This window comes from Trachemys scripta, chromosome 12 (genome assembly GCF_013100865.1).
Source record: "Trachemys scripta elegans isolate TJP31775 chromosome 12, CAS_Tse_1.0, whole genome shotgun sequence".
Lineage (NCBI taxonomy): Eukaryota > Metazoa > Chordata > Testudines > Emydidae > Trachemys > Trachemys scripta.
In genome coordinates this window covers 16,380,982-16,523,632 of record NC_048309.1, presented here as the reverse complement: position 1 = coordinate 16,523,632, position 142,651 = coordinate 16,380,982, and the positions used below count along the sequence as shown (strand labels likewise).

At 44.3% G+C, this 142,651-nt stretch overlaps 2 protein-coding genes across 3 annotated transcripts; one reads left to right on the top strand and one right to left on the bottom strand.

Annotated features, from left to right (window-relative positions):
- The first annotated feature begins 27,372 nt into the window (after window positions 1-27,372).
- On the top strand, window positions 27,373-72,339 carry SLC9A8 (solute carrier family 9 member A8). Of its 2 annotated transcripts, XM_034787040.1 has the most exons (16): window positions 27,387-27,699; window positions 29,124-29,302; window positions 33,756-33,836; window positions 46,340-46,398; window positions 51,275-51,358; window positions 52,802-52,903; window positions 53,632-53,666; window positions 55,441-55,584; window positions 57,018-57,156; window positions 59,904-60,009; window positions 62,108-62,224; window positions 63,945-64,027; window positions 65,604-65,715; window positions 66,190-66,410; window positions 68,902-69,048; window positions 70,377-72,339. In XM_034787040.1, exons 1-16 carry the CDS (start codon window positions 27,686-27,688, stop codon window positions 70,482-70,484), a joined length of 1,731 nt encoding a protein of 576 aa, XP_034642931.1. In that variant the 5' UTR covers window positions 27,387-27,685; the 3' UTR covers window positions 70,485-72,339. The 2 variants fall into 2 exon arrangements, with proteins under 2 accessions (XP_034642933.1, XP_034642931.1); XM_034787042.1 differs by lacking the exons at window positions 66,190-66,410; window positions 70,377-72,339 and having other exon boundaries at window positions 27,373-27,699; window positions 68,902-69,031.
- Window positions 72,340-101,770: 29,431 nt separating this feature from the next.
- LOC117886083 (opsin-5-like) lies at window positions 101,771-124,215 on the bottom strand. Its single transcript, XM_034787720.1, has 5 exons — window positions 124,128-124,215; window positions 119,547-119,709; window positions 117,356-117,483; window positions 106,614-106,942; window positions 101,771-103,161 (listed from the first exon to the last, which is right to left on the bottom strand). Exons 1-5 carry the CDS (start codon window positions 124,213-124,215, stop codon window positions 102,583-102,585), a joined length of 1,287 nt encoding a protein of 428 aa, XP_034643611.1. The 3' UTR covers window positions 101,771-102,582.
- Window positions 124,216-142,651: the final 18,436 nt, after the last annotated feature.

Here is a 142,651-nt window from a genome sequence, read left to right as displayed (position 1 = left end):
TTTTGCAAAGGGACACATTTCTGTTTAGCCAAAGTGAGCAGAGAGATGCCTCATACTTGTGTGAACAGTACAGATAACTTCTGCTATGTTTGTGGTGAAGTGACTTTTGCATCACAAAAGCGCAATATAACCACTATGGTTAAGAAAGCCTATCATCTTTATTTTGGTTGCAAAATTGGAGATCAGGACAAGAGGTGGGCCCCACACATATGCTGCAACACTTGTGCAACAAATCTTCGCCAGTGGTTGAACAGGAAAAGGAAATCTATGCCTTTTGCAGTGCCAATGATTTGGAGAGAGCCAACAGATCATACCAGCAATTGTTACTTCTGCATGGTGCCTCCAGTTGGGAAAGGTGTGTCAAAGAAGAAAAAGTGGACTGTGCATTATCCAAACATTCCATCAGCTATATGCCCAGTACCCCACAGAGAAGGACTGCTGGTTCCTGATGCACCAGAATCATTCTCACTTGAGTCAGAAGAGGAAGAGGATGAAACTTCTGGTCCTGAACCATCAATGTCACGGGACCCACAATTTCTCCCATCCTCCTCCTCTGAACCACATCTCATAACACAAGGTGAACTGAATGACCTTGTCAGGGATTTGGAACTATCCAAGAGTAAGGCAGAGCTGTTGGGCTCCAGACTACAGCAGTGGAATCTCCTGGCAGATGATGTTAGGGTTTCCATGTTCCATGACCGTCAAAAGGATCTTGTCCCATTCTTCTTCATGGAAGGTGATCTTGTAGCCTGCAACAACATCGATGGTGTGATGGCAGCCCTCAACATCGTTCATGATCCAGATGAGTGGAGACTGTTCATTGATTCATCGAAGACGAGTCTTAAAGCTGTTTTACTGCATAATGGCAATGTTTTGCCATCAATTCCAGTTGGTCACGCAGTCCATATGAAGGAAACCTATGACAACATGAAACAACTTTTGAGGTGCATAAACTATGACCAACATCAGTGGCAGCTTTGTGGTGATTTGAAGGTTGTTGCTCTCTTGCTTGGTCTGCAGACTGGATACACAAAGTACTGCTGTTTTCTCTGCGAATGGGATAGTCGTGCAAGAGATTCCCACTACCTCAAGAAAGATTGGCCACTCTGACAGTCATTGGAGCCTGGGAGGAAAAGTGTTCAGCATCCACCACTTGTTGAATCAAGGAAGATTTTGTTACCACCCTTCCACATCAAGCTGGGTCTGATGAAGAACTTTGTCAAGGCCATTGACAAAACACAAGCAGCTTTCAAGTACCTCCATGGAAAATTTCCAAGGTTAAGTGAAGCTAAGATAAAGGAAGGTGTCTTTGTTGGTCCTCAGATTCGTGAACTTCTTTGAGATGATGCATTTGACCATGCACTGCGTGGCAAGGAAAAGACGGCATGGAAAGCCTTCCAGTTAGTGGCAATAAATTTTCTCGGAAACAACAAGGCAGACAACTACAGGTTGTTGGTGGAAAACCTCCTCAAGGTATACAAAAGCCTTGGTTGCAACATATCATTAAAGATACCTTTTTTGCACTCTCATCTAGATTTTTTTCCACCGAACTGCAGAGCAGTGAGCGACGAGCACGGCGAGTGATTTCACCAGGACATTGCAACAATGGAGAAACGCTATCAGGGCAAACTCTACTATCTACACAATATACATAGACATAAAATGTAAAAACTTAAATATCTTAGAAACAGTAGCCAATCAGTTGTTTTAATTGTCATATTTGAATTCAGCACATCAAAATACATAATAAATAGCACATTTTATCTCTGAAGCAGACGACTTCTCAAAAATTGTAGACCGGTGTATCCATTGCTATACATAGTGTTATTACATACATTTCACTATTATATTGATCACCAATGTGTCATTACTTTCAGAAAAGACCTCACTCCCTACACCCTTATAATACAGTAACATTGTTTACAGTCAGTTGATTCAGTTGCTTATCACTTGAGATTCAGATCCCCTATCTTTATAGACCAGTGAACCTTTCAAATGGATTCTTCTGAGAGTTACCCCTCAAAGTAAAGCGTATTCAAGCAGTAAGGAAGACAACATGGAGTCTGATGGTAAAGGAAGTTCCAGGCTCTTTTTTCCCCTATTTGTGTTTGCTGAAATGCAAATGTCATCTCCTCCCCCTGCTGTCTTGATGGTCTGTCTACTGCTTATGTGTTAACATGGACCTTCATTGTCTTTGTCTGAATATCGGGCTTGTCAGAAAATCAAATACACATTCCTTTGATAGACCTGTTTAACAACTCTCCTGACATAAACGAGGAGTCCGGTAGCACCTTAAAGACTAACAGATGTATTTGGGCATAAGCTTTCGTGGGTAAAAACCATTTCTTCAGATGCATGAAGTGAAAATTACAGATACGAGCATAAATATACTAGCACATGAAGAGAAGGGAGTTACCTTACAAGTGGAGAACCAGTGATGACAAGGCCAATTCAATCAGGGTGGATGTGGTCCACTCCCAATAATTGATGAGGAGGTGTCATCACTTTCATACCAGGTCCAGAAGAGCCTGGAAAAGGTAAAAAGTGATACACTATTGCCACCAATTTTCTAGCCTGCGTATATGTTTAATTGGGAGAGAAACAGCAGGAGCAGAAACAACAGCTGTAGTAGGGCCAGTCAGACACTGATGTTGTCACCAAAGCCCAGCTGCTTATTACAGATTTCACTCTGGACATTCTTTACTTTCTGCTGATTGGCTATTGGCTTGAGCTCCCTCTTGCCCTAGCCTTCCCAGTCTATTCACTTCCCAGTCTATTCAGTCAACCCTGCCCTCCATGTTCCTCCTCTGCTCCCCTATTTCTTTAGCCCTTCTTCCTGCCCTTTGCCTGTGTGGTTAGCTAATCCCACCTCTCCCCCCAACAAAACTCCATCCAAGTAAGTAGAAAAAGAATGAAGCCAACCAACAAGAGCATGAGGACACAAACCTGATGTTTGCAAACCATCACACTGGCTTGTATGTTACACACTGTCTAGTTCAGGGGCGGGCAAACTTTTTCGCCTGAGGGCTGCATCGGGTTTCGGAAATTGTATGGAGGGCTGGTTAGGGGAGGCTGTGCCTCCCCCAACAGCCAAGCGTGGCCCGACCCCTGCCCCCTATTCCCACCCGCTTCTCGCCCCCTGATGGCCTCCCCCGGGTCTCCTGCCCCATCCAACCCCCCCTGTTTCCTGATGGCCCCCCCAGGACCCCTGCCCCATCCACCCCCCCCACTCCCTGTCCCCTGACCACACCCAGAACACTCACCCCTGACTGCTCCCTGCTGCCCCATCCAACCTCCCTCCTTTCTAACTGCCCCCCAGGACCTCTGCACCCATTCAACCCCCCATTCCCCACCCTCTGACCATCCTGCCCCCATCCACACCCCCGCCCCCTGACCACCATCCCAAACTCCCCTGCCCTCTATCCAACCCCCCCTTGCTCCCTGTCCCCTGACTGCCCCCAGAACCCTTGCCCCGACTTCCCCCTCACCCCATCCAAACCCCCTCCTTCCTGACTGCCCCTCGGGACCTCTGCCCCCATTCAACCCCCCGTTCCCTGCCCTCTGACTGCCCCGACCCCTATCCACACCCCAAACTCCCCTGCCCTCTATCCAACCCCCCCTGCTCCCTGCCCCCTTACCATGCTGCCTGGAGCACCGGTGGCTGGCGGTGCTACAGCCGCACCGCCCAGCTGGAGCCAGCCACGCCACCGCGCAGCTGCAGAGCACTGGGTCAGGCCGGGCTCGGCAGCTGTGCTGCCCAGCCCGGCTGCCCAGAGCATTGTGCCGGCGGTGTGGTGCGCTGAGGTTGCGGGGGAGGGGAAACAGCAGCGGTGGGGCTGGGGGCTAGTCTCCCAGGTCAGGAGCTCAGGGGCCGGGCAGGAGGGTCTCGTGGGCCGGATGTGGCCCGCGGGCTGTAGTTTGCGCACCTCTGGTCTAGTAGCTCTTTGGGGCAATGGCAGTCTCTCAGGGCTTGTCTACACTTAAAAAGTTTTACCAGAACAACTACGTTCGGTGGGGTGAGATTTTTTGCTAGCATAGCTATGCTGGTAAAAGCCCTAGTGCAGATATATTTTTATACCAGTATAAAAGTGCCTTATACTGGTATAGCTTTTCTCATTTAGGCTATGCCTACACTACAGACTTCTGCTGGCATAGCTGTGTTGATCCGGGGTGTGAAGAGGTGTGATCTCTGACTGACATTGCTGTGCTGGCAGAAGCCCCTGATGTAGATGTAGCTACATCAGCAAAGCTGTGCTTTTATGCCTAGTATGGCTTGTTTTGCTTATGAGGGGTAGTTTTACTACATGCAGTTTTGCAGTTTTAGGCAGGAATGCTTTGTCAGTATAGTATCCTGGTATTCCTATACCGGTCATTTGTTTCTAGTGCAGAGATGGCCTTCGTGAACCACAATAAACCATACTAGTATAAGCACTTTTATACCATATAACTGCATCCACACTAGGGGGTGGAATCTGGCACTTTAACTATATCGGTATTGTAGGAATAGCAAAACATTTAAGTGTAGGCAAGCCTTTATTCAGTCTCGATCTAAGGTGGAGTTCCTAGGGGTGACAGGAATACAAATAAGTAATAAATAAATAAAAATAATTATATTTAGTCTGGAGACTTCCACACTAAGAATAACTCCATGAGTCACAAACTAATCGGTAAATTGACAATAATAATCCTTACCTTTCCTTTGAGAAACTTGGTTGGAAAGTATAACATAAATTCAAAGTATTTACTGATTGTAATTATGTCTCTTGCCCCTCTCAATGTTTATGACTCAGTGCTGCTAAGACCCCATCCGTGATATACGCCTACCCTGCAGTGATGCTGTTCCTCCACTTTCCTCTGTCTTTCTCTGCTCTTACACTGCACATAAGAGGAGGAGCAGTGCGGCAAGGCTGTTCAGAGAGTGCCTATGAAGGACAGCCACCAGCAGCACACTCAAAATACTCTAAGGAGAGGGGGCAGCACTCCATGGAGAGGGGGAGAAGCACATTACAAGGTACATAGTGTCCTTAATTTGTTCCTTTGATTTTGTTGTTTGATGGATGGAAAGGGGAAGGCAGAAAGCAGAAGTGTTCTGGTGACACAGAAATGAGAAGGAAATGTGAAGAGCAAGTGCAGGGAGGAAGGACAGAAAAGGGGTAGTGGAGGAAAGGAGAAGGAGGAAGGCAGAGAGATGAGGGAGTTTCACATAGGTGAAGCAGAGAGCATACAAATTTTAATATCCAGTAAGCCAGACATCCTCCCAGCAGCCTAGGGTGACCAGATGTCCCGATTTTATAGGGACAGTCCTGATATTTGGGGCTTTTTCTTATATAGGTGCCTATTACCCCCCACCTCCTGTCCCAATTTTTCACACTTGCTATCTGGTCACTCTACAGCAGCCCTGCCTCCCTCTCCTATGCTCTGCTGCTCCCACTCAATTACTCTTGCACTGTGATTTCCACTTCTTCAGCTCTGCATCATTTGGGGCATCAGTAGGACATTTCCTGCTATCTAGCAGAGCTGGGAGAATTGTCAGCTAGAAAGAGCTGACATCTCAGAGGTGGTGAATACTGGAGGAAATGGGAAAAGGCTAGGACTTCGGGTCCAAGGAGAAGGGCCCTTTGCTTCTTTGCTCTTCCTCAGATACTTTGACAGCAGCGGTTTTCAAACTGTGGGTCAGGACCGCAAAGTGGGTTGTGACCCCATTAAAAGGGGGTCGCCAAGGCTGGCTTAGGGATCCGGACCTGAAGCCCGAACCCCATCACCTGGGACTGAATCTGAAGCATGAGGGCTTCAGCTTTGCCCTCCCCCTTTCCCCCCCCTGCCCAGAGCTGTGGGGTTCAGGTGGGCTCAAGCTTCGGTCCCCCCTTCTGGGGTCATATAGTAATTTTTGTTGTCAGAAGGGGGTCGTGGTGCAATTAAGTTTGAGAAACCCTGCTCTACAGGGAGCTGCTGTGCTTGTCTCTCATATTGCACCTGGGTCTGTTCCAGACCATATTAGCAATCTTATGTCTGCCAGGTAGGTGCAGATTCTGCTGGTAGCCCAGGCTAGCCTCAGCTTCTGCAGGAAGTCCTGATGGCTTTTTTCAACTGGATCACTGCCTGCCAAACCAGACGCTGTAATAGCATCCCTGCTTAATAGCCTTGTTTGATTGTGTGCACCTAGCCCACCGTGGATGGGGTACCAGCTAGTTTGGTGGTAATAGCCCTGAACAAATAGGTAATATATTCTGTTGGGTCAGTAAACACACAGGTTTAATGAAAAGTATAAACTGGTGAAAGCAGAATGCAAATCCAGAACAGATTGACATTTTAGAGCAGGAGGAAGCAGCTAGCAGCCTAGAACTATAAAGAGATGAACTAGGCACAATATTTCTGCATGCTGCCTCCTGTAAATGTGTAAGAAAGTGCAATCATTTATGAATAAAAGACAATGCAATGAAAGGGATAACATATTTGTCTTTTGACTTCGTCAGTCAGTGCCACAAGCTACATACATATATATCGACTTGTTACAGTCCAGATTTGAAGGGTGTATAACCAAGACTGCACGTACAGGGATAGAAAAGATAAGGAAGAACAAAAATAAAGTTTGTAGACAACATAGACAAGAGTTAGGGTCCCCATTTTCAGAACTGCACCTACACAATTGCTCATGCAAAAGTGTGAGCGTAACCAAACATGCAACTTCTGCAGTTGTTTACTCTGTTGTGCTAAATGCAGGCAAATGACAGTTTAGATTTCTCACTGGCTGTTTACCTGCACAGTAACCATCACTATACGCACACAACTGCAACAACTGCCAATGCAGATTAGTCATGCAATTGTGCAAGCATATTTTTTCATGGGTAATTCTTAGAATTTGGGGCTAAAAGTTTGAAAGCCAAATTGTGATACAGTAACTCATCACTTGACCTGCTAACTCATGTGAAAACTACAAACTGCCTTAGCTTCACTAGAATTTGACCTCAAGTAAGTTACCTCAAGTTAGAAACATCAAGTTAAGAACACACCTTTTTTTTCCTAATAAAGACAAGGCCATTGAGAAGAATCTGACCCCATGTGAAGTTCTATAAGAGTCAATTGGGACTACTTGCAAAATAAGGTGCTACCAAACATGAGTAAGGGTAGCATAATGTGGCCATAAAGGAGTAGAAGAAAATAGGTAGAATTCTCAGAGCACTCCTTCACCCCTGTAAAAAAATTAACAGCACTTTTTGGAAGTTCTCATTAAATGACAGTCCAGTCTCTGATCAGCTGGAAATTTATCAAAGTCTGCCTCTGACAGTTTCTACACACCCCTAGCATGGAACTGGTACCCAGTTTAGGGGGATGATATTTGTTCTGCCAGCTTCAACAAATTACAGAATGGTGCCAAGACATTAAAAGTCCAGCTGGCATTTTATGAGTTTTACCAATATCTTTGTAGAGCCTGGCACTTTCAATTCAGGTGTCAAAGAGGAGACTATCTAGTGGTCCAATCCTGTGCGTGTAGAACACTTCCCCTGTAAGGCTGGTGATGGTCAGCATCTCTCAGCATCTGACCCTTTGTTATTCAGTACTAGTTAGTTTGCAATTTCATTTTCCCTGCAGCTCTTCCTATGATCACTATCATATATTTTATTTAAGAGAGATGGTAGGTGATGGTAGCTGTGCCATGCAGGGAGTGACTGGGAGTTACAGTTGATTACTTTATTTTGCAACCCCAGTCAAAAAAATTAATGATTTTTTCCCCCATTTTTCAAATACCCAGTTTTGCAACATTTAGGTCTGATCATGCGCCCTTTAAAGTCAGTGGAAGTATTATATTTGGACCATAAGGATATGTGTGTGGTAGCAATGTAAACATTTTAAACCAACACACCCGCATATACACACAGTGCGCAGCATAAATACATAGCATATGGCTCTTCATGCAGGACCATTGAAAAATAATTATTGATGCAGCCATGAATCTAACTTTACAAGTTTTATAAAAAACACAACAGGGTGTGTGCTTAATTTCACAATAAGATCACACCTAGGTGGCACTGGTAGCATGAGACTAAAGGCTGGGTCTGGACTAGCACTTAGGTGTACTGTCAATTTATTTAATGTTGTGTCTGGAGTAATAGTTAAGAGACTGGAGGCACATAAGTATTTATTAAGATGTTTTAATACTTAACTGCAAGAACATCAGAGTTGAAATATTCTCTTTGCAGGAGGGACTGGTTCAGACCTGTTTTCTGACTGCTCCACCTGCTAAGCTTTCTACCAAGACTATTAAGGCCCTAATCCTGATAGAATTTATGCACGTGCTTAACTTCAAGAATGTGAGTCATCCCACTGAAGTCAATGGGACTAGTCACATGTGTAAAGTTAAGGTGCCTTTGAAAGATCAGGACTGACATCAACAGAAGAGACACAAGGTGGATGAGGTAATATCTTTTACTGGACCAACTTCTGTTGGTGAAAGAGACAAGCTTTCAAGTTACGCAGGACTCTTCTTCAGGTCTGGCAGAAATGGGCATTGGTTTACTGATGACTCTTACACCATGCATTTCCCAAGGTGTGTCTGAGAGCTGGCTTTTTCGGAGTTTCACATCCCCCCCCTTCCCCCCCCCCCCACCCTGCAAGAAGACACTACCAATCAATCAAAATGTTTTGAAAGAGACACGTTTTCACCTTGAAGTTATTAGCTGTGGATTGATAGCTTAAAATATTAAGAGTTTGTCACTGACCTTTTCAAAAGGTTGAGGTGCTTTCTCTGAGTATGTCTACACAGCAAAAAACAAAACAAAAACACAAAAACAAAAAGCCTGTGGCAGTGAGTCTACAGACAGGCTCACACTATGGCACTAAAATAGCTGTGTAGACATTCAGGCTTGGGCTGGAGCTTGGGCTCTGAAATCCACCTACCTCCTCGGGCTTCAGAGCCTGAGCTCAAACGTCTACACATCTATTTTTGGCATCTGCAGACCTAGGCTCTGAGACTCACTGAGGCAGGGTTTTTTTCCCGTGAAGACATATCAATACTGTCTGTCTCTGATGGTGTTAGCCCGTCTCTGGATACTTCTAATTTATCCCTACAAGAGATGACTTACGCTGGGGCACATAAAAATGCCTCAGAGGAGCAAAATCTCTTTTCTGTGGAATGCACCAGATTGCACCAGATGGCAGGTACTTTCAAACATTTTCCAAGGGAAAACATTCCAGGCTCTCCTAGATAGTGAAAAAATGAAATCCAGTGGTTATAGTTTATTTGGATTTTCAAAAAGCATTTGACAAAGTCCCTCACAAGAAGCTATTAAATAACGAATTGGTCATGGCATGAGAAGTAATGTACTGTCAGAGATTTGAAATTGGCTAATAGGGGAAAAAAAGATTAGGAAAAACGGTCAATTTTCAACATGGCAAAAGCTTAACAGTGGAGTGCCAGATGTTCTGTACTAGGAGTAGTGTTGTTTAATATATTTATTAATGATCTCTGAAAGGGGGTGAACAGTAAGGTGGCAAAAACTGCAAGTGACACAAAATTCCCTAGGTTAGTGAAGCCTATGAAAGATTGTGAGGAACTTCAGAGGGAACTCACACAGCTAGGTGAATGGGCAACACAGTGGTAGATGACACTCAGTATTGAATCATGCAAGTCAATGTACACTGGAAGGAAAAAATTTGGATAACTCAGATGCACTGCTGGATTTTAAATTAACAACTTAGAATAAAACCAGAGGTGAAATTCTGGCTCCATTGAACTCAGTGGCAAATCTCCCATTTACTAATAGTTTCAGGATTTCACCAAACACTGCAAGTATGACAAGCTTAATGGAAACCTCTGCTTGGTAAGCAGTGGAAGTCAAAACAAGCGAAGTGTTGGACTGTATAAAAAATGTGATTGAAAATAAATCATATCAATATTAAAATGCCATTATATAAATCAATGATATGTCCTCATTTAGAATGCTCAGTTCCTGTCAACCTAACTAAACATATATGCATATATACAGCAAAAATAGAAATGGTCCAAAGATAGGCAATGAAAACTATTAGAGACGTGGAAAAAGTTCCATATGAAGAGAGATGAAAAGATTGGAACTGTTTAGTTTAAAGAGGAGATGAATACGAGGGGACATGATAGAGGGAAACAATATAATGAATTAAATAGTATAATAAATCAGGTACTCCTATTTACCTTCTCATAATATATGACAAAGAGGCTATTCCAGGGGATACTGCAAACAAAATTTTTTTTTAACAAAATGCATAATTAACCAGTAGAACTCATTGCCACAAGTCATCATTGAGACTCAGAGCTTCGTAGGATTTAAAAAAAAGATTAGACATGTGTATGGATAATGAGAATATTCACTGTTACATTAGATCAGATTTTTTTTAGATATGGGATATAAATCCTTCATAGCACAGATTACACACTAACTTCTATAGCTGTCTATGAAGAGGATCTTAACATCTTCCTCTGAAGTGCCCGGTTTTGGCTAGTGACAGAGAGAGGTTATTAAACTAAATGTACCACTGGTCTGATCTGATACGTTAATTCCTATATTTCAATAAGTCTTTCACTCCTGTCCACGAGTTCCACTGAGCAAGGAGTTAAATACAGGCTAGTGGGGGAAATGTTTGTGGGAGGGAGTCTTCTGTTTAACTATTGGCAGCATATCACTTCCCATATCAGAACAGTCTCAAACTATGTGGGAATTGGAATCCAGTTCTGAATTTCACACCTCAGGCCTGTCTTTAGATGTAACCAAGCTCCTGCACCACTTGCGTTGAAGTGAATTAATTTTCATCTTGTCTCCTTGACTCTGTCCTCATAGTCTTTATTCATGTAACTGAACTCCCCATTTGCCACACAGAAGGTATAGTGTAAAGCTGTGGTTCCCAAACTTGTTCCGCCGCTTGTGCAGGGAAAGCCGCTCGCGGGCCAGGCTAGTTTGTTTACCTGCCGCGTCCGCAGGTTCGGCCGATTGCGGCTCCCAGTGGCCGCGGTTTGCTGATCCAGGCCAATGCGAGCTGCTGGAAGTGGCGGCCAGTATGTCCCTCGGCCCACGCCGCTTCCAGCAGCCCCCATTGGCCTGGAGCGGCGAACCGCAGCCACTGGGAGCCGCGATCGGCCAAATCTGCGGACGTGGCAGGTAAACAAACCAGCCCGGCCCGCCAGGGGCTTTCCTTGCACAAGCGGCGGAACAAGTTTGGGAACCACTGGTGTAAAGAATAGGGGCTGGGAATAAAGATGGTCTGAAACTTAGGAAGTGGCCGACAGCAAAGAAAAGTTTGAGAATCATGTCATTTAGCGTTTCAAATGGAAATAATTATTAAAATGCTATTTCCTCTTATCTTGGCCTGCAGGCTGTTTTCACTGAGCTGGGATGGTTAAATTAGATTCCTTAGTTAGTTTTATTTCTAATCACTTTCACTTTGCGGTTCTCAAGCCCTTAGTGCAACATGACAGAAGCTGGACTGAGAAAACACAGCAGGGAAATGTCTACATTTAAATATTTTTATTTGAATTTAAAAACCAAAACATTTCTGGTAATATAGGTTTGGTTTTTTTAATAACCCTGATCCTGGGCTGAGCTGTGGCCACTTTGCACTGGCACAAAGTGGCTCTAACGCCATTTTAGACAGCCTTAGGGAGATCACTCCAGCACAGATGGATCCTCCACAGGTTTATACAGCAGTTTCTATTATTATTGTTATTTTTATTAGCAGTAGTATTGCATTGATGCCTAAGAGCCCCAGTCACAGACCAGGGCCCTATTGTGGTAGGTGCTGTACAAACTCAGAACACACCACTCTCCCCCTTTACATACAATCTAGAGGATGTGGCCAAGGGCAAAGGTGTATGGCTGGGCCTCCTTTACTCCCACCTGACCACTATCTTTGGTCACCTGGCACAAATTAGAGCAGCCTTTAGGTGCACAACTGACCCAGGACTGGAGGAGTACAAAGATGACATAAAGCCACTATTACACATCTCCTCCTGAGTTGCATTGTATATTCTTTGGGCATAGCCCAAGGTATGGACTCCTGACATTATGATCCAAACTTGCTAGCAATGACCTTCCAAGAATTTCTCCCTGCTATTCATTTCTTTATTTTTACCCTTTCATGATCTATTGACACGATCAAGTTGAGCAAGAAACTATTTTTATGCAACTAAATAGTAACTGATTATAAATGCCCACAGAAAAAGTTCACTCCTGGCTTCCTGATATACAAGGCCAGTAAAGCCTAGTGTTGAACTGTTCTAGGGTCTTCCTTAGCTAAGGAAACTATGGAATGTCATTGGAGAAAATAAATACATTCAGGAAGCCAAGATGCATCCGTGTGTCTCACAGAATAAGCATGATAATGCCAGGATCTGAGTAGTAAAGCTCCTCAGAACTTGAAGTAAGACTCAAAGCAAAAACATCAGACTCAAAAGGAAGTAACATTAACTTGTAACCAAGGAACAAAGTTTGACTGAATAAAGTTCATTCTAAATATAAAATAACCTGTGTTAATTCATGATCTGGAATCAAGTGTAATTATAGCATTGGCTCAGTGTCTGCAGTAGCAAAGGGGAATGGAAGATGTGGGAAGATACATTCACTGCTATGTCATAACCCCACCAAGTGCTTATTAGAATGTCCCTCAAATAATGTACACCTCAAGTGCTAATATAGTTGCTGTGTCACAGGCATTGAGGGCTTGACCTTGTACCCACTGAAGTAAATTGAAGCATTGCCACTCACTTCAATGGGCACAGGATGAGAACTTGAAGGCTAAAATTTCAAAGGGGGCTCAGTTCTGCCTCTTATTGTGCATAAGTTGTGTGCAAATGATAGATTTCAGACCTCAGTGATTCTTAATCAGGGGTACGTGTATTCCTCGGTGTACACAGAGGTCTTCCGGGGGTACACCAACTCATCTAGATATTTGCCTAGTTTTACAACAGGCTACATAAAAAACACTGGCAAAGTCAGTAAAAACTAAAATTTCATACAATGACTTGTTCATACTGTTCTATATACGAGGGGTGGAAAAATGTACTCACTCTCCGAGCTGCATACAATAATCTTCAGAAGTTCAAGAGCTGGGTGAGCCTGCCGGGGCTTGGGACTCCAGCCCCACAAGAGGCGCCAGCCAGGGCTCATGGCTCCAGCCCTGCGGGAAAGGGAGTTTCAGGGCTCGGAGCTCCAGCCCTCTGGGGAGGCACTGGACGGGGCTTCTGCCCCACAGGGAGGGGGGAATCAGGGCTCTAGCACTGCAGGAAGGGGCCTGCCAGGCCTTGGGACAGCCTTAGGGAGATCACTCCAGCATAAATGGATCCTCCACATGTTTACACAGCAGTTTCTATTATTATTGTTATTTTTATTAACACTGCATTGATGCCTAAGAGCCCCAGTCACAGGGCCCTATTGTGCTAGGTGCTGTACAAACTCAGAACATACCACTCTCCCCCTTTACATACAGTATAGAGGATGTGACCAAGGGGTATGGCTGAGCCTCCCTTACACTCACCTGACCACTATCTTTGGTCACCTGGCACAAATTAGAGCAGCCTTCAGGTACACAGCTGGCCCAGGACTGGAGGAGTACAAAGGTGACGTAAAGCCACTATTGCACATCTCCTCCTCAGTTGCATTGTAAATTCTTTGGGCATAGCCCAAGGTTTGGACTCCTAACATTGTGATCCAAACTTGCTAGCAGTGCCCTTCCGAGGATGGGGTTGCTGAATGATCTGGGGTCAGATCCAGGAAGGTCGAAGCTGGGTCAGCTTCTTGCCCTGGTGACAATATGCTCAGAGAGAGGATGCATGCTACACCAGAGTCCTGACTGGCTTCGTATGGAGTAGTTCCAGAGCATCGGCCTGGTGATTCTGTGACACTAGGTAGGTAGGCACTAGGCACTGATTCTGTGACACTAGATAGGCCTTCATGGGACTGGGAGGCCAGTTGCAAGCATTAATTAGGAGGCTATTCCAGGCATACAGGCCTGCATGAAAGAAGGCATGGAGTTGGGTGTGGAAGGAGGGAACAGTCAAGAGAAAACACTGGATGGAGCTAGGCAGTGGAAAGGGGTGTGGGAAGAGATACTTAGCATGTGTGTCGTGCTCCTCACCATCAAAGGGCTTTACAAATATAAACAAATGAATCCTCACTACACCCTGCAATATAGCTATTATTATTATTCCATTATACAGATGAGCAACATGAGGCACAGAGATGTTAAGTGACTTGCCCATAGCCACAGAGGGAGTCACTGTCAGGAGTGGGATTTGAGATCAGGGGTTTCGTGTTCCCAGTGCTGTGCTCATGCCAACAGGCTAGTACTGCATTTGATATGAATTATAGTACACAATCACAGCACAACCCTAGTGGTTTCAAATAGAGCAGGATTAGGCCCAACAGCACACATTTATTTATGCAAATAAGTCAAGCAGGATTTGGGCCAGGTAATGACCCACACTTCTAGATAAAATAAACTTGGTCACTTTCCCCTCCCCCTAAAATAGCCCCAGGTACTCACGTGCATTATAAACGACAGGACTCCGCAACATCAGCTTAAATGACAAAATCATTTTTGAGTATAGTGGCATAAAAGAAACAACTGAACTCAGCAACTCATTGCTTTTGCTCTCCTGTGACTTGAAAACAAAGACATGGATTTTTTTTTTCACGTCAGATTTTAAATCTTGTCTATTTTTTATGGCCTAGCAACAAATGCTGAAATATGAGGTTTCTGTCACAGAAATGGTAACAAACCTTAAAGTACAGCTGTGCTAGTTGGCACTGTTATAATAAAAGAAAGCTCCTGTTTGGATACACATGAAATAGAAAAATCGAGTCCACACACACACCCCCGGCCCCGCCCCAATTCCACCCCTTCCCCAAAGTCCCCACCCCAACTCCGCCCCCTCCCCTGCTTCCCGCGAACATTTGATTCGCGGGAAGCCTGAAGCAGGCAGCAGGTAAGCTGTGGGGGGGGGGGTGAGGGGAGGAGGCGCGGCCCAGTCTGGCCCCCGCAACCAAGCAGCTCCCTCCAGCGACTGGCCCCGACCCCGGCGTCTCCAGCCTGGCTCGGCTCCTGGGGTGCCGGCCCCGGGCCAGCCCCCGGCCGAGCACCCCCGGCCCAGCACCCCCGGCCCTGCACCGCTGGGCCCAGCCCGGCCCCACACCCCGGGCCAGCCCCCGGCCGGGCACCCCCGGCCCCAGCCCAGCACCCCCAGCCCAGCACTGCCGGCCCCCGGCCGGGCACCCCTGGCCCCCGGCCCCGCACCCCCGGGCCAGCACCGCCAGCCCCGGCCCGGCCCCCGGCCCAGCACCCAGTGGTGCCGGCCCCTCCCTATTTTTCCGGACATGTTTGGCTTTTTGGGATTTCCCCCTGGACGGGGATTTGAGGCCCAAAAAGCCGGACATGTCCGGGAAAATCCGGACGTATGGTAACCCTAACAGTTAGCTGTTTATGATCAAGAGTATTCTCTGTTCATCTGAGGTCAGAAGGTAGAAACCATATCCTGTGACTTTGCAGGCCAGTCACACAGCTCGAACAGTAAACTCTGAATACTTAGTATGAATAGTTAGCAAAAATCCAGCAGGCTGAAACATGGTTCCTAAACTCTATTAATCAAATAACAAATAAAACAATTAAAAAGGTCTAAATCTGCCAAATTAATTATTTCTAATGAACAGTTCATGCAGTTTTACTCAGAAGCTCAGAACCAGGATTTTCAGCATGTACAGATATGCACACAAAAGTAGGTATGGATTTACATGTCGAAATTGCAAGTACTAGCAATACTGCTAGTTGGTCATTTGTGTGTACAAGTTAGATATACAAATGAATTTGCATATTTGAGTGTAACACTGTCCTGGGATATTTTCTTAATATGTCTTGTACAAGGAGCACAATATCAGCTCTTAGCACATCACAATTAATTTAAATGTAGTTCAATTAAGTAACTGTAAGACTTTCAAGAGCACATTGGGCAGAGAAGATTTCAAATTATTCAGATGAACTCCCCCTTTTTTACACATAGGGGCTAATAAATATGCATTAGCAGGGCCAGATATTTTCTTTTCCAGGTGTTGTGATGCTGACCTACAGAGATGGATTTAGCTGCAAAACTCTAACCTGGTGGGTTTGGATTCGGGATGTTCAGTTAGCCCTGAAGTCAATGTAGTTACCCCTGTGTAAAACTGGTGTAATGTAGTGCAGGCTTAGGCTCAGGGAACCATTAAGTTTTGGAGTATGATCTGGAGTTTGGTTTGAGCCTGAGCCCACCTCTGCTGGTAAGTCTCCCACATTTGGCAGCTGCCTTTTCCCCACACTGGGTTGTAGGTGAGTTCCTACATCTTTGAGCATGGGGAAGGAGACAGTGCTAACATGCAAAAGAAAGGAAGGATAGTCTATAGCTGATAGGGGCCTGGTCCACACTAACCCCCCACTTCGAACTAAGGTACGCAAATTCAGCTACGTTAATAATGTAGCTGAATTCGAAGTACCTTAGTTCGAACTTACCGCGGGTCCAGATGCGGCAGGCAGGCTCCCCCGTCGATGCTGCGTACTCCTCTCGCCGAACTGGAGTACCGGCGTCAACGGCGAGCACTTCTGGGATCGATCGGGATCGATTTATCGCGTCTAGACAAGACGCAATAAATCGATCCCAGAAGATCGATTGCTTACCGCCAGACCCGGAGGTAAGTGTAGACCTACCCATAAGTGGCCCATTGACTTTAGTGGGATTTAAATGCGTGATTAAATGCTTTGATGAATCAGTGATTAAGAGTGCTGATTATCCCCCATGTGGACTACTGCAAACCTAAAGTCTGGTCTACACTAAAATCTAGGTGAAAAATCCATACCCCGAGTGACATACTTAAGCCAACTTAACTCCTGGTGTAGACAGCCCTAGGTAAATGGAAGAATTCTGTTGACCTAGCTACTGCATCTCAGGAAGGTGTATTACCTATGCTGATGGGAGAACTCCTCCCATCAATGTAGGTAGTATCTACACTGAAGCACCACTGGGGTGTAGCTGCAGTGCTTCAGCTGTGCCTCTACAGCATTTCAAGCGTAGAAAAGCCCTAAGGGTCATTTTTGGTTCTCTCTCGTCTACCTTTAATTCCTATCTATTCCCAGCATTTAGTACCATTTGCATTTTTAATTTTTTTCCCCAAATGGGAGATTTTACCTCCTCTTTCTATATTTAGTTTATTCCAAGTAAATCCTGCTTATTTTCCTCCTTTGCTCAGTATTATTCATATTAGCGGAGTCGGGCGGGGGGGGGGGTTCTTGCTGTTCTATAAATATCCAATTCCAAAGTCTTTGCAAGAGAAAGCATGACAGAGTGGAAAAGGTGATATCAAGCAAGAGAGGCCTTTGCCCTGCTCTGAATACAGCCGCTACAGTGGCTTCTATTCAAAATGATTTTTACCTCATCTGGAGAACAACGGTTCAAAGACCAGAGTTATTGCCACTAATGATTTACTTGGCTGCACTCAGGTTTTGCTGACATACTGTGTAATATTTTTTGCATGGAAGTGTCACTATGAGGGAAGTTAATTGCTTTTAATGTGGATGGTGATGAGAATGTTTTCAAAAAGCTATTTGCATATATTTTCTAGAACATAAAATGTGTAACTCCATCCAAGGCTGCGTGCTCAGGCAGACTAAGAGTGTTCCAATGGATTAGTCAGCTTCACAGTATCCATCAGAAAAATTAACCACCAGAAATTTCCCAGCATCAAACATAACTAAAACCAGACCCACTCAGTTTGGATGTAGGGTTACATGTAACAAATAAAATAATAATACTTACTCAGACTACCAAGCCATAAACAATATATATGACATTGTAACAAACCATTAGCTACTTGGGGCTTCATAACCACCACTATGCTGTTCAGTAAGACCATTCTGAATTTTATAGCAATGGGAATAGAACCCAGGTCCTCTTATTTCAAAAGCATAGGCTTCACCCACTTGAGTCCAAGCAACTTTATTAGTTAGTATATCAATATAGGGCCTGTGACACACAGCTAATCAGTTCTGATTCTTTCCAGCAGACACAGAGAGAGAGAGAAAGAGAGCGAGCGCGCATATACACTCACACACTCCAGTTCATTGCAATACTTTACAAACAAGTTACTATATAGATCCCATCTTTCTTGATGTTCATTGTTGAATATACTCCGCATGTTTATTTGTATGCAGATTTTACTACAAGGAGATTTTAATTCTGTGTTGTGTCTGATCCACGCAAACAGCTCCCTTTTCCTTTAATGGAACTTTTATACGTGGCCCAAGGCCAGTGTATCTCTCCAGGTGTCCTGGATATTTCTATAGCACCAGCCATTGTATTCTGGCCTAATACTTTTTACTGAAACACTAAGACTCTCCCTGCCAAATTGCTATGTTTTACAAAAACAGAAAACCAGGTGCTTAGAAGCACCAGGTATTGACAAAGACAGGAGTCTGGACCATATGAACCTACTGTGTGGTCTAATCTGGTATGATAATGATCTTACATTTATATAACATCTTTCTGTGCAAGGACCTCAAGGCACCTTAAAACTGATTTGTTACTGAAATGCAGTCAGCTCTTCGGGAACTTGCAAGATACAAAGCACTTCCTGTGAGAGGCTAAGTACCCTCAATTCCAAATGAAGTCAATAGGGGTTGTGGATGTTCAGCCTGTCTATCCACCTACCCATCTTATCCATTATGTTGCTCTTGCCACCACTGTATTTGACACCCCGTACTCAGAAGAACACACAGCAATAGTACAAAAGATGGGACAGGATATGTGGAATATCATTTGGCAATAAAAACTCATTGGGAGTTTTAGGGAGGCAGAGTGTAATCATCCATATTGGAATTCAGTCAAGACACCATCGCTAACATTCTGACAGTTATCACAAGTGCCATGTGATCTTGAATTGACACAAGGCATAGCAAGAACCAACACCTGGAAGCTGAAGCCAGACAAATTCAAATTAAATTGATGCACATATTATTAACAGTGACGATGATTAACCATTGGCACAAACTACCATGGGAAGTGGTGGACTCTCCATCTCTTGATATCTTCAGATCAAGACAGGATGCTTTTTGGAAGAGATGCTTTAACCAATCACAAATTATATTTTAGTCAGATCCAAGCAGAGGTGAAAGCAAGCCAGTCCAGTCCAGTCCAGCATACCAGTAAGAGCCGGTACACAGTCGACCGTACCGGCAGGGCCACTGATGAGGGGAGCCAAAAGGGGCAGCTTTCCCGGGGCCCAGCAATTTAAAAGGGCCTGGGGCTCCCGGCAGGGGCCAGAGCTCCAAGGCTCCCAGCTGCCGCTACCGCTACCATGGGGCTCCAGTGGTGATTTAAAGGGCCCGGGGCTCCGGCCCTTTAAATCACTGCTGGAGCCCCAGGGTAGCACTGGCAGCAGCAGCTGGAAGCCCCTGGCCCTTTAAATCTCCACCAGGCCACGCAAATGGCTGGCAGGGAGAGTCTGGCCCCAGCCCTGCTCCTTCTGCCCAACCCCCCCCCCATTCTGATTGAGCCCCCCAACACACACACACATCCTCTCCAACACAGAGCACTGGCACCACAGCTTGCATATCAAGGTGCATGGATTTTTATATTCTTAAGTATCGTTGATTCGTTCTTCACAGCTGCTGAATGTTGCTAAAGGCTATAGTTCAGTGAAGACAGTGCCTTATAACAATGCAAACTAGATTTTGCTTTTCAATGTGCAATTACAGGAATAAACTCTGAATGTTACATAATCTGTGCTTAAACGATCAAGTTTAAAAGGAATGAAACTTCTAACACCAGGCCAAATCTGGAGACTCTGACTCAGATTTTATTCAGTCCTTTCTCTGGCAAACTCCCATTGAAGTCAATGGAAGGCTGCTTCAGTAAAGACCCAGGTTCTGATTCTGCAGTCACTTATACTAGCTTCACATAGGCAGAATTCCATTGACTCCTAGCTAGTTACTTCAGAGATGAGGGGGTGAGATCAGAATCAGGCCCTGAGCAGGGCCGGCTCTGGCTTTTTTGCCGCCCCAGGCAAAAAAGCCTCCCGCCACCCCCCGCCTCCTGGCGGGGAGCGCAGCAGGGGAGGGCGCTGAGCCCGGCCAGGACCCCGTTCTCCCCGACCAGCCAGAGCGCCAGGAGCAGGGCGGCCCGGCCAGGGCCCCGCTCTCCCTGACCGGCCGGAGCGCCGGGAGGAGGTGGCAAGCCCGGCCGGGGCTCCGCTCTCCCCGACCAGCTGGAGCACCAGGAGGAGGGCGGAGAGCCCGGCCGGGGCCCCGCTCTCCCCGACTGGCCGGAGCACCGGAGGGAGGGCGGTGAGCCCAGCCGCGGCCCCGCTCTCCCTGACCGGCCTGAGCGCCGGGGGAGGGTGGTGAGCCCAGCGGCCCCGCTCTCCCTGGGTGAGCGCTGCCCTCCTCCAGGTGCCGCCCCAAGCACATGCTTGGAGGGCTGGTTCCTGGAGCCGGCCCTGGGCCCTGAGGCAGGACCTCAGGTTCTGGCATAGAGAAAAGGAGTGGTTGCTGGAAGATCCCTACCTGAGGGCTCATTTTTTACACTATAGAGGTGAAAACAAATGAGGCTAGCTGACATCACTTCTCCGTCAGAAGAGAGGATTCCAAGGAGAATCCTCTCAGCTGGCCAAGGAAATAGTCCTATTAACTGGATAACGTCAACCCTTCCTCTTTCTTAAAAGTCCCCCATGAATGTCTCACCTCAGCTTTGGAATGCCTAGCTACATAGTTTCTACTCCATGTTAATTCATCATGTTTATTTGTTTCATTAAATCAACTTTGACCTGTGATCAGGGCTGCACTAGCTATAGGCAAACTAGGCAGCTGCCTAAGGTGGCAGATTCTGCATAGGGTGGTTGGGGCAGCTGGGCCAAACCTGAGTGGTGCTGCAACCCCATATGCCAGGTCAGAATGCCCCCCACTCAAATTTTGCCTGGCTGCTCCATCATGACAGAAGGGGAGCTGGGCCAACCCTGAGTAAATGGTGCTACAACCTGCAACTTCACACAAACCCCCGTCACCTCCCTCCCCCTGCACCCCTACCACAAGCACTGAAACATCAGAAGGCTCACTGCATCCCTTCTCCCCTCTCTGTTCTAGAGAGCTGGAGTGGGTAGCATACTGAAGTTATCACAAGTGGCCTGTGCCCATTGCTAGTGCTAAGCCTTTATCACTCTGGATTTCTCTTTGTATGTCTCTTAAATCTGCACGTCTCCCTCTATCTCAGCTCCAGAGACCAAGGACCCTATTCCAGTCCTTTATTTAGGACAAGAAAGGCCATACAGTGTTGGGAACTGATGTCTCTAGATGTAAAATATAGGTCCTGTGTGTAGCATACTAGAAGTGATTTGTATGCTGTGTGTTCATGAGAGCTATGCTTTAAGAAACATAGCCAATGTTATCCTGAGGGGGAATTACAGAGATAGCCTAAGAAGCAGGACATTCTACTGATGAAAGCTTCAGAGATGTGCCCTTGAAAAAAAAATTCCTCTCATAAAAAAGGAACTGTGAGAGAGCGTGTGGTTTGGTAGTTAGAGTAAGAGTTGACACACTGAGTTTCTTATTCCTAGCTCTGCCACTGACTTGCTGTGTCACCTTGGATAAGTGACCTGACCCCATTTTATCCATTAGGAACAATGCTTAAATAGCAGAGGCAGCGTGGTCCAGTGGATGGGGCATTGGCCTGGGAGGCAGAAAACCTGGGTTCTATACATTGGCTGCAGAGTATCTGGCACAATGAAGCTTTCATCATTGAGTGGGGCTCCTAGGTTCTACTGCATTATAAGTAAATACATTACTATTTATTTATTATTGTTAATAGTTAGTATTTACAAAAGAGACAGAGGAATGAGCCTGTGAAATCCCTCAGTGGTCAAGGAGATCTGCACGCCAACTGAAGATGGGAAAAGGCTGGTGAAGACATGGATTATGCAGCATTCCATCAGCCAACCAATAAACTCTTCCCTATACTGTCCCCCTTTTAATTAACGTGCCTCAACCCTGACCATGGTCAGAGAGGAGTTCACGCTCCATGGCCCACTGTCCTTGGCCATTCTGCTGAGCCTGCCAGCAAGGGTGTGATATGACAGTATCCCTGAACAATGTCCCCTCCCTGTGCCCTTTGGATTACTGTTGGGCTGGGTCTGTGTCAGTTTCATTCTTTATTATTTTATGACTGATAACAGTCATAAAGTGTTGACTCTGCTGGTACATCATGCCCAGCACTGCCCACAGCCCATAAGGTGTGATTTATTTACATCTCCAACTGTCCTGAATAAACTCAGGATTTATCACTTTAAAATATAGAAATATTAAATGAAAAGCAAACAAACCATTGGACTCCAAAGTACCTACCGATTTCCAAGTAACTAATACAAAGGGGGCAGGAGAGGTGCTATCTGCTGATGGCTCATGCTCAGATCTTTCCAAATATATTTTACTAAGATTAAGATAAGATAAGAAGATATAAAAACAACTCTGTTATGTGAAGGGTTTGAAACAATTTTCAGTATTTTATCAGTCAGCCTGAGAGAATCCTCCCCATCTGCCCAAAAGCAATAAAGCAAGTACATTACATGGCTGTCTCTTCCTCTCCCTTCTTTCAGTGGCATGCTTAGCCTTCCTCTCGAAAATTAATACATATCCTGAGTTTGATAGCAAAAGTCATTCATCATCAGTCCACTCAGCGTACAATGAGTTCTCTTTCCTCAACCCCATTCTGAAGTGTAGGGGGGGGAAATAAAATAAGGGACTGCAAGCAGATGATCTTCTGACAAATAGGTAATTTCACAACAGTTCATTAGCATCCACTGTGTCTGGCATGGGTCTGACAGCATTTGAGGAGTCGCTGTGAGCCTGATCCTGAGGAATGCTGAACACATCTCGGGGCACTGAGCACCTCTGAGGTGAGGGCGTTCTATCAACAGGATGGATGCTAGAGCACTGCTGGTATAATCCTTCTATAAACTCACAAACATGCAAGCAAGGGACGTGGACCATCTTAGGCCCATTTAGGTTTTGATGTTACATATCATCTTTAGAACACACAACTGATTTTGCCTGCAAAGTGGGCCTGCATCCCATTTTCCACATGCAGCTCCAACAGCCAGCCATTGTCCTGCATGTGCAAAAGTGGGCACCCAAAATCAGAAGCTGACTTGAGGTCAGCTGAAAATTTGATCCCTGTCTTATCTTCACTCAAAGAAAGTAATTCCTTTCACTTATTTTTCCCATTGCAGAGCCAAGATGCCATGATAAAGAACATCTTATAAACATCTTAGATAAAAAGGCCCAACTTCAGCTATTAGTTTCACTGATGTAAGTATATCTCAGGTTCTTCTATAGCTCCCAATTATCACAATCTTTAATGTATTTATCTACATAACACCCTGTGAGGTAGAGAAGTACTATTTTCTCCATTTTACAGATGGAGAATTGAGCCATGGAAAGGCCAAGTGACTTGGCCAAGGTCACATAGGAAGTTTGTGGCACAGCAGGAACTTGACCCCTGGCTTTCTAAGCCCAAGGCTACCACCCTAATCACTGGACCATTCCTTCTTTCTTCAAGAATAAATCTAAAGTAACTCTGCTGACTGCAGCTAGTTACCTACACATTTACACTGGTATAACTGAGAAGAGAATTTGCCCTAGACCTGAAGATTAATTATTTCTCCCAAGCTTCCAGTGCACGGGTTACATATAGTTAGGTGCTCACATGTGTCTGCTCTTAATTATAATCATAATTATTTATTTAGGCTACTCTGTATTATTCAAGAAATAAGATTAAATACAATGATACCTACAGCCACATCATTTTGGATGAATTTTAAACAATTATGAAATTCCTGGGATCTTTTAAAAGAAACATTTCAACACACACATTTGCCAGCAGATGCTCATTAGACACACATCAAAAAACCACAAATGAAAAGTCTGCAGAAAGTCCTCCTGCAAAAAATGATCAGTTTGTGTTGTACTGGTGCTCTCAGAGCATGAAGAGCCCATCTGTGCAATTATGCCACCCTAGTATTTGGTTCAGTTACTATCAGTGTCACTGACAGTTTGTTTTTTGTTTCCTTCAGTGATGTCTCTAGGTCAAAATGTCAAACACTGTGGTAAGTTCCACCTCTGAATCAAGTACAGGAAATTGGGATTGTTCCTGTCATCGTCATGGAGTATTATATAGTTTGTAACCTTATATGGTCTGGGTCCTGGCTGTCTGAGAGATGTACCAATGAGATCGCCTGAGATAACTCTGCTAGCAGTCTATAGATTTGAAGGCTGAGACTGGATTTCAATGGAGCTATAATAATTTACACCCCTCAAGTTCTGCCCTGGAAACTATAAACTCTCTGTATTTCCCAATCTTCATGTATGTCTCCCCAGTTCCCATACACAAACACCTTATATGCCTCCCCTGGTTCTTTGTACCCCCTTCCAGGTCCATCTCCCTTGCCCGCATTCCTTGCCCTCCTTTCCTATGCTCCTGGGGTCCCCTGCCCATATTGCAACCCTCCTTCCATTCCACATCAGCACCCTGCCCTCCTCCAATGCATCGCCTCCTTTGGCTTCCTTCAGAGCCCACCCATACTAAGGTTGGGAGCATGGCTCCGTGCCACCCTTCTATGTCTCTCTGATTCTCTATTCTCAGTCCAGGTCCCCCAAATCCCCTCCCCTTTATTCCCCTTCCCAAATTCTTGTCCCAATACATTTTCTCCGGTCCCCTGCCCCCCAATCCGTTCCCCACTTCTGCCCCAGCTGAGTCAAGCAGCTGGAGTTAAACTGACCTCCTTCTATATTATAAACAGTTCTATTACTGGCCTTGCACTTTAGACACATTACAATCCCTTTATATTAAAGGCTCACCTCTTCAGCAAAGCCAACAAACAAATGTGGAGCTTCTAGATCAGTGGTTCTCAACCAGGGGTACATGTATCTTCTGGGAGTATGCTGAGGTCTTACGAGGGGCGGGGTACATCAACTCATCTAGATACTTGCCTAGTTTTACAACAGGCCACTTAAAAAGCACTAGCGAAGTCAGTACAAACTAATATTTCATACTGACAATGACTTGTTTATATTGCTCTATATACTATAGACTGAAATGTAAGTACAATATTTATAATGATATGGTAAAAATGAGAAAGTAAGCAATTTGTCAGTAATAGTGGCTGTGACACGTTTGCATTTTTATGTCTGATATTGTAAGCAAGTACTTTTTAAGTAAGGTAAAACTTTGGGGTATCAGACTCCTGAAAGGGGTACAGTAGTCTGGGAAGGTTCAGAGCTACTGGACTAGATCACACCAGTCAGGAAATATAATAACCCTAACAAAAGCACAATAAAAAAGTAAACTCCAGCTAAATTTTCAGACTACCATGGCTAGTCCAAGAGTCTGTCCTTTTGTGCCAGGCACAGCTCAGGTGTCAGGGAAGGGGAAGGGGCACAAGTGGCTAGAAAATACCTTTGTTCCACACCAATCCTAGGACCATTGATGACTGAAAGATGCTTGCTGGGCCAGCTGCCCATGGCTCCCAAGGACCATTCCAGCAGCTGAGGCACATCACCAGGGCACACAACAGCCTTAGCCATGTCCCCGTTTCTCTGGGTATGCTTACTGCACAAGGTTCTGGGGTGGGTAGCATATGAACCCTTATGGTGACTCTAACACTTTCACTGATCGTATCCATTAGCTTTAGAGAAGTATGTTACTACATAGCCACCCAAAGTTGATTATACAGGGAGAGTTGTGGGGGTATATCTGTCCAGAAAAAGACAGGAAGCCTGAGTCATAAACCCTTCTATAAATTGCAAGCATGGTCCTAAAATGGGGGAAGGAGGAATAGCACCTCCTCCAGTTTTAACATTTTTTTTAAACACACCTACATTTTATTCCATTTTGATGCATGTTAGAATAACATTCACAAACACATATACAAAGTGAGTATGTAAGTGTCTGCAAAAACCCTAACACATTACTGGATTGTGTATGCATAATGAATAATAATCCCAGTTATTAAACTTGGATTACAACTTCAAAAGGGCCTCCAAAAATGCACCCAAAATGTGCAGGCACATATGCCTGTGTGCACAAACCAGTCATTTTCTTGAGGCACTCTTACTGGAAAGTGAAGTGACAGATCCTTAGATTCCTTGCAGGGGCTGAAAAAGAGCCTTATAAAGGAATAACATGGCACAGATATCAATTTTAGTACTTACACTGTAATATCTCACCTCTTTACCATCTTTAATGTATTTTATCCTCACAACACCAAAGCGCTATCATCTCTATTTTACAGATGTAGAACTGTGGCACAGAGAAGTTAAATGATACAGGCCACACAGGAAGTGCGTGGGAAAACAGAGAATTGAAACTGCATGTCCCTAGTCTCAGGCTTATGCCCTTACCATTCAGTTGTCCTTTCCCTTTCTTGTGGCACAATTTGGTGATATTTTTATCAGTTAGACATTTTCATCCAAGTATGTTTTGACACGGATTTTGAGACACAGTATTCTGATTCAGCTTGAGGGTAGTTTGATACAATGCTATTTAGAGACAATTGCATTTTGGTTTAGCATCAGGATGAAAGAACCATTCTGACACAACATGAAGATATTTTGAAATGATGGATTATCACACTTCAGTGATTGAATCATAGAAGATTAGAGTTGGAAGAGACCTCAGGAGGTCATCTAGTCCAACCCCCTGCTCAAAGCAGGACCAACCCCAACTAAATCATCCCACCCAGGGCCTTGTCAAGCCAGGATAACATCGAGATAATTTCAATGGTGCTTCTGAACCAATCACTACATCAAAACATCACCATGATCAGACAAAAGGCCACGCTTCCAGGCACACAGAGTTTCGGTATCATTGAGTCGGATCACAGCATAAGGCGACCTGCCGGTGCAGAGATGTTTCTTTAGGCAGCACTACACATAGACGCGGTGTGAGGCCCCAGCACGGCTGCACAATCACACCATCAGCTGACGCAGCGTCGCTTGCCAGCACTTGCAAATGTAGGGTGAGGCTGAAGATATTGAGTGTTTTCTTACAGCCCCAGCTCCTGCAGCCATGTGATTACAGCACGAGCTCGACTTCCATGTAGAAGAGTTAAGTCCGTCCCCTTCCCCCCACCGTTGGCGGCTGTGGTCAGCGCCTCGCTTGAAACCGTGGCGTGGCTGTACTAACGCGTCACTCACTGGAACCGCGGGGGCTGTTATGCAAGCTCGGGATTCCCGGGGCTGGGGGCAATTTCAGATTTGGGGGCTGGTGACAGCAGCGACGCGATGACACAGCACGATGCCATGGCAACCGCGTGAGGACACAGCACACTGGCATGACGCGGTGGCTGCTCTCGACAGTCCTCCCCGCGAGGCGCTCCCGGGGGAGGGCGGTGGCTCGCCTCTTGCGGGACCAACAGTTCCCACTCGTCACGTGACACCACCGCCGGGTCACGTGAGCTGTTCCTGTCCCTTTTCCGTCACGGTTAAATCTCACCCTCTTCGTCCCCGCCCCTTCTCTCACCATAGAGTTGCCTAGAGCGCCGCCGCCGGCAGAACCCGGAAGCAGGAGGCGCACTGCGCAGCCGCTCCCGACCCTGAGCGCTGTGGAGGACTCAGGAAGAAGGGGCGGGGCCGGGGCCGGGGCGGAGCGCGCGGCACGATGGCGGAAGTGGAGTGAGTTGATTCTCTGTAGGGCGCTGCGGGACGAGGGGAGAGTTTGCAGGGCGGGGGGACCAGGCCCTCTCCCCAGCGGGGCGGGAATACGGGGGCGGGAGGCCGAGCCTTTCATTTCAGGCCCAGCCCCAGGCCGGGGGCTCTCGCTGTCGGGGAGGGGCAGTGGTAGCCACCCCCTAGCTCCATTGCCTTGGCTTATTCAGTGAGTGTATAGCTGCTGTGTGCCCCCTCCCCCCGCCCAAGGGGCCCTGACATCGCTACTGGGCCCCTTGTGAAACGGGGCCACCGGCCCTGCCACCTGGTGCAGGAATCGCAAGGCCCTCTCCCCCGTGAAATGGGTCTGCCCAGTGCAGCCACTGCGAGCCCCTCTGGGGCGGGGGTGGGGGGGTGGGGGGAAGAAACGATAGTTCAGTGGTTTGAGCATTGGCCTGCTAACCCCAGGCTTGTGAGTTCAATTCTTGAGGAGGCCATTTAAGGTTCTGGGGCAAAAATCAGTCTGGGGATGGGCCCTGCTTTGAGCAGAGGGTGGACTAGATGACCTCCTGAGGTCCCTTCCAACCCTGATATTCTATGAAACAGGGCTGTCTGGTCCTGCTGCCACATTTGTACAGGCAAAACAAGCCCCTCCCCAGCACACATGCACTGATGCACAAATTAACCAAGAGGCAGCTCTGTGAGGCTCATCTGAGTGGGATGGGCCCTGCCCCTTCCCTTGGGTTGTGAGTGAGCCAGCCTGCTCTGGCAGGTATGTTTATCTTACAGTTGGGGTTTGGCATGATGCAAGCCCCGTGGATAGGACATGCACAGTGAAATGATGGCCAGGCAGTACTGGTGCACTGGGGTGTAGCAGAGTGGTTTATCTTTAAAGGTGGGAAGGCTTAAGTACCATTAAGTGAATCATAGGCGCATCTCAGTTTTAACATGGTAACAAGGCAAAGAATGGTCATCAAATGTCCTGATGCAGAATTTAATGTATAGCGGGAGGGACCCTCAAAATATTGCCACTTTGCCTGGTACAGTAGTGTGCAAATGCAATACCGTGGCACCTCCATGGAGATTACAGTAGATTTGTTCCACTGGACAAACTAAGCAAAATAAGTCCTTGTCCACACTGCACACCTTCCATTCATCTGTGTGCTAAATCCCAGCTCCAATACAAAGTATTCTTTGCACACAGTGAGTGAAAGAATTCAGCAATAAATTGTTCCACGAGCCTGAAATCCTAGTACTTGCACATGGGCCCATTATTAGGAACCACTTCTTTAAGGCAGCTGCACATGATTATCATTAATTCTGTTGCCAAGATAACTTGTTGATGAGTTTTGTTTTTAATCTTTCAGTAGTTTTGTGCTTCCCCCTGACCGACCTCCCCCACAATGTCCAGCTTTTGCTAAGTCTAATCATGTTCTGTATTGCCCTGACAGGTTCTCAAATGCTACTCATGAAGTCCTCAATGTCACCCTCCACACCACGCTGTCCGTTACGACTAAACTGGTGGTTCCTACACCTGCCAAACCTATCCTTCCAGTGCAGACTGGAGTCCAAGCTCAGCAAGAGGAGCAATCTAGCGGCATGACTATATTCTTTAGTCTCCTTGTATTAGGTGAATGCTGAACTGAAAAATCTCTTATTGTTCACTGTTGAGTTTGTATTATGTCTGAAACATTTGTAAGATGCATGAGTCCTGGGGATACTTTTTTAGTATGGTGCTGTATTTCTCCTACAAACCCCCAGCCATGAAAGTTTGTCATATAGACCCAGATTTTTAGAAAAGTTGGATATGCAATTACGTGTTCAAAAAGGTGAGCTTGTGGAACTGAGTGACTGTGGAATAAACTCCTAAGGGAACTAAGGACCCTCACAGACCTCACCACCTTCTGCTCCAAGTGCAAGGCATGTTTCTTTGCGCTTGTCTTTACTATAAACACATAGCAATGTGTGTGTCCTACCAAAACAAAATACTGCACTATGCACAGTTTTTCCCTTGAGGAGAGGATGAGCGAACACATGAGAGACATTAGTCACGTCGCTTAAAGCACTGCTGGAAGGCGCTCAGCTATGGTGAAGAGTGCGGTGTAAGAACCTGTATAGAATTTGCATGCACAGTTACCATAATTATACATAAATTAAGTAACTATAGTGAAAATTGCCACAGTTTTTCATAGGCATGTACACTTACCCAGTTTGAACACTAATTTGTGATAATTGCCACAGATATTTTGCACATACAAAAAGAAGAACAGGAGTACTTGTGGCATCTTAGAGACTAACAAATTTATTAGAGCATAAGCTTTCGTGGACTACAGCCCACTTCTTCGGATGCATAATACAGTTTGCACATACAGTTGCACACTCAATTTTTCTGAAAATCTGGGCCATCAGTAAGTCTGTCTGTTTACATTATACAACTTTTTGATAAACAGTGTTAATTGATATCGATCTAGTGCAGGGCTGGGCCACATCCGGCCCGCGGGACAGTCCTGTTCGGCCCCCGAGCACCTGGCCCGGGAGGCTCACCCCGGCCCCTCCCCTGCTGTCCCCACTCTCCCACAGCCTTGGCTCTCTCACTCCGCTGCCAGCACAATGCTCTGGGGGGCGGGGCTGTGAGCTCCTGGGGCAGCGCAGCTGCAGAGCCCGGCCTGACCTGGTGCTCTGTGCGGCGTTGTGGTGGCGGCGGCAGAGTGGCCCGGCTCCAGCCGGGCAGTGCGGCTGTAGCGCTGCCAGCCACTGGTGCTCCAGGCAGTGCGGTAAGGGGGCAGGGGAGTTTGAGGTGGTGGTCAGGGGGTGGGGGTGTGGGTGGTGGTGGGGAAACGGGGTTGAATGGGGGCAGGGGTCCCGGGGGGCAGTCAGGAAGGAGGGGGTTGGATGGGGCAGTGGGGGGCAGTCAGGGGCTGGGGTTCTGGGGAGAGTCGGGACAGGGAGAAGGGGTGGTTGGATGGGGCAGGGGCTCCAGGGGGGCGGGGGGCTGTCAGGAATGAGAGGAGGGATTGGATGAGGCAGCGGGGGTCCGTGGGCAGTCGGGATAGGGAGTGGCGGTGTGTGGATGGGGCAGGGGTTCCAGAGGGGCCGTCAGGGAACAGGGCAGGTTGGATGGGACAGGAGTCGCGGGGGGGATGGCAGATAGGAGGTGAGGGCCGGGCCACGACCCCCTACCCTAACCGGCCCTCCATACAATTTATGAAACCTGATGCGGCCCTCAGGCCAAAAAGTTTGCCCGCCCCGATCTAGTGTAAACTATACGGTAATCAAAACTGTAACAACACAGTTTCAGTAGTGTGTTTAAGGGTTTTTCCTACCTCTTGCTGTATGAAATACAAGCAAAGTGGGGGACCTATAAACAAACCGCAATAAGAGATCCTTTCTGAAGAAGTATGTAATATTACTTGCTTGGTTCTTCAATATCTTCTAGAGCAGGGGTCGGCAACCTCTGGCATGCGGCTCGCTAGGGTAAGCACTGCTGACGTGGCAGGTTCGGCCAATCGCGGCCCCCACTGGCCACGGTTCGCCGTCCCAGGCCAATAGGGGTGGTGGGAAGCTGCGGCCAGCACATCCCTCGCCCGCGCCACTTCTCGCAGCCCCTATTGGCCTGGGATGGCGAACTGCGGCCAGTGGGGGCCGTGATTGGCCAAACCTGCTGCGTCAGCAGGTAAATAAACTGGCCCGGCCCGCCAAGGTGCTTACCCTAGCGAGCCGTGTGCCAGAGGTTGCCGGCCCCTGTTCTAGATGATCACTGTTTGCAGTGTTGATATGTGGCTTGTGTCACAATCTGGCAAACTCAGTAGGAAAACGTGTGTATTTGTCATAACAGCAGATTTTATAAGTCCACTTGGATAAAATCCTACCTGTGTCACCCTCTTTGAAGTATATTTTATTAAATGCAACAAAGAGAAAACCCAGTCCTTTAGATATATGCACATCTCCCTCTGATGTTCTCCCTGTGACCAATACCAAAGTGATATTTGAGTAGGTATTAAAGAAAAATCAAAACAAAATGCAATAGATCAGAAAAAACATGAAGTTTAAAAGAGAAATTCTGAGTGTGTGTGTGTCAATTGGAATTTAAAAGGCTTATTCATGGTAAAGTTTCTGCATTTTTTCCTAGGACTAAAGAGTAGGGTCACAATTCTTGGCTACATTCCAGCCCCGTTACCCCACTCCAGCAGCATAATGGATCTTGGAAGCAGCTGAATTTCCCTTTCCTCCCTCTTTGCCCCCTTCCCCCCAGCAAAGGAGAGTTTCCAGAGCAGTGGATAGCCAGTATAAGAGCTCTGTGCTGCCCCATTCATAGCATCTGATAGAGAATGTGATGGGGATGAAGGAGGGTGTGGCCAGAGTGCTCTGGGGTTTGACTGTTTTGGATAGTAAAGTGGCCCCTAGACAGCTATGGGAAGCTGCCCTAAATTAGAGTAGCCAAAGGAGCTGCTTTACTTTAGGGCTGGATAGGCCCCCCTCTAAGCCCAAAATTCAGCAGGCCAGAAGTGACGCTGCTTAGTCTCTGGCCCCAGGTTTCTGCAGTCTGCTTATCTATTAAGACAAACCCCAGTTTAACTTCAGTACCTTGTTTGGCCAAAAGGGCCTATCTTTGTAACACTTCTTTCCATTTTATACAGCATCCTAGTAGATAAACGTGGCTCACAAGCTCCCCTGACCTGTGTTACGGGCCCTTAATCTTCTTTGCCTTCTTTGTGTGACACTCAAACCCTCCACGAAACCATTTGAAGCATTTTCTTGTCAATCTCTTGACTGCTTCATGTCATGCCCATAGAAGAGGGTGCGGGCAGAGCAGAGTAAATAGTCAATTACCAACTGGACAAACTATTGCCAAGAGAATAGGTATCAAATAGCTATGGGCAACCAACCTGCCACTCATTGTAATATCTGTACTGGTAGGAGTCCATTATCTGAGCCTACAGTTGCACCACAGTATTTCTTTTTTGTTCAAAGAAATAGAAGTAGGAAGGTGCTGGCATTTGGATCTGCTAAACAGAAATTGTATTATTAATAAGGCAGTAGTAAGAGCTTTATATTCACAAAGTGCTATATAAACATTAATTAATTGTCCAGATTCCCTCGGGAGGTAGATATTATCCCCATTTTATAGATATGAAAACCGAGATGCAGAAGGTAAGTGATTTGCCCAGGGCCAACACTTGTCAGCAGTACAGCTAGTATTACTGTATATATCAGGAGTCTCTGCTCAGTTCTCTAGTCTACCGGGCCTGTCACTTGTAAATTTACCAAATGCAAAGCACTCTGTATGAGTATAACAATGTGCAGAATTCTGAACACAGTGGCATGACTTCCATTTCTGAACAGTATAGAGGGAAAGTCCTTTTCCGTGGGACAAAGGACAATAAGTGACAAGTTCACTCATGCTGTAGGTACTTGAAAATCATTATTTTCAGTGAGGCCATATTCCAAAGGAATAGCATATAAAATAAGCGATCTGCTTGAAAGCCACAATCAACTCTAGATCAGAAGCACATCAGATTGCCCCCTTGAACAAAGACAGTTCAGTGGTAGCTAGGGGGAGTTGCTAAAGCTTACCATTAGTCCATTAGTAAGAGCAGTTCAGAGAAGCTTTTTAGTTCTTGAGTCAGAAACAGGTTTTGTTGCAGTCTAGTTGCAGGAGCCTTGTGGAGGCTGGAAACTGAATTAGCAAAAGACCCCCAAATGATTATTTGGCACTGTGAGGTAAGGGAATGAAGATAGCCTTAGTAATTACTTTTCTGCTGTGTCACAATAAGCTTTATCAAATATCAAACAGAGTTTAAAGACACACTCGTGGGATTGACAGGTCCATAATTTGATCCATCCCCTGTTAATTTTTGTGTGCGCGTGTTTGTGTGTGTGTGTGTGTGTGTGTGTGTGTTAATTTAACCCATTTCTAGGAATCATTGAAATATTTGAACAACAGTTTATCATCTGATTACTTTCAGATTTATTTTTTACTAGGAAAGTTTCACAGTTTGTATTCATGGAACATTGTTTAGAAGAATGTCTTTTTCTGTCCTACCAGTTATATATTTTAATACTGTTTTACTTCTTCCCCACAGCTATCTGCATCATATTGGTGCATTTACTGATAAAATACAGACTACATTTCTTGCCAGAGAGTGTGGCTGTTGTTTCTTTAGGTGAGTATTTCTGTGACCACACTTTTAATATTTTTGAAGAAAACTTGATTTATGTTATAATATTTTTGGATAAAAATAGGGTTTACATACTTTGGTGCCCTCTTTAACTGGTGTGACAATGCCTGAACTACTTACTGTGTTCACTTCTGCGCTGACTATTACTAGAAAGATGTAGGCACACTGGACATAGTTCAGAGAAGAGCAACAGGAATTCTAGGGATGGAGGGACTAATTTAGGAAAGAGTTAAAGAGCTAAGCATGTGTTATGACCCTGCAAAGTGATACATGTGAGCAGACCCTTCTGGCTGTGTGGAATCCTATTGAAATCAATTGGACTCCATGAGAGCACATTTCCATGGACCACTTTGCAGGACTGGGGCACTTGCTTGATGTGTTTAGTGGGGAATCATGATAACGCTCTAAATAGCTAAAGGTGCAAGCACTACGTTGGGAGACGAAATATCTCGCATGGTAAAGAGGGTATAATTGGCATTAAATTAATAAAAGGAAACTGGAATGCTAAATATCATGAGAATCTTTCTGATAGTGAGATCCACTTCCGTAGGAGGAAGTGGAAGCCCCATCTTCGAAATCATTTGAAAACTAGACTGGACAAAGCAAAATGTGTTACTGCAGGGAACAATCCTACACCAGTTGGGAAGTGGACAGAATGACCTAACAGTGCTTTGCAGTGTTGTAACTGTGTTGGATCCACCTTGTCATTTGTCATTTTTAACATCTAAGGGCCAGATTTTCAAAAGAACCCTGTTCCTATTTCGGCATCTAAATGAAGTGACTAGATTTTCAAAAGTGCTCGGCACCCAGCAGCTCTCATTGTTCTTCATCAGCTGAGTGTAAGTGATAAATCAGCCAGTAATCAAAAAGAAAAAGGAATCATCCCCCAGTGCTAGTGCTAACATTATAGAATCTTCAGGTCAGATTTTCAAAAGGGCTGAGCACTGCCTTCAGAGCTCAAACGAAATTGCTGGACACTGAGCGCTTCTGAAAATGTGGCCCTGGGATTCTATAATTTTAACACTAGTGCTGGGTGATGGTTCCATTTTCCTTTTTTATTATTCCTACCTGACTTATCACAGTCAGCTGATTGGAAACATGAAGCTTGCTACTCTGCCTTTCAGAAGTTAAAATCAGAAGAGGGCAGGAAATCACAAGGCTCAGTGAACAAGCCAAGATTAAAAAGATAAACTGGCCAGTAAGGTCAAATGGCAGGATGTTGCTAAGTATCAGAGGGGTAGCCGTGTTAGTCTGAATCTGTAAAAAGCAACAGAGGGTCCTGTGGCACCTTTGAGACTAACAGAAGTACTGGGAGCATAAGCTTTCGTGGGTCAGAACCTCACTTCTTCAGATGCAAGTAATGGAAATCTCCAGAGGAGATTATATCTCCAGAGGAGATTTCCATTACTTGCATCTGAAGAAGTGAGGTTCTGACCCACGAAAGCTTATGCTCCCAGTACTTCTGTTAGTCTCAAAGGTGCCACAGGACCCACAGGATGTTGCTAGTATGCCATATTTCCTTACAGAGTGCTTTATCTTGCTGTCTAGATTTTGAGACCCTGATTCAGGAGAGCACTTAAGGATGTGCATAAATCCATCCCTGGACAGGAAAGCACTTCAGTATGTGCTTAAGTCCCATTGACTTCAAAGGTGGACCTGAGTGAGGTGTAATTCTCTGCAAAACTGGGATGCATCTAGGTGGAGGGGAATACTTTACCAACTTCCTCTCGCTCATGCATCCTCATTAACCTGGGGTAAGATACAATGGTGGCACCTGCTACCATGAATCTTATCTCCATTTATGAGGTCAGTTTATTTTAATTGCAGAAGAACTTTGTGTGTGGTACATGTGATTTAACCTACTCTGAGAATATAAATTTCACTAGTAGCCTGAAAACTTGCCTGGATTACTAGATACTGAACTGTCCCTATTGTATACTTGGGCTCTTTCTATGACTTGAGGCAAGAGAATGCCATCCTTAATTCAGATCTAGCTCTTCGCTCCTTCTTAGTAAGTCTGAAAAGTTCACGAACCTGATTCTGCTCTCACAGTGGTTATACATTGGTATAACTACTGATTTCTGTGCAGCTACTCCTGATTTACAAAGCTGTAAATGAGAAGAGAATCAGGGATCTCTAGACAATATAATATCTACTTGAGTCCTATCACTGAAATAGAGTATTTTCCTTCGTAAGTCATCTCAGGCAGCAGCTTTTCAACTGTCTCTGTAACTGCTTACCATAATCTTTGTGCAGTGGTGATATTTTTTACTTCAGTCACTAGTGGCACTCACGCTGTCAGACTAAAAATACACCACAAAGGAAAAGATGCTTAGCTATAATACTAAACTAAGGGTATGTCTTCACTACCAGCCGGATTGGCGGGCAGCAATCGATCCAGCAGGGATCGATTTATCATGTCTAGTGTAGACACGATAAATTGACCCCCGAGCACTCTCCCCTCGACTCCTGTACTCCAGCTCGGCGAGAGGCGCAGGCAGAGTCAACGGGGGAGCAGCAGCAGTCGACTTACCGCGGTGAAGACACCACGGTAAGTCGATCTAAGTATGTCGCCTTCAGCTACGTTAATCATGTGGCTGAAGTTGCGTAACTTAGATCAATCTCCCCCCAGTGTAGACTAGGCCTAGGAGTGTAGTAGTGTCATACCTACTGAGCAAGTAGTTCTCATCTTTCTCCTGGACTTCTGCCTGCTGCATTTTCTGGTAGGTTAATAGTGTTTTCATAAAAATTCTCAGAGTTCTCTCCATCAGATTACTGTGCTGGAGGAAACAAAGCCCTCTGGTGCTTGCAAAACCTTAGGGCTTTCACAGAAATAAGAATGTTGCAACCTTCTGGGTGTTGCGCCAAAAGGATCTGAATTCAAAGTCCTTTCTAAGTAGAAAGGAAATCAGATTCTCTCCTCCCCAAGCATAAGACGTATTGCAGATGCTTTTTAGTTCACAGTACTTGATTCATGGCACGTTACATTGCCCACAGCAAGATCTATATTAGGAAATCCTTTAGCTTAAAGGGACACTCATCTGAAAAAACATATTTGGGCACAGATTAGTCTTAAATTGAGAAGCAAATAGTTCTTAGACTCCAAGGCCAGAAGGGATCACTGTGATCATCAAGTCTGACCTAGATAGATTTCTGGAACAGCGGTTCTCAAAGAGGGATCTGGGGCCCCTTGAGGTTGTGCAAGCAGGTTTCAGGGGGGTCCACCAAAATAAACCCAAGAACAGGGCTGGCATTAGACTCCCTGGGGCCCAGGGCAGAAAGCCAAAGCCCAAATCCTGCCACCCAGGGCTAAAAGCTGAAGCCTGAGCAACTTAGCTTTGCAGGGGCCCCTGTGGTGCTGGACCCTGGGGAATTGCCCTGCTTGCTAACCCTTAATGCTGGCCCTGGCTTTTAATTTACTGGGTATTCAGAAGAACAGTTGTGGCACAGGTGGACCGTGAAATTTTTATATGGGGGGGGGGGGAGGCTCAGAAAGAAAAAGATTGAGAACCTCTGCCCTAGGGCAGGGTTTCTCAATGACTGGTGCCGGTCTCTGAGATCTCCCTGACATAGTTTAGGAAGGCAGCAAGCCAGTCCCTAGTATCAAAATGATTGAAAGACACTGTTCTAGAAGACCAAGCATTTCCTGCTGTATCTAGATTTATTCCAGCAAGAGGTAGATTATCTGTGTTTATCTAATTTAGACTGTAAGATCTTTAGGGTAGGGTAGTATCTTTTCATGTTCTATAAAATACCTTACATATTTCAGAAAATCTGTTTCTTTTTCCATTACTTGGTGAGGTGGTTTAGAGCAATGATGTACACACACTTTAGTGGGATTGTGGTATTTTGCTTCGACTGCAGTAAAACCAAAAGAAAATATGATATATGATGGGGTTAGAAAAGCAGCTGACAGGAAACAGGGATACGTCAAACATTGACTATGACCCCTTAGGGTAATTTTCCTTTTGCATCAAACATCAACATGAGGCTTAATAATGCTTCATTGTGAAATTATGGACGAGATTAAATTGTTGATATTCAGTGCTTGTTAATAAGTAAATTTGCCTAATAACTATTTCCTGAATGTTTTACATCTGTGCTACTTGAAGAGGCACATACATTCTGGGCCAACTTCTGCTTTCAGTTACTTTACTCAAGTCAGTTGGAGTTACAGACAGTAGAATTTGGCCCAGCATGTGCATTGTTCCCTCAGAAACTGAGTGACTTTATCATTAGGGCAAATATATTAATAGAAGTCATTGTTAGAAAGGGAGACTCCCAAAATATCTCCTTTGTGCTTTCCATATCAGGGCTTCAGTGTAGTGTTAGTCTGTTAGAGGGACAGAAGAGGATATCACCATCCCTCTTTCCCGCACCGCACACACAACTTCCAATGAAAGGGTAGGTGTTTCTTTTGGCTCCTAATCCAGTTAGCTATCACTGTGATTTAGGTAAACTCAGATGCAATCTCCATCCTGAAATGTAGCTATTCACTGATGGCTCCTTCCGGTTTGGTTTTGACCTCTGACTCTTGGCTTATTTGAAGATTCCGCCCCAAGGGCTTCACAAACAACAGAGTTTTACTGATACGAGAAACTAAGTCAGTGTTGCTTTACTACTCCTTCTGGGGAACACTGCGCAGGAACAGCAGAGGCTCTCTCTCTCTCCCTTCTGCAGAGCATTCACAGCAGCTGTGGAGGACTGTGGCTAGGCCACTGTGGTCTGTACTCCTGCTCATAGCACAACCCCAATAGAGACTGCAGTGAAACTTTCTAAGATCTCTAACTAAATAAGGCTGCTACTGCAGCTCAGGGTATGTAATAGGTAGTGGTGGTCACAGCAAGGGCATCTAAAGATGTTTCCAAATTGGATGGAGTATAAGATTGTGGGGGAGGGATAGCTCAGTGGCTTGAGCATTGGCCTGCTAAATGCCAGGGTTGTGAGTTCAATCCTTGAGGGGGCCATTTAGGGATCTGGGGCAAAAATCTGTCTGGGGATGGGCCCTGCTTTGAGCAGGGGGTTGGACTAGATGACCTCCTGAGGTCCCTTCCAACCCTGATATTCTATGATTGTCATGGGCTCACAGGCCCCATGCTCTCTTGGCTCCCTATAATCCCTGGGAGGAACCCCCATGAGTGTGACAGCCTTTCTTATGGGTCACACTCACTCTTGTGGTTAAGCTCTGGGCTCCACCACCTTCCAGAACTGCACCTCTCTGAGCCTTCAGCATCCCTGTCTCTCACTGTGGGCCTCCTCAGGAAGTCCACTCACTTTCTGGACCCCTGGGGCCTCCACACCCAGAGGGCACAATGCAACCCCGATCTCTAGACTGCAGTGACTCTCAGCCAGCGTAAAACAGAAGGGTTTATTGAATGTCTGATCCCAGCACAGGAAGTTCTCAGGGCCCTCGAGCCTGGTACATCTCAGCATAGTCCAGCTGGTTCTGTCTCAGTTCCAATGGGCTCAGGCTGCTCTATGTCCCCAGTTCTTCAAGCTGATCATCCTATGTTGCCTTCCCCAACAGCCCCTTCTCCATCCTTTGTCTGTGGTTCCAGGCAAACAGGTTACCTGGGCCTCTTCCTTCCATCCTTTGTTCCCCCACTGAGTGAAATCAGGTCACTGGCGATCACTCTTCTCAGCCCTTTGTCCTCCCATTGACCAGAACTGGCTGACTTCCAAGATGCGGTGGGCCTCTCAATCAGCAGTTGCTAGGGTGCCCAATCTCCAGGCCGTTGTCTGGGGTCCCAACTGCTAGGTGAGGTCACACCTGATCCTCTGCAACAAAAAACACCCCCTCCCCTCACCTCGATAAACATGCAGCACATAGGAGAAACAGAGACACACACAGTATTTATGCAAACCATTAAGAATAGTTCCCACTTTGTCACAAGGATAATACATTCAATGCTGTTTTGAATGTAAACTATTACATAGCTGCTGTCTTTCCAGATCTAGACCTGGTGTAAGCAGGTTCAGTTGCACTGAAGTAAATAGGGGTTGTGGCCACTTACATCAGGGCTGTGTTTGGCCTTGATCTTTTGAGTCTTACCTGTTTAGTTTACCAACAGAATCACATTTTTGCTCTTGTCAGCTCTGTAGAGGAGATACAGCTTCTGCTTCATTAACAAAATTGCCAGCTAATTGCCATAATAAAGAATCCTTATTACTGGTGATGATCTATGCAGCTGAAAGAGCACAACTACATTTTCAAGTACCCAGTTCTGCCGGTGTGCCAGAAGTTAGATATAAGCAAATGTGCTGTGACAGTCACTGAGGGAGAATTAATAGCACAGCAGAACAGTTATTTTTATAATCGCTTTTCTGCCAGTGATCATCTTCTTAATTGTTTGTTCCTTTCGCTTTTAGCAATTTCTAGCTACACTTCTCTTATGAGGGGCAGGAAATGAGTGCATTCACTGGACCAGATTCTGATCTTCCTTACTCAGATGTAAGTCCCAAGTAGCTCCATTGAAGTTAATGGAGTTCCATCGCTGTTGCACCAATGTGAGATCAGAATCAGGCCCTTTGTTTATCATTGAACAGTAACTCATTTCTCGAGCCAAAGATTATTTTCAACAAGGAGCTGGATATAAAGTTATCAAAGGAAGGACTTTTGGCCTTTGAGACTATTAACTTTCCAGCTTGCACTTGACGAAAGCGTTGAGTAATAACATAGTAAGAAATCCGCTCTGATAAAAGTGCAGCCATTAAACTAACCTCTAAGGAAGAGCAGTTTTAGTGTCTGCTACAAAACGAGGTGGGTTTCCTCCATTATCCAAAACCAGCACAGGAGGTGTTTTCATTCTGCATCCCTCCAAACTAAGGGCAGGTCTTCACTACGGGGGGGGGGGGGGTCGATTTAAGATACGCAAATTCAGCTACACGAATAGCATAGCTGAATTCGACCTATCAGAGCCAACTTACCCCGCTGTGAGGACGGCGGCAAAATCGACCTCCGCGGCTCCCCGTCGACTGCGCTTACTCCCACCTCCACCAGTGGAGTAAGAGCGTCGATTTGGGGATCGATTGTTGCGTCCCAACGAGACGCGATAATTCGATCTCCGAGAGATCGATTTCTACCCACCGATTCAGGCGGGTAGTGTAGACCTAGCCTAATATACTGATGAATTCTATGTGGACAGCTGTCCTTCCTTTTTTATGGTAGTCATAGTGGTGTCTTGCATGTTATGTAGCTAGAACTAGCTTGTACCCATTAAAAAGTCATAAGCTTGGTATAGCTTGTGCTTCCTCCCATGGACGGTGTGTGCACCCCCCCTGTTTGGGAAGGCTCCTTCCATTTTCCCCCTCCCCCTTGCTCTCACCGGGTGACCCACCGATGCCGCCCTGTACCCCGGCCAGACTGCCAGTGCCTGGAGCAGTCCAAAGGAGCCCTGAGCCTGGCCACCCAGAGAAGCTCTGAGCCCTGCCATGGCCCAGCCCTAGGTCTGCAGCGGGAAGCATTAGCCAAGATCTGGGGGAGTCAGCCTACCACAGCCTCCATTACCCCCCGCCAATGCTTCTTCCCTTTACTCCTCTTTTCCACTCACACTCTGCTGCTGCCTTATGAACTTCTTATTGTTCAGTAGGCTTATGGTATTAGGGGAAACTCCCATCTACTGCTGGGGGATATTGGGACATTAGAGGTTGTCACTCCTCCTGTTCATCCTTCTTTCCTCATTGCCTTCTATTAATTTTTGTGTATAAACAGGCTGTAAGTGCTGCATAAGTCCTGTGCTGCTTCTCTGCTTGAAGCGAGTTTCACCAAGATACACTGCACATATTTTGGGTATCTCCTGTATTAGCTGAGGCAAACTGCTGGTTCTGTCCTCTCTCACAGTTCAGGGCAATTGCACCCTGTGTCTCCCCCTTTGTGGTCCAGCAAGGGCACCTACTCTAGTCTCCTCAGCCATCCCTTCTCTTTGTCAGAGACGTGCCTCTCTCTCCCTCCTGACTGGGTTTTTCCAGGCTGCACAGGTCCCTGCCTACACTGTGTTATTTGCAGAAAGCCAGATTGCCTAGATAGACCAGCATCTGCAATCTCCTCAGAGGCTATGAATAACTGTAATTGCCCATACTTACAAGTTACCACACAGCTCTTTATAAGCAAGCACATTTATTCTTAAGGTGAAAGCATTACCGAGAAAACATATAAGAACTAATAAAAATTCCTATTCACATGCTAAATGCTTACCGGAGGTCACCCATCAGTCTTATGTGGCCTCAGTAAGCCAAAGTCCTTCCAACCCTTCCTAGAAAGGATTGGATCCCTCCTTGGACAGACCGACCTGTATGTTTGCTTGGTCAGAAAGCAGTCCCTGAGTCAGTTTAAACTCAGGCCATTTATCTAAAAGTCCTTTCTCTGCCTACTGGTCTCTGGAAAACCTAGTTTGAGCTAGTATATGTGAGCCTCTCCAGGTGGCAGTACATCTTTGGAGACTTTACAGCCTGAGTGCACTTGCCTTATCACCCTGCACCGTTCTTAAATCTTGGAGTAGGTGTGGTCATGCTCCCCTATGGAATTATATATAGTGATACATAAACTTAATACCGTAAGATCTTCCAATGATATTGCAGGAAATTGCCATGTTTGTCACAACGTCCCCTCGAAGTATTTACATCTTGAAATCCTGATGTCTGTTGTAATTCAAGTCCATTTAATCATATCTGTTACCTGCAATATCTATTTAAAAATAAAACAAATGCAAATGTCAGTGTTATATTTAGAGCAGAGTTGCAAACTTCTGCTTTCCCAGGGCAAGAGATTACTTTTCCCAGGCCAGGTAAAATATACATACATATATATTTATCATCATGGAAAAGATAAATGGGTGAATTTTGATTTATTTAGATTGTAGTTCTCCAAGTAGGGACTGTCTGTTACTCTAAGTTTGTGCAGTGCATGGCACAATGGGGCCTTAGTATGTTCCTCTTTAGACATTACTATAGTAAACCTGATTAGTAATAAATAATTTGTGCCTAAACTGGTAAATTTTCATGAAGGTTTTGCAAAACTGATTTAGAGGCACGCACTAACTGTTTTTATCACATTGTCTTAACTACTCGATGAATTCCTTTGTAATAAAGTCATGTAATAAATGAACTTTGCAACACTACAGAAGACTAAAGATTATAGTTTTATATTTATTATGTTGATAAAGAATCCACCATTTTAATGCAGTTGCATATAAAACAAATAAAAGGAAGTATTTCTTCACACAACGCACAGTCAACCTGTGGAACTGTTTGCCAGAGGATGTTGTGAAGGCCAAGACTATAACAGGGTTCAAAAAAGAGCTAGATAAATTCATGGAGGATAGATCCATCAATGGCTGTTAGCCAGGATGGGCAGGGATGGTGTCCCTAGCCTCTGTTTGCCAGAAGCTGGGAATGGGCAACGGGGGGTGGATCACTTGATGATTACCTGTTCTGTTCATTCCCTCTGAAGCACCTGGCATTGGCCACTGTCAGAAGACAGGATCCTGAGCTAGATGGACCTTTGGTCTGACTCAGTATGGCCATCCTTGTGTTCTAAAGCTAGAAATGATACATCTATTCTTTGAGAATAAGCCATCAAAGAAATCTACACAAGCATTATAAAAAGGTTATTAGCAAACATACAGATGTTATATCATGACTGCTAGTGTGACTACAGCTTTGAGAGGTAGTTGAAGTGTTAGATTAGAACGTAACAGATTGCATTCTTTGACAAATCGCTACCCAGAGGTGTCAGGAGTAAAAAATAAACAGGGAATGAAGACAGTAATTAAAATAGATGCAGGAGATATGTTGACTGCAGAGGTTTCAAGTAATAAGCTAAATCGCTACCATTTCCCAGACTCAAACAAAGCTAAAGTGGAAAGTTCTCTGAACAAATTTCAGGAACTGGTACAACAGACAGTGGTTTTTCTGGTGCCTTGATCAGAACAGGGAGCATAATATTTTTTTTAAGAGGGAACAAAAGGCGTGGTGAAAGGCCTTCCAATGCCCATGCAACTACTGTGTGGTGCAGCTTGTGATTCAGCTCTTCCATCTTCCCAGAAAAAGAAGTTCTCCCAGAGGGGGCAAATCTATTCATGCATCCTGAACACACAACTAGATACCTGTGGATGTAGAAAGCTAAAATCGATAGAGGGCCTCGATTCCTATGAGGGTCTGAACAACATCTGTTGGCTGCTGAGCATCCTCCACCCCTCTTGACATCAGTAAGAGTAAAGGGTGCCCAGCAAGCACCTTGAAGATTTGGACACAGGCCAGGTTGCCTGTGCCCCTTCTTCAGTGCTCCTTTGCTCCGTTACTCATGTGTACCTAACTGTGTAGTGGTGGTGTGGTGGAGAGCAGATTGAATTGACCTAGACTGTTAGCCACCCCTCAGTCAATGACAGATTAGTGTGTAAACCCAGGCTATAGCTCAACTCTCTTGTCTGGAGCAATTTGAAAGTCGTATATTTACCCTCAGTGTTTGATGATAAATGTTATATAACATCTTTCATATCCACTTCCCGGTATTAATAATGTTACTTTAAAATTATATGTTGCAATATCTAAAGTAATTAGAGAGCAGCAGAGGGAGAAAGAATCCTTCCCTGGGCCATATCTATACAATCATTTCCTCTTCCAGTTTCCACCGCTTCTTCCTCCTGAATGTTCCATTTGTATCCACCTTCCACTCGTCTCTTCATGCCTTTGTGATTGCTTCTGCTCCACACCTGTAATTCCCTCCCAATAATTATTCACTAAGTCACTTCCTGCTTGTCACTGAAGTACCCCCCTTAAAACGCTTATTCCAGCGGGGGGAGCTTCTCAGTGAAAATCTATCAAACATAGAAAGTTTGTTTGAAAAATACACTTCTTGAAGTCTCAGCTGCTGATTTTTGCTTCATATATGTGGGTTATACTGTTTTTCTCATTTGGAATGTATTTTCCCTGGGGTATATTCTGTCATCAGTACTGTTTCTAACACAGTCAAGCCTACTGTTTGTGCTCAGCAAATAATAATCAATTTCCCAGTCATTGGCTTCCAACGTAGCTCCCATCCCAGAGTGGAAGGGCTACAAATTGGTAATGGGACTTATGAATTACCATGGCAGATTCCATCCTGCATCAAAGAACAGCAGATCTTTGGTGTTCCTGTATTAACATTTTGTTTTTGGTCTCCTTTCAAACCATCTCACTGAGGAATTATTTGTATCCGCTTGGACAAGCCCCTTGAAATATTTTTGTATGAAAGAAGGCTTAGTCCTCATGGAACATCATGTGTATGATGCATCCATCAGGAGTGGTCCATGTGATGCTATTGTGAAATTCTTTTGATAACTACAGTGTGACAGAATAAAAATTACATCAGTTTCCTTGAAAACATACTTTAAAACTTCTTAGTTACTTAGTCATCTTGTACTTTTCATGCAGTGTATTTCACCTTTCCCAAGCACTATCATTTGATTATTACACCCACACTCTGTATACAAACAGAGAAACACAAAAACGGAGTCTGAGTAACGAGATGAAGCCTCATCCCTTTCTGTAATCCGTTTGGGGCAGGCTGTGAATTATGCCCCTGACTCACACTAAAAGTTGTCCTCCTAGTTTGAAGTCTTCATTCAGATCTCTCTGGAGATGCATTCGGTGGGAGAGCATCATGAACTTTAGCAATTCAGCCTTTAACATATTTGGTTAGGTTAGTAATTATTCTATAAAATGACCATGTGTGAAATGGGCAATATATTTAATATGCTGGTGACTTTTACAGTATGCCAACCCATTTGACGAGTGGTTCTGTCAGTTTCCCCACTCTGATCAGAAGTGGGTTCCTAGTTTGCTGCTTCTTGCTCACATCCGGGTGAAATCCATCTCTCTGCGGAGGGTCTGTGCACTCTCATTTTCCACTCCTGCCCTATTCTGATGGTTTAAATGGCCTTCAGTGTTGTGCAGATCTAGTGCTGACACAAGGTTGGATTTCACCCATCAGTCCCTATTTGAATAATTGACTCAGTAGGAAGAAAAATAGGGTTTCTCATTTGCTTACAGGTGAAGAACCTTTTTAAGTAAGTAAACCTGCTGTTCACACTTGATGAAAGAAATGAAAAACAAACAAATTGCAAAGTTACAAAAGTGTTCTCCAAAATCTATTTTCCTTATTAGTTGTGAACAAAACCCCCTCAAAACTTGTGTATGGCATTTAAATATCCTATCTGGTAATCTTTGGTGCAGTATGAGCATGTTTTATTTTGAAATGTACTACAGAAACTTTAGTAAGACAGAAACAGTCCTCTAATATGCTGTTCTAGGAATGGGAAAATGTTTTGCTTTATTTATATCTTGCCTTGTCTTTTGCTTTAAATAATGTTGTTTAGTATATGCAGAAAATATGTCTATGGAGTTGCAAATAACAATTTAAGATCCTCTCGACAGAGAGTCAGTGACAGTAGAGTTATGTGTTTCATGATTAGTGAATTAAGAATGTTCTCTCGTTCGCTCTCTCCCTCCAGGTATCCTCATGGGAGCATTTATAAAAATTATAGAGTCTCAAAAACTGGCCAACTGGAAGGTATATTTGAAGCAATTCCTTTTTAATTGTAATCATGTTCTCTGGGATTTTTTAAATGTTGATTATTGTTTGCAATATTAATTATTTTAGGCTTAGTTCCGAAGGGTGGTTTTTTTGGGGTGTTGGCTGTTTTTTTTTTTTTTTTGCTGCATACCATGGTTATTTTCGAATAACCACAACCAGATACTTGTGTTTCCCTGCTAAGGGCCTGATCCTGCTGGATAGTAGGTACCTTCTCCAAGGTGTCTTGCCTCTTCTATTCCCATTGAATTAAATGGCAGTAGAGGGTGCTCAGTATCTTGCAGGATTGGAACAATTTTAGTAAGGAACAAAGTTCAATTATTTTTTCTTAACAACTCCCCTTCTGGTTGAATCAACATACTTGGAACTGTCACTGTAGTCGGTCAGTAGTTTAGAAGCTCTTCTTATAAAATACTGTTCTTATACTCAGACAAATGCAATTTTTTTGCCTGTGACTGTCGAGCCAGCCTTGGCAGAGAAGAGCAGAAACCCTTCATCAAAACTATTTTGCTAAAAATCAAAAGAAGCCGCATTTACTGATTTTTATATTTTTAAAATGGGCTTTATGTTTTGAAAATTTAGCAACTGACTGTGTTTAGCACCAATGAGTAATAAATCAAACCCTTCCTTAAAACACTCGCATTTTGCACTCCATGTTTCTTGGGAACCCCTAGAATTGTTTGCCGATAAATGCTACAGAAGCCAGAGGTGCTTGGAGCAGCAGCATTTTCTATACTCTGGGAGCCATGTTGGAAAAGTCACAGAGCAAAGCAGGGCATGCACATGAGTCCTGTTTCCAATCAAAGCCTACTCAGGAAAATACAACGGAGCATAAACTCTGGGAAGTCAAGTGCAAAAGTATAATTATACAGGCCAAAAAAGTATTGGAAACGCAAAATTAAAAGACACAAAAACAGCAATTTTTTTTTTCAATATATCAGAAGGAGGAAGCCTGCCAAACAATCAATGGGGCCACTGGACAATTGAAGTGCTAAAGGGGCACTCAGGGAAGAGAAGGCCGTTGTGGAGAAGCTAAACAAATTATTTGGATCAGTCTTAACTGCAGAGGATGTGAGGGAAATTCCCACAACTCTGAGCCATTCTTTTAGGTGATAAATCTAAGGAACTGTCCCAGACTGAGGTGTCAGTAGAGGAGGTTTTGGAACAAATTGATAATTAAACAGTAATAAGTCACCAGGACCAGATGGTATTCACCCAAGAGTTCTGAAGGAACTCAAATATGAAATTGCAGAACTACTAACTGTGGTATATAACCTATCACTTAAATCAGCTTCTATACCAAATGACTGGAGGATAGCTAATGTGACTCCAATTTTTCAAAAAGTCTCCAGAGGTGATCGGCAATTACAGGTTGGTAAGCCTTACCTCAGCACTGGGCCAATTGGTTGAAACTGTAGTGAAGAACAGAATTATCAGACACATAGATGAACACAATTTGTTGGGGAAGAGACAAAACTCCTTTTGTAAATGGAAATCATGCCTCACCACTGTATTAGAATTCTTTGAGGGTGTCAACAAACGTGGACAAGGGTGGTCCAGTGGATATAGTGTATGTGGGCTTTCAGAAAGCCTTTGACAGGATGCCTCACCAAAGGCTCTTAAGCAATCATGGGATAAAAAGGAAGGTCCTCTCATGGATCAATAACTGATTAAAAGTCAGGAAACAAAGGATCAGAATAATCGGTCAGTTTTCAGAATGGAGAGAAGTAAATAGTGGTGTCCCCCAGGGATCTGTACTGGGACCTGTGCTGATCCACATATTCATAAATAATCTGGAAAAAAGGGGTAAACTGAGGTGTCAAAGTTTACAGATGATGCAAAATTTCTCAAGATAGTTAAGTCCAAAGCAGACTGCGAAGAGATACAAAGTCTCACAAAACTGGGTTACTGGGCAACAAAATGGTAGATAAATGCAAAGTAATGCACATTTGCAAACATCATCCCAACTATACATACAAAATGATGGAGTCTAAATTAGCTGTTACCACTCAAGAAAGAGATCTTGGAGTCATTGTGGATAGGTCTCTGAAAACATCTGTTCAGTGTGCAGCTACATCAAAAAAGCTAACAGAATATTAGGAAAGGGATAGATAATAAGACAGAAAATATCATAATGTCAGTATATAGATCGATGGTATGCCCACATCTTGAATACCGCATACAGTTCTGGTTGCCCCACCTCAAAAAAGATATATTAGATATAAATGGAAAAAAGTACAGAGGTCAACAAAAATTATTAGGGGTATGGAACAGTTTCCATATGAGGAGAGATTAAAATACAGGGACTATTCAGCTTGCAAAAGAGATGACTAAGGGGAGATACGATAAAGGTCTATAAAATCATGAATGGTGTGGAGAAAAGTGGATAAGGAAATGTTACCACTTCACATAACACAAGAACCAGAGGTCACCCAATGAAATTAATAGGCACCATGTTTAAAACAAAGGGAAGTACTTCTACACACAAAGCAGTCAACTTGTGGAACTTATTGCCAGAGGATGTTGTGAAGGCCAAAAATATAATGGGAATTAGATAAGTTCATGGAGGATAGATCCATTAATGGTTATTAGCCAAGATGGTCAGGTCAAGATGACTCACTCGATGATTGCCCTCTGAAGCATCTAGCATTGGCCACAGTTGGAAGACAGGACACTGCTAGATGGACTTCAGACCCACTAGAGCCATTTTTATGATCTTAATTTGTTTCAAAGGGTGTAACAATCCATTAAAAGTAGTATTTCCGGTGTGGAACAGCAGCATGTTGAGGTGCAGGTCAAGGTGACACTGGCTAGGAAGCAAACAAGGTCTTGGACAGCAGTTTTATTATTTATTGAACTTGCACTGTGTTCAGTACAAACATAAGGAAACCCATCCTTGCCCTAAGAATTTTACAACTTAGATTTCTTGCAGCTAAGTCTGAGTTAGAGATCAACAAAGCTTGTACTTACTTTCATGATTCTTGGTGGCTAAAACAGACACCATAATCACTTGCTTGTCCTGTGCTTAAATTTGTCCTCTTCTTTTCCTATGCTCTCACTTTTACCTAGATTTAAAAAATTGTAATACTAGAGAAAGAATGTGTTTAGTGGGTAGCCTAGCGTACAGTTATTGAATCAGAGTGAAAACCTGGTATTATTAGACATATTACTAAACTGAATTTCATATAAAGGAAAAATCTAATATATTTCCATGAAATAATCTTCAGTGGAAGAGATGAGTTTCGTATGCTGATGAGTCCACATAAATCCTCTGTGTTAAGAAGGTAAATTCATTACATGTGCAAATGTGAATGAGGTTTTAAATAGATAGGTGTTTCTGTTTTGCAGGGTGATACTAGGAACAAAGTTGCAGTTTTTCCTTGCAAGGATACAGCGTAGGAGTTACAGTGTCAGGACTTAATATTGTTCAACCTGGATTTAAAGAATCCTTATTGCTGTTTATAAAGGCAGCAGGCTTCTTAGGCAGTGCCCCTGGAATCTTGAGGGAACCGGGGGATGTAAAGAGAACCACACTGGGCCAAAGATTGTGCACGAGTGATTCAGCTTCTTTGCTCAGAGTGCCAGCAAAAAAAAAAAGCCATTTTTGAGGGTGGCTTTTTGTAAGGCAGTGCAGCCCAAGTGCTTAGAATAGAGGACAAGGAGTCAGGAGACTTAAGAGCCTGATTCTCATTTACATTAAAGCTATGTCAACACAGCAAGCTAGGGATCTGATTGTCTTGCTCGTGTACACATACTCGTGTTAGCTCTCATCAAGCTAGTGTGAGTATAAATAGCTGCGGAGCTGCACTAGCGCTGGTAGCGGCAGTGGAGGCATTGATGAGCTGTGCTGAGTACTTACCTGTGATGAGCATGTACTTGGCATGTCTCAGCCATGCCTGTGCTACTGCTACCAGTGCTACTGTGCATACGTTGCTATTTATAGCCATGCCTAGCGTAATGATAGTATGTGCACATGAGCAGGGGAATCACACCCCTAGCTTGCAGTGTAGAAATAGCCTAAGGCTCATTTACATCACTGTGACAGTGTAAAAGGGCATTAACCTGGACATAAATTACATTTGCAAATGAGACTCAAGCCCTTTAAATTTTTTCATTGGCATCCTGTGAGCCTGATTTAAAGCTCATGGAAATAAATGAGTCTTTTCATTGACTGCAATGGACTTTGGATCAGGCCCTATGTGACCTTGATCTCTTTCTTCATTGTTTTCTCTCTCTCTAAAGAAAGGGATAATAAAGTTTACTCACCTTTTGTAAAGCACTGTGAGATCTTCACTTTAGAAATGCAAAGTATTTAAATGCACATGTGCCCACCAGGAACTGTACTGAGACGATGAACTGATTTCACATGGTCCCCTGATCAGCTATCTAATGGCAACAGTATTTGGCAATTATTGTCCTGGACTAGATTCAGATCAGTGACCTAAAGGTGAAAGGTGTGTCCTTTTAGCATTTTCCACCAATTTCCTTTCAGGCTTTGAAAGCCTGCAATAAAAATGGTAATGCTTCTGTAATATAGAAACATTTTTCTTTTTTGCAAGCAGTCTGTTTTCCATACAGTACATTTGGGAACAGTGGTTCATGATAAATAACATGTCCTGTCTCAAACATCAGGTAAAAAAGTTATTTAAAAGGCAATCCTACGGTTGTTTACCATCCTGTAATCCTCTTTTATTTAGTGGTGGAAAATGAGACAGGTTAAGTATAATTTGTATTTCCAAGTATTTTTGCTTGTTAAAAATGTTTCCATTTAGGTAGAAACTTGAAGGGACTAGATTTGGTATTATTGCAGTTATTGTGCAGTCCTTGAAATCCCTTTGCATTTTTTATTTTGCAGGAGGAAGAAATGTTTCGTCCAAATATGTTTTTTCTTCTCTTGCTTCCACCTATTATATTTGAATCTGGATATTCATTACACAAGGTGAGATACTGCCAGGTAATCATTTTACAACTTGATCTCTCCTTTGGACCAAATTCTGCCTCAGTTACTGTGATGCAACTCTGGAATAATTGCATTGAATTCCACCATACTTACACTCATGGAATTGAGAGTGGAACTTGGCCTCTTGGACCCAGAATGCAGGGCATGTAGTTTCTGCTCCTATTAACTGAGCATTGGCAATGTACTATAAAAACATAAAGAGTCATGTTCCATTCTCCAAGAAGTTTCTAGTCTGATGAAGGCAAATCAAGGAAGAAGGATCTAAGAAGAAATCTAGGCTATGTCTACACTGGCAATTGAATGACAAAACTTTTGTCTTTCAGAAGTTTTAACCCCCCGCACCCTCCAAAAGACAAAAGTTTTCCTGCGACAAGTGCCGGTGTGAACAGCGTATTGTCGGCAGGCGAGCCAACAAACAGTGGCTACGCTGCGCGACTTTTAGCGACACAGCCATGTCGCTAAAAGCTGTGTAGTGTAGACATAGCCCTAGAGAGTTTTCTCTTCCTTTTTAGAACTTGGCTGTAGTGTCCACACTTTAAGCCTTTGCTTTGGGCTTGGCTGAAGTCAAGAAGGCCCTGTTGTATTTTAGTGACAAGCTGGAAGACACATTCCTTGCCCCAAAGAGTTTAAAATCAAAGCTATTGGCCCTAAATAGGAAGTAAATGTATTAAAATATATTCTTCATGTTATTAAAAAAACAGATGGGTTTTCTTGTTACAACATATTGGGAGGTACTTTTAGCTGCTCAGCTCTTTAATAACAGCTTAAATCTGAATGAACTTTTAATTCCATGATTAATATCAGCCAGGGCTTCTAGTATCACTGTGTGGAGAATCTTAATAACCATACTGAGCTAAATGAGAATTAGATCCTGCATAAAGAAGACTAGGAAAGAGATTAGTGTAATCTATTTTAATTATTAGGAGTAAAGTAAGTATTTGCAATGAAATAAAATTTCACTTCAATCATACTTGTAAAGTACAAACATCAAAACGTATTCGTTTTAAAAAAGTATTGCACATAAAGGATTTTCAGATTTATAGAAGGAGAATATGTATTTAATTTGAAGGATGCAGAACAAAATAACAAAACAAGCAAGGAGATTCTGAGTTAAGGGTGAAACTCTGTTTGTAAAGGGTCAAGACTGATAGAAATAAACGAAGGCCTCCCAGCTGTGCTTTGGTACATGTCTATGCACACTATCAAAGCAAGTCTTGTAAATGTCTTTCCCCTGCCTGCTTCATATAGATATGAATATGGGTACATTTGAGCTCAGTCCAACCAAGTGCTAAGCACATATAACCCAGCAATTGGAAGACAAATATATAGGAATCTGCTTTTAACTTCTTAGGTTGTTTTGGGGATTTTTAGTTTTACAGTTCATTTTCACTACCTCACTCTGTCTTGCTTTTGTGTTTTCAGGGTAACTTCTTTCAGAACATAGGTTCCATCACTCTGTTTTCTGTGTTTGGCACAGCAATTTCAGCTTTCATTGTAGGTGGAGGAATTTATTTTTTGGGTCAGGTAAGAAAAATGTCTTTGAAACTCCTGCATGTAATAGGATGGTCTTTCGAAAGCCTATTCTTTTAAAGAAGGGTCAATAGCCAATGGAAAAGATTATATAAAACAAGAACTGATGATAAGCTTTACATTACCATGTATCCCACACATTACGTTACAAAAAGCGGGGGAAGGTCTATCAGTGTATGTAATTTCCTAGTTAGCTCCTGAAGTCAGGCAACTGAGGTGCACAAAAGGTGGATCAAGGTGGAAAAGTGCATTAAACAGGAGAATCAGAATTAATTGCTTTTTCAGAAATGCAGCATGGGCTAAACTAAAGAAGTGATCATAGGACCGGAGTAAGGCACCTCTATGAGTTCTAATCTTAGCTCTGTCACTGACTCACGGAATAGCTTGGGCAACTTCATTTAATCTTTCTCCTATCTCTTATTTCCTCATCTCAACAATGGGGCTAACAATAATTCCCTACCTCACTGATGTCCCGTGAGTTCTAGTTAGAATTTACAGTCTGTAAAGCACTTCTTGGGTATTAATTATTAATTTATGATGACATTTTTATCATTTTGCTGTATGATGCACACGTGTACATCAGGATTAAAGTGAAGTTTGAAACAAAGCTCTTATGAAATTATACTAAATATATACCTAGTAAAAATAATAAAATGAAATCTTTACACAGCTGATTGTAACTTTTTTTTTTTTTTTTTTTTTTTTTGGGCCTGTCCTTTTAGGCTGAGGTAATTTATAAACTGAACATGACAGACAGGTAAGTTCTTGGTAAAATTGCCTAGTATCTTCCAAGAGGCATTCTCCAAAATACTGCAGTAGATGTGATGAACAGTACTCACCCAGGTGTTCTGATTGTGTTCTGGATCGCTTAGATTTAATATCACTTGTAAAATCATTAATCAGAATTAACATTTTTAATTCTTGTAATGCCTTTTTCCTAATGAAGTATATTAAGACTTACTAATCGATAGCATTATCTGATCAAAGTGACTAGAGCAACAGAAACACAATAACGAACAGCTTGGCACAAAAATATTTTTTTCCTTGCAAAATCTTTTTTCCCAGACTTCAAAATTAAAATGTGTAAATTGTGATGTGTGTTTGATAACCTGACATAATTAAAATATATTGTAAAGGGATGGCCTCCTTACCCAGAGCTTCTCCTTAAACAAGGAGTAAACTTGTGAGAATTAATACCATAGACTTTTCAAAGCACTTGGCTGGCAAAGGCTCAACATAGTTTTCTAGAAACTCCCCAAACTGCACAAGAGGTCAGATTTCTGCTCTTGGTTACACTAGTATAAATCCAGTGTAACTGGATGGAGAACTTGCATTTACTTTTTTGGTTTTTTGTTTTGGTTTGTCTTTTATCGTGTACACAAGCACAAAAGATTTGTATTAAAGTCCACAAATCTGTTGGCTTAGTCAGAACCAGGAAACGTGACAAGAAAAAGTATGCATGAACTGCAAATGTCTTCCTTACTGGCTCCAGCATCTGGCTTTGCACAGCTGACAGCTCTTGATTTTGTGGTCTCTACCTTTTGGTGTAAGATCTAAGGAAGCTTTAGCATCTTTTTTTAAATGTTTCCCTTTTGTTCTACATAGGAGGAGTATTGTAAGTAGCAACTGATAGCATGGCTAAACCAGCTCCTTGTTTTGGTCTGACTCAGTCTTTTCTATTAGTCGTCTAGTCTACGAATAAGTATGTAAGAGTCAGTTCCTATGTCAGGGTTTTTTCTGACAAAATAATTAAGTTCCCCACTATGTATGCACAACTAAAACCCAACATAGTGATGTAAGGAAACCTACATTAAAAAAATAAAATAAAAAAGTTTGACAGTCTGACAGTGTATGTGAAATCCGAAATGTAAAATATTCTAACTGTGAAAGAAAACTAGGCATTACCTAGTTGATAAAGCCTCTTTCAATTTCAATAACTTTAATGGCATGACAGTAAATACAAGTGTGACCACAGTCAATTTTTCAAGTAACTGTCTAGGGCAGGTTTTACATTGTTAATGGGATTCTATGCAGTCTGTTCACTCTGTATCATTGTACATGTCTGATTTGGTGGTTTGGATTGTCACATATTGAAAATCTGTTTCCACAGATTTCCCTTTCTTGCTTTTAGTGGGACACTTTTACTTATTTCTGAAAGTCTGGGGAGGCATATTGCTCCTACTTCTTTGCAATTTGGACATCCATAGGTCAGCCTGAGTTATCAGGCTTGGTGGAAAACTCAGAGTACATAAGATCCCCATGAATTCATGGTCTATTAACAAGTTTTGCTGTATTTAACAGATGATCCTTTCTTCCAAAAAGAGAGAAAAAAATTCTCTTACTTTTTGTTTTAAATATTGCTAGTCAAGTGCTCCTTAATGAGAAGATACAACTTTCTGCAAAATATACCTATACTGTTCCCTAGAAAATCCACTGGTATTTTCCATGCTTTTTCATTCGTCAGTATTATCTAATATGCTGTACATTTATATTGGCATGTTTTCTTTTTGGGGTTTTATTTATTCTCGCAGTTTTGCATTTGGCTCCTTAATATCTGCTGTGGACCCGGTGGCTACTATTGCCATCTTCAATGCCCTTAACGTAGATCCTGTGCTTAACATGTTGGTTTTTGGAGAAAGTATTCTCAATGATGCAGTCTCTATTGTCCTGACAAAGTAAGTGCATTTGAATTTGTACTGTACTGTAGCACTCCCTTGTAGATGGCCATAAAGCTTTCGTTAATTTTGTTACAGATCCCTTTTAGACTTACAAAATTCCTGATTCTTAACAAAAACTGTACAGGCAGAAAATACATGTTTTTCATCTCATATCGTTGTGTTGCTTGCCTATGTATCCAAAGTTATAAGAGGGGAACTAAGTATTGTCATTCTGCTTCTATTCTAATATTATAATAGCAATCACATTAGCTTGACTATCTCTTATCCTTAAAGTGCAGTTCTACTCTGAAAAATTACCTTATAAAGCGACTTTGTTGAGCTTTATTTCAGTAGTAGTTCATTGATTCCAGATCAGATTTGCTCAGTTTACATGTTACATTTTTTCCCTCCTCACCCCAGTCCTGGGATCTGAAAAGCAAGCTTTGTTCTTTCTGGCTTATTTAGAAAGATTTTGCTAGCCAAATCCTTCTGTCATTGCTCCTCTTTGACTCCTGGTCATTGGTTTATGGAATCCTGACTGCAAGCCAGTGGGGTTGCACTGGTGGCCCTGCAAAGGGAATTAAGTTAATAATTCTATTGACAGTACATGAGCCAGAAGAGAATCCAGTTCACTCTCTCTTAGCTATGTTGGTTCTGCAGGGCTGACAGGAATAAAATGTTCCCCAATTTTACTGTTTTCATTGAAGTCTGTAGATGTCACTAAGAATACATAGGGACAGCAGATCTCCTGAGTAAAAAGGTGTTATATTTACATAGCCATTTTCAGGGAAGAAATGTACTTTAACCACTATCTATCATAGGTACTTTTCAATAAGGCCATGGGGTCTGCGAGCTCTAACACAATTGGGCTCTTTCTTTCCATATTGTCTCATGCTGTAGCAGTTTCATATTCCATGGGATCCAAAGAGCTCTCCCCTTTCCTCCCAGCCTCTCCCCTAAATCACTTATTTTGCCCTTCTTCAGTGACCCTGCAGCCTCTCTCCTCTACATGGGGATGGGGCTTTCTGTTTGTTTGTTTACTGTCCCACATAAGGATCATGTGATTTGTCTTTTTATTCCTTCTCCAACCTTTAGTTTTTACCATTGAAAAATGCATTTTCTTTTCCCTGCTAAAAGTGTGGAACCTGTGTTGCTGTGCTGGGCATCATTGTAGCCTATTGATCCATTGTGAGACGATTTCACAAGAGCAATGTTAGATTTCCAGATTTTTAATGGAATTAGGTTTCCCTTTAGGGATTATACCAACACTTGATTTAATATCTTCTGACATTGCTCTTGTTATATCACAGTAAAAGCCTTTTAAAAGCAGTAGCAACAGAGAACTGTAGGTTGCTTGAATTTTTTTCTAAAGACATTTGGCTTTTTCAGATCAAGTCTTCATAACTGTTTGTTGCTAATGTTTTTTTTTTCTTTTTTAAAATCATTCCCAGCACAGCAGAAGGTTTGACAAGAGAAAATATGTCAGATGTAAGTGGATGGCAAACCTTTCTCCAGGCACTGGGTTACTTTCTTAAGATGTTCTTTGGCTCTGCAGCACTTGGCACTCTTACCGGCCTTATTTCTGCATTAATATCCTTTTTGGGGGTAATGTGATGCACATGCATAAATTGGTGAAGTCTACCATTCTAACAATGATTTTCATCCAGTCATTCTGTAATGTTCCTTAGAGGGATGATTTTTATATAAGGTCTTTTTATGGGCATGATATTTTCTCTCGCTTATTTTGTTTGTAATATTAGTGCTAATGGGCCTATTTTTAAATCTTACATAAAAGCTTTGTATGCTTAGATGATTGTAATTAAGGTCTAAATTATTGTATACTATTTTAGATTATATGTAGATAGTGTTATAAATTTGCTAGTTGTTTTCTAAATTCACAATATTAATTCTGTTTTCAACATTGATCCGTTTTAATAGCATACGTCCTAGTTTTCACATGTAAAAACGGTAAATTAATTTTTTAAAAATAAGAAAAATATCTTTCCCCAAGAAATTTTAAAGTCAGACCATGAAATCTGCCAGCCTTACATGTCATATTCAGCGACCTGAATATGGATACCGCTCAGTTTGGGTTTATATGCTGAATTATATCTGTGGCTTTCTACACCAGCTTGAATTGGTTGCTAAACAACCCGAGAGCTTCTCCCCTAAGATAAGGAAGGATGTTTGTTTAAACCAGACACCTTTGTTGCTTTTGAAAGCTTGCTTCAATGTTTAAAATAGAAACCTGTTTCATATTTTTTGCGCTAGCCTTATGCTACAGTTATTTGTTTAACCTGTCCATATTGTCAAGTACTTTGTTTTGTAAATGAGAGGACCAGAGTGTTTGTTTAAACATGGGCACATTTGCGATCTTTGTTCATTAGAATTGTTCCATGCACTTTTGATTCATTCAAAACATCTCAGCAAAAGAGAGAGACTGATATTTTCCTGATGCAGCTATTTTTCATTCAGTAATATCTAACTGACGAAAGCCAAACAGAAAAGCAGTTTAACTGCTCTGATATTTTATTGTTGTTTGAGCCTGAAAATATTAGCTAGAGCAAAATATTTCTGTGAAGCAAATAAAATTTATAATAGTTGCCGGCAGATAGATATGATTGAAACTTGCCTGGTCATTAGCCTGGAGGAACCTGAACTTCCATGTCACAGATGTCTTCTGAATTTTAACAAAGATGAATGTGGACTATTTTGAAAGTGAGACAAGAGCATGATTCGTCAAGTACATGAACATGTTGATGTAGATGTTATCGCTGATCAGTCATGTCCATTTGGAACTAACTCAAAATCTAGCTGAATATACAACTGATGACATATAGAGCATGTTTGCCCTACTAAACATATAAGGTGAAATCTTGCTCCCCTCCTCTGCAACCATGTTGTATTTCCACTGCATGATATGGCGAGGGGAAGCTCTCATACAGGTAGTAGAGGTCTGCTACAGTGAATCTGAACTGGTGGATTACACTAATTCACAGGTAGTGTATGCTGAGCCACAGGTTAAATCTCCTCCTGAGTTGGGAATTCACTTGCTTTGGGTGCTGCTGCAGCCCTGAGGCTGTAACACCAGCTATGGAACAGCTCTGATTCTGCTCTGCTTCCTTCTTCCCGAGAGAAGCCCAGCTCGCAGCCTGGCCAGCTAAGAGGCGGGGGTGGGGGTGGGGTCCAGGTTTGGTTCTAACTTAGTTCAACTCTTTGCCCTTTCACAGTAAAGAATCATTTTGCTTTTAATTTTTTCCAATCTTTGATGCTAAGTGGGAAATAACTGTATTACAGCTGCTTCAAAAGCAATCTAGGCCAGGGTGAAATCCTGGCTTCATTGAAGTCAGTCCTCACATCTTCTTGTCAACTGTCTAAAATCTTGATTATCACTCCAAAAGTGTTTTTTTTTTCTCCTGCTAATAATAGCTCATCTTAATTAATTAGCTTCTTACAGTTGGTATGGCTACTTCCACCTTTTCATGTTCTCTGTATGTATATATATCTTCTTACTATATGTTCCATTCTATGCATCCGATGAAGTGGGCTGTAGCCCACGAAAGCTTATGCTCAAATAAATGTGTTAGTCTCTAAGGTGCCACAAGTACTCCTGTTCTTTTTGCGGATACAGACTAACATGGCTGCTACTCTGAAACCAGTGGAAGCTATGCCATTGATTTGAATGGAGCCAGGATTTCACTCCTAGTAAATCTTTCTAGAACGAATACAGATGCAGTCAGAGGTTAGCTCACATTTTCATAAATGTCTAAGCAAGGACAAAAGAGGATTTTATTTCTGTCAAAAGTAGAAATGAGAGAAAACATGTGGGCCATTTCAGTTCTGAGTCCCAGCTTCTAACCCATCCCATATTGATAGAAAGCCATTATTGTTTGAAGACTGTTCTGTGACTTCTCTGCAATAAATTTGGTGGTCTCAGTTCAGTTCTGAAGGAACAGGAATACACATCATGATTGGAAATGTCTGCTAGTCTGAGTGGAGGGGTCAACAAGTGAATGTGCATACAAAAGTGGTGCTTCTAGATCCAGGTTTAAACACGTTGGCATGCTGCTGTCCATATTTTATGTACTCGGTAAAAAAAAACAGTGGCCTTCAGTCTCTAGGGCTGTCTGTCTAACAGCTTTCACCAACTTTAATTTCACTTCAAACCCTCCATCCCAGAAATGATTAATCAATCCACAGGATGTTTTACAGGCTTAATATTAGCTATTCACGAAACAAATATATGAAATGTGGTGAATGGTGAACCTATATGGAATAGATGAGAATTTTTCTGTGGATTTCTTTTCTTACTTTTTCCTTAATGGTTTGATATGTACGTACTAAAGCACATTGATTTAAGGAAAACACCCTCCCTGGAGTTTGGGATGATGATTATCTTTGCTTATCTTCCTTATGGACTTGCAGAAGGAATCTCACTCTCAGGTAGGCAGCAAAATGAATATGTGCAAAATTAGTTATTGAATTGTAAAAAGTTAGCGATCTGGATGTACAGGATTTTCAGTTTCTGGTACTGGGTTCTCTTCCCCCAGTGTTCCAATGTGTGTGAGATACCTATTGACACTAATATTAATACTGTAGTTTCAAATGACTCATTCTGCATATTTGCATGCACAATTACTCTGTGCATACAGTCATGTTACTAAGGCATACAAATGGAAATGTGAACTATTTTGAAACCTGACCTAGTGGTTTAATGTGTTTAAAGTATTTGGTGTTGCTGTGAAAACAGACTTTGCCCTGTAAACAAGCTATGCTAAAATACTGAGCATATTACATAAACATTTCAAAACATGAAACCTTTTTATTCCTGGTACGTATTGCATAGTAATATAAAAATCATTGTAAAATACTGTAAATTAGTCATTAATTATTGTGTATGGCAGAGAATGTTTACAAATATGACTTCTTAATTGCTGACATTAGAAAGTACTTCACTTCTTTTTTAAGTATGTAACACGTTGTAATGACAAAGTCCCTTATTTGTTCAAACTACTTCCAAAAATGATTAATCAGAAGAGTAGAAACTCTGAATAACCTTGGTCATGTTCTGTAACTACAAAGGTCATCTCTGCATTCCAAACAAAGGATTCTTTTGAGTTCACTTCAGATATGTGTTCTTTTCCTTCCATTCCAGTTCATCAGGGCCATCCTGTTTGGGCATGTAGCTGTAGTCAAATACTGTTAGCTTTTCAAACTTTCTTTGTTTTTGACTAAACAGGGCATTGTGTTATAACCCTCAGTTAAGTTTATCATTATTCCCAAATGTCATTTAGTGCTTTCCGTAATCTTCACCGCAGTTGATTTCCTCTTGAGGAACATGTTGTGGCCTTGTGCTTACTTATTCCACAAATTCCTTACAGGTGACAGCATAGTAATTTCACAAGTAAGTAATGTAATGTGTTTCCACAGAACTGCAAAAATCACAGCCACCATCTTGGATTCACTCTTTCACAGGAACAAGACCCTGGGGTTGCTTTTGAAACTTTTAAAACCTTTTTTAAAATGTTCAGCTCTCCATGAACTACTGAACACTGCACATAATGCTTTCTTATTGCTTCTTGAGTGCTCAGAGAAAGTAAAACATATAGCCCAAGAACTGGATGGAAAATTGAGTAAAGTAATCCTCCCCCAACTTAAAGCAAGGGTGCAGGACTGCACCATACTACCTCACTTTCTAAGGCTGCTGCTCCAGCCCATGGGGTGGAATATCAACTGCTGGCTCAACCGGCCACTTGCATACAGTGTTAGGGCCACAGATCTTTATAATTGTAAACCTAATGTCCCCTCCCTTAGCTCTCTCCACTGCTACCTTCCATGCTAACCTAAAATGGCTGGGTTAGAGGCCCCCTCTGCATCATTCTGGGCGTGCATAGGCCCACCTTGCACAGCAGCTTTACCCTGGCTCCATCATGGGCCGTAAGGATTGTGCCATCTCTCCCTACCAATGATAAAATTCCCCCTCCATCTCAGATTGATAGTGAGCAGTGTGTAGAGCGGGGAGACGAACTTTGCTTGGAGAATTAAATGATGCAATTTCCTAGCCCCATAGATTTGAGTTTTTCCCTTTTGATCTTGCCTATCTTGCTGTTTGTCAGGGAAATTAAAAGCAGGAAAACATGGTGTGGTTCAGCGTATTACACACCTCATGGACATCCTGATAGGAAAACCTGAAAGAACAAGGGTTTATTCTTTAAACTAGACATGGAGTTCCAGATCCTGCCCTTGAATACAGCTGTGCAAGCTTGATGAGGTGAATTACATTCCAACAGCAGCCAGCAATCCATCTACACTAGAGCTCCCAATGTTCCTATGACTATGGCACTGAACCAGTGTTAGCAATGATGGGAAACTTTCCCCTACAGTAGACACCCCCTTAACCTCTTCCTCAGCTTTCCCAACTGTAAAATGGGATAATCCTACCTTGTGATGGTGTTGTGAGGATTAAGTAGGCAGTGTTTGTAAAGTTCCATATGAATGTTAAGTATTATTCTGCTGTTTGACAGTTGCACTGTATCCACAGGTATCATGGCAATCCTGTTCTCTGGCATTGTGATGTCTCACTACACACACCATAACCTTTCCCCCGTTACACAGATCCTAATGCAACAGACACTGAGAGCCGTTGCTTTCATGTGTGGTAGGTACTACCTTTAGCTTGAGCCTAATATCCATTAGATTAATATTTGTTTTGTATGAAAGGAAGATTCTGTTAGGGTCAGGAGGGAAGGCTGAGTGATCCTCTAGCCAGTCGTATATCAGTACTACATGTCTCTACCAACACACTTACTACTATGAAGGCTGCCAGGTAGTCTAAAGTCACCTTTACTGACATATTGGGTAAGCTATACAGTAAATCTTCTCCCTCCCACATCCTTCAGTCCAAGCTCTAGCAAAGACTTGACACACAATTGAGAACCAAATAGATCTTCTTGCCTCCTTTTCCCCTCTGGCCTAGTTTCAGTTGAAGGAGACTTGAACATGTCCCTATTTTTAAAATGGTTTTGGATATAAAGAAGCTATTTGAAAAAATAATAGTGTTTCAGACATTGGCAAAGATTAATAGGTATCTCCAGTCAAACCGCCCGGAGCAATGCAATTGGTAGCCTTTCCTTTTTTTCCTGTTGGCCAAACTTGTGAGGAAGAAAGGGAGAAGATTCTGCATCACAATATAAACTTACGTTTAAGGGCACCTGCATGATACCATACCTTTGTGCAAGAGGAATAGCAGAGTATGTCTACACTACCTGCCGGATCGGCGGGTAGCGATCGATCTATCGGGGATCGATTTATCGTGTGTAGTGTAGATGCGATAAATCGATCCCCGATCGCTCTCCCGTCGACTGCTGAACTCCAGCAGTGCGAGAGGCAAAAGCAAAGTTGACTGGGGAGCCACGGCCGTCAATCCCGCGCCGCAAGGCCGCGAAGTAAGTAATTTTAATTCCATCTAAGATACGTCAACTTCAACTACGCTATTCTCGTAGCTGAAGTTGCGTATCTTAGATTGATTTCTCTCCCCCCTTCCCCCCCGCGCCAGTGTAGACCAGGTCTCAGTGTCTCTGTCTCTCTTCCTAACAAAGAGCCCGCTTTGCTAGAACTAGATCAGCTGAAAATGCAGTAATCATATACATGCAAAGTCTAATCATTTTAAAACACATTGAATGTTCTAAATAGCATATTGACTTTGTGCTTCAGAAATAAAGTGACATTATGAAAATGCCTTAGTAATTGTTAATGGCACTATCGGAGACATTTGTAAAAATAACTTCCATGTGTTGTTAGAACAATATATTTGCTTGTATAATGCAGTATTTTAATTTATCATGCAAAGCATTAAGAAGTGCAGTAATTTAGTAAGATTTAAATAATTATGCATGTAACTTTATAATCAAATGTTTGACTCAGAATGTTTGAAAGTTCTGTGAGATATTCATTTTTATATAGGGCCTGATCTAAAAAAATCCACTAGGGTCAATGGGCGTCTTTTCATTAACTTCAATGGGCTTTGAAACAGGCCCAAATTCTTCAAGCAGGCAAGCATACCAGTGAAGACATTTTTCAGTAATTTAGGGTAAAATTCTGCTAGCCTTCTTCACGCTGATTAATATTTACTCCTGAAATCAGACTACTCATGGAGTAAGGTGCTGCTCAGTGAGAATAAGGGTGGCAGAATCTGGCCCCTGCATTATGGTAGATATGTCTATTTTGAATCTGGCCTGAGTCGAAGAAGCAGGGAGTGTGTGTGTGCATATATATAATGTATGTAATAGCCTAGTACAGGAGTAGGAAAGGTTGTAGATACCAGCTTTTATTGACCAGCATAGTTTTATTTGAATAACTAAGTTTGATCTCTTTTTCAGAAACCTGTGTTTTTGCATTTCTTGGTCTGTCCATTTTTAGTTTTCCTCACAAGTTTGAAATGTCCTTTGTCATCTGGTGCATAGTAAGTATTTACTTTCCTCTGAAAGCTTTTAAAACCTTTTACAGTAGTTGTAAAAAAAAAAAAAATTACAGTATTTTTCATGGTCTATAGGGCTCAAGAGTTATGTTTTTACAAAACCTCCTATGTTTATTTTCATAAAATATTCTCAGGCTATTTATATATTGTACATCATGCACCCAGAATCCCCAGCAGTGAAATGAAATTAACTATTTCTTCTGATTGTCCACACGACTTTGGCATGGATTTCTAAGAGCATATTTTAAGGAATTCTAGTGTAGCTAGTGCAGCTTGTGTGTATGAGATTATTTGAAAAGACCTGAGGAATCCCTGCTTGAGTCTGACTTTCAGTCAGATTTATTAAAATAGCACCTTTTCAGAAGTCCCAAAGGGTGGAAAGATTATGAGGGGAGCACTTCTTCTCTACGTAACATTTTAAGTTCCTGAATTTTTTACATATTTTAATTATAAAGTAAAAGAAATAAATGATACTTTAGATTATGCCTCACACGAGGATAACGTGCCTGTTACTATTATCATAATATCAGTTTACAAATGCATAACATGCTCCCCTTTCACAGAGGGAAAAGAACAAAATATTAATCCACAGTGGGGCTGGCCTAGAGGGTAGCACCAGATGCTACCACATTTGCGTGTATACTTCAGAAGCGCCCTTGTTCTGCCATGAGAGACGTTGAGGTGTTGGTCTCATCTGTGGGAGCTGAGAGGCTGCTCTCAATACATTACATTTAACTTCCTCTTCTCACAAGCAGAGTGGCATTTCATTCTCGTTGGAGACTGCCTTCACAGCCCAAAGGCAAAGGCAGTAATTATGGCTGGTTGCCAGCCCTAGGAACTCCCACACGTTCTAGCTCTAGGATATTTATCTTGTCAAGGCATGTTTGTTGCGGTGTTCTTTCATGAGCAGCATTACCGGAACTCCACCTTATTAAGCGGAATTTTCCTTTACATGTGTTGACATTCATTGTGTAGAAGAAAATTATCCTCAGTTCTCATAATTCTATTTGCATATATTGGGTATGTTCTTTTATAATGATTTCTGGGAAGTGCTGAGGGACTGAATTATAACCAGCTGTTTGGCTTTCCGCCCGTTTCTCTGAGGCACTGGCCTATGGGGAGGCAGCAGAAATTTCTGCTTGCCTTTCAGCTGCTCCACAAATGATTAAAGGAGCTGGACTGCTTTTGGGGGGCTATCAGAGGCACTCAACCTGCACTCAAATGAATCCCTGGGTTTTTTGGAATGCCCTCTTGGCTTTCAATTCACTTGTCATTTGTAAAACAGCATCTGGTAACTTTTTCAATTATTTCTATAGTCTCTCTGTAATGAGTTTTAGTTCCAGTGACTCGGTGTTTGAAAATGTAAGCTCCACATTGACCTATGCTGAGCAATTGCTTTAAGTTGGATTACCAGTATAGCTAGTTATGAGGCATGTATGTTGAGAGTAATACATTACCTTAACTATTCACAAACTGGTTACAATTTATACTGCTCTATAGAGAATGGATCTAATGCATTAAATAGCCTTTAACTCGTTATCTAATTTGTTGCTGTTAACAGGTACTTGTCCTGTTTGGCAGAGCAGTGAATATTTTTCCTCTCTCTTACCTGCTCAACTTCTTTCGTGATCATAAAATCACCCCCAAAATGATGTTCATCATGTGGTTTAGTGGTAAGTCTAAGCTTGGAGTTTATAGCATAGTGTATCAATAGTAGGTGCTGCTCTGCATAATATTGTGCCTCTGTCTATGGTGCAAATGCTAAATAGGCATTTGTGTCCTTCTCAAATCTACATGCAGCAGCAATGCTATGTTTTCCCTATGCAGGTGAGCCAGGCAGTAAAGAGCCCAGTCCGGGAAAGTGTACAAAGACTGCCTTTAAAATAGCCTGATTTTAGGGACCTAATAGCTTGACAGATTTGCATTCAAAAGCTGTAGAGATCTGATTTGTTTAGAAATTCAGATAGGCAATCAAATGCTAGGGTGATGGGCACAGCATACGAACCTAGATAGCCTTAAAACATGAAATAGGTTTAGAAGAAGAGACTTCTAATAGGTTGAACATCATGTTCATTTATAAGGATACAGAGGCCAAATCTTGCTGTTGATGTAGTTTTTATTCTTGGTTTATAATCCTCTCTGATCAGGTTTACGTGGGGCAATTCCATATGCCCTGAGCCTCCATTTGGGCTTGGAGCCAATAGAAAAGCGGCAGCTCATTGGGACCACAACTATCATTATTGTGCTATTCACAATTTTATTGTTGGGTGGAGGAACCATGCCCCTTATCAGACTGATTGATATTGAGGATTCTAAAGCGCGAAGAAGGAACAAGAAGGATATTAACCTCAGCAAGACTGAAAAGATGGTTTGTTCCTTTTATTCTTAATTTTTTTAAATGAATGATCATTGATACTTTTCTTTAATTTTCAAAAAAGATCAATGCATAATAAATATAAAGTGGTACTTTCTGTTGGAAAAAGAGATGAAAGCAAAGAAAGGAGTTTTTAAATTAAGGGCTAAGACAGTGTGGAGGGGCACACAGTTCAGACAGAGACATCCTTTAGGGGAGAATTTGTTTAGGGCAGGGGTTCCCAAACTTAGTTTGCGGCTTGTTCAGGGTAAGTCCCTAGCAGGCCACGAGACACTTTGTTTACCTGAGCGTCTGCAGGTACGGCCGCTCGCAGCTCCCAGTGGCCGCGGTTCGCCATTCCCGACCAATGGGAACTGTGGGAAGTGGTGGCCCAGCCCGCGCCGCTTCCTGCAGCTCCCATTGGTTGGGAACGGCGAACCGCAGCCACTGGGAGCTGCGAGCGGCCGTACCTGTGGACGCTCAGGTAAACAAAGCACCTCATTGCCCGCCAGGGGCTTACCCTGAACAAGCTGCGAGCCAAGTTTGGGAACCCCTTGTTTAGGGGATTCTCTTTATTGTTGGTTTTCAACTTGTGGTCAAGATAGTTAAGTCCAAAGCTGACTGTGAAAAGTTACAAAGGGTTCTAGTAATTCTACCCCTGTCAGTCCCAGGATATTAGAGAGACAAAGTGGGTGAGGTAATATCTTTTATTGAACCAACTTCTGTTGGTGAGAGAGACAAGCTTTCGAGCCACAGAGAGCTCTTTAGGTCACTATTATAGTGACCATAATGCCACTATATATATAAAAAAAAAACCTGAGGGAAAGCTTGTCTCTCTCACCAACAGAAGTTGGTCCAGATGAAATTCCATGTTGATAAGTGCAAAACAGTGCACATCGGAAAACATAATCCCAACTGTACACACCAAATGATGATCTCTACATTAGCTGTTACTACTCAAGAAAGAGATCTTGGAGTCATTGTGGATAGGTCTCTGAAAACATCTGCTCAATGTGTAGTGGCAGTCAAAAAAGCTAACAGAACGTTAGGAACCATTAGGAAAGGGATAGATAAGATAGAAAATACCATAATGTCACTATATAAATCCATGGTATGCCCACACCTTGAATACTACATGCAGTTCTGGTCAGCCATCTCAAAAAAGATATATTAGAATTGGAAAAGGTACACAGAGGGGCAGCAAAAATGCTTAGGGATATGAAACTGCTTCTATCTGAGGATAGATTAAAAAGTCTGGGACTGTTTAACTTGGAAAAGAGACGACTAAAGGGAGATACAATAGAGGTCTGTTAGATCATGAGTGGTGTGAAGAAAGTGAATAAGGAAGTGTTATTTACCCCTTCACATAACACGGGAGCCAGGGATCACCCAATTACATTAATAGGCAGCTGGTTTAAAAACAAAAACACTTAAGGATGAACCTCTTCACACAATGCAGAGTCAACCTGTGGAACTTGTTACCAAGTTATGTTGTGAAGGCCAAAATATAATTGGGTTAAAAAAAGAACTAGATAAGTTCATGGAGGATTGGTCCATCAATGGCTATTAGCCAAGATAGCAAGGGATGCAGCCCCATACTCTGTGTCACTAAACCTCTGACTGCCAGAAGCTGGGACTGGACAACAGGGGATGAATCACTCGACAATTGCCCTGTTCTGGCCATTCCCTGTGAAGTATCTAGCATTTGCCACTGTCAGAAGACAGGATATTGAGCTAGATGGACCATTGGTCTGACCCAGTGTGGCTGTTCTTATGAAAATACACTAAGGGATAAAACCTTGTCATCAGGGCCGGCTCTGGCTTTTTGGCCGCCCCAAGCGGTGCGGCCGGAGCACAGGTGCAGGGGGACTGGCTTGGGGGAGGGGAGAGAGAAGGAGCGGGCGGGAGAGAAAGAGAAGGGGGTGGCCAGGGCTACAGCAGGGGCGCTGCCACGCGGCCCCTCCCGATGTGCTTCCGCCTGCCGCGAGGGCTCTGCTCCGGTCGGCGGGGAGGGAAGGAAGAGGACTGCCTCTGGTTCTCGGCGCCGCTGCCCCCTACAGGGCGGCCGGAGCGGAACAAAAAAAAAAAGCGGCCGTGCCGCCCTAGCATTGGGCAGAAGGCCGCCTCGAACAATCTGCCGCCCCAAGCACCAGCTGAGCAAGCCCTGCTTGTCATTTTAAAATATTGTAAAAGCATTACTAAACCAACATTTATGTGAGTAACTCTATTGAAAATGTAGGGATCTAAAGTAATGACTATAACCCAATCTAATTACAAATAGATCAGCACAAAATAAAGTAACCCCCATGGAAACACAGGCAAGATTCAGGATGGACTAAGTCATATACAAATCGATAATAGCTAGTCCCGTGTTGCTGAGGGAGGCCACTGGCACCTCAATCATGAGAGGCAGGTGAAAGTTGTTTAAAGGAACAAGTTCAAAACAAAAGCAAAAGGTGCAGTGGTCAGATTTATAAGGTTATTCCAAAATGTCTGATCTTTTTAGGGTAATACCATTGAATCTGAACATTTATCAGAACTCACAGAGGAAGAGTATGAAGCCCACTACATAAAGCGCCAGGATCTCAAAGGCTTTATGTGGCTTGATGCCAGGTATTTGAATCCGTTCTTCACAAGGCGGCTCACACAGGAGGTGGGTTCTGCTTGTTTTGTTGTTCTGTGGTAAGTGTTGGCATAGTATTTTGTGGAATTCCATTCAAAGGCTTGCAACTTCTGAGTTGGGCATAGTGAGGTGACCAGTCTTACTTGTTTATTGAGAGTTGACTGCCTTGTAAAATGCTAATTTGATTTAAGTTATCACTTTTCATGGCTTCCAAAGTTTGTAATAAATGTACAGAAGTGTGAGCTTTTATTAAACTCTTCTTTAATGTTACAGACTAAGATACCTATATCAACAGTTTGGTTACTAAACTTAGGCTTAGTAGACTTTTGTGCCTAAAAATGGAAGCATCAGACCTGGCAAAGCTAAAATGTTAGTGTAAAATGTTGCCCACACACATGCATGCTTTTTAAAAACCCTATGGCACAAGCAGGTGCAGTACTGGTTATACCCAGGACCCCGTGTATATTGGAGCTGTGGGATTTTGCTGTAGAATTCACCCCTTGTCACAGAGTTGTGCACTGGAATTGCAGCTCTCACTTAAAAAGTTTCTGCTCCTTCTCCTTGTGAAGAGAACTTTGAAACTGTGACTCGAAAGCAACCTGATGCCTCTGCTTCAGGCTCTCTACAAATTATGACAGAGGTGTGAACTGCTCTACTCTTCTCACTCTGAGCCCCGTAGACTCTGGGATTCTGCGGCCACAGATTGGGCATTTTTCCCCACATGCTGTGGAATTCAGCATTTTTTGTTGCAGAATTCACCGTTTTGCTGCACCGGGCATGTTTTATTTTGTCTCTGGGCCCTGGTAAACCTGCTTTCAGGCTACTTCTTGCTCTGCGCCTTTCCCTGCAAGAGAAAATTAATTAGATTCCAGGGCATGCTCCCTGCACTGTTCCATAGAACCAGGCAGTGCGGGGGTTGGGAAACCAGAGCTAGAGTCCACCTTGTGCCAGGGAGCCAGAATATAGGCTGCCGGGAGAACAGAGCAGCATCCAAGGCCTGGGAAGATGGAATGAGCCACTGAAGCTGACTACAAGCTTCCTGCTTCAACCTGACGTACATACAAAGAAAGGCGATTCAGAGCCAGGCCACCCAGAAGACATTACTGCTGACAGCTCAGCTCTGTGGGCCTCTGGAGAACACGGTGGGGAAAAGTCTGCCATCAGAAATAATCGTTGCTGAAAATAAGCACTGACGGATTGTACGTTGATGTTTATTTTCCACTGTGAGCATAACTGTGTCTACGCTTAGGGACAGGAGCGATAGGAATGAAGGGTATTTAATGAAGATATAGTAAATCGTCACTCTCACTCACACAGTGCTGTATCTAAACAGCAATTTTGATTTCCTTTTGCCTTAGGACCTACATCATGGACGCATACAGATGAAAAGTCTCACCAACAAATGGTATGAAGAGGTGCGACAAGGACCCTCAGGGTCTGAAGATGATGAACAGGAGCTGCTATAGCAGGCTAGAGGAGGAGGATTGTAACGAGTTTATCATAGAGCACCAAAAACTAGATTTAAGTAACAAAAGATTCTGACTGTACAAAAGCCCAGGGGTATTAAGAATGAAGACTTCCCACTGCAGGTCCCACCATGTGCTGTTGTACTTAGGTTTCACAGAACCATATACACTGTACTTCATAAGACCGGTCGCTGCAGGACCCCCCCTACAGTAACACAAAAGCAGAATGTGGGCGGAGGATAGAGCTGTACCTTTTAATTCTGAATATCACAGCACTTGTAAGTTTCACTTAGCCCATTCAAAACTGCATTGAAATAACCTTGAAGAAGAGTGTCGTCCATTCTGATGTAAGCTGTAAATGCATGTTACAATACAGGTTCCATAATACGGCTCCACAAAACAGAATGAGTTGCACTTTATTGTATACTTTAATACTCATTCATATCTTGGGGAGTCATGATGGTTTATACTGTGAATTTGTGCCAATCAGAATAATTGAATCTTTGTCTGGACCAAAACTGTAATTTGCATATTATGGATCCAGAATGCATAGTGAGCCCCCAGACAAGAAGCAGATGTTGTGCATGGACAAAAGCACCAGAATCTTTTAAATACTCTGTGTGTCTGCCATTGTTGTTTTTTTAATGTTGAAATGACTTAATCCACAGTACTTGACATTGCCTAAAGTGTGTTTTTAAATGAGAAAGCGTAGAACTGGATTTGAAATCCATAAATTTTTTTACTTATCCCCCCACCACACACACACACACTCCTGTAACTTATAAATAGTTACACTTTTTTAACAAAAATTATAATAAAAAAGGTTGCTTCTAGCTACAGGCTTTGAATCTCAGGAAGCAGCCGTTTTTGCTTTGCCTAAATTCCTAAAATATCCCTAACACGCCTGAGGGTTCATGAGGAATGTAGGGAGGTTTTTAAATTCTAGGGGCATCAGTAGCAGGCTTTTCCATATAGTTTTTTTGGAAACACAGAAAAAGCCCCCAGAAAACCTAACCCAGCGGTGGAAGATTGCTGCAGCATCCTCTGTTGGGAAATGCCAGACATTTAGCAGTCCATTAAGTTGTCCTGCTACTTTAATTTTTTTATGGTCATAGTAGTGTGTAAAAATGATCAGCACTGTTTTGCTTTTCCCACATGCAATGGACCATTTGTTCAGAACTGCACACACACAAGTGTGCACTGTTTCATGGTGCACATTACTGTGTTTCAGCTACAGTAAATACAAATTTTTATTGCCTAGTTGGTCATTTGCACATGCTTTAAAAAAAAAAAAAACTTTACTGAGCATTTTCAATCATGGATCTATTGTATTTTTTCTGGACAAATAAAGGACACTTCAGGAATGTGTTCAAAAAGCATAAATGCTCAAAATCCTAAATATGGATTGACTTACCAGTTTTTCATATGTGTGTGTGTTTGAAAGCTAGTCCTGATGTTTAAGAAAAAAAAGTGCAGCTGTTTCTGGCTAATCTCTCTGGTGAGCATTCTGTACTTTCGAGCCACCATTAGTGGTATCTGCATCCCCTAAATCAATACAGATTAAGGTGAATAGGGAAGTGAATTAAAGTTTTGGTTCCCTTTTCTACATACCCACTTTGAAACAAGTCTAGTGGCCGCACTCGAAGCTGGCAGCTTTCCAACAGCTGTAAATTAGACATGCTAAAGTTCGGCATTGATATCTGATGAATTTAGCTTTGAAGCAGAGCATTACTAAATATGTGGGCCTCCTAAAGCTATGCCCCATGCAGAAGCAGAACTGTTAGAGAATGTGCTCTCACCAATGAGGGAGACAATGTGTGATTTGCATGATGCTGCCATTAAAAGGTTGATTGTATAGTCCAGCCCTCCTCACTTTAATTTCAGACTCAATTCTGCATTTTCACTTGAAAACTAATTAATCTTACTAGGAAAGAACACTTTTTTGGGGGTAACAAATCAAGAAACCTCTCTCTGCTAATCAACCATGACATGCACTTTATTTCCTACCCTTGTACGTGAACAGAATTTGGCTTCATGCTTTATAGAACTGGAACATGCTGCGTAATGTGAGCATGAAGGGGAATGAACTCAGATTATTTCCAGTGTTGAGTACTGAAGAATCACATCTTGCTTGTTGTTTGGGAGGAGAACAGATCTGTAAAGAATCATACTAACCAGGCTGAAGGAAACTCTAATATTAGATCTTTGTTCCTAGTTCAGAGTTAGGGGTATATGCTTGAAAACATTTTTTAGGATGTGCAAATGCTAGCTGCAGTACTATAAGGTAGGGGTGTGTGATAGAGAGCGAGAAAAATGTAAATTCCACTTTATAATACAGCTATTTCCTCAGGTGCCCATCCAGAGTACGCGCCCGTTTGTATGGTTTTTTATGGGATGTCACACTTGCTCACGAAGAATAGTTTAAGCTGTGGGGGCTAGGAACCTTTTGAGGTTGCTGAGTATATGAGGATCGCTTTGCCAGATGCATATGCTCTTGGCTTACAGGAGAATGGTAGAAATTGTGGTGTTGGTTTTTTTTTTAAAGACAGGTGAGACCCAGCTTTCCCCGTTCAAACAATGGGCTGCGTGTTAGACAGCAGTTTCTGTTGTTTTGATGCACTATGGTAACTAAATAATTGAGGTTAATTGTCAGTTCTTGGAGGTATTTTTGCATCCTTGAGATGTCAATCATTTCAGCTTTCTAGTAATAAATAGCAGCTATTGTCCTGATTTACCTGTTCCTAAGAATTGTGTGGTGTAGAACACAATGGTACCAATTCTTGGCTACGCCTGCATAGTGCATTGTGCACCTCCAGATGGAGCAGGAGAGCTGCAAAGACAGTTTTAAGTCACTCTGTGCTCCCTTTGTGCCAGACATAACTTAGGGCACCCTGAAGGCAGCTTTAAGATACGCTGGCTGCCAAGAGCCCCAAGGGACTGTTATGGCACCCAGGGACTGCCAAGGTTTAGGGAAGTCTTGGCCATACCTCTTGTTCTGTAGACATTCCACAGGTTAGCTGTGGAGAGAAGGATTGGCACGTGAGCTGCTATGTTGCCTCTTGCACCACTGAAGTCCCCTGATTGCCCTGTGGCCATTAGGATGGGTTTAGAGCCACTTTGTAATGGTGATGCAACATAAAACAGCCGAAGATTAGAGCCACTGTTCTCAGTTAGCTAGTTATTTCACTGAAAGACAAGGCAATCTATAAAATGAATGAATGTTCTATGCTAATATATTGGACTTTTGTGGAAGTTAGAGATCATGATAAATTGATCATTTCCTGCCCTCTGCTGGTAATTTTTGAAAATACAGTTGGATCTAAATTAGGAAACATTTGCTGCGAATAATTTAATACACATTAAATGGATGCAATGAACTGATATTTTCTGAATTAACGAAAGCAGCCTGAAACTCCTAATTTCAAGGCATATTTACTTTATTTAAATGTAAAAAGCAATGGTGCAAAAGCTTTAACAATGAGATCCTATTTAGTGGATTTATCAAAGACTTGCATCTGAGAGGAAAGGATGGGTTTGTGGTTAAGGCACATCACTGGGGAGTCAGGACTCCTGGGTTCTAGTCTAGCTTTGCTGCAGACTCACTGTGTGACTCTCAGGCAAGCCAGTTAGCCTTTGTGTGCCTCAGTTTCGTTAGCTTATTCTGATTTTTCTTCATTTGTGCTTTAGGATTGTAATCATTTCAGAGATCTGTTTGTCAGCCATGACCCACCACTGCCCAGCTCTTTGTCCATTTGCAGGACTATAGAACTGAGGTGCCACTTCGGGTAATATTTGAGAGCTTCAGAGACACTGAGGCAGGCTTTGTGTGAACCATTCTGAACATCATGTTTTAGTCTTGCTTCTTGCAGTAACTGGGTTTTTCTCTGACCACAAGACAAGACAGGGAAGAACCCAGTTCTGACACTTTATGGTGATGACTGATTTGTAGGTTCATTTATAAATGTGTTGGCTTTTCTGTGGCATTGATCACTCTATTGTGGGCAGCTCAAACATGAACAGATTTATCTTTACAACACTTCTGTGAGGAAGGCCTGTATTATTACTCCCTTTTCACAGAGGGAACCGAATTACAGAGAGATCAGTGGCTTGCACAGGGTGCCACACAATGGCTGTGGCAGAGTAGTGAATTGAATCCAATTCCCAGTCCGATACCACAACTGCAACCCCATCATTCTGCTGGGATCTCAACTTTGAGTAGCTTTCATTTGAAAAGGGAGCAGAAATCATGTTTAAATGGAGACTGTCAAGGTGCAATGATGAAGAGAATGTCCTCTCACCTTTTGAGAGCACTGTTAAGATCTGCCTCAAATCCAGTGTTTGCTCGCTTTCTCCAATCATCCTCGTGTGCGTTTGTCTAGTTAGTTCTTGTGCCACTTGCTGACCTTACTTCTGACTACTTCTATCGCTCAATCCAATTTAGTCTGAGTCCTCCTATCACAAATATGAGCAATAGGTCTTGGAATAAGATCAGGGTTATAAACGTGTTTGCTAAAAGGGTGGTACATGAGGGCAGGTGTCTGAATGTAGGGAGTATCATTCTTGCCAAGTTGACACAAGCAGGCTAACAATTCTCAGCTAACAGCTTTTCTTTACAATTGGGCATGTCTCTCTGAACAGCCTGTTTCATGGTCCATAGATAAAGGATTCTGTAGCATCAACAGAAAAGTTTGAGCCAAAAGCTAGGATTTGCTTCTCCTCCATGTACCACCAGAAATTACATTCTAGCAACATAAAGACATTGAGACTGCCATTGCTGTAAAAAAAAACCCTCTCCACCATACCGAAGACACACAAACGTACAGCTTTTACGAAAAATTCTAAACTGTTGACAGTGATATCCCCTGTCCACCTCCCCCCTGCAACATCCCAAGTCAACCTATGGCCAGATTTCCCTGTCAGTTACACTGGCATAACTCCATTGAATTTGACCACTGTAGAAAGCAGATTCCAGAGCAAAACAGCTGTCCGCTGACAGCACCCTGCCACTGGGCCCTAGACATTCTGATCCAGGTAGCATTAGCAAAAGACCTTTTATACTATCTCTCAGCAATTCTACAGCTCCTGTCATCATAGTAGGTCGGTGTCTGAAGTAGACAGGCCCAATCGGGCTGGGAAGATCAATAGCAAGATCTTGAGTTATAGTTGGAAGGGACTAGGGTGGTTGTGCAATATTGGGAAAATCAATGCAAAAGCCTGTAAATTAATATAACATTTCTGGATAGATTTGGTGTCTCCGTTACCTTGGAGATGAACTGATTGTCACAGTTCCAGCTCGAATGAACAACAATTTACCTTATCACTGCCATGCATTTTATTCAAAGAGGCACGATGAACATTTTGGCTTGGCTGTATTTCAGCGTCAAACATTTCCCATTGCTCAGAGCTTCCACTCGAACTGCTAAAGGAAATGGCTAGCGTGAGTTGCACTATTTTAGCCGTAGAGTTTCTTTGAAGGTGAGCAACGCACATTGCAAGTCAGCTTTCTTGGAGGTGAAGCTGCCCTTGTTGCTTCTATTTAACAGTTTTTAGTAGAAGTTAAGCTCAGTGATCAGTTTTCAAGGGTTAATATTTTTCACAGAGATCACTGATGGACAGGGTGGACAACTGAGAAAACAGTTGGTTAGTCTTGAAAATCAAATGGAGTGGGGAGGGAGCTGGCAAAGGAAGGTTATTTGCACGACTCTGAGATTTCGTAGTCAGAGCTTTGCTGTAAAGCATAAGCACAGAAGGAAACCTGGTCATACAAATACTTTCGCAGCCCCTGCCAACCCTAGCCTCTGTAGTGCTTGGTAAAGCAATATACTAGAGTGAGCTGAATGAAGCCTACAGATAAATAACTTTTTACTGGGTTGGAATCACAGGCTGCCTGTTTTATCTATGCTCAGCAGCTAGTGTATATGAAAAATGTACAGTTATATGCTCACCAAGAGATGCTCAAAACTGAAGCATGATCCTACACTCTCTTCACCCATTTTGTAATGTATCACCAATAAATCCAAAGGGGCATTTGGTTCCTTTCTGTTATGTGTCATTTGAAACTGTTTCTAGAGACGTCCTGTACAAATTCTAGGGGTTCCACTACACCATGTTTCCATGCACTTGTGCACACCTGGGTATTAAATAGCCCACAAACTGTTTTTAAAAAAATGGATCTTGAAAGGCTGCAGTGATTTAAGATAGTCTATGTGAATAGCACTGCTGTATCAGGGTTCATGCTGCAGTGTGTAATCACGTGAATGAGGCTATAACTATATACAACCCCGGCTTTGAAATGAGTAGCTTATCACATTTAAGAATTTACTTTCTAGTTTAATGGAAATTGAGAGAGACATTCTTCTATTGGAGTACACATAGAATCATAGGACTAGAAGGGACCTCAAGAGGTCTTCTAGTCCGGTCCCCTGTACTCAAGGCAGGACCAGTTATTATCTAGACCATCCCTGACAAGTGTTTGTCTAACCTGCTCTTAAAAATCTCGTATGACAGAGATTCCACAACCTCCCGAGGTAATTTATTCCAGTGCTTAACCACCCTGACAGGAAGTTTTGAAGCCCTTTAGAATAAATGGGAACTCATGTCTAAAGCCATGTTCATCTGGTTGAGGATCCACACAAATCTGAATACACAGATTTTAATTATTTGGCTCTGTAACGCTCTGGAGAGATCCAGAGGAGTTGGGATGGGGCAAGGTTCACACCATAATTATTGTATTTAAACTTTGACACTAATGGAACAGGGGAAATAACTACCCCTTCCCCTCATGTCATTTTATTGCATGACCCAGAAGTTCTGCTTTTGATTGTATTTTTGCAACAATAGCCAGTTCTGCTGTGCAACATGTAAAAATTGATCTTTCAGCTGTTGAGCAACACACTATACAATTTTTCGGGTTTTTTTCCCCACTTTCCTTCCCCCCCCCCCCCCCCCGCCCCACTTTGCAGTGAAAAATGAACACCTCCAATGTTGTATATACTTTGAAGGACAAATGGAATCTGGGCTGTGCAAACAAGTTTCTCCAGCACTTTTTAATACAGCTTTAAGTAATTGGTGTTGCATCCAAACAGAAGTTATATTGATGGTCATTTTCTCCAAATCCTGAATTTCAATGAATGTCACAGTAAATACATTCCATATCTAAAACACAGTTTAAAATCCAGCTGTGACAATTGTATTCCCAGCAAATTATTCAGGCCTTTTACTCAAATGACATGTATGAAAACATACATTTCAGTTTCTGCTCAAGTTGATAGTGGAGAAATGCAGGACTGGTGAAGGAAGCTGATAGTCAGGCACTTGTTAACACTGTATAGATGTTTGTACCAAAGTGATTTTAAATTACTTTATTTGCATGCATAATCATGGTCTACTTATGTGCAAATTAAACCCACAATTCTGAGAATCTGGGCAGAGATAGCTTTTGAAAATTGCCTTATGATTGTAACTGGGGTCTCTGTTTCAGTCTTTATCAGATTCCTGCCTTTGAGAAATGGTTCTTATTGCAATGAATTTTTTAGTAAATTTGTGTTATTTATAAGGGGTGTACAGAATCCAAACAGACATATTTGTCTGAGCAATATAAACTTCATGGAGTTGTAAACTGAATAGGACATTTATTTATTTTGAAATAAAAGTTATAACCAGAAAACTGCAGTAATGTGTCTTATTCCAATACTACAGGATGTGTAATGTGATGTAATTCTGCTTCATACTATTCATGATTTATTGCTGTTTCTGTGGGGTTCACTCTTCTAGTGTCCGAGTGCTAAATACAACTGAAGTAGTGTGGCGTAGCTGCAGTTTGTGCCATGCTGGTAGAAATCAGAGATAGAAAAGACCAAATAGTCCACTTCTCTACCAGGCCGGATTGTTCTGTCAATACTTTCCAGATGTGCATGGTGGCCCTCACCCCACATGCTGCCCATTTCCCCCATGCAGACGTGAAATATGTGGTGTATTGGATTGGGGCTGCTATGTTGTATGACCCTGCTAGCTCTGAGCTCAAAAGTTAAATCTAGTTTTACCTGGGGTTGATGGGGGTGGGTGGTCAGTATCATGTATTCTACAGTTCTCCCTTCCTTCCTTGTTTACTTTAAAATATCTTGAAATCCAGTCTTGTTGTATTAGTTAAGTCCTGGAACTGTACATGAAGTTTAAAATAAGTGTTGTTGGGAAAAGCTATAAAAAACTGAGATGGCTCGGGTGAGGGCTTAGTTAGAAATAAAGCCTTTTGTCTTGAAGTCACAGGTTCAAATCCTTTTAGACTCCTCATCTCACAGTGGTTTGATATTGAATGTGACATGAGCTGGTGAGCTCCAGACAATTCTTAGTGGGCTGATACACACCCTTTCCAGCAGTAGACCATGACTGAATTAGCACGTTGCCTACCCTTGCTCTAGAGGGTAGATTATCATTTTTTGTCAGGATCCAAATTTCTTGGTCAAGATAGAGTCAAGGTCCAGACACAGGAGAAAATAATTAAAAATAAATAAAAATAATTCATTTAATAAAATAATAAAAATAAAAAGATTTTGGGGTCCATTCAAAAGCATCTGGCAGTCCAGATTTGGGCCATTGACTACCTATTGCCAGCCCCTGCTCTAGTGCCTAGAGGTCACTGGGTGAGGAAACTTGCATTACTGCTCTCTGTTCCAAAGCTAAATAGAACTTATTGTTCCAGAATTTGCATTTGGCCCTCTTAGAGACCCAGCCACTAAGGCCTATCGACACACAAGTTGCATCCGTCTAACTCAAAATTGGTTTAGTTTAAAACAAAAACCCCACACATAATGCGGCCCCATTGTGTGGACACAAACTGATTTAGTATGCATCCGAAGAGGTGGGCAGTAGCCCACGAAAGCTTATGCTCTAATAAATTTGTTAGTCTCTAAGGTGCCACAAGTGCTCCTGTTCTTTAAACTGATTTAAGAGTACTTTATACTAATTGAACTTAAGTTGGTAAGGAACTGGCTGAAGTCCCATTGATAAAAGGCATGCTGACTGATTTAAACTTCTGACAACAACTTGAGCATCCAGGAGAAGAGTCATCGGCAGCGTTTCCTATAGCAAGGAGGGGGCTCTCCCTATTTTCTGTACTGGTTTGTGGCCATGTTCCTTTTGACCGAGCCCATTCACAGAAGAAGGTAGCTGGTGACGTGGCCTTTTAAGCCAGCCAGGATATAGTGCAATTGTTTGTTTATTCTGCAGTGGCATCTAGGAGCCTCGGGCATGGCGTGGCCCAGGACCCCACTGCACCAGGTGCTGCATAAACAAAAAGACAGTCCCTGCCCAAAGCAACAACACAAATCCGTGTTGCACCTAAACTGAACCATTCGGCTGCTTTGAGGCGATCGCTGGGGCCATAGCACCCGTTGCCAAGCATACTGAATTAGTGAGTGCAGGCAGGGCCTGTTGCCCTGCTGCTACTTCAATAAAACGTTAAGAAAAACACTGGGGAAGGCAGGGGTTTTCCACGGATCAGTTTTGTAACACGTTTAGAAAAAGCCAGCTTTTGAAATGCAATTAGTCTGCCAAGGCGAGATCATAGCCCCATTAACCTTCTTCTGTGTTGGCTTGACCTAAAATTCAGCCATCTAGGTGTTCTGCCTCCCTGTCTACCAAGCCTCTTTCAAAACCAAGGCTGCACCAGTGGCAGTCCTTTGTATAGTTTAAACACGGGTTTAGAAGACAAACCATCACCACTAGAGGACAGCAGTTATTCATATTTACATTCCATTGGTGGCCTATGGAGCTAGGTGCTTGCTAGGAAAGGCATCAGGCAGTAACACAATGAGCCTACAAGCGTCAAGCTAGCAAGGTAATAAGCGTATCTAATCGAGTCATAAAGCCCAAGAAGCCTTAGCATAAGCAGCTAACCAGGAGTAATCATAGAGCACCAGATATACTTGTCAGCAGTTTAGCCAGAATGCTCTAACAAACAAGGACGTGATGCCAGCTTATACCATCTTTAGGTACTTTAAGTTGGGGGGAGAAATCAGCAGACATTCGATGACCAGATGCCAGGGTAACTGATGTATAAGCATGGAGGTAAAAGGCCTCATCACCTACAGGAAAAGGGCACCAACATTATGAGGAGAGGAAATACAAAATATGGGAAAGGGACGGAAGTCCCTACTGAATATGCATTAGGCATAGTGGGAGTCAGCATAACATTACAGAAGCTGTATCCCAGCCTGCATGACTTGGGAGATGCCAGGACAACGACCAGACTGAGGACGATGGTGGTGAGGATGATCAAGATAATAACCAACACTTCAGGTTTTTCTGCAAGGGGTGGGCAAGTATACGGATGCTCAGATGCTGGATATTTTGACTATTTTGTATTATCTCTGTCTACTTTGCTGGATGGGCGTGTTTGTGCTTTTGTTAACGGGGCTCACAAAAATATTACAAGGGCAGAACCCGTTTCCTAAGCAGAATTGCCTCTCTCGTGCCCAGCAGAGCCCGTGTAATAACTAAAACTTCAGGATCTGGTCACAAGGCCGACCCCTGCAAAGCTAGAGTGTAAGTGGTATTTCTAATCAATCAATCCATAAATATAAGTAATCAAATGAAAGACAAGGTGGATGAGATTATCTTATTGGACCAACTTCTGTAAGTGAGAGACAAGCTTTTGAGCTTCCACAGACCTGTTCTTCAGGTGTAGGAAAGGGGCTCAGTGTCACAGCTAAATTCCTTTCCTACACCTGAAGAACAGGTCTGTGGCAGCTTGAAAGCTTGTCTGTCTTACCAATAGAAGTTGGTCCAATAAAAGATATTACCTCACCCACCTTGTCTCACTAATATCCTGGGACCAACAGGGCTACACCACTGCTTACACAATCAATATATCAGGCAACACATTGTTTGTGAACAAAACACTGTTAGCCAAATTTCTAAAGACTCCAGTTCTGCTCCTCCCATCAACAGAATGTAGATGCTTAATGACCTGACTGTTCCTATAGTCAAGTAATATGAGCCACAGTCTAACAATGACAATGTCAAGAAAAGATGCCAAGGGCTAGATCCTCAGCTGCTGCAAGTTGTCCTCAGAGCTCTCTCAATGGATTCCTCTGTCATGATGGTGCTCTAACAAATTGACACCAGCTGAGGCTCTGTTCCCAGGTCTCCGTCCATTTGATCACAGCTGTCTGTAATGGTATCTGAATCTTTTCAAGACAGAAAAAAAAAAAAACCATCAATTGCCTTAGTATCACTAATGAGCTGCTACAGTGGAGATCCTATTACACTTCATTTTAATGTTCTCCTTGACTTGTTTTCAAACTGAAAGCTATTCAAGGTAGATGATGGAACAGTGCCAACCTCTTTCAGATTTCTTCATCCCATACTGTCACAGGGTGACTGGCCCCTTTAAAGGAGAAATGGGGCCAGCTCCACTTGTTCCCATAATTTGCTGCCCCCCAGCCTGAGAGGATGGGATGAATGGGGTCAGACATGGGCCTCATAAAAGGCCAGAGAGAAGTCAGGAAGTGAGAAAATACAGGAAGGAGGGCAGGCTCCTGTGGGAGGTCATGAAGCAGGGTCTGCCAGAAGCTGCTGAGTCCCCTGAGAGGAGAGGCAGTGGGAGTCTGCTAGGAAAGAGATTCAGGGCAGAAAGCTGTGGGAGACAGTGCTCAGTTAAAGGGCAAAGAAAAACGCTGTAGGGCCCAGGAATAGGGGGAAAAAGCAGGGAACTTCAGTGAGAGGTAGATTGCAAGAGGGACTCCAAGGAAGGCAGCCTGGGAGTTAGTATTCTATAATAGCGAGGACTGAGAACTGAGTACCGAAGATGGGGCTTGTCTACACGACAGATGCTAAAGCAGTACAACTATGGCATTGCTGCTCCTGTAGCACTGTAGACACTTGCTACAGCAATGGAAGGGTTTTGTTTTCCCCCCCATTGCTGTAGTTAATCCACCTCTCCAAGCTAGGTCAATGGAAGAATTCTTCACAATTCAATTCCTACCTGTGCCACACACCTAATAAATAATAATTAATGGAGATATCCCATCTCCTAGAACTGGAAGGGACCTTGAAAGGTCATCGAGTCCAGCCCCCTGCCTTCACTAGCAGGACCAAGTACTGATTTTGCCCTAGATTCCCCAAGTGGCCCCCTCAAGGATTGAACTCACAACCCTGGGTTTAGCAGGCTAATGCTCAAACCACTGAGCTATCCCCCCCACTTCAGAATCTCTGTGCCTCTGTCCCCTATCTGATCAGTGGATAGTATACTTCTTTTTGTCAGTTTTGTATATTTAGATTGTCAGCACATTAGGCAGGGCCCATCTCTTACTATTTGTGTTTGTACAGCTGCATTATGTGTACAGTTTGTACACTCCCCAGTCCAGAGGCCACTACCCACTACAGTAATAACGTGGTTGCTGAATACCCAGCTAGAAAATTCAGGATTTATAAAGTGTCTTAGCCATAGCAAAGGTCTGCTGGTTTTCCTGGCAGCTGTGAACTGTGCCACTAAGCATATGCCTCAGGTCAGTGACAACACAGCAAGGGAATCCCACGTGCAAAATTCCCCCAGTGGCAAAGCCCATTTGTAGAAAGTTTTATCTTGGGTTTGCAGCGGGATCTAGCAAAACCGCCCAAGCAAAGGAAGCAAGTGGTTCTTCGGTGGAGATGAGAAAACAACCAGCAACATCTTTACATGCATCCCTGTTCTTGGCCCTCTTTGCCATTGTTTTCCACACTATTACAACAGATGAAAGGACACCTAAATTGAGGCACATTAAGTTGCTGCGTCACCCTTCCATGAATTCTCCTGCAGCTGCACAGTGGTTGTCTTTAGACTTTCTTCATGGTTCCAGTTCTGTCAGGCTGTACTGGTGCATGGAAAGAGAACAGATGTTAGAGCAGGGGAATGACCAAGAACCATGTGCATATCTGTAATAGCTCCACATCTAATCAGCACATTTAGACTCCCAATGTGTGAGGGGCTTTGAGAAAGCAGAGCGGTGCACCAGGAAATGACCATTTCATGGGACGATAGCCAGCTGCTTATTCCCTAAACGCTGATGGGCAATGTTGGAAGCCAGGGGACCTAATGTCATTGAATTAGCAGATCTCCGGCTCTCTGAAAGGCTTGATACCTTTTGGGGTGACTGTTACTTGTCACTAAGAGTGAGCCAGTCTGGCAAGAGCTGGCACACTAAGTTATCAGAAGGCAAGTCTGTGTACCATGGTGATGGGCGCAGCACAAGAACCTGAAATAGCATAGAAATGAGAAGGCAGGTTAATCAATATTTGATGTTCAATCTCAGCATGGATGGAAGTTCTCCAGGCGTACAAAGAAATTAACATTCCAGCAGCTCTGCTGAAGTGGCCTATTTCAAGAGGTGGCTTTTTAAACAATCGTAAACAAATTAAAAGCTATGGATAGCGCTCCATGCAATGCTAAACTTTTAAAGTGGGGTGTTCATTGTGCCAGCTAAAAACAGTGCTTGATGGAAACAGTATTACTGGCTTGTGTACACAGAATTCCTTCCAGCAGCACAGAGCAGTTTTCATGGAATCCAAGAGGAATAAAACTGACATTCAAAGCTGGGACTTTTATTATGAGCCTCTTGGTCCAGGAGTAGCTGGAAAATGGCTTCTAGGACAGGATGTGACCGCCAAGAGAGAACTGTTCCACTGCACGGGAAACAGCTGGGTCTAAATGGGCTTTGCTCAGTGAGTTTCTCCTTTCAGAATGCCCCGGTTCATAGTCTGCACAATCTAATAGACCCAGTCATTGGTACAATAGAGTATCCCACAAGAAGGCAGCCGTTGCCACCTTTCCTCAAGCAGAAGTTGAGCTGAAGCTGTTTTATTCTGAGGAATACAAAGCCCCCATTTCTATTTCCTTAAAAACAAGGCAACCCGCATTGTACAGTAACCCTCTAAAGAGTGAGCAATCTGAGCTTTACATGGTCTCCTACAAGCCTTCAGAGGAAGCATGTGAAGGCTAGAACACGAAAAAAAATCTGTTGACTGTTTATTAGCTAACAGAACCAGGTAACACTGAGCTCATCTAGGCTCTAGCTTGTAAGTGGACTGAGCTAATTAACCTTTGAGCTCTAGGAAGAAGTGTGCAGAACACAATGCTTTGAAGGTGGAAAGCGTAGTGTACATGCTGAGCCCTGAGCTGTCACTGGTACTGCACAGTCAAGAAATGGCATGTAAGCACTGTGCTAATGCAAGCAGGCTAATGGGGTGGGGCCAGATTCCCTCTTCTCTTCTGCCCTGGCCAGCAGAGTGCACCAAGGCTGGGGAGCATGTGCTGCCAACCCTGGGGAATGTTTAAAACCTGCCTTGTTTATTGCAGTAAAATCCAGAAGTGATGCTGCTGGAAACAGCTTTGGGGCCTGAGCAATGCCCACCTCTCAGTTATTGTGCCTGAAGTCCTGGTCAGTGGTTTGGCACAATCAGTGAGCACTTCAGCACAGAGAAGTAAAAATTAATAATCATTTTGCTGCACAACATAAGATTAAGGTTTAAATTAAGATTCAGGGCAGATCAAAGAATTGTGATAAGAAAATAATTAAACTAACTGCAGGGCAGTAACAGGGCCCTAATTGCTTCTGCTGGAAAATCAGAGGAAAGGACTGACGGGGGATTGAAAAGATCCTATAGTTTCTCCTCTTTCAGTCCCTGCAAGGCCTGAGGCTGTTCCAGCCTGACCCTTGCGGGTTGTTGGGTTGGGCTGGGCTGGGCAGGTCACAAGCAAAATGAGGACCTCTCAGATTCAAAGCACCATCCACTGGCTATTACACCTTGGGGAATTCTGCGCCACTGCGCATGCACGGAATTCATGTCCCACACAGATTTCTTTGCTTCCCCACAGAAAAATGACTTTCTGACAGGGAAGCAAAGGGAAGCCACAAGAGCGGTCATGCGACCATCCCCAACAGTATGTTTTGGGTGTCCAGGGCAGCTGGCAGACAGGAAAATCACTGTGGAGAAGAGGGCGGGGCTGGGGACTCCTACCCTGCATCGGGCTCAGCTGCTAGCCCCAGCTGGGCTGAGGAAGACGGGACTTCCTCATCCTATGCATGGCAACTGGGGCTGGATCAGATCCACCCCCAGATTTCTCCCCAGGTTGCAGGAAGCTCTGCAAAGTCTCTTCTCGCCCCTCCCCCCATTTCCTGCGCCCATCACTCCCCAGCTGCAGGGGAAGGGATCACTGTACAGGAAGCTGTTCCCCCATCTGCCCAACCCCCGTGCATCCAGACCCCCTCATACCCAGACCCTCCTGCTAAGCCTCACCCGCCCACACCCAAAAGCCCCCCTGCCAAGCCACACTCCCCCTGCACCTGGACCACCCTGATGAGCCACCCACATCCAGAGTCTCATTACCACTGCACCTGGGCATCCATACCCCTCCCTGCACCCAGATCCCCCACTGAGCCACCTGCTCCCAGATTGCCCCACACAGAACTCTCTCAACCCATACCTGGATTTCCCCCCCCCACACACACACACACACAATAACCCCCTCCATACTTGGATCCTGCCAGGATGAGCCTGCCTGCCCATACCTGGTGCACCTGGCATGGAGGGGCAGGGCCCTGGGCTGTTTCTGGGGCAGGCCCAGTCCTTGCTCTGTGTCAGGGTTGGGTGCAGCCTCACTGCTGAGTCCATGTCCTGCAAGAGAGTTACAGAATGATCTCCCACCTCTGTGCAGCCAGTGGCCTGTGCTCCCCATGCTGGCACCTCCACATTTATTTGACAAATAAAATTTGCAGAATTTTAAAATATTGTGCACAGATGGGTTTTTTTGGCACAGAAATTTTAATTTTTTTGGTGCAGAATGCCCTCAGGAATATGCCTATGTTTAAGAAGTGGGGAGAAGAGGCAGCACCGGGCTAGAGCGGCCTCTGCGGGAGTGAGAGACTCTCCATAGCTCACCCAGAGGAGGAGACTCTCCATAGCTCACTGGAAGAGGCTCTTCTCTGGTACTGCAGCCACCATCACCGTTTCTCCCCAACGGGAAGTACAGCAGCAGCTTGGGAGCAGCATGGCCAAGCAGGATGCTGCCTCCATTGCTCCAGAACTACAAAGCCCATTGTATAGCTGGGTCAGGACAGCAGATCCCCGTTCCTCATTGGTGCTGCTGTCAAGGAGGTGAGGCCAGCTGTTCACTGGCCTTTGGGTAGGGGCTTGCCCCCACTGCTGCTACTTTTCCAGATGCGAGTTTCCAGTGAGAAGTGGAGGACTCACTCCACCCTCCCCCTGCTATCACTGTTTCTGGGTCCCAAGAGACTGGCGCTGTTTCAATATTAGTTATTCTTCCAGAAGGAAGTGCTACTCCTGGGGGGAAGCTGGGCTCAGGTAGGGTGTTGCCTTTCAAAAGGACAAACTGGAGGGAGCTTGGCAGAGAGCAGCCAAAACGATGCATGAGCTGGAAAGTCAGAGCTCTGGGTAAGAGCTAGGTATGGGCACTGTGGGGAAGAGCTAGGGGAGGCCTGACAGCTGTCTACAGCTATGGCAAGGGCCAGTAGAAAGCAGAGAGGGATCAATGATTAGTCATGAATCTATGGGGATAGAACAGCGATGGGCTTCACTGCTCCAGGGCAGCCCACGCAGAGCCTTAGGCATGCGTTCACATTGGGACACGCCGCCAAGGGCACTGGTGGAATCACATGCCCTAGAGAGCCAAGGAGAGACTGGACACCCATCTCTCCCCTGTTCTTCCTCAGGACTTGCAGCAAGGCACCATGGGAAAGGGTGGGGGGATGGTCTCAGAAGAGCTAATACCCAGGCATGTCCATTCCTACTGCCCCAGGAAGTGACATGCAGTAAGTGAGCCAGGCACAGCGAAGATGTTGGCTGTGAAGCCAATGTCAAAGGGAGCCCACTGGGTTGTGATGCTCATCTCTGACAGCCATTTTCCTGTCCCCCTGCTGTTTTGCACATGCAGACAGGCCTTGACATGAAGCTGCAGCGTCTTCTGGTTCGCCAGATTGTCTCACTCTCCCTTATCTGTGCTACAGCGTTAAAAAGTCTCAGGCTTTCACTCCCCCCAGCTCCTTCTGGAAATATCCCCCTTGACCTTCACTGTCATTTATTTAAGGCTACAGTTCTTTAAAAATGTATCAATGTGGTAATCATGGCCCAACGCAAGGGGGAGGGGGGTTGTCAAGTTGCTTCCTGGCACAGTTCCAGTGAAGTAAGTGGGTGAGACTCCATTGCCTGCAGCCCAAGGGCACAGTTTACCTTCCCCTGCCACAGGTCTCGTGCATTAGCACTGTTACTAGAATCCCAGTCAGGAGCTACCACAGTTACTCACAGAGCATGTAATCCACACCCATGCCTGGCAGCAGGAGGCTTTTTCTTTCTCCCTGAAGCATCTCCTGTGGCTGTGTGTCAAGTCTCATCTCCGATCTTTAAGGACACCCTAAACACCTTTCAAGTCAGATCAGGAATCATTAGCTGCAGCGTTCACCCCCCCCCCATCAGAGAGAGGTGTGAGCTGGACCCAGGGTCACAGGCTGCAGGGCAGATCAGAGAACTATTTAAATAGCGACCAAAGCTGGTGGCTGCAGCTTACTTGTAGTGCAGATATGAGGACAGCCGGTCTGTCCACCAAAAGGGATTTCTGTTCTCTGCAGCAGATATTTAATAAGCAGATAGTTCACTTGTTCTTGATTTTACAGCTTATGGGTCTCCATCAGACTTTTCCACCCTGCAGATTTTGGGGCAGATGTGCAGAAGCTGGTATTATGCAGCACCACAGCAGTGCTGAGCACTAGGCAGGCAGCCCATGGGCAGTTGTGTTAGTTTACAGTAGCACTTAGAGGCCCCAGCCAGGATAGAGGCCCCATTGTGCTAGGTGCTGTACAAACACCATGAGACAGTCCCACTCCCAAGTGCCTGCAGTCTAAACAGACAAAGGGCGGGAGAAAGGAAACACGATTTCTTTTATATTGATGGGAACGGAGGCCCAGAACAAATAAGTGACTAGCCCAAGGTCACACAGGTTGTCTGTGACTGAGAGGGGAATTTAGCTCAGATCTCTTAAGTCCCAGTTCAGTACCTTAAGAAAAGCTCTTATCTCTAGAGAGGAAGAAGTTTTCTTATTTAACCCCTTTTGCTAAAAAAATAGGTAAATATTGGACATTAGCATGCTTGTACTTGAAGCCATTTAAGCTGTATTATGCTAGCTCTGTGTAGCTCAAAGGCTTGTCTCTCTCACCAATGAAAGTTGGTCCAATAAAAGATATTACCTCAGCTTTATAATAGGTACTATAGAATTACAGGCTATCACCCCAAAGATTAGTACAACCCAGCCCTTCAGGGGCATGTCACTGTCCTCAGTTTCTGCTCTGGGATGGTGCTCATCTGCCTTTGTCAAGTTCTTGGAGATCCTTGGAGAAGAAGTGCTACCCATGTGCAATGTCAGAGCCCAATCCTGCAAACATATACCCAGATGTGCAATTTTACTCGTGCTAGTGACCCCATTCAATGGGACAACTCATGTGACTAAGGTTACCCATGTGCCCAAATGTTATTACCAAAGACTTTAGAATGGTAAGTGAAATTGACACCATCAGAATTAAAAAAAAAAAAAAAAAACATACACCACCAGGCTAGTAGGACACATAATTAGTTTATAAATATTTGAAGGCTGGAAACAACAAGGAAGAGGAATTACAAGCAGCAGAGGAAGGGGCAATAACTTGGGGATAAGGGGATGAAGATAAGCAAAGGAAAACCTTCCTGACAGCAACATCTGCCAGCTAAATGAATGGTCTCTTCCAGCAGAAGTACCATCACATGGGACTTTTTAAATGAATAGGACAGAACCCTACAAGACATGCTCCAGGGAACAGAGCTAAACTGACAGGTAGAGGGACTAGTCTCCAGTTTCTATGACTCATCCCTGCACATGCACACACGGTACCATGGCTTGATCAGCTGCTGACAGATCTAGCATATGCCAGTAAATGCATCACATTGAGTCTTTTCAACCAGACAAGGGAATGTAAATGTCACATTAGAACTGACTCACTGAATACTGATCCAGAGTCTAATCCCTCACCCAGAGATTTGGATTAGAGAGGGACAGGAATCCCCAAAGCTGAGAATGCTCCAAGGCTGGGTCTGTAGCCTTTCAGGTTACAACACTAATGTAAAATCAGAAACAGCAGTAAAGTCAGTAGATCCCCCTTAACAGGGTCATTCACTGTTGGAGTGTTTCCTTGTGGCTGTACCTGGGGATTAGCACCATTCAGGTCTGATGCCCACCTTCCAATGGCTGCTCATATGGTGTCTCTTCTCACTCTCCAGGACTTGCAATGCTCCCTTTTCGTGACTCAGCCCTCCAAACAAGTCCCTTCTTCTTGGGTATCAGAGTCCCACTGGATCAGCTATCCACATGCCATTCCAAGTCCTGGGCCCCATGCCCAGTAGGGGAACCCAGGCCTACCCCCTACTGTAGATTCCAGACAGGGGCTCTACATCTAACAACTACAGTTTGCTTGCTCCTAGACTCCCTCTTCCTTCCCTTCTGCCCACCCCCTCTCCTTTAGGTTCCCAGCCCAAACTTCCTCCTCCTCCCAGGCAATGACTATAGATTACTTCTCCTCTTTCACACTTCCCTAGGTTCTCAAGCCCTAAACAATCCTCTCTTCTCCTAGGGAATGACAACAGGCTATTTCCCCAGCAGCCCCCTTCTCTTTGCAGCTTCCTCTCTTTATAGAGGCCCAGCCTGCTCCTTCCCAGCTGAACTTCATCTTCCATTAGGCTTTATTGAGTGCTGGCCTCCTCCAGGTGCAGCATATAAAGTTAATTTATCTAAATTAAACTACTCTGCGGGGGGGGGGGGGGACACCCTGTCACCACCCTCAAATGGCCATGTGATACCAGCCCCTCCTCTTCTGGTGCTCTTCAGTAACCGTGTCCGTGTGCTCAATGAATGTTCTTAGGACATAAAGGTCACTCTTATGCCTTTATGTGAATGTTGATATAAGACAGTAAAGATAAACATGGGCCACTGTTGAAGGGATAGTTTTGTTTCAAGATGAGATTTCTCTCCTGCTGCACGCTGGGATTCTAACCTTCTGAAGTCGCAGTCTGTTTTTAGCACTGAGTGGCAGAAGATAAATGACACAAAGTCCCTTGAGACAGCAGCAGATGGATTAAGATTGTCAATATCATTGAGAAGTTGAACATAGCTGCGTGCGCTAAGTGTTGTTCCTACATTGGGCATGAACAGCAGCTGGGTTAAATGCACTGAGCAAATAACCAAGAGAAAATCTCACCTAGAGGAGGAAATGAGGCTCTCGGTGTCTGGCAGATTGGCTTGTCACTGTGTGTGCTTCGGGATCCTTCCGCTAGGGGGCAGGAGTGTTTGTGGAGGGGTGTTGATAGAGGATACAGACCTCCCTCTGCAAAGATACTTTGCCTTGATTTTTGCAACCTTGTCTGGTAGTAGCCATGGCAAGAAAACCTAACAAGCTGCAACGGGCCCCAAGCCCAACGAGCAATGAATGAGTGCAGTTGTAATTCAGAAAGACATGGTGCCTCTAATTCTAGGTTGAGCAGGTTTCATGGGGAGTTTAATAATTTTTATTGAGAAACAACATGTGCTGCTATTCTAAGTCTCCAGGTTTGGGAGGGTTGCAGCCTGCTGGATCTGACAACGAGCAAGTGTCTGTCTTGATCTGTTAGTTCAACAGCCTTATTCTTTGGGGTTATTACAAGCCCCCTGTTGGTCGGTCCTGGACATGCTAAGCTCTGAGAGACATCCCTGCAGGTCAGCGATGGGTAACTAATAGCTATCTGGCGAGACAAAATCCTGTTCACACAACCAGGATTAGCAGTTCTTCAGAAGTAACTCAAGACCACGTCTCTTTTCAAAGGAGAGCTAAACCTAGAACTATAAGCCTGAGATGAGATGAGATGCTAACGGTCCCTCACGTGCTCCTTACCTGAAGGTGCTGCTGCACTGCTTAGGGGTTCTAACTGATTACCTTGTCTGCCACCAAATGAATCTTTTTAGCATTTCAGGTTGTTTATTCCCTTTCTATCCCCAGGCCGGAAAATAGGACTTCCCATCTTCTAGTCTGCATTGGTCCGAGACCGCTGGGATCAATTATTTCCATTGGAGTGCAAAGCTTGCCCTGTAGATGAATGCAATCCAAATGGACAGGGCAGCTGAGGGCCGTCTGGCCAGAGAAGCTTGCACAGGGTGGGAATCAGGCAGCAGGGGGAAAGCATCAGGAGAGAAAACACCCTGGACCTGCGTAGCAATCTTTTAAGGGAATTCCACCACTGTGATGAGCTGGGAGCACACTCTGACCATGCAGACCCCAGCACATGGGGGAACACAGCCCACGTCAGCGCAGACTGTAAACTCCTTGGCCATGTCACAGAGAGAGAAATATTCTTCGTCTTGCCACACACTAATCATGTTAAAGGGGACGACTAAGCAAGTGAACTGATGCTTTGCACCTAGCAAGGGGCAGCAGGCCATGATCGCATACGTGCCCCATTTCAGAGCCTTCTCCGTGAGGGGCTTCATTCAGAGCCTTCTGCAGCCATGAGCCTGTCCCAGGGCCTATGCTGAAGCCAGCTCTCACTCACTGTGCTGGGGGTGCTGCAGAGACCTGTAGTGTCTGAAATAGCATTGCTGAAGGCTGGTGGAATGAGTTAGTGGCCAGTGCTGGGGGATGGAATTCAGAGAGAGGCAGCAAGGTCTGTTCCTCAACGAATAATGTGAAATAAGGAAGCAGAAAGAAACAAAGGAGCTGTCAGGACTGAGATCCCCACTTTGAACTTTAGGGTACAAATGTAGGGGCCTGCGTGNTGTCAGGACTGAGATCCCCACTTTGAACTTTAGGGTACAAATGTAGGGGCCTGCGTGAAAAACTTCTAAGCTTAATTACCAGCTTAGCTCTGGTTCGGCTGCCACCATTTTCAATGGATTCCCTCCCTGGGAAACCTTGAAAAACCTTCACCAAATCCCTGGTGAAAACAAATCCAACCCCTTGGATTTAAAACAAGGGGAAATTAACCATTCCCCTCCTTCCTCCCACCAACTCCTGGTGAATCAGTTCCAACCCCCCTTGGGATCTACAACAGGGAGAAATTAACCATTCCCCCTCCTTCCTCCCACCAACTCCTGGTGAGTCAGGATCCACCCCTTGGATCTTGAACAAGGAAAAATCAATCAGGTTCTTAAAAAGAAGGCTTTTAATTAAAGAAAAAGGTAAAAATCATCTCTGTAAAATCAGTATGGAAATTAACCTTACAGGGTAATCAAACTTAAAGATCTCAGAGGACTCCCCTCTAGTCTCAGGTTCAAAGTACAGCAAACAAAGATAAACACTCTAGTAAAAGGTACATTTACAAGTTGAGAAAACAAAGGAAAACTAACACGCCTTGCCTGGCTATTTACTTACAAGTTTGAAATAGGAGAGACTTGTTTAGAAAGATGTGGAGAACCTGGATTGATGTCTGGTCCCTCTCAGTCCCTGAGAACGAACACCCTCCCAAACAAAGAACACAAACAAAAGCCTCCCCCCCCCCAAGATTTGAAAGTATCTTGTCCCCTTATTGGTCCTTTAGGTCAGATGCCAGCCAGGTTACCTGAGCTTCTTAATCCTTTACAGGGAAAAGGATTTTGGAGTCTCTGGCCAGGAGGGATTTATAGTACTGTACACAGGACAGCTATTACCCTTCCCTTTATAGTTATGACAGGAGCCCAAGAGCAATTTCAGCCCAGTCCTACAACGCTGGACAAAATGCCCACCTCCCTCCAAGGACAGCCTGCCTGGGCAACCATATGGACAATTTTTCTGCACTAAGACAGGGGAAGCTCAGCTGAGGTTAACCCCTCGTTCCCTGGGAACTAGGGCCTATAAAACCTAAGCTCACCAGACCAAAAGGCCCGCCCCCGCAGATGAGGGAGGGACTACAGAGCTCTGGGTTCAACTAGCACTGGGAAGAATGACTGAGAAAATAGGGGCAAGGGCAGTGCTTCATTTGCGCCAGGGCTTGCCCGTTCATAGCCCCGGCACCGCTGGGCTTGCCGCATCAGTTATGAAAGTAAAAACAGTTGCTTGACCCCTAGCACCTAATTGGTTGAGCCCTGGCATCTCTTTCATTACAAATTAAGCACTGGGCAAGGGTGAAGTTCACGGAGAGCTGGGAGGGACACGGAGCAGAGGACCTCACGCCAGGGCCCAGGCTGTGACCTGGTGCTTGGAAGGGAAAGGGAGTGTGTTCAGGACACACAATTCAAGGTCAATTCCCAGAGCTTGGTCTTCGTAGGCAGCTTTAATCCCCATCCCTTGGGGAAAGAGCAGCAAACTGAGGCCAGGTCACAGGCACTCTGCAGCTGCTGCACCTTGAGATCAGATGGAGAGTTTAGTTCATTGTCTGCTCAAAGCAAAGAGGTAACAGTAAATCAGAACCTGCCTGTGGGAACTCAAAGTTGTTAAGGTCCAGGCAGGCTCAGGAATCCAGCTCCCCTCTCTGTCCTCAGTGTGGTTTGCCAGAGCGTTTTCTGAGTGGTACCTGGTGAGATCTTCCCTATGGGGCTTCTTTCAGGAGCCTCTGGTTTTCAGATAACCCTGAGTGACCTTTCTGAGAGAGTAAGATCAGCAGGTGCTTGAGGGGGTATGTGAATGGCATTGCATGACTGGGGCTACTTTTGTGAGTAGGGTTGGCAGGGTTGGGCCCACAGCACAGAGGTGCAGGAGCAGCGGCTGATTCGTGCTCCTCTCTCCCAAAAGTTGGGAACCAGAACGTTCCCTGATTCAGGGCAGCCCATGGGAGTATTCACAAACCACAGCTGAGCAGACACCGCAGCGGTCCTGGGGTTGGCAGGAGCAGCTGATCCCCTATTCTGGTCTGTCAGGCCAGATGGCCTGTTCTGCTCTTTGGTTCTGGAGACAGCAGGAAATGCTTGTGCCTTGCCCAAAAGCAAAAACAAGTTGTCAGCTCAGGAGTTTGTTCCCCTTTCTGAAATCCAAGTGGGTGTTCTCAACTGACCACGCATCACTGATCAAGGGCAATTGCACTGACAGCTGCAGAAGGTCCTGCCGAGCCAGACTTGTGGCTGCTAGGAGAGCTGATTAAAACAGAGAGAGCCTGGAAAAAGGAGCTCTGTACCTGGCAGTAAGATGTAACCATGCTAAAGCACGTTGGCACAGGGCTGGCACATAGGACGCTGGACTAGGAGGGCAGGATTCTGTTCCCAGCTCTGCACTAATTGGCTCTGTAACCCTAGACTTCATCACTTTGTGCCTCTGTTTCCCCTCCTACCTCTTGTGTGTCTTGCCATTTAGACTGCAATCTCTGGGGGGCAGGGACTGCCTCTCGCTATGTGTATGCACAGCACCTAGCACAATGGGGCCCTGAGCTCATAAAAATTATAAACAATAATGTGTGCTGCCCACCTATTGGCTCTTCCCCTCAGATTTTAGAGGCTGCCTCTTGCTGATAGTGCTGCTGCCTAAGTGAGGCCATTTAGCTCAGGCAAGCTAGCCCCTAACATCCAGCCAGAAAGGGGCCCAGACTTGCTCTCCATGTTGCTATTTTAGGCTGAATCGAAGGAAATATTTCCTTATGGGGAGATCAAGTGGACTGTGGAGTGGTCTCCCAAGGGAAGTGTTGGCCTCCCAGCTTGTTTGAGGAGTTATATACACTGCATTAGACAAAGCTCAGAAGAATAAATTGTAAGGAACAATCCTGAACTGATCTGCCCAATGGTTTGGACCTAATTGCTCCAATCCCTTGTTTGGAGTGTATGAGCCTTTGATACTCAATAGTTTGTTAGTTGGCTTGATTCTCTCCTGGTGTCACCCCACTGACTCACTGCAGTTATTCCTCGTTTACACGGATGTGAGTGAGTCAGAATTGGGCTCAGTGTCTATGGGGAGTAGTGTGGGGTGAGTGGCTAAGCAGCTGGCTGAGGAGATGTCCCTTCGAGAAGGGCTGAAATTTTGGAGAAGAATTTCTCTCCCAGCAGTGCTGGTACTACTGACAAATGAGCCATTCCTACCATCTCCTTGATATAGTGCTCTTAATCCATGAGATTTCCGTATTCTCATGCCCAGGGGGACTTGCATTAGCAGTTATATTAGTTCAGCAGAAAGTGGAGAGCTATCTTATGCAGGAGAGTGAATACCGGCCTAACTGAACTGACTTCAATACAAGTTTTGCAGGAGTGAATTTATTTTAAAAACATACAATTTTTGCAAGACAATGAATATTAAACAGAGAAAGAGAGTGTTAGGTATTTCCTCATGGGCAGGGGTGTCACTGTGGTGGGGGCATTCCCAGCAGTAGCCCTACATATTTCTGTAGCAACTCCTGAATGATCTTGGCCTGGCTCAGGTGGGATTTGCTGTCTTGACTGGCCAAGGCGGCTGTGACACACAGATAGTTGCAAACATTTGAAACTTGGTTTTCCTTTGGCTGTTGTCTTCGTTTGCTGCCCTGGGTTTTTTTGTTTGTTTCCCACCCACCCCCCAGATTTTGCAAATATTGTAAGTTTTTTGCAAAGCATGAACAGAAACCAAAGCCCAGATTTTCAGAACTTGACCTGTTCCATTTGTACAAATGGATGTCTAACCGGTCACTTGCACATGTACATGAAATCACAGTACTGGGGAGAGGGGTAAATGTGCACTCAGTTCTGAAAAGCTGAGCCCCATTCTTGTTCACAAACCCACTCACATCATAGGGAATTGTTAGTTAGAAGAGGCTAAGCAGAGACCACTGAAGCACGAAGGCATATGCCACCATTCACATGACTGTCATGCTGTCACATGCTAGTTATAGTTATGCAGCAGAAGCTGATAATGATCATACACGTAGAAAGCACCTTTCATCTAGAAGGTCCCAGAGTACTGTTACAAGCCTTGCTGACTGATTTACTGTCAATGTACAGCAATCACTTTCTCCCCCATTGGGGTGCATCCACTTCTGGGTTAAAGTGCAGCAACCATTCAACGATCCATAGCAACACGACACAATAGTCTAAGGACAGGACATGGAGGATACTACGTGTAATAGAAACTGCTAGAAAAATGTAGGTAGGAAGAATATAATGACCCACCTTGGAATTCGATCAGGACATTGGGGGCTAACACCCTGTTTCTTTTTTTTTTTTAACTGCCTGCATATCTGCCATCCTCTTTAAACCCGAACGAGACAAAGCCCCTAGAAAATACACAGTAGGGAGTGAAGCACTGGAGTGAAATCCAACCCCCACTGAAGTAATGGGAGTTTTGCCATTGGTTTCACTGGGGCCTAGGATTTTGCCCTAGGTGGCCAATGGAAGGTGCCTTCTATCTCTAACCCCTATGATCCTATTTCCCCGCACTTCCTCTGTTTCTGCCTTGCTCCAGCCCTCAGTCCCTTCTGGGAGTCTTTACAATTTCTACAGCACCTGGGTCGCACAAGCGATGGCCCTGGATAACTCTGGATAAGTCACTTGTGCATTTGCACACTGCCTGATTCTATATCAATTGAAAAGTGGGCGGGATGGTGTGTCAGTGCAGCCAGGAACTGAAACGAGTACGGAATACACAGAATTCGGGTTTGGGCCTTGGAGGGCGTCCTTTGACATGTGGAGAATGAAGATTTGCTGGGATGTAATGATGGGCAGCAAACTGCTTTCAGCTCAGTCAGTGGCTGGGTGTAACTGGAACCCTTACTGTCTCCTCGCTGGGCAAGGGGCAGCTGCTCTCACTGCGGTCACTTGGTTTACAGGTGTCTCTTCTGGACACCTGTAAAGCAAAGCTTGTTTCTGATGACATTTTTCATTTCTCTGGACAGTATCGGCCCAGTGGAGAGAGACACTTTCTTGAGGCTTCCTCAGTGAAATGAGACACCCACAAATTTATCTCACATGAAGCCCGAAACCATAGCCAGTATCAAATTACAGGAGAAACTTTTGGACCGTGTGTCATCTTATCAGCTGATGAATGATTTGCCTCCTTCCTGTTTCCTGCATGGAGTGTAACTCCCTCTCCCCAGGAATGTGAGATTTGCTTTCCTCTTCGACCCTGTGGCCATTCTTAGCCCTAGATGTTTTAGGCACTATTGGATAAACTCTGTGAACAGGGGCAGGAGAAGTATGCACAAGAATTATAGTCATGGTGAAGGCACAGTACTTGGAGCACAGGCCTGAATTGTATTCCCTGCTCTGCCACTGATTTATTGGGTGGCCTTGGGCAAGTCTCTTAACCTCCCTATGCCTCAGTTTCCCTATCTGTAAAATGGGGATAACACTTTTCTCTTTTGTAAGATGCTCAAATTAATTAATACTTTGTAAAGTGGTTTGTGCTCTCTAAATAACAGATGCTGCTACATAAGTGTAAAGTATTAGCATTACTGAAAAGTCCACACAGTGCTAAGAAAAGATAGCAATATTCCACTGCTCAGAGAGTGAGTTCTAAGAATAGCAATATCTGTATCTGCAGAGAATAATCCAGGAGAAAGAGATAAGAATCAGATTACAGAATAGAGAAGACAAGTAATTTATTGTGTGCTGTGGAAAGAATACAGAGCAACATGTTATCACAGTGGCACTGTATATGTGAGATGGTATTTGCCAATAGCTCACTAGAGAGAAAATAATTTACCATTCCAGTTAAGTGCCTTAATGGTCTAATGCCACTCCCCTGCAGTGTTCCTGAATGGATTGTGGAGCAGGGTAGTTTTGTTAATTAACTAATGATACTGAAAAATTGATGTAGAAAATCACTGTTAGGAGTAGCTCATTAAATGTGACCAAGAAGGCAGCTTGCTCTAATCACTACACGAGGGAGCTTGGGTTTGTTCCCACCTCTGCTACTGACTCTTTGTGACCTTAACTGTGTCTCTTGACATCTCTGCTTCTTGGTTGACCCTTTTGCAGATAGGTATAACAATTCTTACCTACCTCACAGGACCGTGGGAAGGCTAAATTACTTGCTGACTGCAAAGTAATGTGAACTCCTGTGATGAAAGGAGCTATGTGATAAGCATCATGATTTCAGTGGTAAACAAAATGATGTGAGAGCATAGAGGGCTGGATTCTGATCAGCACAGCTCCATGACCTTGGGCTGGTTCCATGCTGGCCTCAAAGTATTTCAAAGCAGCTCAAAATTATTCTGGGTTCCAGGAGCTGGCTGTATCTGCTAGCTAGAGATTCTCCCAGCAGAGCGGAGTCCCCAGCTAAGGAGACCTGGTTGCTTTCCAGCCCCATTTGCACTACCCAAGACGTGTGAAAAGGCCTTAATGCAGCTTAGACCCAGAGAGATCATACCCTTCACTTGAGGGTTTCAAAGTAGATAGTGAAAACAACCTCTTTCTGTTTTGGCTTCTGCTCTGTCTATGGGCCAATTGTCATGATGTGGTCTAATGGGTGTTCAGGGTTTTCAAAATGTTTTCCTTGTTCTGCCAGGTGACTCTTCACAGTGTTGCCAACAATTTCACAATATTTAGTGTTTTTCTTAAAGCTCCAGCTCCCAGATTCATGTGATTAGGTGAGCATTTCACTTTTTATTTTATTTATTTATTTCATACTTATGGTTACAGAGAAAAGCTTGAAAACCTCATGGAGGCTCAGCAGCCAGAGGGAAGTATAAATTACCCTAAATTTTATTTAAATCTCAGGATGTTTAAGCCAATCTCCCGGGTTTCTGGGACCTGACTCAGGATTTTTGAACAGTTGGCACTGGCAATTCTGCTCCTGTGTTTCTTATTGGTAGTTAGTGTCCCATCTACCTCCAGGTGACACTGATTGGAGCAGCTGTTACCCAGTCACTGGCTCTGAGAGTTACTCTGGTTTATGACAGACCTATATTTCTTAGTATGAAACAGAAGTAAATACTTAGAATTCTTATTTTCCAGGATCTCGATCAACAATCCTTTTGCATTTCAATAGCCCCTTTCATCTCAGGATCTAAAATCACTTTAGAAACCTTAGCCATAATCAGACTTTCACAGAGGCTAAACTATCTTACAAATGAGGAAACTGAGGCACCGAGAGGTGATGTGAGTTACCCAAGGTGATGCAAGAACTGAATGGCAAAGCTGGGAATAGATGTTGTGACAGATGCCTCCCAGCCCTGAGTGCTACATTAAAGTAATAAGAGTCAAACCAGGGGGGAGAATTTTGCAATCTTGTTTTAATTATGTTTGTCGAATTTAGTTAGTCTGGAAGCAGTTTCTGTATTTCAAGCAGTGGCGGGAGTTCTTTAGGCATCTGGCCAGCTGAATATTAGTGCAGATACTGTGAACCATTTAGTGTCTGAGCTGCTCTGTCTTTCCAGAGGATGGGAGCATCTGTTTATTTAGGGCCAAATTTTGCCACCCATACTCACACTCAGTAGATCCTTACTCTGCACGTAGCCCCATTGAAATCAATATAGCCAATTGTGTTAGTACGGTACAATTCAATGTGAGTATGGGTTGTGGGGCATCAAAATCTGGCCCTTCGCTGTTAGGAAATATGTATTATCTTCCCCCTCCCCCACCTTCCCTGGTGATGGAGTGTAAAACTGGTCCTGAGAGGGTTAACAGGAGCCTGTGAACTCAATTAGCCTGCCTGCTGACACCTGTAGGGGTGGTAAGTAGGTCAATTAGCAGATCCACCTGAAGAAGAGTCAGGTGTTCCTTAAAAGGATTTAGAAAGCTCAGTTAGAGAGGATGCTATGAGCTCCTGCTCTCTGAGATTACTGCCCTTAATAAGGGAGTGGGGATAGGAGGGAGTTAGCACCTATGGTGGATTTCAAAAGAGGGATATGACTTCAGGAAGGCAGCCCTGGGGAGCTGGTCTTCAGCTGAAGAGTAGAGTATCAGGGAGGCGTTCTGAAGCCTAAGTCTAGTGAGGGTAGAGGTGGTTTAAGTTTATATGATTGGTTTGGGATCCTTCAGAGAACTCCAAGGGGAATCCTGCAAACTGTAGCCCTGAAGGACAGGTGAAGCCTGAATCCTTCAGGTAGGTGTGAGGAATGTTGCTACAGGGTGAGACCAAGAAGGGGCTGTTAGGGAGGCCTACAGATAGCCGAGGTAGGAAGAAGAGGAGGGCCTGAGTAGACAGACCTTGCCTGCTTGATACAAGGTCCCTGGCTTGGAACCTAGAAGAGAGGGAAAGCCTGGGTTCCCCTACCAACCACTGGCAAAGGTGGTTGAAGAGCCCAGATACAGGGGCGGGGGGTGGTAATACTAACAAGTCCAGACTTGCACCAAAGACTCATCTTGAGGCCATGAGACTATTGTTTGTTGGACTTTAAGGGGTGGGATGAAAAGCAGTCTGGCTGGAGGGCTGAGTCACAAGATGAGCCACATCACTGCAAGGCTGGAGCAGCTGTGGGCAGGGGTTGCCAGACAAGGAGGGCCTGCTAGGCCATCCTCAGTCATGGTGGGGGCTCCAGCGATGAGCTTACTCTTCTACACCTCCATTCTTCTTTTATTATATTTTTGTATTTCCTAGTCTGAGCATATTATCATTCTCCCCACCCCCACTGCTGTATTTTAAGGTGGAAATTTTTCTTAGCCAGTAACTTCTTTCAAAATGCAGAACGTGTATGAGTTACCTGGCTTCTGCTCCATTTCCAGTGTGTATTGTTTTCTCTGACTCCTCATTTGATTAGTGGTCCTGGTAACCGAGAGAGTTTCTACAGGATCTTAGAAATGTTTTGCATATTATACAACATGGTAGCTAGCATTCCATGTGCTGAGGATGTTTTTCCTGAGGGTGTTGTATTCATTTCATTTCCCCAGTTTGTTTTATGGTTCTGGATATGTAATTCCAATAGCCAACTCTATAGTAAAGAGACTGGACATCTCTCTTTGTCTTCCATGTAGCCACTCTTTCTCCAGTCTGGGTCTCTTGGACATGGCATTTCTGGAGTTGGATCCTTTTGTATATATCCAGGACATAGCAGCCTTTTTTCTGTCACAGAAGGATATTCTTGTTTTGGGATTCCCTTATTTACCCAAATGTTCTAGTAAATTGCATTCCTTGCAGTGCTTATGCAGGAAGAGTTGTGCATATATATAGTATTTGTGCCCACTCTGTCAGTTTTGCCATTAGAAGGTGGAGTTCTGAGAACAGGAAGCAATGCGAGCTGACCAGGTTGTGGATTGGTGCCCGGGCTTCTCGCTGCCATCTTTTTCTGCCTCGTAAATTGCCCGGTGACAGGGTTCAGCATGTAATCGGGAATTTATTCATCAACTTCAATGGACTTTGGATCGTGCTATTTGATAAATGCTCTGCTCTGCTCTCCTCTACCCCAGTCCCCTCCCCTAGGAATGTGTTGCCTATGTGTTGTTTAAATTACACCTAAAAGCTAAATGGACAATAAAGCCCAGTCTTGCATCACTGCCAATCTACCTAAACGGATGTCCTGCTGTTTCAGTCTTGCTGTTCACACGGTGGGGAGCAGCACATGGAATCTGTACTAGTTGAACAGGATCATCTTAGACCCAAATCCTTATTTGTAGGACAGGGCTTTATTTTATATTAATGGTGAGGGTTTGGGTAATATGGCATAACACAGAATGATGTCTCTTGAGATTTTATACAATACTGAGTGCTTATATAAGGCTCTTTGGAGTCAAAGCACTTTGCAAACATTAACTACTTAATCTTCACAGTCCTCCTGTGGGGTAGATGAGTGGGAAAACTGACATGATTAAGTGACTTGGTTGCAAAAGGCTACAGGGATCTGGATCAGACCTGGGGTCAGAACTTTCTAGCTCCCAGCTCTGCATGCTAGACAATGCTTCTCAAGAGAATAAAGTTCATGTGTGGCCATCAAAGCACCAGAATATGGAAAAACAAAGATAAAGGGCCCTGAGGAGTGTATTTCAGTGGAAACATCCATAACTGTAATACATAGTCAGATTTTCAGACACCAGTGTCCCTTTTTACAGGGGCAAATTGTAGGTCCAAAATTGCAACAGCAAAAATGGAAGGCTGGTGTACAGTTTTCTGTATCACATAAAGGGCATTTTTGCAGGTTAGGACCCATCAGGCATATAAACAGATTTTTTTTTTTAATATATGAAGCTAAAATATTCCCTGTTGTCTAGGATGGGGAGGCCTAGCCCTGCTCAGGAGCTCCTGGCCTCTCTGGATGCTCAGATAAGATCTTTCACAAGGTCTGAAGGCAGAACGTTTCCTGCCACGCTTGTAGTCCCCATTCCCGACTTCTTCCTGGTAACAAGCACCATGACCTGCACAGTCCTTTTCAGAGCCGGCTGGCAAGCAGGCCTGTCTGCCAGGAGATTGGGCCTGGTTGTAGGGTCGGGTTGCTGGGTGAGCTTATAGCACCTGGGATAGTTACTGAAACATTCAAAAGTGTCGTTGCAGTTCCTGCAAGCCCCAGGGGACTCAGGGAAGGCTGTGGAGAGCCTGGCAGAGGTTCTGCCCTCTCTGGTCTGGAAAGACTGGAGTGTGACGACACTTTGGTGGCTGCAGCAGATGACGGCACAGATGGCCTGCAGCAGGGACAGGTCTTTGGAGAGGAACTTCTGGAAGTTGGGTTTGAAAAGCAGATAGACCAGAGGGTTGTAGGTCGTTGAGGACTTGGCAAAAACGGCAGAGAGTGCAAAGGCCAGAACTGGAACCTGGCTGGCATCTCCAAAGGCTGCCCACATGGCAACAATTGCATATGGGGTCCAAGCAGCCAGAAATCCAATGCACACAGCAACGCTTAGCTGGAAGAGAAAAGGAAATGACTATGGTATGAAGCATAGTGTTCCCCCAACACTCATGAAGTGCACACAGGCCTATGCCATAATCCCAAGGCCAAGCAACCCTAAATTTTGAGAGGATGGGAGGTTACACTTTGAACCTAATCCCAATTCAGCTATGGCCCCTAAGGGCCAGAGCCAGTCCTCTGGCTCAAACGTTCCAGATCAAACTTTTCCTCAGCAGCCCCTCTGTAGCATACACATGTGTACAAAGAATAATAATAAAGACAGCTCCTAGCTTTGCAGTGAGCATTTTGGCTGTCATCCCATCTGCAGCAACGTATCTAAGGGGAGAAATGATGCCACAGACCCCTGGCACAACAGTTAGGTGGGTCTCTGTTTTTCAATATTCCCTCCCAGTCACCAACAGACCATCCACACTAGATATGTTTGTGGGGTCAGAAGGCCTCACTGCAGGAAATAGATAGCTCCTGAGAGACTGTGGTGCTGAAAAGAAACCAGGTGGTGTGTGTGATATCCCCTTTCTACCTTCTCCTGCTGTGAGGTCTTAACCCTATCTGTATGTTGGGATGGATGTCCGTTGGGGTGGTATTTTGAACACAGTTTGAGAGCCCTACTCCTGTTTATTTAAATAGCTATGATCTGAAAAGCTGTGTGATGCTTGGACGTGCAGGAAAGGTTCAGTATGTAAATAGTTAAATTGCCAGCCGGCAATGTAACATAGGCAAAGCAAGTCAGCATGTTACAGCTCAGATACGTTAGTTGCTTCAACCATATCATTCTGTTCTATATCACATAGGACGCTTGTTGGGGAAAGGTTAAGAATTCTGAGGCTTTCCTTATCATGATGAGCTGTGAAGGCAAAAAGCACAAGTAGGCTGAACATAATAAGCTCTTTGGGAGAGAGAAGAATTATTGTATTACAGTCACACCAAAAAGCCCTAACTGGAACAGGGCCCTGTTGTGCACAGTGAGAGACAGTCTCTGTCCCAAAGAATGTATAATCTAGAGAGAGACAGCAAACAAATGGGGAGGGGCATTTTTCCTCCCATTTTACAGATGAGGAACAAAGGCACAAACAAAAGAAGTTAGTGGCAGGGCTGGGAGCTGAGTGCCGGTTCAGTGGTTTCACCACAAGTACATCCTTCCTCCTATACCGCACGCACATTTGAGTCTATGTTAGAAAATCAAATTTTCTTCCTTTAAAAAAGGCATCAATTCTTTTGACAGACTTCTCCCACACCCTCTGGTAAATTATAGTATTAGCGGTAGACTGGGGAACAATGAGTCATGAAGGCAGCATTTTTTTTATTATTTCCAATGTAATTTAATATGAAAACAAATCCATCAGATGGCTTTAAATAAGGAGGAGGAGAAGGGATGTATTACTAGCAGCACAAATATAAACACCTGGAGAATTAATCTGGCTTGGTAAATACTTCTACTTTTCAGAAGCCTTCAAGGAGTCTCATTATTTTAGGTGCAAATAAATATGGATTCGTGTGGACTCATTCAAATGCTTGACTCAGAATTCCAAACAAACCAATGTTTGATTGAGTGAGCAAGACCCTAGCATGTTTGGATATTGCCTCCAGGAAGCTGCCTCCATCTGTCACTGGTGAAGGTGGCTTTGCCACCCTGGCTCCAAACTCCTCCATAATAAAAGGAGAACGTGTTTGCCAACAAATCAATGCAGCTCTGGGAACAGTCAGTTATGCTGCTGTCACTAGATAGTCAGGAAATGCTCAGATTTTGAGATATGGGGGTGGGGGTAGTCATATTTTCAGCCTGCACTTGCCTTTGTTTTAATGTTTTGTGCCTGCGGAATGTGGGGGAGGGATGGAATAGTTGCAGACAAGATTATTTGTTGCTGATCTGATAAGATTTTTTTCTTCTTTCATGATCCTGTGTGTTTCTTTCATGTGTCACTATGCAAGGAAATTGTAACAGCCATCTTTTCCCTTCCTATTTTCATGTTCTCAATTATTTATTGGCCACGCTTTCCCACCCCTCCATTGTGTGTCTTGACTGCCAGAGTGCTTAGGTGGTATTTGGATAGTAGTGTACGTATTTTTCCTTTTGGAGAGGAATAGAAATAGGATAGAGCTTCCAAAATTTGGAGCCAGGGTTCAGATCCAAATTTCACCCAAAATTTGAGGGCCTAGCATCTGGCTTTTGGTTTGGGCCTATTTCTAGGGAGGAGCAAGTGGCTTCAGAATTCTTAGTCTTCTGCTGAGTTTGTCTAGATATACTTGGGCCGATCTTCCAGTGACTCAGCAACTACAAGCCTAAAATGTGTGTGCATTTACTGCAGCTGTGCAATCAAATGGGCTAACTGTGGACCTTATGTAACTAATTAGCCATGTGCATGCATATTAGGCATATATTTGCATGCCTAGCTTGTTTGAGAATCTGGCCCTCAAATCCTGGGCAGTGTTCAGGGTGTCTCAGCCGACAGAGCAATTAATTGCTCAGGAAAGGGTAATGAACCTTCATACTTCTGGCATCAGCTGATCCCTGCTGGTGTTAGGAAGGAAAGGCCCATGCAATCAATTGACCAGCAGCATGGAGAAGAGGAGGGCACTTTGCTCTCAAGCAGTGGTGCTCAACCTATTTACCGTTGTGAGCCGCATACACAGCTCTCTGTGTGTCATGTGGGCCGCATCCACACAATATGTATACTACCTCTTTGGCCCTGAGAATGTCACATGGATTGCAGCTGTGTGCTGAGTGGGCCACAAGCGGGTTGAGAACCACTGCTCTAACGCATGAGGTATTGGCCATTGCCAGAGGCAGAATGCTGGACTTAAAGTACTAGTGACCTGATGCAGTAAAGCAAATCCTGTGTAATGCCATACTGTCCTCTTCAACCTATGAGCTGGGCAGGAGTTCCAGCTGCACTAGAAGACCATAGGAGTGAGAGATCATTGAGTCCATTTCCCTGCAAGATCATCCAGCCCCCACAAGCCATGTATCAGGCCCTACCCTGGTAAGTGATGAACAGAGAATGGAGAAAAGATACAGGCAGTGTCTGATGTTTTACCTTGTCTTAGAAGCTATGCTCAAGCTGCAGAATTCTGCTGCAAACTGGCTCAGAGCTTGAACTTTCCCAATAGTTCAGCAGGCTCAAATCAGATTATTTTTTCCAGTTATTTTTTGTTTTAAATAATTGATAATACTTAGCACTTTGCATGCAAGGATCTCAAGGAGCTCCACAAAGCTGGATGAGTATCATTATCCCCATTTTACAGACAGGTAAACTGAGGCACAGAGAGGGGTGTTGGCCTGCCTGAGGTCACAGAGGAAATCTCTGGCTGAGCTGGGAGCAGAGCCCAGGGGTCCTACATTCCAGTTTATGCTGTATCCCCTTAGTAACACTTTCCCTATGTGTGGTGAGAGATCTCCCAGCAAAGCCCCTTTGCTTTCATTGCTGCACACAAGTCCCATTGCCCTACCTTGACAATCAAGCTGTGCACGCTGTTGGCTTTGCTCTGCAGTGACATGTGCTGCTTCACGGCTCTTCGGGACACTTTCACAGTCCAAAGGATGAGCGAGTAGGAGATGAGGATCAGAAGGCAAGGGAAGAGGTAACAGAAGATGAAGAGGACCACGATATAGATCATTGCCTCCCTGGTTGAAGCTTTCCACTTAAGGCAGCAGGCTGTCCCATAGGGCTCTGGTCCGTAACTGCCCCAGTTGGCTAGAGGAGCTATGGCAAAGACAAGGGCGTATGCCCAGACACACAGTAACAGGACACCAGCGTGTGTGGGAGAGAACTTATTGCCTGCAAAGAGAGAAATGACAGCAGTTGGCAGGTTTCTAAAGAAAAGGGCTGAGGCTCCCTCAGTTCTGAGGGGATGGCGTTCAGAAAAGGGCCATAATCTGGAGCTGTTTATTGGAGCCAATCCCAAATGTAGGGCATTGAGATGAAATAGAACCCACATATGACCCCTACCCCCTAGTTCTGGTTTTGCAGAGCTTAGAAAGGCAGGTTAGCATTATCATCCCCCATTTTAAAGATAGTGAAACTGAGGCACCACAGACAGGCTAAGTGACTTGCCCAAGGTCACAGACAAGAGGCAGAGCTAAGAACAGAACATGTCTCCTGCTCCCCAGCTCTGGGCTTGTCCCCTGATTCATGCTGCTTTTGCTGCAGGTAGCAAATGCTCTTTTGGATTGATGAGGTTTTTTTACAAACCCAACCACCCTTAGCAGAGATCCCTCTTCCCCCCCCCCCCCCCCCCTACTCTTCTCAGGTTCAGTCAGTAGCGTTACTTGAATAACTATTGTTCTCAGTTTTTACTTTCAGAGGAATTGTGTGACAAAGTGTTGGTAGCTCCTCCAAGGTTTTCAACAAAGCTTTACATTTTACATTACATGGGTCAGGACTGCGTTTTCAAAGGGCTTCTGGAATTTGATGCACAGTAAATAGTCTGCACCTCTGCGCATGAAATTTTGCGTATTTACACACATGCACGGCTGCACCTGCAAATACTTTCAGAAGCCATTTGAACATGTGTCCCTTAATGTCAGTGCTGATGGACAGCTCCAGTCCCAAGGGGTATAGCCTCCTCTTGGTATGTGCCAGTCACTGCCATTTGTTTTGATAGTAGTCACTGTATGGATGCATCAGCGGCAGTTTATGGCCCCCACCTTCCCAAGTAATACTCTAGCAATGTTGACTGTAACCCAAAAGACAGCGTTTCCTCATAGCTGCCATGGGCAACGATCAGAATGGGAATCCAATATACATGTGCACTGAAGGCTGATTCTGCGTGTGTGTGTGTGTCTATATACCTGGAACAAGCTGGATTGGGTATTTTCATACATTACCGTATGCAGGACAGTACTTAAATATTTGACCTTAATTTGGGTCTGAGTCTCCGGTGACTGGTGTCCTAGCTATCAGAGTAAGTTGTTATAGACAGACACCAAAAATATGGCGCTTTGGAATTAGTGTTGCTGAGGCCTGCATTTTCAGTAAGATGCATGTGTAATTACACGCCTCAACCGGCACAAAGTTACCATGAACATGTGCACAGTCATGGTCACTGCATGCACAAATGCACCAGTCTGTCTCTCTGGGTTCTGAGTAGAGATCCACGGTCGCTCTGGTCTTCCCCAGGAAGGTGTGCCAGAGCCTTGGCCCTGTTGCTGAGAAAGCCCTGCTCCCACAAGCTCCACTGGAGGTTGGCAGCTTCTTTGTTCCTGAGAAAAGCAGCTGTGAGGGAAGTGTTACTTCAGAGGGCGCCTCTCCCTGTGACATCTCAGGACAATCCCCTGTAAGGCCTTGAAGTTTAGCTCTGAAACCTTGAATTTGATGCAATGTTTCACAGGGACCCTGGGTAGTAAGCAGAGCATCAGGAGTTGGGGAGAATGAAGTGCTCCTGGTGACTGGTGTTGCTGAGGAGAAGACTGCTGTCTTCTGGAGTTACTGAAGCTTTCCTGATGTTGGAGTGTTCATATCTAGATCCAGTGAGCAACAGGAGCCCCGCCTGGAGGGTTGGAGGGCCTTGATCTCTACGGCCAAGCTTCTTGGCTAAGCTGAGGTGCAGTTTTCTGGCTAGTCACAAATAAAAGAGAACAATGTGTGTGGTCACAGTGTGGCACATGTTCATGAGCAGTGAGGAGTCCAGGAAGGCTGATGCCACCATCTTCAGCAGAGACCTTTGATGCAGGGAAAGGTGATAATAATTGGTAGGTCTCCAAAGTGTTTCTGTCTTCTCCCAGCATCACCTGTGTCATGCTTGGTTTCTTCTTCAGCCAGGCAGAGGGAAATGAGGCTATTTGCAATGATATATAGATGACGTCCTCTGTGGTGTTGGCATTTGAGACCATGGTGTTTCATAGTTCCCCATAGGTCTTAAGAGTTGAAGAAGGAGGACTGAGCTTTATGGGACTCCACAGATCTTTGGTCTGAGGGGGGAGGAGGATTTGCCTATCGCCCTTCTCTCTGAACATCCTATAAGGTAGGACAAGAGCTATCCTAGAGCAGTCCTGTCAATTTCTGGTACAAATCAGGTGGCTTTCTGGAAATGTAGTTTGAAGTCCTCACGGTTTGCAGGCACATTGTCCTATATCCAGTGGGTTAAAGTTCCATCCAAGTAGGATAGAACAAAAAGCTGTCAAGCAGTTGGTTGCTGGGAAATGAACCTTTTCCACTTCACTGTAGTTACTTTCAGTGAGATGAGATGCTGATTGTTACAGGGAGCTCTGCCCGTGTAGCGAACTCTGGGCAGGAAGCCTGAGCTGCCTGCCATTCACCACTTTGACCTGTGTCCAACCAGGAGGATGTCTCCGTGAACACTGTGCACAATATGGCACTCCTGAGCTGAAGCAATCAGCCTTGGCTTAGCAGAGAAACACTGGAATGGATAACAACAATCTGCCTGGAGCTGAGGACCTTGGCGAACTTAACAAACACTAACTAATGAAGCCTCACCAAGCCGCTGGGCCGGGCAGTACACCAGGGCTTAATTTGTAATGAAAGAGATGCTGGGGCTCAAGCAATTTTTTTTTACTTTCATAACTGATGCGCCAAGCCCCAGAGGTGCTGGGGCTCTAAACTGCCAAGCCCCAGAGGTGCCGGGGCTCAGCCCTGGCACAAAGGAAGCACTGCAGTGTACACGTACTCTCATCCCCGTCAGACAGCCAGGGAAAACGAAGCCCAGAAGGAGGTTGAATGACTTGCCCCAGTTAGTGGTAAAACCCTGACTGATGGTAATAGCTAGAAATCCTGAACTTCCTCTTTCATGTGGGGGCCCATGGAATTCATGGTGAGATGATTCACATAGCCAGGAGAAGTTGAGGTAAAGCCTGTTTCACCTGAATAACCGGAGAAATACCCAAGAGTGAGATCTACTTCACTGGCAATAGTCTCACATGCAAGATACGGAGAGCATCAGCATTTGGATAGTTAAAACTGGACCAGGCACTTCTACTTCGTAATATTCCCTTTCCCCCACTCCTTGCCTTCTAGGGCTTGTCTACACAGGGGAAGGAGGTGGGGTTTACTATGCACTAATTTGGGGCTGAGTTCATTGAAATGACCTGTGTACACACAACACAAACCCTTCCAGCATAGTAGCTCTGCAGTTAAAGTGTACTCTATACTACACTTTGAAAGTTCACTGCATATTGAGTGTGTACATTCTTTAGAGCAGGAACTGTGATTACTTAATCATGTGTATAGTGCCCATTATATACATTTATGTATGACAAGCAACCTACAGTATAAAGGCTAGTAATCAGGGCCAAAGTGCTGAAGAATATGCTGAGGGGCAGTCCTGCAAGTTCTGTCCTGTACTGGTTCCAGGGAAGATGGCTTTGATGGACCTTTTTCAGCTCCAGTTTCTATGAGTCCCTAAAATTCTGGAGGTGAAATGCTAAGTAAGATGCAGATTTCCTAAACCTTGATGAAAATAAGGGTTTGAGGGAGGCGCCTGGGGGGATTTGCATCTGGAAATGGAGAAAGATCAGAGCTTTTATTTTAAGTTTTAAATCAACAGCGTTATCAGAGTTTCCTTCAGAAAAGCCAGTTGATGAAACATGAGTTGGGTTTTTCTCTGAGTTCCCTCCCCCCTCCCTTAAATCCTAAACTCTCTGATCTTCTAAGGGCTTAATTTAAAGAGCTAAATCTTCAGACATATGTCGGAATAACTTTTCTTTGAAACTAAGCAATTAAAAATATGCTGAGATTAGTCATTTCCTAGTGGAAAATGCACAAGTGCATTACAGGAAGATAAGCTTGAGAAGCCACACAACCAAGTGCAGTAATCATCTAGAGAGCAGAAACAGAAATTGCAGAGGGAAAAGATGCTGGTACCTGGCTGTCTTTTAACGGCCAAATTTAATCTTTCTTTTTTTCCCCTTTTGTGATAATTTCTGCAGTTATACAAAGTGATCCCATAAGCTTTCTGTTGGCTGCTTAACTGAGGTGACTTCCTTCCAATGCTATCTCTATGAATTGGACCGTTAGCCTATAGGGACAATCTGCTTTGTGGCTGCCGGTCATGCATCTGCAAAAGTTTGCAAGCAAATCAATGTGTCCCTGCAGCTTGGCAGTTGAGTTCAGCTGTGGCAAAGCAGGGGTTTGCATTGTGCAGAATGGAGGCACCACAAGTTTGACAGAAGCATTAATGAGAAATCAGCTGAAAGTTTGGCTCTGACTTTCATCTAGTAATATGCTAAGTAACAGTGGCATTTCTCTCGTGTCCTTCATTTCTTTCAAAGTACTTTATATACAAGCAATTAATTATTGCAAATCCCCAAATGGTAGGTCACTATTTATTATCTCCATTATACAGCTGGCAGAAGCACAAACAATCAAATTACTTCTGCTAATGTAACACAGGGAGTCATTGGCAGAAATGGGACTAGAACCCAGGCGTCCCTGCTCTAGCTACTGGGAGTCCCTTTCCTTACCACTAAGGGATAGGTTCTCCAAAGAGATCTCAGACTTCAGAAATGTGAAATGTACCTTCCTGCACATGAATGGGCATTTTGCACATGGAAATGGGGTAACTCCTCCTGTCAGTATTTGTGTATGTGTGATCACACCACTGGGGTATGCAAAAGTGTGAATTTGCAGGTGCCTTGTGCCACTCCAGTCAGAGAATGTGGCCACTAGTGGCATTTGCCAAGCAAAGTTCTATAGGAGGTTTTGTGTTTTGTTTGTTTTCCTGCAGAATTTAAAATTTGCTTCTCTTCTTTTGGTGCTGCTTCCTCCCACTGTGTGGCTGGGCTGGGAGAGTGTAGAAAAGAAAAAGATTGAGAGGGGAAATGCCAGACATGCCTGCTAGAACAGAAGGCACGTTTCCAACCTGGCTGGAGGTATATGCTCCCAAGCGGGGCACAGGCAGCTGCCACTGGTGGTTTAAGGCTCAGGAGCTGCAGAAGCTCATTACCGCAGTCTGTTCTTCGGGTACTTATTCGTTACCAAGAGGGACACCAATTTACTCACTTAGCTGTGTCTGGATTCCTACAAGGTACATGGCATGTTCTGCTAAGCATGACACAGCTCCTCAAAGGGCTCTATTCTGCTTATTGGAGTCAATGGCAGAACTCCCATTGACTTCAATGGTGCAAGATCAGGCCCTAATTACCCAGCCTCATGGCCTCCTCTGAGATGCTGCTTTCAGGGCCGGCTCCAGGCACCAGCCCACCAAGCTTGTGCTTGGGGCGGCACCTGGAGGGGGGCGGTGCGGTGCTCCGGCCGCCGGCGAGAGTGGAGCCCCGGCTGGGCTCTCCGGCCTCCCCCCGGCGCTCTGGCCGCCGGGGAGAGCGGAGCCGCGGCGGGCTCTCCACCCTCCTCCCGGCGCTCTGGCCACGGGGGAGAGCGGAGCCGCGGCGGGCTCTCCGCCCTCCCCTCAGCGCTCTGGCCACGGGGGAGAGCGGAGCTGCGGCGGGCTCTCTGCCCTCCCTCCAGCACTCTGGCCGCCGGGGAAAGCGGAGCCCCGGCCAGCTCGCTGCCCTGCCCCTGGCGCTCTGGCCACCGGGGAGAGCGGAGCCGCAGCAGGCTTGCCGCCCTCTTCCCAGCGCTCTGGCCACCAGGGAGAGCGGAGCCCCAGCCAGGCTCTCCGCCCTCCTCCCGGGGCTCCGGCCGCCAGCGGAGCCGCGGCAGGCTCGCCGCCCTCCCCCCGGCACTCTGGCCGGTTGGGGAGAGCGGCCTGCGACCGGGCTCGGTGCCCTCCCCTGCCGCGCTGCGGGGGGGGAGGGCGGCAGGCAGCTTTTTTGCCTGGGGCGGCAAAAAAGCCAGAGCCGGCCCTGGCTGCTTTGTAGGCTGGCCTGGGCTTCCCTTCCCAGGCACACCATTTCAGAAATACGCTGCTGTGTGTTAGTTAGTGTGTGTATAAATCACCAATCTACCAAGTATCAGAGGGGTAGCCGTGTTAGTCTGGATCTGTAAAAAGCAACAGAGAGTCCTGTGGCACCTTTAAGACTAACAGATGTATTGGAGCATAAGCTTTCGTGGGTGAATGCCCACTTCATCGGATGCATGCATGACAAAGTGGGCATTCACCCACGAAAGTTTATGCTCCAATCCATCTGTTAGTCTTAAAGGTGCCACAGGACTCTCTGTTGCAATCTACCAAATTCAGCCACAAGATGGATGCCAATGCAATGAGTGACTGAAATCCAGCTACTCAGGTCCTTCCCACACAGTATCCATTCTGGGTTGCTACAGAGGGAATTTATTGGAGAATATATCTTGGAGAATTTGTCTGCAAATCAAGTTAATATTGTTGGTTTCTATTATATTTATATTTGTCTGTAATCCAAAATCTGTGAAGATATATTGGTTGGCAGGTTCAGCTGTCTAAATGAGAAAATGCAAGTAATTCCTGCAGGACAATATAAAAACATATAGGGTACATTTACAGATAGGTGTCTGGACCTCAGCTCTTCTTTTGTGGGTGCAATTTGTACCCCAATTTTTGTACCCAGACAATGAACTGCAAGTGCAAATCTAAGTACATATCTCTTTAACTTCCTCATTCATACCCACATTTGGTGTGTTGCAAGCACTCAGATTAGCATCTACAACTAAAGTCCCGGCAACAACAATGCAGGTGAAAATTGTGCTGCAAAAGGGAGTTGCCCCATTGTGAATTTGGCCCCACAATATTAATTATTTCCCAGTGTTATATATGTCTTGCCAATAGTGGATCAAAATAAAAGGTCAGCACTGAACATGTCACAGTCAAGCCTGCCCTCCATGTCTTCCTTACAGCCATAGGGAAATACTGCGTTTTCTTGCAATATCATGGTTAGATAAATAGCAACAGTTTAGAGCCAGATTTTCATGCCACACCTCATTTCTCATGCATGAGTCTGGCATACGCTCACTACTGTGTGCCTATGTATAAAGATCTAGGCTCTAGTTTGCACCACTCAGATTATGCTTCATGATGCAATGTACTTAAAATCACAACCCTCCGGGAGTGATGTTCCCACTGGGATGAAGCCTAGGCAGGTTATTGTCCTACTCACCCTTCCCTTCCCAAAGGCTGAATGGAATTCAGCCCAACCTGCAGCCTCTGTGCAGCCACTAACTCGCCTTGGCTGTTCCAGAGCCCACCTCAGACCCTCCTGTTGGGGGTGGGATGTTCCTGTCCCCTGTGTTTGTGCAGTTGTGGATCCAGTGGCTCATCCTCTAGCCTTCCTCAACTGCCCACTGCACTGGCCTGGCTGGAGCAGGCAGGGAGTCCCTCTCCATAGCACACAGAGGATTCAAAGATTCCCATAGACAGCTGGTCTTCCTGAGGCCCCCATACATGACCCCACTGTGGGGTTTAAGTAGTGTGGAGGGTGGATGTTACCCGCAATGACTACATCTGCCATCCAGCCCTAATTTGGGGGTTGGAATTCTCCCAGGCTTCCCACTCATGTGATTATGAAAACAGCTCTGACTCTCTAGAGTTTTCTGGCCCTGCTATGGAAGCTGTTTCCTTGGCATTAGCTAAAGCACACCACTTGGCCAGAAAAGATTCAAGTCCTTTTTGCAGCATTCGGCTGTCTTTTTATTGGTGCCCCAGGGCTCTTGCCCTGGCTATATGTAAGAGCAGTGCTGGTTCCTGTAGCACGAGCCTTTTCCTCAGTGGAAAATAGCCTTTCTAACAATCAACTGCAAATGAACAACTAATGATCCCAGCAGCCCTCCAACTCAGTCTTCCCCCAAACTTCTCCCTCCCTCACCAATCTCAGCCCCTAATAACCCCATCTCCTAACGTGTTTTGGGGCCTGATTCTGCCACCCTTACTCACATGGGCTAGTATCTGACACTGCAAGTGCTTCCACTGATTTCTGAGAGACCACTTGGAGTCAGGTACTACTCCATGTGAGTAAGGCACTGGAACTGGGCTCTCGATAAATGCATATGCCCTGTATTGTGCCCTGAAGATCCAGTGACCTGAGCCGTTTCAGACTGAGGCCCCTCATGGAGAATGTTCTGTTGCCACCTCCCTCTCTTTTAAGTGGAGGCACTCTCCAAAGTCGGAAAGCCCCAAGAAAGCTATCCGCCATGTTTCACATCAGAATACATGAGACAAGAGGTCTATGAATTCACTCTATCGGTGGTGGGGATGGAGATGAAGGCCCAGACATTCAGAATTACAAGTGCTCATCTGTGCATGCTGTCTGTGTACCTAATTTGGGTCCACAGCTGCTAATCATCCTCCAAAATGGCAATAAGCATTTACATGTCCAATCACAATACTTGTGTGCACAGATTAGGTGTGCAAATGCATGCAAACTTATGCATGTACAGTCCTAAAAATCTGGACCTAGAATACATTTTTGTTTTGCTATCTCTGCAGTATAATCTGTCAGAAATAGGGCCCTACCAAATTCACGGTCCATTTTGGTCAATTTCACGGATGTAGGATTTTTTAAATCCTAAATTTCATGAATTCAGATATTTAAATCTGAAATTTCACGGTGTTGTAATTGTAGGGGTCCTGAGCCAAAAAGGAGCTGTGTGGGGGGAGTCACAAGGTTATTGTAGGGGGGGTTGCGGTACTGCCACCCTTACTTCTGTGATGCTGCTGGCAGTGGTGCTGCCTTCAGAGCTGGGTGGCTGGAGAGCAGCGGCTGCTGGGCCGTCACTCTCTGGCCTCCCAGATCTGAAGGCAGCAGCGCAGAAGTAAGAGTGGTGTGATATGGTATCGCCACCGTTACTTCTGTGCTGCTGCTGGCGGGGTGCTGCCTTCAGAGCTGGGTGCCCGGCCAACAGCCTCCGCTCTCCGGCCACCCAGCTCTAAAGGCAGTGCGGAAGTAAGGGTGGTAATACCGTGACCCACCCCAAAAATAACCTTGCAACCCCCCCTGCAACTCCCTTTTGGGTCAGGACCCCCAATTTGAGAAACACTGATCTCCCCGTGAAATCTGTATAGTATAGGGTAAAAACACATAAAAGACCAGATTTCACAAAGGGAGATCAGATTTCATGGTTCACGATGCATTTTTCATGGCTGTGAATTTGGTAGGGCCCTAGTCATTAGGATCAGTTTTGATAAACCCTGCCTTGATTGTGAACAACTGGGGGGCCGGGCTACAATTTTTTTTGTATTTCTGTCTTGCACAAAATCAGCCATATGGCTAACATTCAACTAAAAGATGGTGATTAGATCTGAATAACCCTTAGGCTAGGTCTATACTACCCGCCTGAATCGGCGGGTAGAAATCGACCTCTCCGGGATCGATTTATCGCGTCCCGTTGGGACGCGACAATCGATCCCCGAATCGGCGCTCTTACTCCACCAGCGGAGGTGGTAGTAAGCGCCGCCGACAGAAAGCCGCAGAAGTCGATTTTGCCGCCGTCCTCACAACGGGGTAAGTCGGCTGTGATACGTCGAATTCAGCTACGCTATTCACGTAGCTGAATTTGCGTATCTTAAATCGACTCCCCCCTGTAGTGTAGATGTACCCTTAGACTGAGAGCCATAAACCAGGGAACTTCCTAAATCAGATGTGCAGCATTTCCACTGCACATCCATTGCATTTCCTATGCAAGGACAGAGTCAGTCAAGCAAAATGTATTTAACACTAAGGTAGGAGCTCACACATGCAGCATAACTGTCTTTATCTGCAGCCCAGCACTCAGACTGGTGTGAAATTGCCTGGCCCAAGACAATCCATGAAATCCTTAAAACCAAAAGCCACACAGAGCAGTAGGGCAAAGGGGCAACAACCACACTGGCACCCCTAGGACATAGCTTTTGGAAAGGAACTGCTGATCCATAGATCCCAATGATCTCTGGGAGCAGCGATCACTCAAAGTGACGCCCCATTGTGTGTACAATTAGTACATGGAAAGGATACTGGAGCTCTAACACATCGCCCTATTTAATTAGGGGTTGTGAAATAATAAATTTAACTTGCTCCCACCCACACTTCTAAGGACCTGCTGCGTTGATTGTATGGCACCAAACAGTAAATGGGATGGTGATGAATTTACATATGCAAATTAAAAGAGGAAAACAAGTAGCTATGGTATTATTGTTTGTGTTAATTAGGGTAATTTAAAATGTTTATGAAAATGTTCCCTAATGGAGAGCTTTTCAGGGGGCTGTTGCCAAGAGATTTGTGACTAACCTAAGTTGTGAAAGAATGGGGAAGATGAAGTGAGGTTACTGGAAGTAATAGCCGGATGGCAGAAGTGGAGAGAGTAACATGGGTTACACATCCCAGCACCTACCACAGGCTGGATAACAGACCTTCAGGCAGCAAACCGTGCTTAGCACTGTCAGGCTGGTAAGACTGCAGAGACCAAAGAACATGCCGGAGAATGCATAGAATGTGCACATCGCATGGTTAAACAGCCATCTGGAAGGGAAAAAGCATCAGGTAAAATCAAAACCTTCACAGTTACACCACATGCTGAGCTCGCCAGGCTTGTGATTCTGTTGAGAAGGAACTTGTCTGAGTTGCTTTGTGCAGTTCATGAAGTCACATGGGTATTTCCCACGCGGCATTTCAAACCAGACACTTGATTACAGAAGTTTGGCACCACTCCAGCTCATGGTTTGACACAGAAAGCAAAACTACCTAAGCGGAAGAGCTGTGCTCTAGGAGGCTGTTCTGGTGGATGCAATGGAATGGGGAAATAAATACCTAGGGCCTGATTGTCTAAGGAGTTGTGCATGTGATTGTGCCCCTACGGTACACACCGTTATCATGGCTGTGAGCACAAACTGAGTCATTGTGAATGCAAATTACCGTGATTAGCTAGTCACACATGCAGTTGTACACACAAGCTGCATGTACTGCTTTTTAAAAAAAAGCCTTCTATATATTTAACTGAAACAGTTTCACTCATTGCACATTACTGTTGGAGTGTCAGTTTCAAGGAAGTAGTAATATTGTTTAGCACTTTTCATCCACAGACCTCAAAAATCTTTACAGAGGATGGTTAATATCATTAGCCCCATTTTACAGGTGGGAAAACTGAGGCACAGAGAGACAAAGTGACTTGCCCCAGGTTGCACAGCAGGTCAGTGGCAGAGCTGGGAATAATCTCTGGTCTCTTGACTCCCAGTCCTGTGTCCTAACCACTAGTCTACACTACCTCCCTCAAAACAGAAAGGTGATAAGTCAGTTTCGGAAGGACGCTGCACGTGGCTGATAGGTTTTGTCCTAGCAAAGCTCAGTTTAAATATGCTGCAGCACCTGCTGGTACATACTGTACAAGTCCCGCCAGCCCCCTGCCATCGGGTGGAGCCAGAGTAGAGGTCTGCTTGGGCCTAATTTTAAAGCCCAACCTGGACCCAAACCTGACCTGAGCACAGCCGACCCCAACCCAACTGGAGCGTGTCAGGTCAGTTCTGAAAATGATTCCACCCAAATCCAACACTTTGCCCTGAACCTGTGTCGGCACTGCCCCCTAGTCCTTGAGTCCCTGGGCCTGGTGGGGGCTTCCTGCGCTCTACGTCCCATGGCCACGATCTGTCTCTGGCTGCTTCCCTGTGGGGTCGGGCTGGCGGCTGCGTGTGCTGCTGGTGCGACGCTGTGCTGTGTGTCAGCATGCTCACACTGCAACACATGCAGAGAGCAGCGAAGTGGTGCCAGCCAGCAGGAGTGGGGCACGCAGCTGCCACGCCTACCCCCCGGCCAGCAGAAGGTGAGCAGAGGTGACCCAAGCCGAGGCTGGGAGGGTCAGGTTGTTTTCATACCCAAACCAAACCTGACACTTGTCGTCAGGTCCTGCAGGTTTGCAAGGCTCTAGAGCAGGGGACCTACAGCTCATGAGCCACATGTGGTTGCTTTGGACCACGTTTGCGACTCTCCCTACTGCCCCATGTAGATACATCCCCACAATGCCACATGGATTCAACTAAACTCCAACTTGCAACACCAGGCAGTGGTTAGATTGATGGCTGGGCTCGTACCTCTTGCTCTGGGGAGGGGAGGTGCACCCCACAAAAACCCTGTATGGCAAACCAGAGGAGGGTGAACCAGGGAGCAGCGTAAGCCAGTGCAGGGGACTAATTGCAGCCACTGCCTCTGAGAGGCGCATATGTGGTGGCCGCAGAAGGGCCAGCAGCACTAGCTTATGTCTTGGGGGGGAGTTGCCGAGGGGAGGCGGGGGGATGGTTCTTCCTGCTGAGGTGGCTCATATCTGATTATATTTGGCTCAGTCCCTTGGGAATGATCCCTGTTCCCAGTGCAGGATATGAATTCCTATTAGGAGAGATCTGGGGCCAAACTCTGCTCCCACTTACACTGGTGTGAGTCCCTTGCCTTCAATGGGATTATTTCAAATTTACATCGCTGTGATTGAGCTCAGACTTTGGCCCCTAGTCTTCATTCCTTCTCCAGGTCAAGGCAGGATTGGCAAACTGACACCCGCAGAAATGCCCGTTAAATGCAATGCCATGCAAATGAGCTACCTGTGTGCAAAGAAGGATGGCGTGGCCAAAGGGAAGAGGGTCACCGTCATGCCCAGGTCACTGATAGCCAGGTTCACAATGAAGAATTCAGCAGGCTTCAACATGGATCTCTTCCGATAGGCCACCAGCAAGAGCAGGGAATTTCCAAAGAGAGAAACTATGCCTGAGAAAAGGCAGAGAGAGACAGACCCAGTATAGGATACCCAAGCTTGATAGCAGCAGTGCAGTGCATGACATAGGGACAGGGAGGGCATGTGTGCAGGTCTGTCTTGCTGGTCACTTACTATCCTCAAACACTGATGGGTTGTGTTTATTTGGCAGCCGTGTACGTGCAGAGATGCCGCTCACTGCATGTATGAATGTGTAAAGGGAAGAACAGACACAGATCTCACACATGCAGATTTCCCACTTTAGGATCTGTGGGGCCCTATAACACTCTGGGTCACATCCCTTCTTAATTGCTAACCAGGACTTTGAAACATGCAAGGAGAAAACTGCGTCTCAGCTTTTACCCAGCGTCCACTGTGTGCTGGTGCAGGAATTTGGAGTGTAGTGAGTACATGGGGAATACTCAGCCAGGACAGACGTGATCAATAAAGCACTTGGCTTTGTACCTCTGCTGCATCAGCACCTTGTGCAATGGTTAGCGAGCATTTGGCAGGCAGGCTGGCTGGAGACAAGAAGAAGGGTTTTATATGGACTGCTCAAGCACTCTGTCCAATCTGTCTGTTCTGGCTCTTGGAATGATATAGTTCACACTGGGCATGCTCCTTCCACACTAACATTACCTCATCTCCTCTGCATAGTCATGGCCATTCTAAGAACTTGGTAACTGCCCTTTCAGTTTGCATTCAGGAGCTCCAGGTAACCAGATATAGGGCAAGAGCCAGGCAACTCTCCAAGCTCTCCTGGATGCATCATTTTCACGCTATACAAAAGGCGGAAGTGTCTTCAGGCTTTTCAAGGCTGGTCACCCCCTGGTATATGATCTGCTTCCAGGACTTGCTGTACTTGGCAAAAAGAGTGTCTTCAGCTGGCACAGTGAATAACAACCATTAGACACCTAAGGGCATGAGGCTGCCTGAGCACTTTTAGAGCAACTTTAAATGGGAATGTAATTGTTAGATGCTGTGGGGATGGGGCAGCAGGCAGAATGTCAGTGAAACGGACTCTGGGAGCAGAGTCCAAGGCAGAACTGAATTCCTCTGACTGAAGACCAGGAGCCTCCAACCCTTTCCAGCCGGATAAAGAGTGTGAGCTTTGTGACAGTGTTGTTATGGTGGTGATGCCAAGAAGCTGAGCATGTTCCGCTTTTAATTCCTTCCTGGCAATATCTCTAGTGTGAGTCTGTGCTGTACAATATTGGGTTTACAACATAAACAAAAGGACATTATGAAGATTAGGGTAAATCCAGCCTAACCAACAGGAAAAAGCCATTTGTTTCCTTGGAATGTATTTAAAACAACAGTGGTAAATAAATGTTCATACCAGGGTTTTCTTCGTCTGTTAAGTAACAATAAAAGAATTTTCCTGTGTATGCACAAAGGGGAACCTAGCTACTCAAGGGGCAGGTTATGTGGGACTCGAATTAATTCCCAGTAGATTAGCTTGTAAATGAAATATTATAGTTACAATTACATGCCAAAGCTGTATAATGGCTAATATAAATATGTTATCCTCAATAAGTAGGACTCCTGCAGGGGAGACTTGCTCCCAGATACATAGTTTTTGAATGCTTTTTAGGGGTCACTTAAGGGGAACTAGTTTGCAAATGCACATCCTTGTTTCCAGCACTGCTAGAGGACTCCTCCACAAAGCTATTTTGACTCCTTCCCTCGCCTCTTCATTAGCTGTATTCTATTAGCTTTATTATCTTCTAGGATCTTTCTTAGCTGCATGCAAGAGCTGCTGACTTTCTCCGTCTTACTCAGAATGGCATGAAGCAGGCTGGTTTTTTCCATGTATGCCATTTCATTATGTGAGCGGGTGCACTCCTGTGTGCACATGTGTGTTTGTTCCTGTGTCTGTTTCCATATGCGTGTGTGTGTGTTGAGTGCTCTGGTATGCACACATCTACCTGTGTGTGTGTATGGTCATTTATGTAGTTGTGTGTTTGTGTTTCTGTATACTCCTGGTGTGGTTGCATGTGTATGTGTGTTGTATGTGCACACTTCTGTGTGCATTTCTGTGCATTGCTTGCACACCTCTCATCTTACAGAGGTCGACACATGGGACACAGAGTGAGTGTATGAGCTCAGGCTGTTTAAAATGACATGGGATCCATTTCTTCAGCGTAAGTTCAGATAAGATTTCCTGCGATCTTGCTTTGAGATCGGTTCCTGGTTTTTGAAGTGAGTTTTCTCTGATAATAAAAGTGGAAGATTTGGGTGGGATGGAGGAAAATTAGGATGTGAAATGCAGCATCCCAGGCAGGAGTGTGGGCAGACTGGTCCTTCCCTTCCCTCCCTGGCTTTGACTGGGAATCAGCTATTGCAACGTTGCTAATCTCAAGCATTCAAAAGTCGAGTTGGGCCCTTAGAAATCAGGAGGTTTAAACAACCCAAACAAACTGGGTTGTTTTTCTTTTACCTTATAGCTCTTGAGCCTTCAGGGGGCACTTGGGGCACATTTTCAAGCTTTTCCTCCACCACAAGAGCCAGAAACTTTGTTGAAAGGGGAGATTTACATGTAATCACATGAATGCACATGCCTGGGCTCTGTGAGAAACACCAGATGTCACAAGACTCATGATTAAATCTCAAGAGCTGGCAACGCTGCTGTTGGGAATCTTTTGCCTGTAGAATAAACTGCCACCTACACACACAGCTCACAAGAATGAAAATACGAGGACTTGACCAGCCTGGGCCTAAGCTGTGGGGGAATGCAGAGGAATGGCACAAGGCCGGCTCGTTGGTCAGGGGACAGAATTCTGACCTAGGAAGTGGCCTTTGAGATGTAGGGCCTGGATGATCTGTGTCTAGGTCTGGCGCCCATGCCTGATCGGACGCCCGGGGTGATCACTTTGTTACAAACTATTTATTTTTTCCAGAGGCATCCAAGCCATTAATTCCTTCTCTCCCTGACAGCAGAGATCCTTTGTTCAGCGCATCATTAAGCATCTCCTAGCCGTAGACAGAAGAGACGCTGATTCATTTACCTTGCTATCTATTGAAACCTGAAATGAACAAGACATTGAGAAGGCAGCTGTGTGGGACAGTGTGTCAAATCCTGTTTTCAGTTAAACTGGTAACTCTACTGGCTGCAATGGAGTTATTCCACTTTTACACCAGTGTAACAGAGACCAGGATCTGGGTCTATGAATGTTTGCCGATTATTCTTCATTTTCTTTCAGGATTTATTCACCTCTCCTCACTCCACAGTGTGTGTCACAGGGCTTCACTCACAGCTCACACTCATTCCTAAAGCTGGGCGAAGAGAGCTAATTCCTTTCCCCGAGGATTTCGGTATTTTGACATTTGGTTTTGTTTCAGTGAGGAACTAAACCAAAAATTCCAACATTCTCTTCAAAAGTGAATGGAGCCCCAGCCTCAGGGTGCTTTGCCTGGTGAGCTGCCCTACAGTCACAAACCCTGCAATCCCTGGGGTTCCCATCCCCAACGCAGTCTGCAAGGGCAGCGTGCCCCAGAGCCACACACCCTGGAAATTCAGGCTCACCAGCTGTGCACCAGGTAGCTGCCCAACAGCCAGAAGGACAAGCTGGCAGGAAACCAGGCATGTTTCTTACAGGAACTCCATTGGCACTTTGGCCAAATCGAACCATCTCCACAGAACATTTTGATTTTGCGGAATTGACAAATTCTGCCAAAAAATTGTTTTATTGGAATTTTTCTGACCAGTTTTTCTCCTTACTTTCCTCATTGTTATTTTTACAGACAAAACGCTGCTAGTCTTACTCATGTGAGCAGGAGCAGCCCCATGGGAATCTATGGCATTGCTCACTTTAGCCAGGATTAGGCCTTGTCAAAGCATGTCTTTACACCTCAGCTTTACTTATTGGCTTTCAGATGTCACCAGTGCCCCCTGCTGATAGTGAAGGGCAGTTCAGAGGTGTACACGCTCCTTGAGGTTAATGCATTTTGCATGCTTGAAGCTAATAATAATGCTAAGTAACTGAGGCCTGATTCTTCTCCCAGTGGCTGGCTGTGGTAGGAGTTGTATCAGGGCCTTATATATCACTCTTCAACTTCAAAGCATTTTAAAACATGAATAAATCCTCACAACCTTTTGTGAGGGAGATATGTACTAGTAGCCCCATTTTGCATGTGGAGAAACTGAGGCACAGAGCACTGATGTGGCTTGCCCAAGAACCCAGAGAAAATTGGTGTCAGGAGTAGAATCCAGAAAGTCCTGTGCTCATGCCGTACTTGTCTGTGATGGAGGAGAGTGTGGGAGGGGTGAGCTCAGATGAACCCAAAGAACATGGAACACTTTTCTGGAAGTAATAAACTATTAGTGGAAGTGAATGCAAGGTGCCTGAATCTCCCTGTGACAGACCTGTCAGTAGCTTTTGCCATGGAGATGGGTGTGAGATCACCTGTGTAAGAATAAGTCTTTCCTTACCAAAGAGCAAATAGAGTGTGCCAAAAATCAGGTCTTCTCTCTCTGATAAGGTGGACATGAACGCTGAGGAATCAGAGGCATTTCCCATCTGCAAAACAGAATACAAATGTAAGGGGAGGTGATTTTTTATTAATTCAGGAATGTTCAGTTTTCCCTCTTCCTGCGGGAGCATGGCTATTGGAAAGACACATTTTTGGCATGAGGCCTTCCTCAGGCTGTGGATAAACAGAAGTCAGCAGCTGGAACTGCATGTACATTGCATGGGTGCCGTGAATAAAGGGAGTGACACAGTTCATAAAGAGTGTGGCGCTCGGCTAACTGGCTGCACAATGGGCTGATGGTAGGATCAGACTGGACTGCATAGCTGCTGGTCATCTCACTCAGAGCATGGTATAATTAATTACAAATTACACTGACTAGCTGCAAGTTAATACTTTTTAAAAGCATCTGACTTAGATATTTCACATGACAAAAAGGCCACTCGCTGATTCAATTGCCATGTTCCTCTCTATGGGTGAAACCTGGCCCCATTCAAGTCAATGGGAGTTTTGCCCTATTTTAGCGAAGTGGTTTTATATCAAGCATCTTTCTCATCTGCCAGTGGGATTCCTTAGGGTCTGACCTCCATTTTTCACGTGTTAAACTCATGCAGATTGCAATGGGCTATATACGCTCACAAAAGATGACCAGTAGAAACTAAAATTGAAGGGCTAGGTTTTCAGCCAAGCCCAAGGCAGCCTCCAAATATGCATCACCACTTCTTTGCATGTGCAAAACCCTCATTTCCACCTATGTGCCTGGTCTCTGCACACTGATAGCCATTTGCACATGCAAAACATCCCCAGGATTACTTTTGTTAGGCCAGTCAGTTGCTCACACAAAAGTCGGGGTGCTGAAAACATGGCCTTGAGTGGCTGGTTATGACTTTCTGCCCACACAGGCAAGAGGTTGGTTATGGTATACATCAAATACAATCAATGTCTTTCTGATGGATAGATTTATCTGCTGTGGTATTTGTGGTGTGGATAACACTAGAGACTGGACTGCAACCACACATGCCAGTGAGCAACATTCAGTTAGTTGTCTGAAAACATAGGCTCACTGTGCAGTGGCAATTAAAACAGCTAACAGAATGTTAGGAACCATTAGGAAAGGGATAGATAATAAGACAGAAAATATAATGCCACTATATAAATCCATGGTACGGCCACACCTTGAATATTGTGTGCAGTTCTGGTTGCACCATCTCAAAAAAGCTATATTAGAATTGGAAAAAGTACACAGAAGGGCAACAAAACGATTAGGGGTATGGAACAGCTTCCATATGAGAAGCGCTTAATAAGACTGGGACTTTTCACTTAGAAAAGAGACGACTAAGGGGGGATATAATAGAGGTCTATAAAACTATGAATGGTGGCGAGAAAGTGAATAAGGAAGTGTTATTTACCCCTTCACATAACACAAGAACCAGGGGTCACACAATGAAATTAATAGGCTGCAGGTTTAAAACAAACAAAAGGATGTACTACTTCACACAACACACAATCAACCTGTGGAACTTGTTGCCAGGAGATGTTGTGAAGGCCAAGAGTATAACAGGGTTCAAAAAAAGCATTAGGTAAGTTCATGGAGGATTGATCCATCAATGGCTAGTAGCCAAGATGGTCAGGGACACAACCCCATGCTCTGGGTGTCCCTGAACCTCTAATTGCCGGAAGCTGGGAGTGGACAACAGGGGATGGATCACGTGATAATTGCCCAGTTCTGTTCATTCTCTCTGAAGCCCCTGGCATCGGCCACTGTTGGAAGAAAAGGATGCTGGGCTAGGTGGATCATTGGTCTAACCCAGTATGGCCGTTCTTATGTTCTAATCAGGTAGTAACCACTTTCTGTCACTATTAACCTGAGCTGGATTCAAACTGACTCCTCGGTTTTGAAAGGCCCCCCAACCCATTGCCTAGGCCCAGAATCATCCAGTTCCCTTCTTTTAAACTTTCCTGTTCGCGAGTCTCCTGGTTTCATCCAGGAACCTAGCAGAAATACAGTTTTCATGGTATACAGCCCAGACAAACCCAGGTGCACTGTGAAACATTCAAGAAACCCTGTTCCTGGGAGATTCCCACTGCAAAGACATTCAGGACTATTGGATGCTCCTCTGATCTGAACCACCAAACCTTTTTCAGATTCCCTTGCAGCTAGTATGTACTAGCCAGTTCTGTCAAAGATGGCAGGCCACCCTTGGAGTTAGCATGAGGGAGGACCTTGTTGAAGGCCAGCTGCTGATCTGAGCTCCCCTGGGTGAATGTTATTTGCTAAGGACTGATAATGTACTCAGCCCTGTGCAGGGCAAAACCAAAGACAGGCCCTGCCCTAAGCAGTTTACATTGTAAGCATAAAAGAAGGGGTAAATCCTGCTCCCTTTAAGTCAAAGGAGTCAAGATTTCAGTCAAGATTTCACCCAAGATGCTCAGGAAGACCCAGAGGAAGAGGTAGGTTTAAGGCTTGATCCAAACCTCGCTGAAATCTGTAGGAGTCATTCCATTGACTGCACTGGACTTTGGATCAGGCCCTTACCTGTGAGCAGTTGTCTTGGGGTTTGTTTTTATTAAGTTGATGACGCGTTAAAGTTTGTTAGCCTCATGGACTATGTGGGTCTGTAGAAACTTCCCCCAAACGAAAAGGATTACACAATTTTTGTCCTCAGGTTTCACCCACGTCCTCCCTCCAACAAAACAATCAACTTTGTATTCAGTGAAAGACTGCGTCCTGGATTGAAAGGCAAACAGCTAAAGCGCTGAAGGCAATTTAATAATGTGGTCTGTGGTTATGTCTCCATGAGCATTGTATAAAACTTCTTTTGTTGCTGTTGCCTGATTACTCCTTTCAAGCACTCTCGTGATGGGTGTAGTACAAGAATCTGTACAAAGTAGAACAAAATGTTCTACCCCATCAAAGCTGCTGTTTGTTCATTAACTCAGTTTACCTAAAAATCCAAAGCCAGATCCCCATGTGACATGAATCAGTCTAGCTCTACAGCTATCCACAGAGCTAGGCCAGTTTACCCAGATGAGGGTGTGGCCCCAAGTTTTAGAAAAGCAAGACTTTTCCCACAGGAAACAAATTATGATCATTCTTCTCTTGCAACGAATGGACCTTAATTTTTATTTTTCATTAAGGACAATGGGATGCCAATAAAGAACACAATACCTCCACACCTTTATTCGCTTCCTGCCTGTGTCTGCAGCATCTTCCATGACTCCATGTAGCCTGCAACCTCGCTGCCTCCTTCAAGTCCCTCTTAAAGGTTCACTTGGTGAAGGTACCCTCCAGCACTGATCTCCTGTCTTGCTTTCACCCATCTCTATCCCCAGATTACATGCTGCAGTTACAAACTAATGATGCCGTTTTATTTTGAAATGATTCACTCCTCTCTTTACCTTTGAAAAAAGTGACCTACTTGGCCGAGGCCACCCAGAGAGGGAATGACGGAGCTGGGAAAAGAGCATCAGGGCCTGATTTTCACAAGTGTTTCACACCAACAGTTCCAGCAGATTTCAATAGGAGCAGAGATTGCTCATCACCTCTGAAACCCAGACACCAAGAAGCTCTAATCACTGTGGGCCAGATTTTCAGGCACACAATATGTGGAGCATACACTTGCATGCCCCTGATTTACACCTGCAAACGTCAGCACACATGCATGCATCAGTGTAGAAAATGTGAGGCTGTATGTCTACTATATACAGGGCTAAATTGTGCCTGTCCCTTCACACAGATGCACAGTGGTGCAGGAGAAGGATACAAGGAGTCTGTCCCACCTTACGGCATGCATCTAAGAACTAGGCACAATTGAAGTTCTGTTGCTGTGAGGAGCTCAGGGACTGCTCCCTCCCTGCTCCCATGGAGGGCACTCTGTGGTGCCTCAAAGGGGCCATGGTCCCATCTTCCTCCATCTTACCAGCCCATAAAGTATGACTGGCATGTTGGGGGGGAGGAGTAATTGAGCATTCCTAATGCTCACCAAGAAATTTTATGGGATGTTGTGCCTTCTAGTGCCCACCCTCTGCTTGTGCGACTCCACCTCACCCCCACTACAGGGATGTGCCTTCAAATCCCGAGATCCTGTCAGGATTTGTAAAGAAGTAGTCAGTGAGCATTCAGTAAAAAAGGTCCTTGTCAGGGTAATCGCACACACAGCCATGCTGTTTGATTCTAGCTGCTAACGGCACTTTCCATATGGCCTCCTATCTTACAGTCCATCCAGGGTAGGTTCACAGTCTGTGGACACTGCCATGTGCTACCCCTTCCATGAGTTGCAGCACCTCATATGCAAAGAGGCTGGATTCCAATACATGCTTTTTGGAAAGAGATGCTGCTTCATACCATTAAAAAGCCTTCTGCAGCCAAGGATGTACGGCTGCAGCTTGAAGATGCACCAAGTGCCAATACTGGTACATCAGCCTTAGGGTGTTTTTTAATGATGATCCTTTCTTATGCAATTCAACTAACTGCTATCCTGTGAGTAACAGCAAATTCAGGATTTGCTCCTGGCAACCCAAATTCTACTGGTGGGGTTTGTTTTAAACCATTTCTGTACTCAAATGATTGCACAAACTGCTTCACGGAGATTCCTGCTCCGTAACAGGACTTTGATTTTACAGTCAAAAGGAGTTAAATTAAAGGAATTGTCTATTTTATATCCTTGGAGCCCACACTTTTTAAAAAAAAAAGTCTTGTTGTTTCTTGCACTATACACCAGGGGCCTGATCCTCAGCAGGTGTAAATCAGCATTGCGCCACTGAAGTCAATAGAGTGACACCAATTTTACGCCAGCTGAGGACCTGGCTGCAGTTCTTCATTTGGTGATGGGCTGTGAAACTTCCAAAACCATTCACGTCCCAGCGGGACCGTTTCTAATTTCCATGGCCATGTGATATCTGAAATGGCACTAGAAAGACGATGAGGCAGACACATCTGTTTGTGAGGAGCCGTTGAATCACCTTCTGTCCCCACATTTCATGGCTGTTTCTGGTTGGTAATTTGTTTGTTTGTTTGTTTACTCCAAGTTCTTCCTCATTTAAAATCCTGGCAGGATAGACAGTAAGCTTGCTGATATGGGTGTATTTTAAAAAAAAAAAGTTAAAAAGTTATGTTCACTTTCTTAGGATGCCTAAGTCATCATGTTTTATTGGTCTAATTAGTTTTCCTGTTATTTCATGCAGCTGAACCAAAGGTTCCAAGGTGCTTAGAAAGTTAATAGGGGGTAGTAAAGTGGAACGTTTGATGCTTTTCAGAATATTCACTCCCTCTGCTGATAACAAATAAATGGAAAAATATTTTACTCATTTAAAAAAAAACAGGGGAGGGAGGGGAAGAAATAATGAGATAATTACGTTTTAATGGCTCTAGCCTGCTTCTGGGATGTTTAATACCTGCATTATTTCTGTTCTTTTCTCTCTGCCCCCCACTTGTGTACCACCTTATAAATAGGAGCCATGCCAATGAGTAATAGAATGGCAGGTGTTGTAAAAGGAATTCAGCTGAAGTCAATGTGAGGAGAGGGGTCCCCATGTGCCGGGCAGGACAACTGACACCTGCACTAAATGTTGGTGGAATGAGGAGCTCCCACCCTGCGATGAAGTGTGAAGCCAGAGGTGATATGTGCTGAGGGTGGGTTGGGTGAGTTCTGCTATAAGAACCATCCTAGAACTAGTGCATACTGGAGGTAACTGGACATCCAGCAGTGCACACACACACACCCCTGCCCCAGGCAGAGCAGCTCAGAAGAGCAGGTCCTAAACAGTGTGCTGGGGAAGCAGTTATGAGATCCATTCGACAGATAGTGCTACTCTAGATGCATGACTGGTCCGTCCCCCAGTGATGTGAGAGAATATTGAATACACAGTAATAGCTATCTCCAAAGAGAGAGAAAGTGAGAATGTGCTGGGGTGAGAGCCTTCCTCCCTGCAGCTCCTTCAACCAGGCAACAGCTTTTCTGTGTCTCTTCATCGCATTGATTAGCTGGGCCCTATTTCCAGAGACGTGGGATGCAATAGAATATCCAAACACTGGGTTTGAATGTTCCGGTTGAAAGGACATTTAAATGCTGAACTGAGCTTCCATGTGCAGGATTTAAATGTCTCAGTAAGGTGCCAGCAGGTGTGAAAAAGATAAAAATTTGGCTCCCTGTCTCTTTTTGGATTTTGAATTATTTAGGTGACCCCATGGGGGTATAACCTGGACTAATAGGCTGGAACTGAGAAAGGAGAAATGTGAACTGAATATCAGGAAAAACTTCTTGACAGTGAGTTGTGTCAAGCATAGGATTGTCTCGAAGGGGAAGGAGTGGAAACTCCAGTGCTTAGAATTTTAAAGCTGGACTGGACAAAGAAATAGTAAATGTACTGTAGGGAACAATCATGCATTGCTCTCAGGGATATGGGCTGGATCACTTCTGTGATTCTGCAAGCAAGATAAGTAGTATTACCTCCATTTTACAGATGGGGAAACTGAAGCACAAAGCGGTGAAGTGACTTGCCCAAGACTATGGAAGGAGTCAATATCAGACTGGAATTCAAGCTTACAAGTTCCTGGCTGCCAGTCCTGTGCTTAGCCCACTAGACTACACTGCTAACTGCGGGATGCCATGGAATTGCTAACAGGCTTTTATCTGCAGCATTTCATTTAAGACACAAGACTACCTAGAGGATAACTATTGGGCTAATAGCTCTGGGGGGTAGAGTATTTCTTTTCATGGATTACTGATGACATTGGATCTCACAAATGGAGCAACCACAAACTGTTATTTATACATGGGTAAAAAAGCCAGACTCCCATCCAAAACTGCACTCAGACAGATGAACCTAATTACTTCAAGTAGAACTAAATTGGCTTTGAGTGTAAATCTATTTTAAGGCACTAATTGGTGTTAAACTGCCAATAGATCCTGCCAATAGATCTTCATTCCCTGAGTTACTGGTCCCTGTACACCACTTCACTGTGGACTCTAATTAGTTTGGCCTGGTTCATGACTTTCTCAAGACATTGGGTTGGTTTTGCACACAAGTCACAGGGTTTTTATAATTTGGGTAGCTTTCCCCACCAGTAATCACAAAGGGGAGTCAACTGGAAACATTTCAAAGGCTTTTTAGGTTGGACTGGGGATTAGGGTGGAGGCTATGCCTTAGCCAGCCAATAAAAATGCTTTCATGATCAAATTATTCCCATTGGATTAATGTTCAAGTACTATGAAAATGGTGGAGCTGCCTGGAGAAATTAGATAGAATGCTGGCCAAGTTAGTTAGGGTGAGTTATGTTGTGACAAGTGGGCCTACAAATTTACCCAAATTGTGAGCTCAACTGTCAAAATTATGTAAAATTTCATAATGTTACAATAACCTAGAACAGTGATAAGCAGACCTCAGTGGTTCAGGGGCCAAACTAGTGATCAACATTATTCATAAGAGCCACCGTATTGTGACTTCATTGTTTCATTTACTATAGTACGATATAGTCATATTTAATCAGTATAACAGGAAATATTTAGTATGTGTGTGTATGTGTATATATATATAATTTTCACAGGAAAATGACTGACCAAGTATTATTTTATCAACTACAATTGGTTAACATAGTAAAAGCATCCAGATTGGTTAATAACTTAGATGGTTAATAATTAAATCACACAGAGTGTTTTAATATCCTGTGCTGCAAAGAGCCTCAGGAGACACCTTAAAGAGCCACTTGTGGCTCACGAGTCTCAATCAGAGACGAACAAATGGTGATGGGAAAAGGTATGAAAAGGAGACAGAATAACTGAATTAGTCTAAACAAAAAGGCCAAGCTGGTATGATTCAAGGACTATATTGACATTATGCTTTTTTTAAAAACAGGAGCTGTGGAGCCAGAAGTTAATAAGCCAAAATTAGTGTGTCAGATATTAGGCCTAATTGGTGGACAAAATAATGAAGGGATGGCCCATTCCACCCATCACTCCCGTTTTGGTTCCATATAAGAAAGAGGTTTTGTGGGGAAAGGACAAAAAGAACAGATGGAAAGAAGAGATGGAGGCAACTGGAGCAGGCTTCACAACCATGGCTGCCACTCGCACTACTTCCTGGCACCCCGGGTCATCTTCATCCTGATCCTGAGAGGTGTTCTGACCAGAACGGGCCAGAGAGAGCAGGACCCAGATGACATCATCATCCCTACCAGCTCCTGCTGAATCCCAAATACCACGTGGGATGACAGTTATTGCTATCTCTGATACCATCTAAGAGACTGTCACACAAGGGGGCTTTTCCTTCTAAGATTGGGCTTCAATGACAACAGCAGCAACATCTCCAGCCCACCTCAACTAACTTCTCTTTTCTGCAGAAGGACAGTTATTACCATCTTGTATCTAAGAGACTATTAAACACAGCGGGTTTTCCCCTCTAAAGACTCTCTCCAGCTGAAGGAAAGAGAACAAGGAACGCTGTTAGAATGAAAGCTTTATTTAATATTTTACATTTCAAATGCTTTGACTGTTTTTCCTTCTTTTCTGTATCTTTAATAAAAGATTAAAAGGATTTTAATGGTGTGTTTGCCATGGTGCTAAGCAGGCTGAGGTCTCTGTATACCAAACCCCAGACCTTGTTTAACATTGTTTAATGTTGGACAGCGACTGGGTTATGATAATACCTTTAGCCCATTTATCCCACGTAAATTAATATAACACTGCCTTTCTGCACTGGTTGTTTAGGAATCTAAGCCCCATCTACAGAACATCTAGACTCCCTGGGGAAATGGGTTCATATGCTGGAGCCCTTCATTACTCCATGGTAGATTAATTGAGCGTAATGCAAGTTTCTGTATGTGGGCCTTCAACAAGCAGTACTAGTCCTCTGGGGCTAACTGGGTGAACTCATCTGGGATTAATCTATTCCACACTGACCCTTTCAAAGGAACCCGATTAACTCTGTGCATACCTTAGGGATGTATGCAGGCCTAGCACAAGTTAAGAAATTGGAGGGTTATAACCTGTTCCATCTGTTCAGTGGGGAATCTGGGATGTCCCAGACACATACCAGAGAGCCTGTATGTCGGATGTTTGTGTTTCCTTTGGAAAGCAAGGTGAAATTATTGGGAAGTATTAGTAATAATACAATGGATATAGGGCCACATGGTATTTGAAATGCTTTAAAAAGTCATTGGACCAATGAGGAAGTGCCTGGCTCTGGATTATTCTGAGACTAAGATATTGATTTTGCACTGAGAAAGAACCATACAAATATAGGACGGGAAAGGACCTCAAGAGGTCCTCTCTTCCTTCCCCCACTCTCAGGCAGGATTAAATGTAGCCGATCCAGATGAAGATTTGGAGATGGACACAGATTAAATTTCAGCTCAGGGGAGGTCACCAGCAAATCTGAGTAAAGGGAGGTTTCACCTCCTTTTCTTTGTTTCTTTTCACTAAATATTCATCAGATTGGTTTGAATGCTGCTAGGGCTGCCACAGGAGACTGGAATCTCTGTCTGGCAAGACACACACAGACACCTAAGGAATGGAGAGGCCCCAGTTCAGTCAGCAGTGGAGAAAGGTGCCTTTGTCCATTATTGGGAAATGCAAATAAAACCTGCATAGGCCGAGTCTGCATGGGAGCTCTCAGCACCCCGGGGAGCCATTTCTACCACTTGGATGATGCAGATGTTTAATCCCTGGATTAAAGCTTTAGCAGACAAAAATCGAGAGGAGAACAGGCAGGTGCAAGGGAGCTCTCAGAAAGGATCTTTGACTCCCAAAGGATGGCTAGGATTTGGCAAAAGGAGATGTGGAAGGGGGAGTGTGCCCATTGGGATGTATCTGGGGAAAGGGTGGTTGCTTGCCTAATATCCCATAACACAGGGAGGTCTGCCCAGTGCCCACTGAAAGCAGGGCTCACATGACCAGGACAGGGAGAGGCATCTTTCTTTCCACCTGAAAACTGCTCCATTGCAGTGGGTGTTTATCTACTCCTTGCTTCAGATCAAACCCTTTTCTCGTGCCAAGGAAGCAATCATTGACCCCATGCTGCAGGGTAGCAGCTCCTGGGCCCCTGTGGAAGATCACAATACACGGAGCTGACAAATTCTCTAGCCTTCCTCCAGCCAACCTAAAAACTCCCTGCATAATTGGACTCCACAGTGCATAGCCCTATGTGGGCACTCCAAGTTCCATCCTCCTCCCTTTTGTGCAGCAAACCCACACCAGCTCCACTGTGACTGGGAGAACCTCTGCAGCCATGGAGAGGAAGGGGCAGGATTTGTCCCTTGGAAACACCTTCAACAGTGCCAAGGGGACAAAGAGCACCCCTAACTGGGAAGATGAGGGATGCAGCAGGAACCCCTGGGTGGCATTAATAAAACCAGTGTAGCTGTTTGTATGCCAGTTGTTTCCCCACCCCAAGTTCAGAGGATCTGTGTGACCCAGAGGCACAACAAGGACACAGTTTTAGGTAGCTGTAAGTTAGGCTCCAGCTGGTCCCCTCCCCCAGCCCCATCAGGCTGGAACAGGGACCTGCCTTTCTACCCCACACCAGGTCAGATGCTGAGCAGAGCTCTACTGAATACAGGGATTTGGGTCTCAACTGTGAAGCTCAATAAAAGAAGCAAAAAAAAATGTTAACACATATTTCAGCAAAAGCATTGCCAACCGAAATCCCCTATGAGCTGCTGCATCTGCACAGAATACTCTTTTAACTTGTAATGACTGTTAATGAACAAAGCGGGGGAGAGAGACCAATACAGCAGCTGAGCGATGCAAACTTGGCCACTGCACTCGTGTTTGTCCTGTGGAACAAGGTGTTGTATAACACGGCATCTTCATCACAGGGAACAACAAGCCAGTTCTTGGCTCCTTCAGCAACAGCCACAGCCAAACTGTTGTGCTGCTGGCAAACTCTCAAATCCTCAGGACCCCTTTAGTCCTGGTTAGTGGTTAGGCAGCACAAGTGTGAATATGATCTTAAATTAAGCACAGCCCCCTGCTAGTCATCCTATTGAGTCTGAAGAGCCTCTTAAAACCTATCACATTCATTCGCCTTCATTCCTCCCCCTTCTCTTTATTTGATAATGAGAAATAAGAACTGAACATCCTATTTAGAAATGCCCCAGCCTCATGAATGAGGTTGCACAGTATAATGTGTCCAATTAGGGGACATATGTGAACACCAGGATTATGACCTGAGCATATTTGTTCAGGTTTTGCACAAAAAAGCTATCCAATCAAATTGTTCTATTACAGCCAAACTCCAGCTACAACTGATCATCTCAGACAATGACGTCAACCTTCTGTGAAACCAGGTTTTCATTGTGAAAGAAAAAGAAATATTTACAGGTGAGTAGGACTGTTTTTATGCAGTAAATGAAATAAAAGGCTAGACCCCAATATAGATACAGGTCTTCTGCTTCCCAGCTCTGTGCTGTATCTGCTGGACTGAGCCACCTCCCTACAGAATAGCAAATCTATTAAGTACAATGATGATGGTTAAATTCAGAGTCAAAGAAATATTGTGGCTAGTGAACACATTCTGGTCACGCATCGGAACAAATTTTCGTCCAGCCTCAAGCTGGGTTCTGATTTCATGCACCCAAAACCTACATCTTTTTGTTCTGTGTTTATCCAGCACCTAGCACAATATGGTTCTGGTCCATGACTGGGGCTCCTAGTACTACAGTACTACTAGTAATAAAAATAATAATTAATTTGTGAATCAGGCAAAACTCTTAGCTGGTTGGCCAGTTTGAAGGCACACATGGCTTCTAGTGTCCACAGAAAAAGTGCATGCTCACTTTTGCAGGTGAAATCAACTGTGTGTACAGAAGAAAGTGTGTAAAATTAAGAGGCCAGGACAGATAATCTGAATTATAGTAAGATCTTCTGCATTTCACAGGGAAAATGTAAGCCCCTGCTACAATCTTCCAATGCAACTTCGACACTATAATTGTTGATTTTCAAAACCGCACTGTCACAGGCAGACTGATCCTTTAAGGGGAGTCAGGTTCAGCCTTACCTGTGAGATCAACTATTCTCCCAGCTCATCCTGATCAGCTGGAGATCAGGTGGCCTTGGGTAATGATTGGACCCTGCTGAGAAGGCGAGAGGATTTGCACAAAAGACTGAGAAAGCTAAGCTGCTGGGAGGATTGTTGCATCCTGGGGTTGGTCCTGATGGGAAAGGGTTGTAGGAGACTCCTGAAGTAAGACAGCGAGAAGGCCAACCTACAAGCAAATGCTTGGGAGTGCAGACTGGAGTTGATCCAGATTAGGGGAAGAGTCTCCAGGGAACAAGGTCTTACGGCCAGCAGCTCAGGAAGTGCCAGGCCTCCAGGGAGACAGCCTAGGGAGGCAACATTCTGAAGAAGTGGGGGAACTGTAGAGCCTGATGATGGTGGAGTTTGTCAAGGATGGGGCGCAGAAAGGGTGGAAGAATTTTTTTGTTCCTTTGAGTTGGGACAGTATTACCCCAGAATGGGGGGATTATAAGTGACCTGCCTGGAGGGCTGAGTTAGGGGGAAAGTTAGATCACTGCAGGGCTGGAATGGCTATCAGAGGGGTGTGCCAAAGGAGAACATGTTACGCCATGCCCAGCATCAAGGTGATGTGCTGGCTGGTGAGTGTCTCTTCTACGGTGCATGCACAGTTATGGATGGAAAAAGACGTGTGCATGTACACTCATGTTAATTTGCTCAGTCATGCACATAATTGCCTATCTGCACATAAAATTTGTGAGGATAATTGCATGTACAAATTAGGTATGCAACCACACCGTTTTTGATGTGCACTTTTGACATTCAGGCTTAAAATTTAATTCTGTGTTAATAAACTGGCAGTAAAAATATGAAAGAAGAAAATCAGTTAAAATTTGCATCCTGGAGGTCTTCCGCTGTGAAGAATATAGAGCTGGTGTCAAAGAGGCAACACCAAATACCATAAATTCTACTTAATAAAAAATACTCCCTCATTAGTATGTGCTTTACCGTTACATGGACTAATAGCTAATATCATCCTGTTTTTCTTGCATTGTCTTGTTTAATGAGTGTTGCTGTTTGTTCTGCAATGATTATTTTGGGAATATAATAGTTCCAACTGATAATCCAGTCCATCTTTGTTTGAATATACTCATTTGCATGACTGTTGGTTTCTAAAGCATTTGTAATTCACAAGTGTTCGATTTATTCCGTTCCCCCGCCCTGTTCTTCTGGAGCTTTCCTAACTGCTTGTAATGCAGTGGAAAATGTAACTGTCACAGGTGTCTCCTCAATAGCAGAATACGCCCATGAGAGGGTTATTATAAGTCTGAGGCCTCCACCTACCCACTTAGGTTTCATAGTTGTTCTGGGCAGAGTGGAAACTCCCTGACTCTCCTTAGGTAATTGTTCACATAGCATAATTACCTATAATACACTGAGTCAAGTATCAGAGGGGTAGCCGTGTTAGACTGAATCTGTAAAAAGCAACAGAGGGTCCTGTGGCACCTTTAAGACTGACAGAAGTATTGGGAGCATAAGCTTTCGTGGGCGAATGCCCACTTCATCGGACGCAAGCATTCACCCACAAAAGCTTATGCTGCAATACCTCTGTTAGTCTTAAAGGTGACACAGGACCCTCTGTTGCTATATACACTGAGTACATCCTAAGGAACAGGATGCAAAAAGTCACCATGTGCTGTGTTTGCAGAGTAAAAGTAGAATGAGATCTGCACGGAAAATCAACACAACTAATGTTAACTCCATGAAACTGCCTATTTGTTCTTAGCATGAGCTAAATAACCAAGGGAATCAATCCACTCCCCACTCCTTCCACATTTATATCATGCTAAGTGCCCCTTACCTTTCTCACAGGCTTTTCTGCATTGATTTATAGTGAGAATGACAGCCCCCTCTCTGTGTCCTCTGTAAGACTGATGGAAACTAGAAATCCAGCAAGTTTCCTCTTGCTAATTTCCAGGTCAGATGGGTGTGATCTACAGATTTACAGTCTGAGACTTTTTTCCTCCTGTAAATTGTGAGGGACAGTGAGATTTGAATAGATGGGGCTATTTAATCCATGTCCACAGCTTGAGTTCCAGCCAAGGAGCACCCAGCATAGATCAAGAAATTGAGTGCAAAGGTGGCTTTAAATCACATTTATGCTCCCACAATCCTGGGTTGTTCTGTGCTGTGCCAGGCTTCCAGCATAACTAAAGGCAGCCTGAAAACTGCTGGACAGTTTTTTTCTGTCTGCTAATTGCCCCAAGAGTCCCACATAAACCTTAGCCACACTCCCTTTCCTGACCACAACCCCTCCTGTGTAGTTGCTGCTCTCCTGGCCAGTTACATCCCAGTGCATTCCAGGATGTGGCTTTCTGTGTCCGTTTTTTTTGTTTGTTTTTGTTTCAGGAGAGTAAACAAAAAACCTTCACAACTTTCCCTCCACCGCTTTTGCTGGAGCAAATGTGTTAGTAAATGAAGCTTGTTGGATGACAGAGACAAATAATCTGAGTTACACCAATGAAACCCCCAATGAAGTGATTGGGGCTGCACCAGCGTAACAGGAGAGAATCTGGCTCATTGTATTTAACCAGGGTTTCTGGGTCTCTCTTAAAAATGAAATTTCATTTTTGACATAGACAAGGTATTGACTTTGAGATGTGAGCTACCTGCAAATGTAGCAATTGTTTTTGCACCAAGTTGTCTTCACTCAGAGATTCAACTCCATCTGAATTTTATCCTTTTATTGAGTGTGTGCTGTTGGCTCATTTATCTGAGTTTCCACTGAAGAAGCCAGACTTGTTGCAATGGAATCGTGATGATGAACACACAAGAATCACTCCAGTGAGGAAGGGAAATGTTTCCCAAGCCTCTTCCATCCCATCTGCCCCATGCAGCCCTCATATGCTCCCCTCAAATCCCTTCCCTCCTTTGCTGTGACTGCAAAGAACTGAAAAACAACTTGGGTTTGTGTTTCTTTCATTTCTTTATGATGGAGAAAGAGAGGCTTTTAAAATACTATTTGTTTTCTTACCTTAGAAAAATTAGCAGGTCTGGTCTTCCTTGGTTTTGCTGGAGAACCACTGGGAGGTCTCAGTGGTTTATTGCTCTAGTACCTTAATTGAAGAGGTGAGGATTCTGGATCTTTAACAAAGGCTGCCATTAGCCAAAAATGTTAATTAGCCATAAATAAGTAGTATTAAAAATACAATTTAAAAAAACGCTTTAAGCAGCCTATCCAAAAGACACTTCCCTTCTTAATAGTACAGCTATTACTCTCTTGGAACTTGTGATGTCACCAGTTCACTAGTACTTGAGTCATTATAGTCTGTCAGCCTAGACAGGTGCTTTTTAATGTAAAAAGCAAGCAGAATAAAAAAATCGAAAAACCTCTGGGATTAACCTTCTCTATCACAAAGAGGCAGAGAAGGGCACAAGGCCAAGTCTCCCCCCCTTCCCCCTTCACGTCACCATTAATGAATTTCTGAATTGCAGGAGCTCTCTTACAGCACAATGGCACCCAGCTGGGCTCTCCTCCTGACTCGAATGCACAGAAAGGAGCATGAGAACTGCTTTCTTAAGGTGTTTTCATAATTGTCAGAATGAAAAAGCTGCTTCACGGTATTTAATTTCACAGCTAATGACAGTCCAATCTCACTGTACTTTGTATGATGAATGTCCTTAGGAGCTCACCCCTCACTTCCTTTTGTGTCTAAGCATTTTAATTGATGCTAAGGCTAAACTTATTAGACCCCCAAATTATAAGATCCACAGTGTGACTGTGCTAATGCTGGAAAGGTAAGGTAATGGTTTCTCCCCCCCCCACTATGTATTATTAATCAACCTCTAAATTCCTCTTTGGAATTTCATGAGAAAGTGACTCGTCTGTTTTCTCAAAAGCATGACAGATAGAAAATGCAAGGAACCTCCCAAAGTCATATATTTAGATTATGTATTTGCATACGTGACTTACATGTGTATGCACTGAAGTAAATGCACACACAATGGGAAAGTTAGATGTCTAATTGGCTGCTCATTAAGTTACAGCCCTTGTGTATGCAAATATACATTCAGTTTTGTCTGTGCAATTAAGCATGTACATTTCTGAACATCTAGGCCTATCTGTGGCCTTCAACTGTCACAGCTCAATCTAGTTACCTCCTGCCAAAAGCAGCCTTTGAGGACCTAGCAACTTTATGGACCTTACAGCAGCTAGCAGAGAGGCCAAACTGTTTGAAGACATTCTGGTGGTGAATCCCATTGAAATAATAAGCTCTGGGCTGTGTATTGTTATAGGAAAGCAAATTGGACAGGTATCATGCAATAAGGGGACTAACTGTGAAGTTCCATGAGAAGACCTGGGGTGCTGTTAACATATTTCCAAGGCACTGCCTTAGGAGACTGAAGAATGGTGCAGTCATGGGTCATGCTGTGGGAACATGGGCCAGGTTCACCCTCAGTGAAATTTGATGTAGGTGAAAGAGAATCCAGTAGGGGAGGAGGTTGCAGAAGTTCCAGATACCTGCAGTCTCCCTTCTTCTATGATGGAGATGAAGGTGTGCATTGGTGTGGAAAGGGGAGTGGATATTCAGGGAGTGCACTGATTCAAGGGGTCAACAGGCACTGCTCCTATGCAGCTCTCAGTGGAATGTAGAACTCCTTCCCCTAGTGGGAAACATCACATGCCTCCCTTAGAGTAAGATCAAGAAGCTTCACTGGAATAGAGAGTTGTATTTATACTTCCCTGTGCCAGCTCCAGTGAATCTGGCTCACAGAATGCAGCCCTTCTGTAGCTTCGTTAACATAATTGGAAACACCTTTTATTTAGTGCCAAGCAAGTCATTTCATAGAATCATAGGATTGGAAGGGACCTAGAGAGCTCTTCTAGTCCAGTCCCATGCATTAAAGCCAGGCTGCAGGACTTAGTATTATCTAGACCATCCCTGACAGGTATTTGTCTAACCTGCTCTTAAAAATCTCCAATGATGGAGATTCCACAACCTCCCGAGGCAATTTATTCCAGTGCTTAACTATTCTGACAGTTAGGAATTTTTCCCTAATATCCAACCTAAAGCACCCATGCTGCAATTTAAGCCCATTGCTTCTTGTCCTATCCTCAGATGTTAGAGAACAATTTTTCTCCCTCCTCCTTGTAACAACCTTTTATGTACTTGAAAAATGTGATCATGTGCCCCCTCAGTCTTCTTTTCTCCAGAATAAACAAACCCATTTTTTTCCAATCTTCCCTCATAGGTAATGTTTTCTAGACCTTTAATCATTTTGTTGCTCTTCTCTGGATTTTCTCCAATTTGTCCACATCTTTCCTGAAATGTGGTGCCTAGAAGTGGACACAATATTCCAGTTGAGGCCTAATCAGTGTGGAGTAGAGCGGAAGAATTACTTCTTGTGTCTTGATTACAACCCTCCTGCTAATACATCCCAGAATGATGTTTGATTTTTTTTGCAACAGTGTTACACTGTTGACTCATATGTAGCTTGTGATCCCAAATCCCCCAAATCCTTTTCCACAGTACTCCTTCCTAGGCAATCATTTCCTGTTTTGTATGTGTGCAACTGATTGTTCCTTCCTAAGTGGAGTACTTTGCATTTGTCCTTATTGAATTTCATCCTATTTACTTCAGACCATTTCTCCTGTTTGTCCAGATGATTTTAAATTTAATCCTATCCTCCAAAGCACTTGCAATCCCCTATCAGCTTGGTATCGTCTGCAAACTTTATAAGTGTACTCTCTATGCCATTATCCAAAGCATTAATGAAGATATTGAACAGAACTGGACCCAGAAGGGATCTGTGCAGGACCCCACTTGATATGCCCTTCCAGCTTGACTGTGAACCACTGATAACTAATCTCTGGGAATGGTTTTCCAACCAGTTATGCATCCACCTTATAGTAGCTCCATCTAGGTTTTATTTCTGAGAGTCTGATTATGCATGGTTCTCTTTTAGGGACATATTTCATTCTTCCTTGGGAGCACTTGACTAATGCTGTGCAGTATACAGCACATAACTGCATGACTGAGATTCTCCTGCTAGGCACGCACAAATTGAGAAAATTCCAATAAAGAGATTATGTAAGTAGGTAACATGGAGCGTATTGAAGTGGGAAGGGGGGAAAGGGAACTCTGTCATAGGTCTGAATTGGAGATAAATGTATAGGGTACACTATACAGGTGTCCTTCCATGAAATCAAGACTGCAAAAAAAAAATCTAAGATATGAACTTTTATGTATATATGTCCTATTTTTATGGTTGGGCTAGAGCCATTTGACAAACATACTTTTATCAATGCTGCTTACTGAGAGACGTATCTATTACAGTGATATTATTGACATGAACAGGAGTACTTGTGGCACCTTAGAGACTTAGTCTCTAAGGTGCCACAAGTACTCCTGTTCTTTTTGCAGATACAGACTAACACGGCTGCTACTCTGAAACCTGTCATTATTGACATGCTGACTACAAATCAGTTGTGGAGAAATAAGGAAATTTGTCAACCACGTGCTCCAAAGTAGA

What these genes read in the sequence shown, in the direction of transcription:
- SLC9A8 (XM_034787040.1), top strand. An exon ending in TGTGGCTGTTGTTTCTTTAG is followed by an intron (nt 33,837 to 46,339) that starts GTGAGTATTTCT and finishes CTCTCCCTCCAG; the next exon opens with GTATCCTCATGGGAGCATTT. An exon ending in CCGGCCTTATTTCTGCATTA is followed by an intron (nt 57,157 to 59,903) that starts ATATCCTTTTTG and finishes TTTGATATGTAC; the next exon opens with GTACTAAAGCACATTGATTT.
- LOC117886083 (XM_034787720.1), bottom strand. Translation starts at nt 124,215, where the DNA reads ATGGGAAATGCCTCTGATTCCTCAGCGTTCATGTCCACCTTATCAGAG. An exon ending in CCATCCTTCTTTGCACACAG is followed by an intron (nt 117,484 to 119,546) that starts GTAGCTCATTTG and finishes TTTCCCTTCCAG; the next exon opens with ATGGCTGTTTAACCATGCGA. An exon ending in TGCACAGCTTGATTGTCAAG is followed by an intron (nt 103,162 to 106,613) that starts GTAGGGCAATGG and finishes TTTCTCTTCCAG; the next exon opens with CTAAGCGTTGCTGTGTGCAT.